This window comes from Ochotona princeps, chromosome 13 (genome assembly GCF_030435755.1).
Source record: "Ochotona princeps isolate mOchPri1 chromosome 13, mOchPri1.hap1, whole genome shotgun sequence".
NCBI classification, from domain to species: domain Eukaryota; kingdom Metazoa; phylum Chordata; class Mammalia; order Lagomorpha; family Ochotonidae; genus Ochotona; species Ochotona princeps.
Genome location: NC_080844.1, coordinates 69,105,493 through 69,237,483, shown reverse-complemented (window position 1 = coordinate 69,237,483; position 131,991 = coordinate 69,105,493). Strand labels below are relative to the sequence as shown.

At 55.6% G+C, this 131,991-nt stretch overlaps 14 protein-coding genes and 1 long non-coding RNA gene across 32 annotated transcripts; 9 read left to right on the top strand and 6 right to left on the bottom strand.

Annotated features, from left to right (window-relative positions):
* Positions 1-3,695: 3,695 nt before the first annotated feature.
* SYCE1 (synaptonemal complex central element protein 1) lies at positions 3,696-9,314 on the top strand. Of its 2 annotated transcripts, none has more exons than XM_004580158.4 (13): positions 3,696-3,809; positions 4,222-4,284; positions 5,420-5,479; positions 5,759-5,833; positions 6,349-6,396; positions 6,577-6,631; positions 7,119-7,208; positions 7,394-7,457; positions 8,076-8,142; positions 8,210-8,333; positions 8,400-8,510; positions 8,912-8,999; positions 9,204-9,314. In XM_004580158.4, exons 1-13 carry the CDS (start codon positions 3,740-3,742, stop codon positions 9,267-9,269), a joined length of 981 nt encoding a protein of 326 aa, XP_004580215.2. In that variant the 5' UTR covers positions 3,696-3,739; the 3' UTR covers positions 9,270-9,314. The 2 variants fall into 2 exon arrangements, with proteins under 2 accessions (XP_004580215.2, XP_058527398.1); XM_058671415.1 differs by having other exon boundaries at positions 8,912-8,996; positions 9,204-9,311.
* A 4,903-nt stretch (positions 9,315-14,217) lies between these two features.
* On the bottom strand, positions 14,218-24,228 carry LOC101532509 (cytochrome P450 2E1). Of its 2 annotated transcripts, XM_004580159.3 has the most exons (9): positions 24,041-24,228; positions 23,056-23,215; positions 21,412-21,561; positions 20,925-21,085; positions 20,457-20,633; positions 19,288-19,429; positions 16,156-16,343; positions 15,652-15,793; positions 14,218-14,640 (listed from the first exon to the last, which is right to left on the bottom strand). In XM_004580159.3, exons 1-9 carry the CDS (start codon positions 24,215-24,217, stop codon positions 14,450-14,452), a joined length of 1,488 nt encoding a protein of 495 aa, XP_004580216.2. In that variant the 5' UTR covers positions 24,218-24,228; the 3' UTR covers positions 14,218-14,449. The 2 variants fall into 2 exon arrangements, with proteins under 2 accessions (XP_004580216.2, XP_058527396.1); XM_058671413.1 differs by lacking the exon at positions 15,652-15,793.
* Positions 24,229-40,411: 16,183 nt separating this feature from the next.
* LOC131481620 (uncharacterized) lies at positions 40,412-41,063 on the bottom strand. The gene is made up of 2 exons (XR_009246449.1): positions 40,974-41,063; positions 40,412-40,639 (listed from the first exon to the last, which is right to left on the bottom strand). It is a non-coding gene; the product is annotated as an uncharacterized LOC131481620 (long non-coding RNA).
* Positions 41,064-46,753: 5,690 nt separating this feature from the next.
* Positions 46,754-47,710, top strand: LOC101532753 (olfactory receptor 226-like). Its single transcript, XM_004580160.2, has one exon. The coding sequence runs from the start codon at positions 46,754-46,756 to the stop codon at positions 47,708-47,710; it is 957 nt and encodes a 318-aa protein (XP_004580217.1).
* Positions 47,711-56,852: 9,142 nt separating this feature from the next.
* LOC101532998 (olfactory receptor 6B9-like) lies at positions 56,853-60,342 on the top strand (the record flags this gene model as incomplete). Its single annotated transcript, XM_012925503.2, has 2 exons — positions 56,853-57,760; positions 60,321-60,342. Coding segments are annotated over exons 1-2 (930 nt in total), but the record flags the coding sequence as incomplete, so codon positions are not given.
* Positions 60,343-71,658: 11,316 nt separating this feature from the next.
* SPRN (shadow of prion protein) lies at positions 71,659-73,368 on the top strand. Its single transcript, XM_058671486.1, has 2 exons — positions 71,659-71,885; positions 72,101-73,368. The coding sequence occupies exon 2, from the start codon at positions 72,117-72,119 to the stop codon at positions 72,549-72,551; it is 435 nt and encodes a 144-aa protein (XP_058527469.1). The 5' UTR covers positions 71,659-71,885; positions 72,101-72,116; the 3' UTR covers positions 72,552-73,368.
* A 758-nt stretch (positions 73,369-74,126) lies between these two features.
* MTG1 (mitochondrial ribosome associated GTPase 1) lies at positions 74,127-79,709 on the bottom strand. 6 transcript variants are annotated; one of them, XM_004580162.2, is made up of 11 exons: positions 79,509-79,703; positions 79,094-79,158; positions 78,294-78,398; positions 76,869-76,952; positions 76,361-76,417; positions 75,975-76,065; positions 75,615-75,676; positions 75,435-75,531; positions 75,054-75,135; positions 74,675-74,787; positions 74,127-74,461 (listed from the first exon to the last, which is right to left on the bottom strand). In XM_004580162.2, the coding sequence occupies exons 1-11, from the start codon at positions 79,675-79,677 to the stop codon at positions 74,322-74,324; spliced, it is 1,065 nt and encodes a 354-aa protein (XP_004580219.2). In that variant the 5' UTR covers positions 79,678-79,703; the 3' UTR covers positions 74,127-74,321. The 6 variants fall into 6 exon arrangements, 5 of the variants coding, with proteins under 5 accessions (XP_004580219.2, XP_058527465.1, XP_058527466.1 ...); XM_058671482.1 differs by having other exon boundaries at positions 78,294-78,365; positions 79,034-79,158; positions 79,509-79,702; XM_058671483.1 differs by having other exon boundaries at positions 78,294-78,365; positions 79,109-79,158; positions 79,509-79,702.
* A 318-nt stretch (positions 79,710-80,027) lies between these two features.
* PAOX (polyamine oxidase) lies at positions 80,028-85,611 on the bottom strand. Its single transcript, XM_004579728.2, has 7 exons — positions 85,318-85,611; positions 84,511-84,997; positions 83,933-84,132; positions 83,520-83,772; positions 80,987-81,099; positions 80,496-80,653; positions 80,028-80,201 (listed from the first exon to the last, which is right to left on the bottom strand). The coding sequence occupies exons 1-7, from the start codon at positions 85,496-85,498 to the stop codon at positions 80,058-80,060; spliced, it is 1,536 nt and encodes a 511-aa protein (XP_004579785.2). The 5' UTR covers positions 85,499-85,611; the 3' UTR covers positions 80,028-80,057.
* A 479-nt stretch (positions 85,612-86,090) lies between these two features.
* Positions 86,091-89,415, top strand: ECHS1 (enoyl-CoA hydratase, short chain 1). The gene is made up of 8 exons (XM_004579729.4): positions 86,091-86,199; positions 86,633-86,830; positions 86,968-87,095; positions 87,254-87,353; positions 87,766-87,870; positions 88,248-88,367; positions 88,648-88,715; positions 89,105-89,415. Exons 1-8 carry the CDS (start codon positions 86,112-86,114, stop codon positions 89,168-89,170), a joined length of 873 nt encoding a protein of 290 aa, XP_004579786.2. The 5' UTR covers positions 86,091-86,111; the 3' UTR covers positions 89,171-89,415.
* A 2,322-nt stretch (positions 89,416-91,737) lies between these two features.
* FUOM (fucose mutarotase) lies at positions 91,738-93,899 on the top strand. Its single transcript, XM_004579730.2, has 6 exons — positions 91,738-91,869; positions 92,337-92,405; positions 92,537-92,607; positions 92,724-92,822; positions 93,385-93,458; positions 93,649-93,899. Exons 1-6 carry the CDS (start codon positions 91,785-91,787, stop codon positions 93,713-93,715), a joined length of 465 nt encoding a protein of 154 aa, XP_004579787.2. The 5' UTR covers positions 91,738-91,784; the 3' UTR covers positions 93,716-93,899.
* Positions 93,390-104,729, top strand: CALY (calcyon neuron specific vesicular protein). Of its 4 annotated transcripts, none has more exons than XM_058671215.1 (5): positions 93,390-93,458; positions 103,121-103,275; positions 103,592-103,657; positions 103,931-104,044; positions 104,378-104,729. In XM_058671215.1, exons 1-5 carry the CDS (start codon positions 93,419-93,421, stop codon positions 104,663-104,665), a joined length of 663 nt encoding a protein of 220 aa, XP_058527198.1. In that variant the 5' UTR covers positions 93,390-93,418; the 3' UTR covers positions 104,666-104,729. The 4 variants fall into 4 exon arrangements, with proteins under 4 accessions (XP_058527198.1, XP_058527197.1, XP_058527199.1 ...); XM_058671214.1 differs by having other exon boundaries at positions 103,547-103,657; XM_058671216.1 differs by lacking the exon at positions 93,390-93,458 and adding an exon at positions 93,825-93,915 and having other exon boundaries at positions 103,547-103,657.
* PRAP1 (proline rich acidic protein 1) lies at positions 96,072-98,158 on the bottom strand. 2 transcript variants are annotated; one of them, XM_058671217.1, is made up of 5 exons: positions 98,036-98,158; positions 97,125-97,191; positions 96,760-96,812; positions 96,496-96,611; positions 96,072-96,376 (listed from the first exon to the last, which is right to left on the bottom strand). In XM_058671217.1, the coding sequence occupies exons 1-5, from the start codon at positions 98,041-98,043 to the stop codon at positions 96,174-96,176; spliced, it is 447 nt and encodes a 148-aa protein (XP_058527200.1). In that variant the 5' UTR covers positions 98,044-98,158; the 3' UTR covers positions 96,072-96,173. The 2 variants fall into 2 exon arrangements, with proteins under 2 accessions (XP_058527200.1, XP_058527201.1); XM_058671218.1 differs by having other exon boundaries at positions 96,502-96,611.
* A 1,834-nt stretch (positions 104,730-106,563) lies between the features above and the next one.
* On the bottom strand, positions 106,564-109,509 carry ZNF511 (zinc finger protein 511). Of its 2 annotated transcripts, XM_058671212.1 has the most exons (6): positions 109,299-109,499; positions 108,989-109,062; positions 108,703-108,904; positions 108,460-108,584; positions 107,590-107,721; positions 106,853-107,137 (listed from the first exon to the last, which is right to left on the bottom strand). In XM_058671212.1, the coding sequence occupies exons 1-6, from the start codon at positions 109,485-109,487 to the stop codon at positions 107,074-107,076; spliced, it is 786 nt and encodes a 261-aa protein (XP_058527195.1). In that variant the 5' UTR covers positions 109,488-109,499; the 3' UTR covers positions 106,853-107,073. The 2 variants fall into 2 exon arrangements, with proteins under 2 accessions (XP_058527196.1, XP_058527195.1); XM_058671213.1 differs by lacking the exon at positions 107,590-107,721 and having other exon boundaries at positions 106,564-107,137; positions 109,299-109,509.
* A 1,836-nt stretch (positions 109,510-111,345) lies between these two features.
* Positions 111,346-123,044, top strand: TUBGCP2 (tubulin gamma complex component 2). 3 transcript variants are annotated; one of them, XM_004579732.2, is made up of 17 exons: positions 111,346-111,549; positions 111,925-112,053; positions 112,348-112,512; positions 113,705-113,864; positions 115,093-115,300; positions 115,390-115,589; positions 115,805-115,994; positions 117,016-117,161; positions 117,238-117,418; positions 117,504-117,684; positions 119,445-119,617; positions 119,694-119,822; positions 120,138-120,258; positions 120,470-120,613; positions 120,983-121,111; positions 122,180-122,343; positions 122,790-123,044. In XM_004579732.2, exons 1-17 carry the CDS (start codon positions 111,400-111,402, stop codon positions 122,923-122,925), a joined length of 2,706 nt encoding a protein of 901 aa, XP_004579789.1. In that variant the 5' UTR covers positions 111,346-111,399; the 3' UTR covers positions 122,926-123,044. The 3 variants fall into 3 exon arrangements, with proteins under 3 accessions (XP_004579789.1, XP_058527302.1, XP_058527303.1); XM_058671319.1 differs by lacking the exon at positions 112,348-112,512; XM_058671320.1 differs by lacking the exons at positions 122,180-122,343; positions 122,790-123,044 and having other exon boundaries at positions 120,942-121,063.
* Positions 123,045-123,970: 926 nt separating this feature from the next.
* On the top strand, positions 123,971-130,886 carry ADAM8 (ADAM metallopeptidase domain 8). Of its 4 annotated transcripts, XM_058671228.1 has the most exons (23): positions 123,971-124,242; positions 124,771-124,874; positions 125,299-125,375; positions 125,451-125,526; positions 125,599-125,675; positions 125,831-126,011; positions 126,130-126,192; positions 126,275-126,343; positions 126,456-126,625; positions 126,697-126,778; positions 126,869-127,017; positions 127,101-127,278; positions 127,365-127,454; positions 127,568-127,757; positions 127,841-127,922; positions 128,053-128,215; positions 128,333-128,410; positions 128,546-128,630; positions 128,789-128,903; positions 129,009-129,177; positions 129,540-129,584; positions 129,879-129,956; positions 130,346-130,886. In XM_058671228.1, the coding sequence occupies exons 1-23, from the start codon at positions 124,197-124,199 to the stop codon at positions 130,394-130,396; spliced, it is 2,418 nt and encodes an 805-aa protein (XP_058527211.1). In that variant the 5' UTR covers positions 123,971-124,196; the 3' UTR covers positions 130,397-130,886. The 4 variants fall into 4 exon arrangements, with proteins under 4 accessions (XP_058527211.1, XP_058527210.1, XP_058527208.1 ...); XM_058671227.1 differs by lacking the exon at positions 123,971-124,242 and having other exon boundaries at positions 124,561-124,874; positions 127,640-127,757; XM_058671225.1 differs by lacking the exon at positions 123,971-124,242 and having other exon boundaries at positions 124,561-124,874.
* The last annotated feature ends 1,105 nt before the right edge of the window (positions 130,887-131,991 follow it).

The following is a 131,991-nucleotide window of genomic DNA, read 5'->3' as shown; positions in this document are numbered from 1 at the left end:
TGTAAATGACATGAAATTAACCAGTGTGGAAAACTCGGAGGATAATAGCAGAATTAGTGCTGAAGCAAAGAACATTTGCATAGTAAAAATACTGTATCCAGCAACTGAGAAGCTACAGCAAATAGCAAAGGTAATACTGAAACATCAGACACATTTCCACTAAAGTTGGAAGCGGAACCAGCTGCCTTGTTACAGCTACCTTGTTACTTTGTTATCAGCATCAACTTGGAGCTCTTCACCAGCATAAGAAATAAATAGACAAAGATGATTACCTACAAATAAAACTCTTGTGGAATTGATTCAGCAGAGTAGAAGGAATCTTCTAGAATTGAAATTGTTGGATGAGAAAATAGATGATTTTGGAAAGTGTTTGTAGGTAATTTGTTCTCTAATGGGAAAAAAGAATAACAGAACTATACATAGAAGTAAAATCTATGAGGACTGACTGAAGTACTAAAACTATAATAGTGACCTTACAAATCCAAAAAGGCTTCACAATTCTGCTTGTATGTATGCTGAGAAAATATGTACCAAATTATTTACTGTGGCTTGATTTATCATCGCCAAAAATTAGAAATAACTTAAATGCCTTTTGGGGACAGAGCAGGAAATTCTTGGAAGGTAATACTGTGTACATATATATTTGTAAAATGCAATGCAATATTAACATACATAAACATGAGCATTTCAAAAGTTATTCAGGGAAGAAAGTTGTAGTGGGTTACATATAATACAATGCCTTTGTAAATTTGGATTAAAACTATCCTGATACAACAGTAATCTACATTGTTAATGCATATATATACATATATATATATATATATACACAAACACACATAAGGGGTGTAATTGTTTTTGAAGTAAATTGGAAGGATACAGACCTCACAGTAGTCACCTATGAAGAGTGGAAAGGGGGAAGGGAATGAGTATGGGAGGTGGGTGGTTAAAGGGGACTTTGACTTTTTTTTTAAAGATTTATTTTTATTACAAAGTCAGATATACAGAAAGGAGGAGAGACAGAGAGGAAGATCTTCTATCCGATGATTCACTCCCCAACTGAGCCGCAACGGGCTGGTGCACGCCAATCTGATGCCGGGAACCAGGAACCTCTTCCGGGTCTTCCATGTGGGTGCAGGGTCCCAAAGCTTTGGGCCGTCCTCGACTGCTTTCCCAGGCCACAAGCAGGGAGCTGGATGGGAAGTGGAGCTGCCGGGATTAGAACCGGCGTCCATGTGGGATCCCGGCACATTCAAGGCAAGGACTTGAGCCGCTAGGCCACGACGCCGGGCCCGACTTTGACTTTTTAAACAAGCATTTCTGTTAAAGATCTGCAAGAAGCGAAAATCCTGGCTAATTGTGGAGTGTGGTATATGGATAACTTGTCTTATTTTTTGTACCTTTCTGTATTTTTAAGATTTCTCAAAAAGAATGAGGGTGAAAATGGGAACACTGTACCTGTAGAAATCATGTTATGATGGGTTAATTCCCAAATACTAAACTTTTTATAGAATATATTTCTAAAGTTTTATCAACAATGTGTGAATTGACTTGCTCTCTATGTAATATAAAATTGTCTATTTTATTAAAATGAAAAATGACAGCATGAGAAAAAAGAATATGCTTCTTCCAAACCTGCCCTACAAATGATACTCAAAGATGTTCTCTTGACAGAGAAAAGGAATAGTGCCCACCAAAACCAAAGGCAAAAGTGAAGAACATCCCAGTAAAATAACAACGGAAGACTAAATCAATGAGCAATTCATTGCTAAAATGACAGAAACAAATTACCACCCATTCATATTAACCCTGAATGTAAACAGCTTAAATTCATCAATTAAATGTCATAGATTAATAGACTGGATTAAAATAAAACCCATCTATTTGTTGCCTACAGGAGACATATCTCACCAACAAAGATCAGTGGAAACTACATCTCATGGATTTTGATTTTTTCATTAGTTTCATCTCTTCAAAACACTTTCTTCTGATTAAATTCTTCAATGACTCATAGATCATATAGAAGCATCATTTTCTTCAAGAAGGTTCTTGATTTTCTTTTTCATTTCTTTAGCAACACATTAGTCATTCAGTAGCATGTTATTTAACTTCATGGTGTTGTTAATTTATTTTTTTTCTTCCTGTTGTTGATTATGTTTTGTGGCTTTTTATTTAAGGAGATTAATAGTAACTGTGTAATGGAGACTAGCATATCTAGTAGCATGTTATTTAACTTCATGGCACTGTAAATTTCTATTTTTCTTCCTGTTGTTGATTTTGTATTGTGGCTTTTCATTTAAGGGGATATATAGTAACTGTATAATGGAGACTAGCATATCTAGATGTGAAGATACAATGTAGTATGCATCTCTACTTCCAAAGATGGACTCCCAAACAAACTTTTTACTATATCTTGACAATAGGGTGCTGGACTCCGTCACTGTCCATGCCCACAATGATCAACTATGATTGTGTATGAAGAACTATACTATAGTAATGATACAGGGGAACTCAGTGAGGGGGTAGGGAATTGGGGAGGTGATAAGGGAAATCCCACAATCTAAGGAACTGTATCATAAAATGATAATAATAAAAAGAAGTAATTTTTTAAAAAAAATCAATCGAGACTGCCCAAGGCTGCCAAAATCTTGGCCACACCTTCAAGTGGGTGGCCTGGGAATGGCACAGCCATTTCCAAATTGGTTGAGAGACCACCAATGGGAAATGCCTTCCCCACAGTTAGGGAACACTTAAAAACCCATGACCCTTCCAAAAGCCTGTGGTGTCTCCCTCTGTCCCTTCAAGAGACACCCCATCTCCCAGATTCCTTCCAGGAGGTGCTTTCCACTTCCTTTTCCTGTTCACCTGTTCACTTTGCAAATAAAGTTTCTCTGCCACTGATGGCCAGGTTTTTATTTCTTTCCCTTTTTTTAAGGAGTTATTTATTTTTATTGGAAAGGCAGATTTACAGAGAGAAGGAAGGACAGAGAAATATCTTCCATCCGTTGGGTTACTCCCTACGTGGGTGCAATGGCCAGAGCTGAGCTGATTTGAAGCCAGGAGTCAGGAACCTCTTCCAGGTCTCCCACACGGGTGCAGGGTCCCAAGGTTTTGGGCCGTCCTCGACTGCTTTCCCAGGCCACAAGCAGGGAGTTGGATAGGAAGTGAAGCTGCCGGGATTAGAACCCGTGTGGGATCCCGGCACGTTCAAGGTGAGGACTTAGCCAGGAAGGTTTATTTTAGGCTGCGGATTTTAAGGTTCCCAGGCTGGGAGGGTGCAGCCCCATTCGCCTGAGCCTTTCGAGGACAGGGCCGGCTATGGAAGCGTGAGGAAGATCACCCGCCTCACCACACCTTGGGAGCACCTCCCACGAGGCCCACCTGCCAATCGCCACCCTCAGTAACATCCGTGTGGAATCCAGCATTTAAACATCGGCACAAGCCGCGGGCCAAGCCTGGACATGTGAAGTCCAGAGCATCGCCAGAGCCAGGAACCCAGCTGCGCCCCCCACAGCAGAGCCCCTCAGGGAGGCCTTTCCGCGGGCACACGTCACTGACACCTCAACTGGCCAATGGCAAACCTGGAAGGCTGCGCACAGCCCGGTTTCAAGCATGCACAGTGGCTGCCAGGCGGGACCGTTGCTCTAGCGGCCTTCGTGGGAGCAAGTGCGCAGGCGCCCGGCGGGCGTTTGGTCCAATCAGCGGTCGAGGCGCCGAAGGCGCAGGCGGCAGACTGAGCGGCATGGCGGGGCGGCCGGGGCCCTCGAGTGTGGAGGCGGCGGGGGTGGCGGCCCGGGCCGAGTCGGCCGCAGGTAGTGCCGGGGCTGCGGCGAGCGGAGCGCGGAGCTCCAGGGCTGCCTGGGGCGGTGGCCCAGCGGCGTCCGGAGGGGAAGGGCTCGGCCGGACGGAGCCCTGACTGACCTAACCCTAAATCTAACCCTGACTGACCTAACCTTAACCTTGACTGACCTAACCCTAAATCTAACCCTGACCGCAACTGACCTTTGGAGCCCTGATTGACCTACGCAGCCCTGACTGACCTAACGCTAGCACTAACCCTGACTGACTTCGCGGTTAGCAGCCGCCTCGCCGGAGAAGAGCTCCGAGGTCTTCGGGGATTTCCCTCCGAGGCGCCTGCTGCCAGTCTGGTGCCGGGAAGGGGTGCGCCGGGTCTGGTCCAGGGCTGTGGGATCCCACGAGCCGTCCTGTGCCGTGTCCCCACAGGGCAGGACAAAGCCTCCCAGAAGGTCGAAGACTTGATGGAAATGGCGAAGAAGCTGCAGAAAGGTGCGGTGTGGCTTCTGTGAGGTTTGGGGCCAGGCGACGCGGGCTTCGTTCCAGGCCCTGCCATTTAGCGCATTGTGAAACTTTAAAAAGGATTCTTTTTTTTTTTTTTTTTTTTTTTTTTTTTTTTTTAAGGTACAGCTACAGAGAGACAGGGAGGATCGGTGAATCTTGGATCTCTGGCTCCCTCCCTAAATGGCTGGGCCAGACAGAAGCAGGAGCGTCCTCCTGATCTCCCACGTGGGTGCAGGCCCAAGGGCTGGGCTCTTTGGCTACTTTCCCGGGCTCATTAGCAGGAGTGGGATCCTAAGTGGAGCAGCAGAGACTTGAACCAGCACCCGTAAGGGATACTGGCATCATGGGCAGCGGTTTAGCCACTGTGCCACAACACTGGCCCTCTCTTATTTTATTATAAAAGACAGATAGAGAAGGATTTCCTGTTTTCTGGTTCACTCCCCAAATGCCTGGCTGAAGTCAGCAGCTGGGGATGTGTACCTGAGAACTTGTTGCCTCCCATGGTGTATGTGCGTGGGAAGCTGTAAATGGGAGAGAAACTGGGATAGAACCTAGCCCCTCTGATGTGAGGTGTGGGCATCTCAAACAGTGTCAAATAATGCACCTCATTTCGTTTAAAATTTAATTCCTTGAACTGAAAATAGGGCTCTACAACTCAGAATGAAAGAATTAGATGGGGTGAAGGCAATATTTTTTCTGTACCCTGTTGCAGTACCTTCAATCCAGAGGTTTTCATTCACCCCTTCTTCCTTTGCACCTCATTCTGCACTGCTTGCTGTGTGGCTCCCCGGGCTCTTCCCAGCCTTGTTCCACTTCAGAATGGACTCTGTATTGACCCCTCCCACACAGCCCAGGGCACTGGAGATTCCTTCCTGTATCCGAGAAGCACTGCCAACACCTTCACTGTTAAGCCCCTTGTCTTATTTAATTTCTCTTGACCTAGGTCAGGCTCTCTAGGTGTCAGTTTCTTGTCTCCCAAGCAGCATGTGACCCTCTGAACGGTCCACAGAGCAAGTGTCCAACGTGTGTATTTGGTAGCTCTCTGTAATGGAGGAAGCAGAGGTTGGCTGGGACCGTTACCTTCCGCTCTGTCACTGACTGCATCTTTGTTTCCTCCCTGTAGTGGGAAGCCTAGAGCCCAGAGTTGAGATCCTGATTAACCGCATTAATGAGGTTCAACAAGGTAGGCTTGGAGACATTTACCTGCAGCAAGGAGCTACACGATGTGTAAGAATCCTTGTTTAAAAATTGCAGACAATTACAACAGCAGAGCATTAAATAAAGTACCAGATCTTTCCACGTGGAACTCCCATAGTCACATAAGGAAGCGTTACCTCCTCTGCAAAATTTAGGCTTCTCTATCTTTGCTCGAAAACAAATGCGAAGTGGTACTGTTTGCAAGAGAGTGGTGTGTCTAGAGACTGTACTTACAAAGTGTCTGCCCTTCTGTTCTTTGTTGAAGCAAAAAAGAAAGCCAGTGAGGAGCTGGGAGAGGCCCGGTGTGTCTGGGAGGCCCTGCAGAAGGAACTGGACTCACGTATGTGAACTGGCTTGTTGCCCAGAGGCGGCTGCAGTGCCTCCAGCTTCCCTGGCCTGGATACTCCAGTCACTCAGCCCTGCCCCCCCTTCCCTTTCCCCTCTGCTAACACAGTGCCCTCCCATCCCACACCATGCACAGAGGGCCTTGTCGGGATTCTCCATAATTCCACAGGAGTACAGATCCTTTTGCCTCACATTGTCACTCAAGATCTTCAGTCTTGTCACACATGCCCCTTCCTGTTTGATGCATTTGTTCATAGCCCTCATCCCATTTCATGTGGGCTATTTATTTTCTTCTCTACTTTTCATTTTATTCCATAGAGTCCTCACAACCACCCTTAATAAATGTCAGAATTCTTCGATGTTTACAGGGAAAGTGGGCACAGAGGGGAGGGGCTTATGTTTGGGCTGGAGCCAGGGCAGTTACTTAACCTTCAGTGTGACATTGACCAGCCAGTTCTTGAGAGTTTGATGAGTCATTCCAGATGCCTGAAATTTTGCTATGTCTTCTAGTGCATGGAGAGAAAGTACGTGTGAAGGAGATCTTGAGCAAAAAGCAAGGTATTTACAGATTTTCAGTCTCTAGGCTTTTACATTTGACACCTGGAAGTGACTCTGTCTGTAGCAGCTGAAGGCATTTGATACCTGCCTCAGCCTCTCATGTCACTCACTGTCCATGGACCTGGCCTGCTCTGGTCCTGTTCTCTCTGACAAGCTCACAGACTGTTGCTTTCTCTACAGAGACCCTAAGAATCCTCCGGCTGCACTGCCAGGAAAAGCGAAGTGAGGCACAGAGGTAAGAGCTTCGTTTTGGTGGAGAGAGAGAACAAAGGGGAGAAGTCTCAGACCCTGTGCACAGTGGGAGATCACAGGGTGCTTCCCCTCGGCTGTGACGGCTGAGGGCAGTGGAAGGGCCATCCATCGTTACCAACCACGATTCTTGGCTTGTCCTCATTCCATAACTTTACAGTGACTCCTTGGCTGTTTGCTCACTCCTAATCAGGCCGCCCCCTGTCCATGTTATATGTCCTATGTCACAGACCGTGGCACACTGAAGTTGAAGTGTTTGGGGGAAATTATGGTGTTCGTGTGCATGTGCATGAGCATTTATTTGGCCATGCCGTTTGTTCTCCTTGAACCTCACAACACTTTGAGGGAGCAAGTGCTCCTGTTACACTCCAACCATCACTGTTTTCCAGAGCAGGACCTCAGCAGACAGGGACAAAGCCCTCAGAGCAGGGAGCCCGTCAAAGGAATTCTGAGGCTGCCTTTTCCCTTCCCAGGAAACACACCATGTTGCAAGAGTACAAGGAGCGAATTTTTGTCCTGAACTCCCAGATTGAGGAAGAGAAGAACAAACAGAGGCAGCTGAGGTAAATCTAATGCCTACAGCCAGGGTCAGACTGATGGACTATAGATGAAGATAGTATCAGGATTACAAATTGACTGAGTGGAACCTTGGAGTGCCAAGCCCCGAAGTCTGCCTGAGTTCACCTGGCCTTGGCCAGGTTTTGGGAGTCTGTGTCCATGGCCTCCTGTGCCTGTGTTTGACCCCCAGGTTGAATTTTGAGGAACAGTTGGAAGATCTGATGGACCAGCACAAGGGCCTGTGGGAATCCCATGTGAGTCACTCAAAGCCATCCATCCCACCTTCTGTGTGTCCTGTAGAAGCACCAGGCCTTCTTCCTGAGCAAGCCCTGAGGACCTTAATGTCAGTATTACCCTGAACTCACTAGTGACCTCATCGCCAATCTTGCCCATCCATCCTGCTGCAGTCCTGGTTCTGTTTAATGCAGTTTGACAAGGATGGGGTTCATGGACACATAGGGCCTTCATGGGTACAGACAGTTAATGGGAACCAAGAAGAAATCAGGGAATGAAAAACAGGAAGGCTTGCATGAGAAAGACATACTGCAGTGCTGTGCTTGGCTGGTCAGAGAGCAGTTCCCATGGCAGTGGTCTCAGGGCTCTGATCCCAGGGTCAGTGTCAATGCTTGAACAGTCACTGAACATCACCAGTTGTATGAGTCCCTCTACCACAGAATTGTGTGTGGTAGCTGGCGTGGAGGACATCCTGGGGGAGGGAATAGCCAGTGCACAGACCCTAAGGCTGGACTACAGCAGTGTGCATGGTGGAGCAGAGTTGGAGGCTGAGTAAGGAAGTGTCTGAATTAGGGTAGCCTTCTCTGAAGTGCATAGATGGGGGGTGGGTGTAGACAGGCCTGCTTTCTGACCCTCAGAGGCCAGAACGACTGGCAAGAGAGATCTGTGCCCTGGACAGCAGCAAGGAGCAACTTCTCAAAGAAGGTGAGACCCATGGAGGAGGGTGGCCCTCAGCAGCCCTCCCGTGCTCATCCACATCTTCCTGCTGCAGAGAAGCTGGTGGAGGTGAAACTACAGGACGTGAAACACCGGCTGTGCTTGCTGTGTGGTGCTGAGGGACCCTCCACCATCGCTGAGGGTCTCTTTCTTCGTAGCCAGGAGGCCGTAGCAGCAGTGTAAGCTGTGGGGGTGCGGGCCGGGAAGGGGCGATGGCTGTGCTGACCCTGCTCCCTGGCCTACAGGCAGCTGTTCCAGGAGGAGAACAGGAAGGCTGAGGAGCTACTGGAGGGCAGTGCTCAGCATCACCAGCAAATGCAGCAGAAGTGCCAGCAGCTGCAGCAGAGGCGACAGAGGTAAACATGTGGCACCATGCACTAACCTTTGCAGGAGAATGAGAAGGGCACTCATCTTCTGGGTCTTCTCATCCTCCCACCTCTCCTCCTCCCGTCTCTCATCCTCCCATCTCTCCTCCTCCCACCTCTCATCCTCCCATCTCTCCTCCTCCCATCTCTCATTCTCCCACCTCTGCTCCTCCCATCTCTCCTCCTCCCATCTCTCATTCTCCCACCTCTGCTCCTCCCATCTCTCATCCTCCCATCTCTCCTCCTCTCACCTCTCCTCCTCCCACCTCTCATCCTCCCACCTCTCCTCCTCCCATCTCTCATCCTCCCACCTCTCCTCCTCCCATCTCTCATCCTCCCATCTCTCATCCTCCCATCTCTCCTCCTCCCTCGTTCCACCTGTTCCTGTCCAGACTGAAGGAGGAATTGGAAAAACATGGAGTGCAAGTCCCTGCGCAAACCCAGAGCCTGCAAGAGCAGGGGGTTGCTCTGGAAGAGGTGGTGAGCACCAGAATGAGTGACAGGGAGGCAAGGAGGCTTGCAGAGGGGGGATGGGAAAGAGGGGATGGGGAGGATCCCGAGAATGGCGGATGTGTCAGAGGAGCAGTGGTCTTGTGGAGGACACAGATGTGGAGGCCTGGCAGTGAGGGGTGCCCTGGGGGAACAATGTGGAGACGCTCCAATCCTGATCCTGATACCCTGCAGGCCATTCAGAAACCTGTGGAAGCTCATGAGGAGAATGGCATGGAGCAGAGCCTGGGGCCCTCGTAGACCAGAAGGACACACCTCACCTGAATGGCAGAAAATAAAGGACATAGTTTGCTACAGATTGCCTCAGCTGAGTCATGGGGGGAGAGGGGATGTCAAGTTCAAGCCCCTCACCCACACACACCGGGTCTCTGACACAGATGAAGCTTTAGCCTGACTCTGCCTCTTAGTCTGGGCCAGGGTCCCACTGTGGTTCCTATTAAATGCTCTGATCTCTGGACTACTCCTCTGGCACAGATACAGGCCTGAGACCCTCTTACATTGGTACCACCTTGTGCCAGTTACATGGGTACTTTTCTGTGGGCCTGCATTGCTCAGATTCTCAGAAATAAATGAGGACTAGGAAGCTGGGACCCAGCGCCAGTCAGTTCCACAGTTCCACAGCTGACAAGTGTAGATTGGACTCTGAGGAACACAACATATAACCAAACTGAGTGTTAGCAAGAACATAGCCTAGATGTCTGAAATCCTCTCTGCAGCAAATCAGTGAAGTGGTACTGAAATTCTGTGCTTCTGAGGCAAGTTTGAAATAAATTCAAATGCATTAACCCAATTAAAACCTGTGATACTCCTGTGTCAGAACACTGAATTCAGTGCAGAGATTTCTCTTTATAGGCTCAAGGAACGGGTAAGACGGGAGACGTCCACCTAACTCTACACTAACGCTTTCCATGCGAGAATGGAAGAACATGGCATGGTGGAGAAATTCTCCTGGCCAGGCAGCAAGCAACTAGGCCTGTGAGGTAAATTATACCCAGGTTGCAAATGAGGTGGCACTGTAGAATGCCACTTGGAACATTCATTCCCACAGCTTCTTTTCCCGGTTCCAGGTTTCTCCTAATGCACATCTGGGAGGGGACGGGTGAGGTGAGTTGATGGGTCAGCTTTGTCCTAGCTTGGCACCAGCAGCTAAGAAAGGACACAAACCTAGCATAGATTCATCCCCAGCCACAAGCCAACAAGGAGCAAGGAATGGCCAGACTGTAACTGCAAATGACCACCTACTGCCCATTAGGGACTCCCCTACCTTGGGCCCAGGATAACCGATGAATGACCTTCCTGGAGAGGCAATAGTGAGTGACACCGCCAGCTTAGTGCGCTGTGTGCAGATAGCACCAAAGTGCCACATGGCAAGGGGATGAGACAGAGCCTGGGAGTAGCCATACCTCCCCACTCCAATAAAAATCCCGGTTCAGCTCCCATCAGCAAAACCTCTTCCAGCTGTGTACTGCAACATCAGCCCCCAGTAAACACCAAGTTGCATGTAGGCTCTGGGCTCTTTCCATTGTAAGGAAATTCAAGATTCTCAGACATTCCAGGCATTTGAGGAAATGAACAAGTTTATTGAAGCTTTGTCTTTCTGCTTCACAAGTAAATAACATTTTTATATAATTGATAATACCCTGCCAAAATAAATCATATCTAGAAACTACACAATGTATTGAAGGGAGACAAAAGTGTCACATTTAAAAGCTACAGTTCAGGCCCAGCGCAATAGCCTACAGGCTAAAGTCCTTGCCTTACAAGTGTTGGGATTCCATATGGGCACCAATTCATGTCCCAGCTGCTCCACTTTCCATCCCAGTCTCTACTTGTGGCCTGGGAAAGCAGTAAATCCTTGAAACCCTGCACCCATGTTGGAGACTGGGAAGAAGCTCCTGGCTCCTGGCTTCTGATCGGCGGAGCACCAGCCGTTGTGGTCACTTGGGGAGTGAATCATCAGACGGAAGATCTTCTTCTCTGTCTCTCCTCTCTGTATATCTGACTTTGTAATAAAAATAAATAAATCTAAAAAAAAAAGCATATGATGTGGCCAACATTGTGGAATGGTGGGTTAGGTCACCACCTGAGACACCAGCAGGCTAGTCTAGTCTGTCCCACATCCCATTAGCTCTCATACATGTCAATGGGCTTTGAAGCCTAGTTCAACCCAACAGCTCCACGATCCAGCCCGCACACATGCTGTTCGTTGCCTTTCTGTCTAGCCACCCCTGCCCCTGTCCTGGTTTTCGTGCTCTCCAGTGGGGTTTTGTTGAGTGTGTGCAGCTCCAAGAAGGGAGGAGCACACTATTTCCCTTCTAGTCTACTCCCAAATTATGCACTTTCCAGGTGGTTCTGGAATTTAACCTGACAGATTTAGCCTCCAGTGCCAGCAGTGGCTGGCTTTTCTAACCAGCTGGACTCATTAGCTGTGGGATGACCTGGATGCTTGAGGGCAGTCTCCCACATGGGTGACGGGCTCAAGTACCCATGCCATCTTATGCTGCTTTCTCAGACCATTAACAGAGAATTGTATCCAAAGTGAAGCTGCAGGGATAGGAAGTGGCACCTACAGGGGACACTGGCATCACAGAGCCAGGTCCCAATTCTCAGAAGCTGTACGCATGCTTTTCACAAAACCCAACACTTTCTCACCGATTTTTGTGAGATAATTGGCAGTGTCTTTTTTCACAACACACACAAACAAAAAGTGCCATGGATAGTAAATTAAGATACACTCACAAAGAAATGACACTCAGCAACAAAAAGAATGGCAGTGCTGGCCCACGTGGGCCACAGCAACAAGGTCTTGGAAATTCTGTCGTGACTGTGCTGGTATCTTCATGACAGTACTGTCGCTGTCCCGCAGCGATGGACTTGGTGCACGGAGCCGATAATAACACACGTGGACCCTGACTGATGGTCAAAAGCCGTAGTTTATTAGTAGCATCAGACTTTATACACTGAGGGTCATACAGGATTAGGGTAGAGATACTTAGTTCATCAACAAAACCATCAACTGTTTCTATGCCTTTGTTTGGAAGTCCTTTTCTCTTGTATATTACTTTCCACTCAACTGTTCTTATACAAATGATATCTCATCAGGTATACAGAAGGTAGCCATTTGGTTATTCTCCTCCAAATATCCAAACAACTGTAATCCTGTGCTCACTGACCTTCTACGGTCACAGTGTCCTCCTACAAGTACACAGGTGAAACATCACATCATGTAACTCAAACTGATGAGTTTTACTGCATAGGAATGACGTTTCAGTGACACCATCAGAAAATAAAAACCTGGTGAAAGGGACTTCTCAGGGTAGGGGTCACTGAATATTGCCCACAATTCTAGACTTCATTTTTGCTGTCATTAGGCTATTTTGAGATATATCTGGAATTGTAATTCTGGAAATCAGGTTTTGTTGTGTGTGTGCAGCAGTAGTTTATGGGGAAGCAGAAGTGAGGCTGCTTGCCTTTGCAGCTCCCATGGCAGATACAGGGCATCATCACCACCTTGTCAGGGTCCTCTGGGCTCCAGGTATGCTCCTCCTTTGAAAGGAGGAAACTGAAGTCCCTACCTGGCTGGGGTGACACTCCACTTCTTCCCACTGCATTGCACTGCCGCCAAGATACACCTATTGTGAGCATGACATGGCCATTCAGGGGGGCCAAAGGCCAGTGACAGATGAAGGGGCATTGCACAGCGGACTGTGGCTGGGGTTTGCAACACCACCAGCTGTGAGCAGTAATAGGAGCAGGTCCTTCTGAGTCACTGAGGGGTTCTGGGTCCAGTGCAATGGCAAGGGGCACATTCCCAGTCTCCACACATGTGGGGTTAGGGTCACAGGTGGAGACACCCATGTCACGTGGCCTTGCAGCCTGGGGTTGAGGAAGGCCACGGCCAGGAGGTGGGAGGGAGCTAAGCTGCACATCCCTTCCCAGCTGTCCTTCTCCTTTCTTTCTCCACCCCCTTGTAGACTCCTTCTCCTCTTGTTTTGAAAAATGTGCCTTAGACCAGGATTTATTCAGGTGATATTTCCATTGCCCACCCTTGAGGAGCAACACCTGCACTGTTCTGGATCTGGGCAACCGCGAATGAGTACAGACTGGGACTTCGGTGATCAGAAGTGAGGACTGGGCTCGGCAGCGTGGCCTAGTGGCTAAGGTCCTTGCCTGGATCCCATATGGCCGCTGGTTCTAATCCCGGCAGCTCCACTTCCTCTCTATCTCTCCTCCTCTCAGTATAGCTGACTTTGTAATAAAAATAAAATAAATCTTAAAAAAAAAAAAGAAGTGAGGCCTTCATCTCAACAATTACCCTCAAAGACCCCACACTCCCTCTCAGCATTCCCCATCACTGTGTGGTACACTAGAACTTTCCCAGAGAATTCAGAAGGCATCTATATACATTTTCTGCTGGAGAAGGTCTTGTCACCTTGCAGAAGTAGAGAATAAAAACAATAGCACCTGTCCATATGCCAGCTGGTCTTCCATCGCATTAATGTGCCCATCTACTGACTTGATTCTAGCCATGCCCTACAGTGGGTGAGCTAGGAGAACAATGCCCCCAGATACCTCCACCCTAAATCCAAGGACTGATACAGTGTAAGCAATTTGAATGGGAGATTGAATTCAAGGTCTTGAGAAGGGGAGGACACCTTGGTTTGTCCCTTCTAAGAGGGAGGCAGGAGGGCCAAAGAGAGATAGAAAGATGCTGCACTATTGGCATGTGCTGTCACTCACTTTATTAAAGAGAACTTTACAGAGAATGTGTGGTGTGCCAGGAAGGGTTTGTCAACCTGACCCCCTTGGCCTCGTGCAGACAGAGTGGAGGAAGCAGCAGTGTCTCTGTGATCTGAGGGGAGCTGACAGGGGAGCTGGGGGGCTGAGACATTGGGGTGGGGGGCAGCACTCAGGGAACCCATAAGTGCATTTTAGCCAAATCAGAGCAGGAGACACATTATGAGCCCCTATCTACAACTCTGATGTTTAGTTCACTGGGAAGATTCTGTGCTCTCCTCATTCTTGTTTCATTGGAGTCCCTCTTCTTCCAGATACAAAGTTGAGTTCTAGTATTAAGAGATCAGTGCAGGTGTTGACATTCAGACACTGCAGTGTCTATGACCATGGTCACTGTGCAGCGAGGGAACCCACCCCAAGGCTAAGCTGTATTATTCTGTTCGACCAGCGAAGCACTGCCCCTGCTCCTTGCAGTTGGTGCTGTGTCTGATGGCTGCATCAATGCATGTTTTCAGAAGTTATTTCAATTTCAGAATGAATTCTTCACTGTTTCTAGGAGATTTAAACTGATCCAGAGTTTCATGCAATTTATTTGTGAAAACCTTAGGCTGTGTTTTCCCATGCCTGACCCTCAGAGACTACACTACGTGGTAGAAAAGGAAGCTGGGGAAGTGGGGAGGGTGCTACCCCTGAGAGCGGGGGATGACACAGAGCTTGTAGTGAGGAGGGACGCGGCCGAAGCCGATCGCAGTGTTACTGAGGTCCAGGTCCTTGGGGTCCACCACAGACTTCAGGCTGAAGTGCTGCAGGATGGCAGAGAGGAGCAGAAACAACTCCATGCGGGCCAAGCCTTCCCCAACACACACTCGTTTCCCTGCAAGAAAGCACAGCACCAGTGATATGCTGCTTGGAGCACTGCCATGAGGCAGTGTATAAAAGGCCAGGGAAGGAAGCTGTGGAGGACAGTGCACTTTGCCCCCAGAGGAGCATGTTGAGGAGACGAGAAATGCTGGCTTGTCCAGCAACCAGCCCTCACACAGCACCCACCGTTCAGAACTTGTCTGCAAAAGCACATGTATGGCTGGGAAATGGCCTCTGCCCAGCAAAGAATTCCAGCCCAGTGCCCACCCCATAACCTGCAGGGATGAAAGGGGCAGGGTCACCACTGTAGCATCATCAGCTGCTGGCAGTCTCCCCTCATCCGTACCCAAAGCAAGGCCCTAGGAAGGGCCAACAAGCACACCTGGGATGGCTCGAGGCTCCCTATTGCCAAGTCCAGGGAAGGCCAGAGCTGTTTAATGACCCCTGTTTAAAATGGTAGCGAATTAGGCCACGTGGTTTTGAAAGACCTTCAATAAGTCCCGTTAAGGAGTCTGACAATGACAGATGGGCTGGCATTGTGGTGCCACAGAGCGGTACCAGCGTCCCACAACAGAGCACCAGTCCGAGTCCCAGCTGCCCACTTCCCACCTACTTCCTGCTCATACACCTGAGACAGCAACAGAGGAGGACCCCTGCCACTGTGTGCATGAAGCTCTGGGATCCTAGCGTCAGCCTGGCCCCGCCCTGGCCATTGTGGATTGTGGCCATTTGGGGAGTGAATCAGCTGATGAACAATTTCTCTCTCTCTTCCTCCCTCCCTCCCCCTCCCTCTATCACTCTGCCTTTCAAATAAATCAATCTTGTAAACAAATGACTGTAGCAAAATGTCCAGCCTGTGGGAAAAGAGTTCATGCCCTACCCCCCCTTCCCTGGGCTTCTGGGCAGACACCAGTTAACGCCTTTACACAGGAAGAGCTCCCCTGGGACTCTGCGTGTGCATGTGGTGGAGTGGAGGGCTAGGAGCTGACTCCCAGGGCCGGATGTTGCCTCCACACTGTCTTACCTGCAGAAAACGGCTTGAAATAGTCACTGTACTTGAACTTTCCCTCCTCATTCAGAAAGTGCTCTGGTTTGAACTTGTCTGGATCGGGGAATTCCTCTTTGTCATACAAAAGGGAGTCCAGAGTTGGAATTAGAACTGTGCCCTGGAAGAAGCAGAGCCGTCGGCAGGTTAGGGCAGTGTGGGCCTTTCCCTGGGGCCCAGGAAGGAGGCTATTGGACCTGTACCTTTCACAACTGAAGGTACAGCTAACAAACAGGATCAGGCCCAAAGGCAGCCAGAAGCCCTGATGGCTTCACAGGACCCACTGCAGGGTGGGTGTGACTGCTGTTCGTCCTACAGACTCGGGCCATAGGCAGCTTCCCCCCCTTCCCCTGTTCCCCGCCTCTCAGCCACAGCCATACAAAGCATGCCCTGGGATACCCCCACTGCCTTCCTCACTCCTGCTTCCTTATCCAGTGATAAGCCAACAGGTGGCATTACCAAAACCCTGGCACGCAGCCTGACCTTGGGGATAACGTAGCCTCTGAAGGTGGTGTCCTGGTTGGCCTGGTGTGGCAGGTTGGAGGGCACAAGGTCGATGAATCGCTGGATCTCATGCACAACAGCGTCCGTGTAGGGCATCTGCAGCCGGTCCTTGATGGAAGGCAACCGGTTCGACCCAACCACCCTGTCGATTTCTTCATGAAGCTTTTCTGCAAGGTGTGAGAGACTCCTAGAGGACAAGCTCCAAGGAACCCCACCTAATTTCCAGCGCCCTTTTACCCGCCCACCTCCCCATCTGTCCAACATCCTTTCACTCCAACAGGTCTCCACAGAAGCTCATGAAGCACCCTAAGAAGGTTGGCCACCAAGCCCAGTGAGAGCTGAGCCTGGGTGCTGTTTCCATCTACAGGAAGCTGTGGTGTGTACTGTCTCAACTCATGATGCTCCCCTGGCTCTTCTCCACTTGATAGGGATAGAGAATAACAAAGACCCTTAGGAAGAAAGCTTGGCACTAACTATGCCCTTGGTGTGTTTGCTCTGAGTATCTATGAAGTGGCAGAGGACAGGATGGCATCAGACGTGCAGTTGGCTGGAAAGACACAGCAGCTTCCAACTCCAGAGAACATTCTGGGAGTATGCTGGAGCAGCCGTGTCTGGTGTGGCACCCAGATGAAACATGAGGACCCACATAACCTGGCATGATCATGTGCACAGACCACATATGCAGTGGGCACAGCATTCCCTGGGGAAGAGGGTGGGACACGTGGGGACATGTGGGGACATGTGGGGATGTGTGGGGTATGGGAGGCTATGGGCCTGCCACTCTGTGACAAGTTCTCTGTGAAGCCCACAGGAGTCAGCACCACACAAGGGGGTCCCATAAGAATATGCTCCAAATTTCTCCTATGATACTACTCCCACAGGCAGACTGTAAAAATAAATAAATAAATAAATAAATAAGTGCAACTTGATAAAGAACAGCAGGACAGACTGTGTCTGGAATCTGGGCAATGGCCCACGAGTGGGCGAAAGTCCCAGGGCAAGGTGGAGGCCTGCGGGCGAGGGTCTGCAGCTGGGCCAAGGCCACAGGGCTGTGTGCTTTTTCAAATCCTTGAGACAGTCATATCCTGACTTCCGTACTTGGGTCTTGCTGTTGCTTCCTGATCAGCAAGCATTAGCTGGTTAACATCAATATGGAACAGAGCTATCAGCACTGGTGCCACATCAACTTCCTATTTTGACTCCCCAAGCAGTTTGATAAAAGATGGAGACAGTGAGCCTTCTCGGTCGGCCTCCTTTCTCAGAGAAGGGGGCTTCCCTCTGGCAACCTGCTTTCAAAATCTTTATCTTACGTCTGTCTCATTTATAATTTTCTCAGTTGCACACCATCCTGTCTCCAACCCTGGCCAGTCACATGGATCACAGTAGCTACTAATCTGTAAAACATTCCCTCTAATGTCAATGAAGTAGTTACAGGATGTGGTTAAGAACTCGCATTTTTTGGGCCCGGTGGCGTGGCCTAGCAGCTAAAGTCCTTGCCTTGAACGCCCCGTGATCCCATATGGGCGCCAGTTCTAATCCCGGCAGCTCCACTTCCCATCCAGTTCCCTACTTGTGGCCTGGGAAACCAATCGAGGACAGCCCAAAGCCTTGGGACTCTGCACCCGCGTGGGAGACCTGGAAGAAGGTCCTGGATCCTGGCTTTGTATCGGCATAGCATCAGCCGTTGCAAGTGAATCATCAGACGGAAGATCTTTCTCACTGTCTCTCCTCCTCTCTGTATATCTGACTTTCCAATAAAAATAAAATAAATCTTTGAAAAAAAAAAGAACTTGCATTTTTTAACATACTGGTCACTCAATGCCATGTCAGTTAACGTCATGCTGTTGTAAATTGTTATTGAAATTGTGTAGGGGCTTTTCATTGGAGGGGATGATATTCTGCCAGCCCTACTTTCAGACCAGGGATGGTTTCCCAATGAAACTGTGGAATTTATCTGGACAATAAGATGTTGGACTCTCTGCATGATCCATGCCCGCAATGAAGGAATCATGACTGGTTATGATCTGGTACTACTGTAACAATGTGGGGGGAGGGTTTGGGGGAATCCCAGAGCCTATGAAACTGTGTCATAAAATGAAGTAAATGTAGTTTAAAAAAAAAATTTTTAATTAAAAATCCCCTCGGGCCAGGCGGCGTGGCCTAGCGGCTAAAGTCCTCGCCTTGAAAGCCCCGGGATCCCATATGGACGCCGGTAAAATCCCGGCAGCTCCACTTCCCATCCAGCTCCCTGCTTGTGGCCTGGGAAACCAATCGAGGACGGCCCAAAGCTTTGGGACCCTGCACCCTCGTGGGAGACCCAGAAGAGCTTCCAGGTTCCCGGCATTGGATCGGCGTGCACCAGCCCGTTGCAGCTCACTTGGGGAGTGAATCATCGGATGGAAGATCTTCCTCTCTGTCTCTCCTCCTCTCTGTATATCTGACTTTGTAATAAACATAAATAAATCTTTAAAAAAAATCCCCTCTAAGGGTTTTTGTCCCTTTTCCTCTCTCCTTTTCTGTCTTCCAAAGAGCAGAGAGAGAACTGGCCTTTACAACCAGGTCCACCTGTTCAATCCTACAGCATCAGTTCCCAGGAGCAGGCAACATGGCGAACACTGAGCACTGAGAAGACGTCGGGTGGCGCACTTAACTGGAGCCATATAGTGGCTAGCAGCAGTTGCACACAGCAGCAGTAGGCCACAGAGCAGTAAGAAACCACACAGCTTCCCAGAAAACAGGGTACCCCAATGTGGTGGTCACCCTTCACTTCCTCTCAGCTAGAGGTCATCTCCTCAGCCTGGGAACACGTGGGTGCCCTTACAAGATCTCTACTGAGCCAGGATGCGTACTTTCTGGAGTTTGGAAAAACACGTGTGGGCCCATATCTCCTCACCTGTTCTGACACCACGTCTTTTACCGCCTACAAACCTCACCAATCTATCAGATCATCCCTGGACTGCTCACTCAAATACCCTACAGCCCCTCATGCTGTAGGCCAGCCATGGACTGGTGTCCCAGGTCCCCTCCTCTCTTGGTGCTTTCCCAGAATCCCCACCACCCCAAGGGCTGACAATATACAGCATTTAGCTGACAAGCTGTCGCCTAGCGAACCTTCAACCTCTGGGTGCTTCAGCAAGATCAGGAGCCCATAGCGCAGGGTGGTGTTGGTGGTCTCCGTGCCCGCAAAGAATAGGTCAGCCGCAGTCACAGAAATATTCTCTGTTGTGTACAAGGGCTCTGTGCTGTGCTTATCCTGAGAAAGTAGAAACAGACAGGGACCCAATGAGAGGGCATCTCAGTTGGTCAGAAACCCTCAGCTTTGCAGGGGGAGAGGCAGTTGTGCCTGGGAGTACCCCAAACAGATGACTGGGAGCACTACCTCCGTGCGGGGACACCAAGGATCCTAGGAGACAAGTCGGGGCAGCACCAGGCCCTGGCCCAGGCCCTGGGATCCATTCCCAGAGCAGAGTGACACATGCCTGGCCATGGGACAGCTCCTGAGGACAGCTGGATGGCAGAGGTTTGTGTCTCCTCCTTCCTGCCCAGACCAGTATCCTGGTCGCAGGGAGACTGGGTGCAGGTGTCCTCATCCCCAGAGGGACCCCAGGTGGAGGTGTCGTCCTAGAAGGACCCCAGGTGGAGGTGTCCTCATCCTCAGAGGGACCCCAGGTGGAGGTGTCGTCCTAGAGGGACCCCAGGTGGAGGTGTTCTCATCCCCAGAGGGACCCCAGGTGGAGGTGTCCTCATCCCCAGAGGGACCCCAGGTGGAGGTGTCCTCATCCCCAGAGGGACCCTGGATAGAGGTATCATCCTAAAGGGACCCCAGGTGGAGGTGTCCTCATCCCCAGAGGGACCCCAGGTGGAGGTGTCCTCATCCCAGGGGGACCTGGGTGGGGGGGAACTCCAGATGGCCCTGGAAGCTGTCTAGGAGTGGTCAGCATGACTGATGGCCACAGTTGCCATAAAGGACAAGGTAGGGATGCAAGGGGCCGTAACAATCTGAGCCAGAGGCGTCGTGCTGGGGTTGCAGATGCAGGAATGGGAGTGAGGGCCACTAAGGGGTGCTGGGGCTTCTCCTCAGATGAGGATCCTACACATTAAGCAGACAAGACCCCAGGTACCCCCCACCTTTGCTCCTGTGAGGAGCACAGGGAAGCTGAAGCATTTGTGTGGACTCAGGAGCAGAAAGCATCGCCCCTGAGATAGTGTGGATGTCCCCAAGTGGGCCACAGCCTGCACCTGGGACCCAGCCATGCGAGGGCGGGGGTGGGGGTGGGCACCTTCTCCATCTCCATGAGTAGACAGTCGAGGAAGTCCCGGGGGCAGCTGGGGTCCAGCGACTTCTGGTGCTCCTTCACTCTGGCCAACGTGTACTGTCTTATCTCAGACACATTTCTCAGCAGCTTCCTGTGGCTTCCAGGCAGGTAGTGCACATACTTTGAAAAGTTATTGTAAACCTTCATGGGGAGAGAGACTGTCACCAACAGTTCCTTCTGAGCATGACGTAACATTCTGTGCTGGGCGAGTCAGTCCTCCACACTTGAACTGGCCCAGTGTCGAGTGTGTCGTGTGCCCACCGCAGCAAGTCCTGTGCTTGGGAAGGGGGCATGGGCACCACAGTACCCCTCAGATAGATGAGTCAAAGCTCGGGCAAGGGTGGGCCCCTCTGCCCTGCATGGCCTAAATTCTGTTCCTCCCTGTTTCTGAAAGAAACTACAAAAAGAATCAGTGGGAAGGAGGGGCCTCACCTGGATCCAGGGCGTGCTGAGCAGGTAGAAGTTCTCGTTGAACAAGCTCATCAGCCGCAGCGCCTGCTTGTCCTGGTAGTCAAAGCGATGATTGAAAAGGATGTCCGAGATGACGTTGAAGGGCGCACAGCCCACAATGTAGGTGGGGTCGAAGGGCTGACCTGGAAGACAGGGGTCACAGGGTATGATGGGGACAGACTGGTGGGCTAAGAGCCCCCGTGGGTGTTGGGGGGGAACATGGGTGGCTGGCAGCACCCTGTGTGTGGTCACGAGGAGACAGGTGGCTCTCATCTCTGTGGGCATTGGGGAAAGTTTCTCTGATGACTTCTCCACTCCCAGCCCAGGCTGCTTGGTGGTCCCATGATTCACTGACAATTGACAAAGGGGGTGTCTGAGCCCCTGGAAGGTTCCTGCCCCCCTAACAGATGGCACGGGTTGTAAGATGCCTCCCTTACCCCGCCACCTGGGTCCTCTAGAGGTTACGCACCCTGTGTCTTCCTCAGCTCCTGCACCAGGAAGCCGGCTTCCTTCTGGATCCGGTCCTCATTACGCTGTTTCCCCATTCCGTAGTCCCGGAGGGTGGTCAGGGAGAACCGCCGAGTGTCCTTCCATGTGGGTCCATTGTTGAAGATAATCCCTAAGGAGGGGCCAGCTCTCAGGAGAAGCCAGACATAAGGGGAGAGGCCAGCACTCAGGAGAGGGGGCAGACATAAGGGGAAGGGGCAAAGAAAGGGGGTGCTCAAGAGGAAGAATGAGCCCTAAGGAAGAAGGCCCAGCCGTAGGGATGGGGGTCAGAGAGAAGGGGGTGAAGGCAATCAGGAGGGAGGCCAGCTCCCAGGGAAGTGTGACCAGAGTGGAAGGGGTTCTACAAGGTCATGGAGTACGAACAGGATGTGCAGGTGTGGGGAGAAGGCGGGGGTGGATCTGACTGGAAGCCTGAGGTCCTGCCTCCCATCTCTTCAACCTCACTTCCCTGCTGCTCAGAACCGCAGATGAAAATATTCCCCTCTCTCCAACATCCACTGATGATGTTGGTGACCAGCCTCTTCTCATGGGTTCTCAACTTCACATGCACCTGCCCCCGTCCAGAGGCCCCCGACCCGTGGGAAAAACAGCTGCTTTTCGAGCTTTGCATCCTCACAGATGCTCCCCCAATCATTCACTCACTTACTTAGCTCAGGGAGATGCAGCTCACCCAGCTGCTCAGCCTCCACAGCCACAGTTGCTTCAGACCCGGGACCACCCACCCTCCCCCCTGCCACCACCACCTCCGGCTCTACCATCATCTCTTCACCAAATGCATTCTGGAGCCAACTATCATATTTGGAGCCTGTGATGAACTTGGGACTTGCAGATTATGGGTCCTGGCATCCATGTCCCTCCCAGGCTATGTGGCAAGTGCAGTCACAGCCCTGAAGGACTATGAGGCCCTGCCAGGGCATGTGTGCTTGAATGCTGTGAGGAATATTCTGGAAGAAAGCTAGCTGGTGAGAGACTGCCAGGTTAAAAGTGGATTCCCTTGGACCCTGGTCAGGAAAGCTGCCAGCATGAATACCTGGGCTATGTGAGTGGAGGGCAGCTACCCAGGGCAGAACCCAGGTTGGGGCAGTTTCTGAGTTTTGTGAGGACTTCCTTAGATGTGTGCAGCTGCCTTGGAAGCCTCACACCTGTGCTCTATGTGCTGACCCGTCTCCTCACACACACACACACACACACGCACATACCCCTGGAACTGTGGGGCACTGACCAGTCTATACACACACCCCCGGGACTGTGGGACACTGACCAGTCTGCTCGCTCTCTCTCTCTCTCTCTCTCTCTCTCTCTCTCTCTCACACACACACACACACACACACACACACACACACACCCCTGGAACTGTGGGCACTGATCACGGTCTCCTCACACACGTTCTGAGGCTTACATCTTGCCCATTCCATAGACAGGTCAGTCAGGGTCGCATGTGTCAGAGGAGCTCGCCTTTGGAGACCCCAAGCACAGAGGCCATGAAGTGCTCTTCAGCTATCCTGGGTGCAGACAAGCACCGTACTGCTGCTCCACTGGGACCAAGGACTCGACCAGGGACATATGCACTCTGTCAGGTTGCCCAGTGCCTGGGATGCACACTCACCCATGTCCTTGTGCTCTGTGAAGGCTGGGATATCACCGCGCCCCGAGAACTCATTCTTGTGGTTCAGCAGCACCTCCTTCACCGCCTTGTAGCCATGCAGGACCACCACCCGCCGCGAGCCCAGGTACACAGTGAATACCGGCCCATAGCGCTCAGCCAGCTGTGAGGGCCAGCGTGAATGGGGTGAGCAGGTGCAAATCAAGGAGCCCGCCCTGCCCTGTCCACCTTGGGAGCACCCACCCCCTCCCATGGAGGACCCTGAGGAGAAGCCATCTCCTCCCAGCCCAGCATGGGACCTCTGCTGGCATCCACGACCCAGCTGCCCACCTGGACACATCAGCCCAGTCCCAGAGGTCACATAGCCACTGCTGATACCGTCATCCAATGATCTGGGCCCTTAGCTGAAGTCTCAGACTCCAGGGCTGCAAATGACCTGAAGCCAGGGTCCCACCACTGTGTGCCATGTGGCTGCCACTGGATGCCATGGCCAGTCCTGAGCAGGGGGTTCTCTGCCTTCCCTTACCAGCCCACTGAGGGCTGAGGTCTGCTCGCTCCCTCACTGTGCACAGCAGTCACAAGTCAGTTGAGTTAGGGGTTACTCTGGCACAAACAGGCTGACCTAACTCTTGGCTTTTAAAGCTGTCCTCTGGCCCCACACAAGCTGACATACCGTTGAGCACACTGGTCACGGACGTACTGTGCTGCTTGAATTACGTTGCCCATAGCAATGTATGAGCCACACCAGCCTGCCTGAGGGTGCTCCAATGACTAGGCCTGGGCAGAGACTCCAGGGCCTGCCCAGGCCAATGCCCATCCTGTATGCTTGGCACCCAAGCTGCACTGTCAGCTAATCTGTCTTAGCCCTGGAGCATGTGTCAGTCCAGTAGTTCAAAACCAACTGGTACTAAGTTACAGCAGCTTACTGGACTGTGAAGATCCATCAGACCTTTGCTTCACGATCCCCAAAGTGAACCACGTTGCTTACCCTGCCGAGGGACTTGGGAATGTCCTTCAGATCCAACTGCAGGAGATTCCCAATGATGGGGAGTGGGAAAGGCCCTGGGGGCAGGTTCCAGCTGCTGTAGATCTGCTTCCAGACAGAGACAAGCAGAAGGACAACCACCCACCCCAACAGGACGATGGTGACGCCGAGAACAGCCATGGTGCCTTGGGGCCTGCTGCCGGCTGGGCAGGCAACCTGTGCCAGGCGGAGTCTTTATAAATCCCAGTTGAGAAGGAGGGTGCCCTACCAACCAATGGCACCGTCCCTCCCCTTGGCCCAAGGCCCTGGCTTATTAGCAGCTCGCCACTGTTTCAAAGGTCAAGTCCTGCCATGGTGGCTCCTTGGAGGGTGCACGTCCAGTTACCCAAAGGGGATGAAGTGGAACTCTTTCAACACCCCAGTGCCTGGGAGCGCTGCACTATCCCATAGGCCAGCACACAGGGTGGGGAATGTCCTCCCCCAACTCCAGCTGGACAAGTATGTATTTCTGGGAGATTGATGCTGGCACGCGGGTGGCGGACATCCTCACCTCTGATCCCAGCTAGACAAGCATGTATTTCTGGGAGATTTATGCCGGCACATGGGTGGAGTACGTCCTCACCTCTGACCGGGCAGGACAAGTGTGTGTTGCTGGGAGATTTATGCCAGCCAAACAGGGTAGACAAGTGGGTATTTCTGGGAGATTTATGCCATGCACAGGGTGGGGAATGACTTCCCTTCTGACCCTGGCTGGACAAGTGTGTATTTGTGGTAGATTTAGTAAGGCAACACCAGCAGGGTTCCAGGACTGGTCTCTCAGTCTCAGGAAACCCCAGCCATTCAGCCGGACAAACAAGCAGGCAGAGTCTCCAGGTTCTGTTCCACTTGTTCAAATCCATGCAGGGGAAAAGCAAATAAGAGTCAGTGGTTTTGAGATAGTCAATCTGATATTAAAAGTCTGAGTTTTTCATTGTAAACCGTGAGGAGATACTTTGTAATAATTGTGTCATCTGAAAAGAGTTACATTAGAGTTTTTAATGGATTTGTTCTACTTGGAGAATTACATTTGAAGGAATCTGTTTTTTTATTTTTTTAATCTTTTAAGTTTATCATACAACTCTGCATAGTCTGGGATTCCCCTCCCCCCATTTTCCGCTCCCCAACTGATTTTTCCCATAATCTCACAAAATTTTTTTTCTTTTTTTTAATTCTTTATTTTATGACACAGTTTAATAGGCATTGGGATTTCCCCTCCCCTACTGCTGTACGCTTCCCAGGGCTGCAGAAGCACTCCGGCCACAGTTATCCAGTCTTTCAATAGATGCCTTTCCAAAGGCAGAATCGCAGACACAGATCTTCCATTGTTTTCACTCCCCAGCTGGGACTGGAGCCAGGCGGAAGCCAGGAGCCTCAAACTCCACCCGAGCCTCCGATGTGAGCAGTAAGGACACCAGTGTTCAGAACATCGTCCACTGCTTTCCCAGATGCATTAGCAGGGGGCCAGACTAGAGGTGGGAGAGGCGGGAGTCGAACCTGCCCTGTGATATGCCAGTGCTGTAGGCAACAGCATACCCCGCAACATCAACACCCCTGTGAGGGGACTTAGTGGCTTACTGTGTGCTGTCTCTCCTGACCCGGCAAGCACAGAGCCCACCCTCTGCTGGTAGCTCCCACCTGCAGTCACTGCTTCTTGGAACGATGCTCTCTCATACCCATTCTCACGTATGGGTTGTACCCAGATAATCATGCAACTGTTTTTATTACTGGATTGAAGAGATTGGTTTTTTCTATTGTATTCTAACTGGCAATTTGGGGAAGAGCTTAATTTTCCTTTTGTTATACAGTTGAAAGTGTGATGAAAAATGAAGGCAATTAAAATCACTTACACCCCAACCAGATCATTTGCGGGTTAGGGTCACGCCCTGCTATTCTTTATGTAAGCAGAGGCGCCACCCTGCACCCTACACTCTCACCCTGTTTACACTGAGCGACATTGGTAACAAGGACAAGTCACTATTCTGCACTCAAAGTGTGGCCATGCCCCTGCTGGCATAGCTGCCTCGCCCACCCCGCTCAGACTGTTGGGGACCCACATGCAGGGCAGCCATCTGGGTCCTGCACCTGTTTTTTTCTCAGCTAACACAGGCCGACCGGGCAAACACCCATCAAGGCCCACATGTTTCCCTGCTGGCTCCGCTCTTCCCAGCACCAAGTGGGGCAGAGTCAGTCCCATCAACTGGATTCAGATACTGATTGGCTTTGGTGCTGTGGAAGGAGCAGGTCCTGGCTCCTGTGCTGCACCTGTGCTGCTGCCCTGAGCAGAGGGTGCATGTCCAGCCAGGAGAGTATGCACTTCCCAGAGCTGCAGAAACAGGCCAGTTGTCCAATTCAGGGTTATTTGGATAACACTGATGAATCCAACCAGCATGAACTCCTCAGTACACAGATGTGTTTCTGCACCAGGACAGTACAGGAAGTTGTGTCTTTTGAAAATAGTGAAGTTTCTGTAAGCTTTTTTTCAGAACAGGGCTTCTTTTTTGCCCTGAACTTGCAGTTGACTTTTGAACAAAGTTTGACAAAAGGTTGACCGGTGGAATGTAGTGTGTCTGCATGGTGCGTGCCTACAAGAACTTCCAGGGGAACCACAGTGGGACATATTAATCTCCGGTTAGTAGTAGTTTGCAGAGGTGGAGTGCTGCTTTTATTGAGATGATTCTTTGATTTTCTCTGGTCTACTAGGAAGATGTAAAACCAGAATATCTCATATGGACAAGCTTCTTGCCCATGGGGTGATGTCCTGGAGCTGAGAGCCTCCACTAACAGAACGTTAGCCACTTCACAACTGCAAGTAAAATTGGGCCATACTTTTTGGTGTGAGAGTTGTGCACAGAGCTTTACAACAAGGGTCTCTGTCTGTGGATGCACTAACATGGGCTTGGTCAGCCAACAGACCTTGGAAAGATGTTCTCAACCTGAAGCAAGGAGAGTTTTGCAGATTTGGCAGTGGGAAAGACCTTTGCCTTCCTCTGCTGCAGGGGAACCTCTAGATTAGAAACTCAACTGGAGTTGGTTGTTCACAAACATCTGAGCAGAGTCACTGATAGAAGAGCCAACATCTCTGGAAAACACCTAAAAGGGCATCTTGGACCCTCTCTGTGGGCTCATGCTGCAGCCATGAGCATTCAGAGCTGTGACACACAAAGAAGTGGTACAGGCACACTGGGACCTGGCTAACAGCGCACCTGCTCAGAAGGCTCCTGGACATTGTCTGTTGTTTGATTTGGTAAAACAGTTGAGAATTATGAAACAAGGGACTTTTCAGACAGCATGTAGTGTCTGTCGAGCACTACCAAGTTACAAATGATGGCCTTGGAAAACGCCAGGAATGCTTTCCATTCTAAACAGAAGCAGAGGTTACACCACACGGGCGTCCCAAGGACAAGGTCATCTGGCATGGGATCAAAGCTTTGAACATCCTCTGGCCTCCAGCTATCAATGCCGTCTATGTGAGCCAGAACGCTGTGTCCCCACCAACAGTTTCAGTCCCCTGGGTCCCACGTGAGCCATGCTGATGGCCTCCAGAAGAGCTGAGGATGGCCCCCTGGGGAGGGCGGGGGTCCCCCAGGGACAGGGGCACCCACCAGAGGATGCCAGAGCAGGCAAGAAAGGAAAAAAATGCAGCAACTGCTTCTCTTTGACACGCAGAAGAGATTGTGTGAATGTTTTCCTGATGTGAATGGTGAGAGGGATGCGCCAATGAGCCCAAACAGCCCCTGGAGCAGCCTCATCTCTCCCCGTCACGCCTGCACACAGCTCGAGATGTGCTCTGCTTTGCACTTTTTATGGTGTTTACCTCTCTGAGTTATGGAATTTTAAAGTGATTTCATAACACCAACACACACTGTTATGAGTACAAGATGTACCCACATTGTGTGATAAACAAAGCTCCCCGACTTCATGGTCTCGCAGGCAGACAGACATCAGCCTCACTTGTCCACTGCTCCGAGTGTTGTTGGGGACATTTTGCACTTGGCCCTGGCCTGTTTGTGAGTCACTGGTGCTGTGTTCTCTGCCGAGTGTCGGAATGCATTCACCACTCACCAGCAGTGACTGTTGACAGCCTCTCCAACCTCATTGGTCTCTCAACTCCTGCCCATCTCATGGGGTTAGGTGTTCAATTGTGGTCTCACTTTACATTTCCTGTTGATGGACTGAGGATCCCCCTCTCCTCTCGATCACGCTCATGTGCACTGTGTTTCTCTCACCTGCTCAGGTTTTCTGCTCCTCCCCCAGTCACTGTCACCAGCAGAGCTCACAGGCGTGTGCTCTCCGAATCACCACGCAGTTTCACAACCCGAGGATCAGGGTCGCCTGTCCGTGCTATTTTAGGGTTTTAAAAATAACCAGACACTCAATCTTCCATTTGAGTTCAGCATTTGTAGGAGTTTGAGAAGGCCCAGCTGTGCCGCCAGCAAGGGTAGCAGATGCTCAGGACGGCTGCCTACTCAAAATGTTCACATTTTGAATTCGTGTCTGGTGCCTGTGCACGGGAAGGCACAGAAGTTTTCCTCTGGGTGTGGGATTTCTGGGGGTCACATGCCAGTTCCCAGCACCTCCTACTCAGGTCTGGGTCCCATACTGGCTGCCCCCAGAGCCCAGGGTTTCACGCTGTTACCTCATGCCTGTCAGGCAGAGCAGGGCGCGGCCAGCCAGCGACTTCGCCAGGCTTGTGGCTCTTTGTTCTTCCCAGTACTAAGACACAGATCAATTTCTTCAAAACTTCTCTTGGAATTTGTTTGGGATTAAAGTTCCTGTAAGTTAAGTTTGTGTAAGTATTGCCTCATCCTGCCCAGGCACGAGCGCTTCTCTGTTGAAGTCATTTAAGACATTTTCAATGAAGTTTACAATATTCAGCATAAGAACTTTACGCATTTGTGTTGGATTCATTCTTAGGTATTTTGAAGGTTTTATAATATTTATTTATTAATTTATTTCAAAGTCACTTACAGAGAAAGGGAAGGAAGGATTGAGAAAAAGAGAGAATCTCCACTTCCATTTCTCTCCCCAGATGGCTGCCACAGCCAGCGCTGGGCCAGGCAAGGCCAGCAGCCGGGAGCTCCACCAGGTCTCCCATGTGGATGCAGGGGCCCAAGGCCTTGCACCATCTTCTGCTGCTTTCCTAGGCCATCACCAGGAACTGGATGGGAAATGGAGCAGCCAGGACAACGCAGAGCCTTGTACGGGTTGGCATGACAGGTGCCAGCATCACCCACTGAGCCACAACAGAATCCCTTCCCAAACGACATTTTCTGACAGTTCCCGTCACTGAGAAGAAACACAAACGTTTTCTGTTGATCCAGAGACTATCTGAACTCTCATTTCTGTTCATTTCTTTTCTGTGTATTTGAGGTTTCTCTGTAGGCAATTTGTTATTTGTGAATTATAAAAGTTTTGCCTTATCTTTTCTCATTCTTAGTCATATATATATATATATATATGTATATATATATATATATATATATATATATATATCATATTTATTTGAAAGGCAGAGTTACACACAGAGAATCTTCCATCTGCTGGCTCACTCCCCAAGAGCTGCAATTGTTGAGGACTGGGCTAGACTGGAGCCAGGAGCTTGTGCCAGGTCAGCCCTGTGGGGGTCCAAGCACCTGAGCTGCCCTCCACTATTAGGGAGTGTTGTAGCCTAACCTCACATATCCCAGAGCCTGCCCCTTCAGTGATTCTTCCACATTGTGTGAAATGGTGAGTGGGTGCTCCAGTGAGCCCAGTGTGGAACAATCACACACACTGCTCTTACTCGTGTTTGGGGGTGGGTACCAGCATTTCTCCTTCACAAACAATACCCTCAGCAGGGTTGTGCTCCAGACGGCCCTCTCACAGATCCACCTTTAACCTGTGATGTGGGGAGTGCCTGCCACAGGGTACTCTAACACATTACCCTGTGGCAGCACTGGTAGACTTGTTCCTGGGAAGGGGCAGCCGGCCTCAGGGGCGGCTTTCTCTTGAGGGCTCTGGCTCCTGAATTCCCGTCCTTGATGTCACTGGCTCCGTGTCCTCCGACTGTCTTTCTCTGCTCCCAATGCCAGGAGTGCCCATACTCCACAGAAGGGTTTGATGGCCATTCATTTCTAGCCTTTAGGGGACTGTGCAAGGTTGGATGATGAACCTTCTCAAAAGTCGGAGAGGATTCCCTTTGAAACTGTATTTGCCTGTGCGAGCAGGATGTCAGCCAGCACTGCAGCACAGCAGGAAGGTCCCACGTGGCATCCAGCTTCCTTTTTTCCCTCTCTGCTCTGGGCTATGTGTGGACAGAAGTGGGTGTGCAAGGGTTTCCCACATGTGCTGTTCTCCCTGACCCTGGCTCCTCATGTCCACACACTATGCAGGACCCACATCTTCCTCTCAGCCCCACACATGTGCGCCTTGGTATGGTGCCTAGACAAACGTGATCTTCCTGGGAACTCATTCTCTCTGAGTTTTCAGAAACATGTTGACTCCAACAATCATAAGCAACAAGAAACACAAGCCACCCAACTCCACAGTCGCTGGGTGGGGAAGCACGGATTAGGTGCACCACTTATGTAACTGTCCAGTTAATGCTTGTGAAAGCAAGGCTGTTCAAATATTTTTCCTGCTTTTAAAAAATGTTGTTCACCTGAGTTACTGATGGGCAGAGGACTGTAAAATCACACATCCTTCTCCAAGAGGTTTATTAGCTTTTCTTTTATGTGTTTGCATACTTTTTCATTGGGTGATTGAAGTCAGCACGCCTGGTGACACCCTCTTTTGCCTGAAGTTCCGACAGTTCCTCTGGCTTCCTGGATCCAAAGTTCAGACGGTAACGTATGACCCAGAAAGGTCACAGGCCCCAGGGGATGCTGGGTGAGAGAGAACTGATCTGGAACAAGAGTGCTCACCACACGGGATGCTGCTGCCCAACCAGCAGTGGCAGCTGTCTCTCAGTCTTCCCCCAGTTCTGCCGTGACCCACGTCAACTCTCAAAGGTGGGGCAAGAAACACCTGGCCTGTGTCCTCAGCCTCTGCAGACACCAGCACTCCCCACGGTGCCTAGATCGCCAGCCCAGGCCAGGAAGGACTCTCTTCTCATACATTAGCTAAAAAGCATGGAAATGTATAGCAAGGGTTGGGAGAAACACAGACCTGAAAGGACTTTTAATGAGTGTCAACAGCAAGGAGTTGAGGACAATGGCTATGAGCAAGAGCTCTAACTGAAGAACAAACCTCTTCAGAGAGATCACTCTGTATGAAATCAATCATTTCAGTAATGTTAGAGTGTGAAGGGCACAAAAATTCCACCTATTAAGTGACACGGTAAACGGGCTAGAGTGAGTGTAAGAGGCAATGCTGCCATCATTCAGTCACGGGGCGAGGGGCGGAGGGTTAATGAGCAACTCTTCCTGTGAGAGGACACCTGCAGAACAGAGCAAGCCCACAGTCACTTCCTGTGTGAGGGATGGTGCCTGAGGACAGGCCCAAGGTCACACTTCCCACATCAGTGATGGTACCTGAGGACAGGCCCACGGTCATATTTCCCATGTCAGTGATGGTGCCTGAGTACAGGCCCATGGTCACACTTCCTGTGTGAGGGATGGTGCCTGAGGACAGGCCCATGGTCATGCTTTCCATGGAGCACACCTAGACATTCAGTATTGTCCTCAAAGATTTTCTTCCCAGATCCCCAAGCCCTGTGCAAAATCACCTCTACTGCCTCTACCCAGCTGACCACAGCCCACTTAACCCTAACCCTAAGACTAGCCTTAACCCTACCCCAACATTGCCTGCAGCATCACTGACCTGTTAAGGGCTGTGGATGGTGCAGACCTAGCCAGGATCTGGACACGAGTCCAACTACCTCAACCACTTCAACCTCAGCCTCCCTCAGTAAGAATTTACAGCTTCTACCCAGAGCCAAATGGCCACTGCCCAGCTCCCCACCCTGCCCTGCTCTCCCACCCTGCCTGGCTTGCTTCGCCTCCATGCCTGGCTCCCCCACCCTGCCTGCCTCCCCCCCTTGCCCAGAACCCCACCCTGCCCAGCTCCCCAACTCCGCCCATCTTCCCACGCTGCCCAGATCCCTACCTTGACTCTCGACTCTGCCCAGCTCCCTGACTCTGTCCGGCTCCCCAACTCTATTCTCTGTGGCATGCAGCTGCTCTCTCCTGCCTCCCAGACCTTAGTGATTGGCCTCCCAGCTCAGGCGACCCATCACTGGTTCTGAGGGTTTCTTCAGCACAGCCAGGCCCCACATCCAAGTCCTGGATTCTGCACTAGAGGTGCTGAGTCTAGCTGCATCCAGTAAGGAGGGCTCTAGGGGCTGGATCCACGCTCTCAGGAGGAGACCTAAATTGGTCTAGACCAGCTCTGACTGCTGTAATCTTCTGTATACTGAGCCAGGAGTGTTTTTGAGATGCGCAAATAATTTGCACACTACACAAATCACTCTTAGCATGTAGAAGGAAGTCATTGCTTTACATTTCCACCAGGTCTGGGACATCTGAACTCAAGGCAGTCAAGGGCCTACGTGTTCTAATCCAGGAGAGTCAAAAGGGTCTCAGCCCAGAGGCAGAACTGGCCATGTCCACAGCCCCGGCCACACCCAGGCACCACCAAGGAAACATAAAAGCACTGGTGCCTGGCCCCTGCCAAGGTTCTCTGAGTGACGCCATGGGCGTACAGGCCCTGAAGCATCCCCCTGCTGACACAGCAGCCACAACCAGCTGTCACAGGTGCCCACCAGGCCATACTAGGGGGGCAACAGCCAAAGAAGGACAGCGGCCAAGCCCACCAGCATTGGAGTACATTCCTTAGCAGGAGCCATCTAACTTTCTGACTCTTTGGAAAGTTGCTTTCGTGTGAGCAGGCAGAAGGTACCAGGTCTGTCGGCCCTACCCTTGGTCTCGGGGTGAAGGTGGTATCCCCCAGGACCTCTTACTTTAACACCAAACCCAAAACTATTTTAACCCTAACTCTAAACTTAACTCATAACCCTAAACAAACCCCAGCCCTTACCCAGCCCTTAGCCGTAATCCTACCCCTGATCTCAGAGTGAAGGCGCATTCCCCCTGGGTTAGGGTTATTGTTATGGTTGGGGTTAGGGTTTGGATTAAGGGTTAGGGTCAAGTTTAGGGTTAGGTTTACATTAGGGTTGGTGTTTGGCATTAGGGTTGGTGTTTACATGGGTTAGACTTACATTAGGATAAGGTTTCTATTGGTTGTGATCTCTCTGCAAACTTGCACTGAAGTGGCATTGTCTGCTTCTCCTTCCTGGTTGTGAGCTTCTGCATTTCAGGCATCTTAACGGTATTACCTTTATTTCCAGGCACCTAGTGCCCCTGAGTCCCCACTGCTGTCATCTATGAAGAACTGTACGCTCAGATTTGATTCCCACTCTCAGCTGGGTTACATGTTTTCTCCTGGCTGAGTTTTCAGAGTTTTCTGCATTTTGAGCACTATTTCCTTATCGGATTTGTTGTTCTTGTAACTGGAGTGCAGGATTTAGGAAAGAGAGCACTTGAATGGGGGCAGGCTAAGCAGTCTGAATGCAAACTCTCTTGAGCTTGTCTTCAGAGAATGTTCTAGGCAAGGGCATCTTGCAACATTCCACAGAACCACTTGCAGCTGCAAAAAACCAGTTTGAGCTCATTCTTCCCTAAAAAGGCTAAGTTCTCGTGGTGATACTTCAATCTGTCCAGGAGAAGAAACAGCTGCCACACACACGTTTTTACTCTGGTAAAACATGTACGTTCATGCTCTGATAAAACACACATGTTCTTACTCTGATGAGACACACCTGCTAATGCTCTGATAAAATATATTCATACTCCAATGAAACACTCAATGCTCATGCTTTGATGAAGCACACATGTTCATGATCTGCTTAAAACATGTACATACATGATTGGGTAAGTCTGTGAAATCCGGTCACAAAATGGAGTCACTTTGGTTCAAGTCTGCATAAATTGCTAACCTACTTTTTAAGTGTCTGTACAAAATGCTTCGCCAGTTTCCTGCTTTTTGGGCCAAATCACAAGGAGTAACATGCCCGGCCAGCAACCCTCAGCTGTAGGAATCAATATGATTTATTCACCCATTGCTCCCATGGCGGCCTCCTGTGGCTGCCCAACTCACCTGGTTCCCGTAGCTGTGTAACTCACTCTTTCTATAAAAACCCATCTAACTCTCACCTCGGAGTCACTCTCTGAAGGAAAGCAGAGCTGACCCCAGCCAGCTGGTCTGTTTACCTTCCTCCTCAGTAAACTTTGCTGCTTTGCAGAGTTGTCTGGGCTGCACTTCTTGGGGAGAGGCTCAGTTTGGATGCAACAAGTCAAGGGTTTTGGCTCCTGGTGTGTATTCCCTGTGTCTCTGAGAAAGCAGTGGTGGTTCCTTTTTCTCTGGTCAGAATTTGAGTTCCTTTAGCTGAATGATTTTTATCTTTGAAAACAATTTGATTCATGACACAGATGTTTAAAAGCTGCTTCCCCCAGAAATTATTAAAAGGCAGACAATGTTCCCTCCCTCTCCTGCTCCCACTTAGCTTACAAAGAGGAAAGAAAGAGCTGGCGTCATGCATAGCAAGTTAAACTTCCACCTGCAGCAACAGCATTGCACATGGGTGCCAGCTCCGGCCCCACAGCTCAACCTCCAATGCAGATCTCTGTCAATTCACCTGAAAGAAGAGAGGATAACAGCCATATGTTTGGTCCTTGCACTCACGTGAGAGACCCAGAAGAATTGCCTGGTTTCAGCCTAGCCTTGCTAGGTACATTATAATCATTTGGGCAGTAAACAAGAGAATAAAAGAGTTTCTGCCATTCAAATAAAATAAAACAAATTCTGGGGAAAAACAAAGGAAAACTAGACCTCTGGGTATACAACTGTTGTCAAAGTGTAGACAGTGAATGGGCACTTGAGGTCACATTGTACACAGTGATTGTGCACCTGGGTTCACAGTGTAGACAGTGAGTGTGTACCTGGGATTGCAGTGTAGACAGTGAATGTGTACCTGGGATCGCAGTGTAGACAGTGAATGTGTAGCTGGGGTCATAGTGTAGACAGTGAGTGTGCACCTGGGTTCACAGTGTAGACAGTGAGTGTGTACCTGGGGTCATAGTGTAGACAGTGAGTGTGCACCTGGGTTCACAGTGTAGACAGTGAGTGTGTACCTGGGTTCACAGTGTAGACAATGAGTGTGTACCGGGATCGCAGTGTAGACAGTGAATGTGTAGCTGGGGTCATAGTGTAGACAGTGAATGTGTACCCGGGCTCACAGTGTAGACAGTGAGTGTGCACCTGGGGTTGCAGCGTAGACAGTGAATGCGAGATCATAGAGGAGTTAGAGACCGCAGGTCACAGACCAGCGCTAAGTAAGAAACCACAGCTGAGTGAGATCAGCGGTGAATGAGAAAGCACAGGTTAGTAACAGACTACAGATGACTAAGGGACCACAGGTGAGTGAGGAACCACAGGTGAGTGACGTACCTCTGGTGAACAAGAACCATGGGTAATGGAGTTTAATTCATGTTCCCACTGAGTCAGCCTGCCGAGTTCTCACACAAGTGTTGCCCCAAAACGAATCCTGACTGTGGTGATACCTCAGCCTTGTCCTTTCCCTGCCTGGCATCCTGGAAGCATTTGCAGGCCCCAAGCCTTAATCTAGGAGCAGGCTGAGGCTGTGGTGGGCTGGCTGGTGGACCTCTGCCTGGGCAGTGACCTGCAGGAGCAGGTCTGAAGCCTCTGGGCTTCTCTGCTAGTCACCCAGCTCCCACTCTGCCCTCTCCTTAGTTGTAGCTGTGTCCTGGGCATGTGGCCAATCCTCCCCTCGCCCATCATGCCTGGCCTGACCCTGTGAGAGGCTGATAGCTGCACAAAGTGAGATCCTTAGCAGTGAACTCCCCATGGTCTCCCCTACATGGGCCTCGCCTGACTCCCATGGGTCTCACTTGGCACTAGGAAGCGGGTGTGTATACTGGCACTGGGCCAGCCCTGGCTCCCTGCCCTGTGTAATTGCAACACAACAAGAACCTGTGCACTGTGCACCTGCCTTTAGACAGGCTGCACCACCCCACTCCAGGGAGACATCTAAGTTGTCCCCAGTGACACTGACCTCACGACCTCACAGTGTGTTGAGCCATCTCAACAAAAGGCTGTGCCCCCTGGAGTTGCACCCCATGGCCAGGCCCCTTCTTAACCCTGGGCCACCTCTGGGTACCAGGCAGCATGCACATGGCCATAGAGCAGTCTGCCTGGTGCAGTGAGGAGCTGGGGAGGATGGGAGCGCTCTCGAGTGCCTGTCACACACTGCGCATTATGGACCCTCTACCCCCTGAGGGTTCTCCAAGTCTCCTTGTCAGCGTGAATCCCTTAGTCCTTGGAACAGTAGACAGTCCAGCACTGATCACAGCATGAACAAAACCCAACTAGCAGGTGTCAGAAGAGATTCAGGACCCTGGAGCAGAGGACAGAAGCTGAGTCACACCCCTGAAGTCTGGCATCCCTGCCCCAGCCACAGCTCCTTCTCCAGCTCCAACTTCTGCCCCAACCCAGTCCTGGCAGAGCCCAGCACCAGCTCCTGTACCAGCCCCTGCCCTAGCCATGCCCCAACCCCTGCCCCAGCTCTGCCCCAACCTAACCCTGCCTCATCCCAAACCCTTGCCCCAGCCCCATCACAGCCCTGCCACAGTCCAGCCCCAACCCCTGCCCCAACCCCTGCCCCAACCTAACCCTGCCCCAGCCCCAGCCAGGCTTCAACCCAGCCCCAGCCCTGCCCAGCCACCCAACCCCTCCTAGTTCCCTGTTACTGAACCCAGTGTGACCCCCACTCCCTGCTGAGGTGCACCACATGAAGTGAAGGGGCACAGTGGAAACAGCAAACCCTACCCTGCCCCAGCCAGGACATGCCAGGCACCCAGGCAGTGACAGGCACCCGTTTGCATCCAGGAAGGCATCTAGGCATCATTGGAGGGGAGCTTGGGGCTCCACACTGGGAGGGGCTTCAAGGTTACCTCAGACTGGCCAGTCCACCTGCAGTGCTTTGACTTCAGATCTGTTAGGCAGGGCAGCCCTGGAGTCCCAGGGCCAAGCCCTGACCAGGGGCACCTGCAGCCTTTTATGAGACCAAGCAGATGACATATCTGGGTCCAGGAGAGGCAGGGCAGATGCCAGCCTGCCTCCATGGGCTCAGCAGGAGCAAATGACCAAGCAAAGAGAGTCCTGGGAGATGCCAGTACCTGTATGTATGCAGTCAGCATTTATGTGTGTATGTGGTCAACATGGGTGTATGTGTGGTCAGTGTGTATATGTGTAAATGTGGTCAGCCTCTGTGTGTGGTCAACCTGTGTGTGCATATGTAGTCAGCATGTGTGTGTGCATGAATGATCACCATGTGTTGTGTGTGTGTTTGGTCAGTGTGTGTGTGTGTGTGGTCAGCATGTGTGTATGTTTGTGACCAGTGTATGTGTGTATATGTGGTCAGCGTGTGTGTGTAGTCAGCGTGTGTCTGTGTGGTCAGCCTCTGTGTGTGTGATCAGCATGTGTGTCTGTGTGGTCTGTGCATGTGTGCGTGTGAATGTGGTCACCATGTGTTATGTGTATGGTCAGTGTGTGTGTGTAAATGTGGTCTGTGTGTGTGGTCAGTGTGTGTGATTAGCCTCTGTGTGTGTTATTTAGTGTGTGTATGTGTGTGTTTATGTGTGTGTGGTCAGCTTGTTTGTGTGTGTATCTGGTCACCACGTTTTGTGTGTGTGGTCAGCACGTACGTTTGTGGTCAGAGTGTGTATATGTGGTCAGCCTGTTTGTGTGTGTTTTTGCGTGAATGTTGTCACCATGTGTTATATGTGTATATGGTTAGCCTGTTTCTGTGTGTGCGCTCAGCATGTGTTATGTGTGTGTTTGTGGTCAGCATGTGTATTTGTGGTCAGTGTGTGTGTATATGGTCAGCCTGTTTCTGTGTGTGCGCTCAGCATGTGTTATGTGTGTGTTTGTGGTCAGCATGTGTATTTGTGGTCAGTGTGTGTGTATATGGTCAGCCTGTTTCTGTGTGTGTGCATTCACACGGTCAGCGTGCTTCTGTCTTCTCTTGCAGCAAAGTTTAAGAGCACAACACGGCACTCTTGACTGCAGGCACTGCAGTGTTCCCAGAGCATGCACCCTGGGCCCTTCCGTCAGCACCTCCATTCTCCCACCCAGCTCTCCCTGTCTCTGCAAGTCACCATCTCCAAACACCACATGAAACTGAGCAGGCTTTGTCTCCCCAGCTAGCTTTATTTCATTTGAGTCCTCCAGTTTCCTGCCTTCGATCCACTCCCTGCCTTGTCTGCGATGGATGGGTTGCAATCTGAGGTGTCTCCTAGCCTTGGCAGTAGGCAGTGTGGTGTCAGGGCCCAGCCTTGGCAGTAGGCAGTGTGGTGTCAGGGCCCAGCCTTGGCAGTAGGCAGTGTGGTGTCAGGGCCCAGCCTTGGCAGTAGGCAGTGTGGTGTCAGGGCTCAGCAGGACACCACCAGGTTGCTGGAGAGACAAGAAGGTCATCCTGACCACAGTGGGCACCTTGGTAACTTCTCTGCAGTCTCCTGGCTTCCCAGCATCCATGGTGCTTTCACACCATGCCCAGCAGGAAGCTGTCCGAGTGCTGACACAGCAGGATGATCCTTACTCAGCCGGTGAGGCCCAGCAGGAAGGTCCCTTGGTTCTGAACAACCAGGCCTGGGCACTCCCGATAGCAGAGACAAAGCCAAGGTACTAAAGTGCTCATTGTCCACTTAGCTAGAGCAGAGGGAGCAGCACTCTGAAACCACACAACAGTGACAAGGGCTCCAGCAGGATACCCCAAGGGAAGAGGGCCATGCTGGGAGCAGAAGTGGGGTCACTGGAGGCTTGGCCCCAGTGCCAGGAAGTGAACATGGGGCTTGGGTTGAGCTCTGTACCACTGCTAGCCCAAGAACTCTGAGCATTGCATGCTTCCCCGAGCACTACTGTGCATGGTGTCCTCAAGACCGACAACCCAGTGACCTCTGGATACAGCCAGGAGCCACAGTGAGGCCCTCCTCAGGTCTCACAAGGCAACAGAGCCAGAAGGGCATCTCCGGGCCCCAGCACCCTGAGCACGTCCTCAGTAAGGGGACCCACCAATCACACGATGTGCAGATATAATTAAGTGCACACGTTGACATGCCGGCCCGGAGTAACGGAGGCAGACGAACACCTGCTGCCATAGACCTGGGAGAGGCAGCTGGAGGCCCAGCCAGTGTGGGGCCTGAGGGACTCTGCGACAGGCAAGGGCTGGCTTAGCGGTCACTGATGGGAGGCCCAGCATGATCTGAGAGTTGAAGGGATCTTCCCTGGATGCCCAGCCCAGGGTGATGCTCCTCCCTGTGCCGTGAGCTCTGGGCTATTGGGGCCACTCCCCTCCATGCCCGCTGTGTCTGGGAGCCTCATCTGGCTGTCCTCCCTGCCCCTCATCCTGTGCCTGGGGTCCAGCTCCCCCACAGGGCTCACCCTCACTGCCTAGGCAGGGTTCATGGGATGTCCAGGGCAGTCCTCAGCAGGTGGTCATGCTGAGGTAACTACAAAGGGTGGGTTAGAAGGTGCTGTCCCTGGACAAGCCTGAGGTGACAGACCCCAGGTGAGGCACCCCTCAGGAAGCCCTGGACAGGCCTGAGGTGACAGACCCCAGGTGAGGGACCCCCCAGCAAAGCAGCCCTGGACAAGTCTGAGGTGACAGACCCCAGGTGAGGCACCTCCCACCCCCAGCAAGGCAGCCCTTGACAAGCCTGATAGCTGGGATAGAAGAACAGAGTCAGAAAAGATGCAGAAGACCCAGGGATGGGCAGGTCAGAGGTGAGCTTTTCCTAAAGGGAACCAGGGGTGGGCAGGGTGCTGGGTGCAACACAGCTGAGGTCCAGGGCTTGATCCCTCAGGGCCACCTGCCAGCACACGACGCACTGTGGCAGTAACACCAACAGAGGGTGCACGGGAGATGGGGCCTGGGGTACCCCAGCATGGGCATGGGTAGTGGAAGAGGGGAGAGGGTCTGATGAGGTCAGGTGAGCTCCTGGGTTTTAGCCCAACCCCAGTGAGGCTACAATGCCCAGTCTCTAGGTCTACCCATCCTGGGGCAGCCCCAGTCAGTTACGGATCACCCTGAGTACCCCACCATGTCTGAAGAGAAACACCAGGTTCTGGCTTCTGGTTGCTGAGTGCAGTGTGCAAACACATGACATACACAGGATGGGCCTGACGAGCCAACAGTGCTGCTGCAGCTCTCTCAGCCACCCCAGGGAACAGCCCAGGACCCAGGGCCCCTGCCGGATGGGAGTGACGCTGTGACACAGGGGAAGGGGTCCTCTGGTCTTTAAATGTAGGCGCTGGTCAAGGCACAGCCATGAGCGTAGGAGCAGTAGAGCAGGAACAGGGCCACGGAGCCCAGGGCACACAGGAGCAGGCCCAGGTCCAGGACCACGGGGCTTAGCCCAGCCCCCCACCCCAGCTCTTCCTCCTCCAGGCCCCCAACTCTGACGTCCTCAAGGACTCCCTCCAAGGTCTGCAGCTCCGACATGCCAGCACCTGCAGAATGCACATGAGAACCTTCTAGAACAGCCAGACTGCTGGCCCCGGCAGCCCCCACCCACAGCTTCCCAGGGTATGCAGGGGCAGGGCTCAGCTCCTATAGGAACAGTGGAGCCCTTGGCACACATAGCACAAGGGACAGGTCACCCAGAGCCCGGCCTCCAGCCAGGCAGGCCTGGGTGTACAGACGAGCCTCAGGCTACCTAATCCAGCAGAGCAGGGCAGGACTCGGGCCAGGGTAGCCAGCACCAACAGGAGGACAGTGACCAGAGGACCCACACAGCCAGGAGTGGCCACAGAGGCCTCTCTAGCCCCAGCGATGCCCACCTACCCCTGCAGGCTGCTCTGTGGACAAGAGGAGGACAATAGGAGGCAGCTGAGAGCTGGGCAGGCAGCCTCTGGCAGATCCCAGACAGGGGAGGGGCTGGGAGACACAGTGGGGGGCGGGGTCCCTGTGGCCCTGGGGTGTCAGGCATTGTGAGTAGCGGACAAGGTTGGGCAGAGGGGGGAGCAGATGGGCTCCAATGGTGATGTGACCCTGAGATGGGCTAATAGGGTTAGAGTCACCTCTTTTATAACAAATTTACAAAATGCTTGCTTCTGCCCAAAAGGTTCTTTCAGCAAGACTAAAGTGCCTTCCCACCCTTCTGAGTTTTCAGTTCACCATGAGAATGGAAAGAAGTTACCAGTCACACCCTCACAGTGGAGTTTTGTTTGCTCTGAGCAAGCTGGACAGGATTACAACTGTCACCTTCTGATAGGCTTCGTCCCTGCCCTCTTGCTGATTGTCAGCCAGTGCTTGGCTCACCGGGATTTCCTGGGTCTTTCCTCCATTGGAGCCCTGTTCCTGATGCTGCATAGGAAGTTTCCATCTTCAAGATTCTTGATAAATCTTGCTTTGCACACTGAAATTGTCCACACGAACATGTTTCATGTGAGAGACCAACCGAGGCTGCATTCTTCTTCTCACATGAAATTCCCCACAGCAGTGGCTTGGAGTAGGAGAGGGGTTGAAGGGTGGGTGGGAAGACACAGGCCCAGGCAGCACAGGGAGAGCCGAGGTAGAGGCGCCATTGCACAGGATTCAGGCAAGGCTTTCATCATGCCGAGTGCCCCCAGCCCCCAGTTCTTTCTTACCCAGAGCCACAGTGTCCGGGGGCCACAGAACCAAAGCGGTGCCCCTCCCTCCACTCAGGTGGACACAAGGAGGCAACAGTACTGTCCGTGGTCCTGAACTCCTGCCTTGGCCTGGCTTCTAAGGAGGACACCGAGTAACAACAGCATCATCCCTCTCTTTCCCAGGGCTCTGTGTGACCTTGAACCAAGGTTGCCGACATGATCCCTGATCGTGGGTCTCTGCAGGGAAAGGAGTTCACAGAGCCCATTGTGGAGGGGCCTATTCTCCACCTGCAGGCGATGACTGCAGATTTTCGTCCAGCTCACAGTATGGCGGTGGCCACCATCACAAAGCCCCAAGGTCAGTGGCCCCACAAGACAACCCAAGTTGTCTGCCATGAGCCCCCCACATCAGGTGGCTCCCAGGAAACTAGAGAAATAGCAACTTTGTGCCCCACCCCCAACAATCCTACCCGAGGTAAGTCACTCTCAGCCATGCCTGCCCTTGGGGTGCCTCAGTCAGACACAGAGCAACACATATGCCCACTGCGTGAGAAGATTCTCCAAACATGAGACAGATGGACAGTAGATGAAGACAGACACTAGTTGATAGATAGATAGATAGATAGATAGATAGATCATAGATGATAGATTACATATAGATGATAGTTAATAGATGACAGGTAGATAATGGATGGATAATAGATGATAGATGGATAGATAGCTACAGGTGATCAACTACACATAGATTTAGGTAGGTGATAGATAACAGCACAGATGGTTATCATCTATAGTTATTACAGGTAACTAGAAGTCAGATAGACACAGATGATAGATTGACTATAGATAGATGTATAGATACATGACAGGTGAGATATCGCACACGGCAGATAGAGTCAGAATCCCTGACAGTGGGATGAACTTGGAGGACATAAGTGAAATCAGCCATACAGGGAAATAAGCACTGTGTGATGCGCCTTACAGACTCTTAACAATAAACAAACAACTAAAGTCACTTGAGGAGGAGTGGGTATGGCATTGGTCAGCACTTTGGAGGCCAGGCTGGGCATGGCAGTCCTTCACCCTCGCTATAGAACGGGTGAGCTGCCCTCTGTCCTTGGTGGGCTCCCTCCAACTGCTGAGAAAAAGGTCCCATGGCTGCCCTTCCCTCTGCCCAGCCCCAGCCACCCGCTCATGTTGGCACAGCTGATGGATGGAGCTTAGGGAGCTCGGGGCTTCAGGGCTGTGCTGAGGGCAGACCCTCACACGGGCCAGCACTGGCCAGTAGAACAGAGCTCAGGGTCTGGGGGCCCAGGTAATTGCCTTCGGGACTCCTGAAGCACCAGGGTGTCCGCCTGCACCTGTCCTGCCCCTGAGGACCTGGGCAAGTCTCCATTGCCCAGCTCTGGCCAGCCAAGCTGTCAGGCATCACAAGGGAGACAGTCCAGTCCCTTGGGCAGCTGCTATCGCCTAAATCAGCTTTGGTCTCTGCGAGTGCTTTTCAGAGGGAACCGAGCGACAACCAGCAGTCAGAGTGTGCAGCAATGCGTCCAGACAAGACCCTGGCCAGGCTAGGACTGGGGACCCCGCTGCCTGACCCCACATCCAGCTAAGCCAGCTTCTGTCCACAGGAGGTGAGAGGCATCTGCCACTGCCTCTGGCACCAAGGGTCCTGTCAGGAGGGGACCTCCAGGCTGGCTCCTCAGAGCAGCACCTCCAAGACTTGCCTGACAGTCATAGAGTCCTGCGCCACACCTTCCCCCACATCCTGGGCTGTGGGCAGCAGTCCCTGACCTGGGAGGTGTGGCTTCAGACAGCCCCGACCCCAGTGCAGTCCTCACTCTCCCCACGCCTTGCTGAGTGAACACCCTGACTGGGAGCTGCCTTCCAGCCTAACAAGGCCTAGAAGAAGCTGCTGGGTCCCCAGCCCCTTCCCAGGTTTGGAAACAAAGTCACAGCAGAGCTTAGAGCTGGGCTAGGACTCAAATCCAAACCCATGGCCTGAAACTTTGCAGGCGACACAGGTAACAGCTGAGGAGTGTCAGTCAGTGTGTCTGCATACACCTGTTTGTCTGTGCCCAACTATGTCTGTGTGCACCTCTGTCTGCATACACCTGTATGAACCTATGCCCACCCGTGTGTGTCTACATGTACCTGTGTGCCTACATGCACTTGTATGACTTTGTACCCACCTGTGTGTCTGCATGTGCCTCTGTGAACCTGTGTGCACCTGTGTGTGTCTGTATGAACCTGTGTGTGTGTGAACCTGTGCCCAGCTGTGTGTGTCTATGTGTACCTTTGTGAGCCTTTGTGTATACCTGTGTGAACCTGTGCCTACTTGTGTGTGTCTGTGTGTGTCTATGTGAACCTGTGTGTCTACATGCACCTGTGTATGTCTCTGTGTGTCTCCGTGTGTACCTGTGTGAACCTGTGTGTGTCTGTGAACCTGTGTCCACTTGTGTGTGCCTATGTGCATCTGTGTGTGCCTGTGCCCACCTGGGAGTGCCTTGTGTTTACCTGTTTGCACACATGTAAATCTGTTTTGTGCTCCTATGCATACCTGTGTGAATTGTGTGTCTCTGCCCAGCTGTGTGTGGAGCTGCTCATGTACCTGTGTGCCTGTCTACTTATCTGTAGATGGGTCTGGACTGCGTGTGCCTGCTCTCACCCTTGCCTGCAGCTGCCTACCTGGGTCTCTTGGGTTGGTGTCACAGGCAGAGTAGCCATGGGTGTCACACATGACCTGTTTCAGGCTATGCTTATCCAGCTTCTGAGGCAGTGTCCAGCCTGTGAGGCTGGGATCTTGGTGTGCGTTCTGGGTGGGGGCATGCGTGTGCAGGGGCTGGACTGCACAAGGAGTCCATCTACTTGGCAGTGTGCTGTGTCATGTGCAGGTGTGTCCAGGCATGAGGGTGGGGCTCTGTCTGTCAAAGAATCAGATGCCCTGAGGAACGAGGCAGTGACTCTGCACTGTGTTGGGCTGGAAAGCATGTGTGCTCCATGTTGTATGTTGCAGGTTAAGTGTTGCTTTTCTGAGTCCCAGCAACTGTGGCCCCTGTGACAGCACAGCACAGATGCCTGGCTGTCATCCCCATGGCCCCCATGTGTCTGTAGGATCAGGGCTCCTGGCTGCTGTAAACTCAGCCTTGGCCTTGCTGCCTACTCTGCCCCCAGAGAAAACGTTGGCCCAGCCCCATAGTTGCCTGGGGCAGAACTGACCAGGCCAGGGTTGCCACGGGGGCGGACGGGCTTAGCTCGAGGCAGAGTATGAGGACAGTGGCATCAGGAGTATGCAGGTCTGGGCAGCCAGAACCCAGGGTTAGCTATGGCTCCTCCCCCCTTCTCTCCACCAAGCACAGGATCAGGGCCAGCGGCTGTGTGTACCCCTATCCCTAGGGCTCGCCTGCTTGTCATATCTGCTCCTAGCAGGGGACCAGGCCTGGAGACAGCTGGAGGGTCCAGCCAAGGGGAGGTGGGACATGAACCCAGCCCTTGCCCTAGTTCCTGGATCCTTGGAACTCAGAGCTCTGCCCAGCAGATGCCAAGCATCTTGCTATGGGGCAGAGCCATAAAGGGCCTCAGACCACCCACAGCTGAGAGTGAGTGGGAACTGAAGCTGCAGCCCCTTCCCTAGGACCCCACCTAGGGGCCTTTGAGGTGGGGCAGAGAGCCACATGGGAGCCCAGTCTGTGCAGGCTCAGCTCTGGAACCTCGGGGCAGTCCAGATCCCTGGCATTGAGGGGAATGCCCAAGGGCCCACAGGCAGCTGCAGAGAGCTGGACACTGTCGAGAGCTGGGCACCTCGACAACCACCCCTGCTGAGAATACCAGAGGCAGGCGGGAAGCTGAGTCTGGAGTCAGCCAGGCCACCCTCCCTGCCCATGTCCCCACGGACGTGGGGGTATACATTGAGGTTCTCAGTTGCAGGGAAGCAGGCAGAACCCCAGTGACATTCCTTTCAGTGAGGCCAACTGCTTTTGTCCTGTGACCCCATGACCACTTGCAAACCCAGGTCTCCCTCCTTGCCAGCCAGCCAGCTCTCATTTCTCTGATGCCCTCACCCACCCACTCCTGGCCCGAGGTGACCTGAGCTATGGCCTCTGCCAGGGTTGGGTTGAGCTGGTCCCAGGCAGGTCAGACTGTGCCTGGGGTTCCACACTCTGGCCCTCAGCATCATTTGCAAGTCCCCAGGGCCAGGTCAAGCCCCTCATGACTATCAGAATTCATCTATTTCAGCAGCAGGCTAACCTGTGGGGCCCAGGACTGAGAGTGGGGTTAGGGTTGGAGTTAGGATGAGGGTTAGGGTTAGGATTAGGATTACTTTTAGGATTGGCATGGGGGTTAGGGTCAGGGTTGGTTAAGGTTAGCATTATTTTCCAGGTCTTATGCCTCTCCTGGGTTAGAGTTAGAATTTGTGTGGTGGTTAGGGGTTACATTGTTTAGTGCTAGGGTTAGGGTTAAGATTGGAATGGGCATTAGGGTTAAAGTTGGTTAGGGTTATGGTTAAGGTTAGGGTAGGGTTATTTCCCAGGTCTTATGCCTCTCCTGGGTTAAGGTTTGAGTTGGTGTGGCAGTTAGGGTTATGGTTATGTTTGGTTATGTTTAGGGTTAGAGTTGGAGTGGCAGTTAGGGTTAGGTTTGGTGATGGTAGGATTAATGTTGGCATGGGAGTTAGGTGTTTGGCTTAGGATTAGGGCTGAGGTTAGGGTTAGGGTTAGAGTTAGCATGACAGTTAGGTTTAGGGTTAGGGTTGGTTAGGGTAAGGATTAAGATTAGGATTACAGTAGCGTTGGTATGAATGGTAAGGGTGTTAGGGTTAGGGTTAGGGGTGGGTTTAAGATCATGTTCCTCTTCTTCAATCTTCTCTTTGGAGTTAGGGTTAGGGTTATGTTCCTCTTGTTTAGTCTTCTCTTGGGAGTAGAGTGAAGATCATGTGAAGTTCCTTCCTCCCACACCTAACTCCCCTCTCCTGCCCCCCTCAGGTGTGTGGGTGCCATGCTGCCCTGGGGCAACCGCTCAGAGGTGACTGAGTTCATCCTGGTTGGCTTCCCAGGCTCCCTGGGGCTCCGCACATGCCTGCTGGCACTGTTCCTGCTGGCCTACACGTTGACTGTCACAGAGAATCTGGTCATCATCGCAGTGGTGCGTGCCAGCCCGGCACTGCACAAGCCCATGTACGTGTTCCTCAGCCAGCTGTCCTTCCTGGAGGTGTGGTATGTCTCTGTCACCGTGCCCAAGATGCTGCTCAGTCTGGCCGCACCGCGCTTCCGCCGCATCTCCTTCACAGGTTGCATGGCACAGCTCTACTTCTTCCTGGCGCTGGCCTGCACCGAGTGCGCGCTGCTGGGCGTCATGGCCTACGACCGCTACGTGGCCATATGCAGCCCCCTGCGCTATGCCACCGTCATGAGCCCTGGCCTCTGCGGCGTCCTGGCCGCTGGCTCCTGGCTCTCAGGCTTCAGCATCTCCCTGGGAAAGGTGTTCTTCATCTCTCGCCTGGGCTTCTGCGGCCCCAACCGTGTCAACCACTTCTTCTGCGATGTCTCCCCGCTGCTCAACCTCGCCTGCTCCGACATGACTGCCGCGGAGCTCGTGGACTTTCTCCTGGCGCTGCTCATCCTGCTGGGTCCGCTGCTGCTGACCGCATCGTCCTATGCTGCCATCGTGGCCACCGTGCTGCGCATCCGGTCCACTGCCGGTCGGCACAAGGCCTTCTCCACCTGTGCTGCGCACCTGGCCGTGGTGGTTATCTTCTACTCGGCCTCCCTCTTCATCTACGCCCGGCCGCGAGCCATCTCCTCCTTAGATGGCAACAAGCTGGTGTCTGTAGTGTACACGGTGCTCACACCCCTGCTCAACCCCATCATCTACTGCCTGCGGAACCGGGAGGTCAAGCAGGCTCTGCGCAGGGCGGTGGGGAGGGTGACCCAGGTCCTGGGCACCTCCCCTTAGGTTTCCCCTACCATCCCACCCTATCCAGCAACTGAAGGGAGCCAGCAGTTGGCAGTGCCGCTTGTAGCCCCGTGCTGGCCCTTGAGTCCAGGCAAGTACCATCAGAAGTGCAGTCAGAAGTTGTGAGATGGGTGGAGAGTGTGAATCCAGGGCTGGGCTAGCTCACAGGACCCCTTGGAGCTGGCCGTTCCCACATGATGTGGCTAAAGGGGCCCCAAGCTCTAGCGGGTGCACAGATGCTCTGCCCCCACAGCTGGGCTGACTGAGCCCTGAGAAATGTCTCCTCCAGGCGCTCAGGCTCCCTGGTCACAGTAGACAGGCTCAGGCTGTGGAGCTGGTTCTGTGCTGGCAAACGGCCCACCCGGAGCACAAATGCCACAGTAGGGATCAGGAACAATAGACACGCCAGCTGCATGACGAGTGGGGATCTTGGGTGACCTGAGGGTCTATGGTGTCCCTGTCCACAGGAGAGATGTGAGCCGGAATGGAGCAGAGAGCGAGCACCAAATCCTCATGGTGTCCCACACAGGGCCAATTCCAGCAAGAATCGAGGGAGAGACAGAACTGAGGGGCTGCCCACTGGACAGGACTTGGCCACTGAGGATCCCACCCTCATAGCCACAGGCAGCCTCACCATGCAGATGGACTGTCTCTGAGATGAACCAATCACCATGGCCTCACTTATCTCCAGTCAAGCCTCGGCAGATGTCATCTGTCATCCAAGGCTACTAAGCTCCAGACCCTGGCAGGGACAGAGGAAGCCGGGAATTGCTTTGAACACAGATACTACAACCTGAGGGCAGTGCCAGTGCCCATGTCACACCACAAGGTCGGAAGGGGCGCCTGGTGCCCACCTAGCCGCTGCTGACACACACCCCAGAGAGGTACCAACGCAGGAGACTTGGCTCTGGGCTTCAGCCTGGTCCGACATCTGGAGAATGAGCCGGTGGATTCTCTTTCTCTCTCTCTCCCTCTGTGCCTTTTGAGTAAATGATAATAAATGAACACAGAAAAGATTTTTGTGGTTTCAGCAGGGACCCTGAGTATGTACTTCACGGTAAATCAAGAAGTGAGGCCATCTGAGCACTTAGCCCTGGTAGAAATGGACTGGTCACCTCGTCAGGCCTAGAGGTCTGGGCTTGCATGGAGTCTGGGATACATGGACTGACCCACCCCAGGCAAGATGCCTCTGCAGACAATGTGGATGTTTAGCCAAAGTGGGTCCCCAGCCAATCCACCCAACCTGAGTCATGGGCCAGACTAGAGTCCAGACCCCACCATGTGGGTGGGAGCCACAGGGCAGATCCAGGAACCTCCCCTATGCAGGTCACCCTTGCCTAGACCCCCTCCTGTTGCTGGGTGAGGTCCGCAGGTTCCATCCCTTGGGATGGCCCTGCTAGGGGGCCCTTTTCTGTCCCCACAGACTGCAGGAGCAATCCCAGATGGGCCAAGGGGTCTGGGTGGTGGTGGTCATCCAATCAGCGCCTTCCTTGCTTGATCCTTTAGAAGCTGATGGTGGGACCTGGTGCAGAGGCCTAGCAGCTAAAGTCCTCGCCTTGAACGCGCCGGGATCCCATATGGGCACCGGTTCTAATCGTGGCGGCTCCACTTCCCATCCAGCTCCCTGCTTGTGGCCTGGGAAAGCAGTCGAGGATGGCCCAAAGCCTTGGGACCCTGCACCCGTTGGGGAGACCTGAAGGAGGTTCCTGGCTCCTGGTTTCTGATCAGCGCAGCACTGGCCTTTGTGGTCACTTGGGGAGTGAATCATTGGAAGGAAGATCTTCCTCTCTGTCTCTCCTCCTCTCTGTAAAAATCTGATTTTGCAATAAAAATAAATAAATTGTTTTTAAAAAAAGAAGAAGAAGTTGATGGTGAACTCTGATGCTCCCTGGCCTGGAAGGAGGCAGCAGAAATCAGGCCACTTGATGTGCTCAGGAACTAGGAAGTGGGCCATCCTCCCTGAAGAGCAGAGCCAGGCAGGAGTTCCAAAATGTTCTGAGGAGGTGAGGGTTCTTTAGGGTCTTGGGGATGGGGAGACCACTCAGCAGGTGCTAACAGGAAGTGATGCCAGAAATGGAGACAAAAGGGGTGAGAGTTCCAGAACGTTCCAAGGAGGTGGGACAGGGAAAACTGAGAAGGGCAAGTGAATCCCAGGAGGGAGCCGCCAGCCCCACGCCAGGCCCTGCTCTAATGCTGAACCTGACCCGGATCTCGGCCCTAACCCTGCAGTCCATGTCCACTGGGCGAGGAGGAGCCAGGAGACATACTGCCTTGGTAGATCACAGAGAAGTGATAAACTTCTAGTAGGAGCAGAAGAAATGAAATAAAACGTAACCTGCTAGCACCGAGAGTGAGAGGGGCAGAGCCACTGCAGATCTTAAAATGATAGTCAGATCATGGGAGCAACCTCATGCCGATGCATTAACACCTGCTGGGAGATGCAGACCTCAAAAACTTAAAGACTTGACCCAAATAACCCGATGTCCACTTTTTAAAGATTTATTTTATGAAATTCCTTTTGTAAAGGTTCATTGACTTGAAATTAAAGGGAGTGACAGAGAGAAATTCCCCATCACCTGTTCACTCCCCAGATGATCACAATAGCCGGTGCTCAGCTCCTTCCAGTCCCACATGGGTGCAAGGACCCAAGCACTGGCACCTTGTATGGCTTTCACAGGCACATTAGCAGGGAGTTGGATAGGAACTGGGGCATCAGAGACTGCATTGCCCATATGGGACGCCGGCACTGCAGACAGCAGCTTTATGCACTATGCCACAACACCACCTTCCTACATCTATTACACCTACAAATACTTTCTCACAAAATAGTGCTTCAGAAGAAATTTCTTGGGCCAGCACAGTAGCCTAGTAGCTAAAGTCCTCACTTTGAATGTGCCAGGATCCCATATGGTCACCAGTTCGTATTCTGACTGCCCTACTTCCCTTCCAACTCCCTGCTTGTGCCCTGGGAAAGCAGTAGAGAATAGCCCAAAACCTTGGGACTCTGCATCCGCATGGGAGACCTGGAAGAATCTCCTGGCTCCTGACTTCAGATCGGCTCAGCTCTGGCCATTACAGCCATCGGGGAGTGAATCAACAGATGAAGGATCTTTCTCTCTGTCTCTCCTTCTCTCTGTAGATCTCACTTTCCAATAAAAATAAATAAATCTTAAAAGAAAAAAAAGAAAAGCTTTTCTGGCAAATTATGAAAATATTTGATTAAAAGTTAGTTTGTTACTCTTCAGCAAAATGAAGACTTGTCCTGCAAAGTCACCTTTACCTTGGTTAGAAGTTAAAAGCTCATGTACAGCTGAGATTTTTCATGAATATAGATGCAAATTTTCTAAGGTTTTAAACCTTTACACAAAGCGCCATACAGCACAACCCAAGTGTAGCTTGTACCAGGACATAAGCTTTGCTGCCCATTCAGAAGTCAGGGTTAGCTCGCCCATGAACACAGTGTCTCAGCTGAGAGCACGGTGCCTCTCTAAGGAAGCACCCAGCCGCAGAAAGCCCGTGCCATCCCCTGACCCCTGTCTTAGGCCAGCGTACCACTCCCGTCACCAACAGAATGGCACAAGTGACACAGGAGCCCCAGAGGAGCCTGGTGAGGACTATGCAAAGGCAGGCCCAGCTGCCTGGCCGCACAAACTCACAACAGCTACGTGAGGGAGCCAGGCCAGACCATCATGTGAGAAGTGGAAAATGGCCATCATTTATGCATCCAAACATGAAGGCTGTCCTGCAGTCCCCTGTGCAAAGCACCCAGCAGTTCCTCCAGGGACAGCCCAAATTCGGCTCCCCCCCGCCAGGGTCCAGTGCCTGGGGTGTGCCCTTTATAGCACTCTTACATGGCACAAGTGATTTAATATGCATGTTTTCATTTTTTACATTTAAAAGGACTGTTTTTGTAATCCCATAGTAAGCCAAGGCTGAAATGTAGGGCTGATCTCTCCAGGGCCTTGGAGGCCAGGAGGTCCCCTTCCCGCAGGCTGCTGGCTCCACCTGTTGGAGACACAGCGGAAATGACCGAGGTTCCCTCCGTCCCAGGGCCCACAGCCCTTGTGCCTGGACCTGGGACACAGGGCCACCACACAGCCTGCAGCTTCCCTTCTGCAGACCTTCAGAGAACAAGGGCAGCCTTGCAAGGGCCCTGGAGTCAGGTACTCAGGAACAATTCCCTAGGTACCTGCTGCCCACTTTGCTCTCACTGCCCGTGGGAGCTGCTGGCAGGGAGGCGTTGTACAAGCACAAGTACAGATGAGGTACCAAGGGGCCAGTGGCCTGAGGTTACCCCAGAGCCCTCCCGATGCTAATACATGGAAGGCATTCCCATAATTGCTCATCTAAAAGGGTTTTCAGTCTCACACTCTGACTGGCCTGCATAGTGTAACAAATCACACAACTTACCGGCATTTGTCTCATTGTCCCTGAGGGTTGGGTCTTGGTGGGGCGGTGGAGTCCCTGGGTCAGAGCCTCCAGGCTGTGAGCTCCTGTGAGGCTCACCTTGGGCAGGGGAGATCCACTTCTGATCCCCTCAGGCTCTGCCAAAATTCACCTGCAGATATGAGCCTTCCTCCCACCCTGTCTGGTGTGCCCATACTCAGCAGCCCAGTTGCAGAGGGCAGCCCCGCACTGCCCACTCCGGGAGCAGGTATCATGGGGCACGCATACCCAGGCAGTCATGCATGTGTAAGATGATCTGACCTGTGAGGGAACACATTGATTGGGGTCAGCAGAGAGCAGTGGCCCCAGGTGATGGCCAAGAAGACTTAGTCCACCATAGAGGTGGTTCCTCAAGAAACTGCTGCCCCGGGCCCGGCGGCGTGGCCTAGTGGTTAAAGTCCTTGACTTGAACGTGCCAGGACCACATATGGGTGCTGGTTCTAATCCCAGCAGCTCCACTTCCCTGCTTGTGGCCTGGGAAAGCAGTTGGGGACAGCCCAAAGCCTTGGGATCCTCCCACCAGCGTGGGAGATCTGGAGGAGGTTCCTGGCTCCTGGCTTCTGATCGGCGCAGCACTGGCCGTTGTGGTCACTTGGGGAGTGAATCATAGGATGGAAGATCTCTGTCTCTCCTCTCTGTCTATCTGACTTTGTAATAAAAATTTTAAATCTTTAAAAAAGAAAGAAAAAAATTGCTGTCCCATAGGCATAGGCAGCCTCACAGTAGACACTGCCTGGCCACTCCTGCTGCCTCAATACTACCCTCAAAGCGCCAGCATTGGCTCATCTCATCATTGCTCTCAAATGAAGCCAGAGGGATCAACAAAGATTGCTGCCAGTGACTCTGCCAATTCCTGCAAAGGAGACCTTCCAAGATGCCCTTGAAGGAATGCCTGAGGAGTCTCTGTGTGGAGGGGAGAGTGAGTGTGTGAGAGACAGGAGTCTCTGGTGTGGAGGTGAGAGTGAGTGTGTGAGAGACGGGTGTCTCTGGTGTGGAGGTGAGTGTGAGTGTGTGAGAGATGGGAGTCTCTGGTGTGGAGGTGAGTGTGAGTGTGTGAGAGACGGGTGTCTCTGGTGTGGAGGTGAGAGTGAGTGTGTGAGAGACGGGTGTCTCTGGTGTGGAGGTGAGAGTGAGTGTGTGAGAGACGGGTGTCTCTGGTGTGGAGGTGAGTGTGAGTGTGTGAGAGACGGGTGTCTCTGGTATGGAGGTGAGAGTGAGTGTGTGAGAGACGGGAGTCTCTGGTGTGGAGGTGAGAGTGAGTGTGTGAGAGACGGGTGTCTCTGGTGTGGAGGTGAGTGTGAGTGTGTGAGAGACGGGTGTCTCTGGTGTGGAGGTGAGTGTGAGTGTGTGAGAGACGGGTGTCTCTGGTATGGAGGTGAGAGTGAGTGTGTGAGAGACGGGAGTCTCTGGTGTGGAGGTGAGAGTGAGTGTGTGAGAGACGGGTGTCTCTGGTGTGGAGGTGAGAGTGAGTGTGTGAGAGACGGGAGTCTCTGGTGTGGAGGTGAGAGTGAGTGTGTGAGAGATGGGAGTCTCTGGTGTGGAGGTGAGTGTGAGTGTGTGAGTGTGTGAGAGACAGGAGTCTCTGGTGTGGAGGAGAGAGTGAGTGTGAGAGAGACGGGTGTCTCTGGTGTGGAGGTGAGAGTGAGTGTGTGAAAGTGTCTGTGGCTGCCAATATGCCGCCGCTTGGGAGGGTGAATTATTCCAGAGGTAATTGCTCTGCTGAAATTAATTGACTCCTCCAAGACCGCCCGGGGGTGGGGGCGGGTCTTTGAGGTCATTGTTAATTGGGACCCAGTGGAGCATCCCTGGTGGCCTGGGCTGATCCCTGCCTAACGAGCTTCCACAGGGTCCCCAGCAGACACTGTCTCTCCCCCAGCCTCCTGCCTTCTTGTTAGCAGTACCCCAGGGAAGGCCACCCTAGGGAAGGCTGCCCCAGGTCTCCTGGCTCCCCAAACTTCCCCCTCCAAAAGTTAACATAGTTGATTGGGCACCAGGAGGTTTGGACTCATCCCCAGAGTCTCAGAGACCACAAAAGCATTCCTCACTGAGCCCGGAGCCCCCTGGGAGCTGCATGCCAAGCACCAGGACAGGCAGGGCAGAGCAAGGGGCTGGGGTGTGCACCCCCAGGGCTGCTATGAGTGCATGGCAGGGCCCAGAAACAGCAAAGGAGAAAGGAAATAGGGATCCCACTCCTGAGCTCCTTGCAGGGCAGGCCGGAGAGGCCGTGGGCTGAACAGCAGGGAGGCACAGAAAGTGGGCCCAGAGATAGTGGCAGGAACCTGTGTCCAACAGGAAGCAGGTGCCTGCAGTGGGGGTTTCCGCAACAACTGCCCTGATGTGGATGACGTATCTTGATGTCCACTGCAAACTGCTGCCTCCCACAGAGATGACCATGCTCGGGGGACACATGTGTCAGTTTGCACACCAGGGACAGATAAACAAGTAACACCCCACACAGAGACACAGCCACCAACGGAGATGCCTGTTACGAGTGGGCCACAGGGAGGACATGACTTACCCATGAAAGACAAACTGGGCAGAGTCGCAGGCGTGGCCAGCATAGTGGGAGTGTGCTCCTTGTGGAAGAGATCTCCCCACTGCTTGTGCAAACCGAATATGCAAGTAGGATGATTCCTAGGCTGCACCCCTTCCCCAGCTAGGCGAGGTACACCCTGGGAACTGAACATGTCCACTCCACAATTAGACTACCAGGGGTTGCAGCTCCCCTGGACAGTGACTGCCAGGTCACACCATGTTCCTTCGGCAGGCAGTCCTACCCCAACTGCCTTGGCAGACAGGCAAGTGGAGGAATCAAGGGTACAAGGGAGCCATATCCAGGCTCAGACAAGCACCCCACCCCACCTGGATTATCCTGGGGACAATCCTCTGTGTCCCTGCTGTCACAGCTGTGAGATCGCAGGCAGGGTCTGCAGGAGGTCCACACAGGCCTCCTTCAGCCTCCCACCCCAGCTGGGCAATTTGAGGCCCTGCCTACACAGACCCCAGCCCCCTGATCCTACAGCACCGAGTTGAGGGGAGCCTCATGTAGAGTCCAAACAGGAAACCCTCCAGGCTGTCCAGAGTAAACCCAGGGAGAGACAGGCCCACACCTGCTGGACAGGAAGTGCAGCCACCTGGAGATGCTTTCCACACAGATGCAAAGGCTGGGAACTGGGCAGAGGCCCTGTTTCCCCAGGGTCCCTGGAAGCTGCTACAATCAGGGAAAAGGCCTGCACCCAGGGAGAGGCCCAGGACCTCATCACCTGGACAAGCACCTCCCTACTCAGGGGGTCCCCAGGAAAAACTACCCCATGTCAGCACTGCCCACTGCCCTCTGTCTCCTGGCTTGGATCCCAGCTCCACCTTGGACCCCACTTCCCCTCCCATGCCCACCCAGAAGCCTCAACAGTGCCCCCAGCACTTGGTTGGGGGGAATGCAGGCTCCAGGTTTAGCCTGGTACAGCCCCCACTGTGGCAGCCACCTGGAGAGTGACCCTGTGAGTGGCTGTCATACACACTATCGCGAGGCTTCCTGGACAGAAGGGAGCTTTTGGAAGCCACAAGGGACGGCGTAGCACACAAGAAGGAGACTCAGAGCAGAGAATCGCACCTCTGCAGACCCCGTAGGGGAAGGAGGCAGAGGAACCAGGGCCTCCCAGGAGCCCTGAGCCCCTTCCACAAGGACCATGAGTCTCTGCAGAGTGCTGGAGCTTGGGCACAAAGGGCCCTCGAGGTCCTACCGTTGGGGAGCAGACTTGGCTGGAAGCCAAGAGGAAAGAGCAGGTGCAGAGCTCCTGAGAGACCCTGAAGCTGCCCCAGAGCTTGGAGCCCATGGGTGCAAAGGGTACCGAGGGGGAGGCGGAGCCTGGGGCTGAGGAAGCAAAACCTCCTGGTGTGCTTGATAGGTCTTCAGATCGCCAGAGCCCAGCTCTACCCAGGGCCACAGGTGGGGACCACTCCCCCTCATCTACAACCCTGGGGGTTGTACCGCAGCAGAGGCCTTGACCTCCTCTCCCTTTCTCTCTGTCCTTCCTGGCCACAGAGAGCACCATGAAGGAACCCATGAGTCTTATGTCATTGCCCTAAGAAGATCACTAACAACACAGGTCTTTGCAGGCTCTGTGTGTGCTGGGTATGCACCTAGGGTATGCGTGTTGTCTGTGGGTGTGCACCTGGCTGTGCTTTATTGCACCAGAAGGATATGCACCTGGGTGTGTTGGTGTGAGCGTGCCTGGGTGTGCACCTGGGTGTGTGTTGCTGTGTGTCAAGATGTGCACCTACATGTGTGGGTGTGTGTCCATGTGTGCACCTGGCTGTGCTGTGTTGCACCAGGAGGATATCACCTAGATGTGTTGGTGTGAACGTGTCTGGATGTGCACCTGGGTGTGTGAGCAAGTAGCTACCATGTGTTGGAATGGGCTCATGCTGGACTCAGGAGAAGTCATGCTGGGGTTCACAGCCCTGAGGCCTCTCAGATGGTCACTCTAAGCACTCATTAGCTGGAGAGGTGTTTCCTTCATGGCCAGTGGACAGCTCAATCCTGGGCATTCTAGCAGTGCTATGAGTGAGTTTCCTGGCTGCTCTCAGGACTGCTGCTGGGACTGCAGACTTCTGGGCCATTGGATGGTCTGACTCAAGGCCCGGCCAACCACGGCATGCAGGAGTCTCTGCTGTGCGCTTCCTGGGCAGCGGGGCCATGAGCAACACCAGTGACACTACAGTGACTGAGTTTGTGCTGCTGGGATTCCCAGAGCTGTGCCATCTACAAGGGCTGCTACTCAGCTGCTTCCTCATCACGTATCTGGTGACTGTCCTAGAGAATCTGGTGGTTGTGGGCACTGTCCATGCCAGCCGGCAGCTGCACACACCCATGTACTTCTTCTTGGCCAACCTGTCAGTGCTGGAGACTCTCTACACCTCAGTCACCATCCCCAAGCTGCTGGCCATCCTGGCCGAGGCCAGGACCATCTCCTTCTCAGGCTGCCTCACGCAGCTCTTCCTCTTCCTCTCTCTTGGCTCTGTGGAGTGCTTCCTCCTGGCCACCATGGCCTGTGACCGCTACTTGGCCATCTGTCACCCACTGCGCTACCCAGCCATCATGGACCTGCAGCTCTGCCTGGCCCTGGCCCTCACTGCCTGGCTTGGTGGCTTTCTGGCCTCCTTCCCATCTACAATGCTCATTGCCCGCCTCAGGTTCTGTGGTCCCAATGTCCTCAACCACTTCTTCTGTGACATCTCGCCTCTGCTGCAGCTCGCCTGCTCCGACATCACCACCCTTGAAACACTGGACTTCGTGGCGGCCCTAGCAGTGCTCGCGAGCTCCCTGCTGGTAACCGCCTTCTCCTATGCCCGCATCCTGGCTGCAGTGCTGAGAGTGCCGGGAGGCACTGGCCGGCAGAAGGCCTTCTCCACTTGTGCCTCACACCTGGTGGTGGTGGCAATCTTCTACACCACCACCATCTTCATGTATGCCCGGCCTCGTGCTATCAGCTCCTTCGACTTCAATAAGCTGGTGTCTGTGGTTTATTCTGCTGTGACACCCCTGCTCAACCCCCTCATCTACTGCTTACGGAACCGTGACATCAGGGAGGCCCTGGCCAAACTGCTCAGGGCCCCCAGCTCCTCCTGAGCACACAGCTATGGGAGGAAGACCCCCGAGTCCTCCCGTCCATACACCTCCTCATGCTGTCATCCACAGAGGTGGTCAGCAAGTTCTTCTAGAGTCAGAACTGCAAGAGTGCAAGTACCATGAACAAGTGCCACGGAGACAGGGAAATCAGAGACCAAGAGACTGAAATGGGACTTTCAGCAGTTCCCAGGTCAGCACCAAGCAGGGCACAGCTCCTAGCTCCCAGACCTGCCCAGCTCAAGTCAGCACCAAGCAGGGGATAGCTGGTTCTAGCCCTGCCCAGCTCAGGTCAGCACCAAGCAAGTGACAACTCCTGGCTCCGGACCTGCCCAGCTCAGGTCAGCACCAAGCAGGGGACAGCTCCTGGCTCCAGACCTGCCCAGCTCAGGTCAGCACCAAGCAGGGGACAGCTCCTGGCTCCAGACCTGCCCAGCTAGGTCAGCACCAAGTAGGGCACAGCTCCTGGCTCCCAAACCTGCCCAGCTCAAGTCAGCACCGAGCAGCTGGTTCTAGCTCTACCCATTTCATGTGAGCACCGAGCAGGCGACAGCCCCTGGCTCCAGACCTGCCCAGCTAGGTCAGCACCAAGTAGGGTACAGCTCCTGGCTCCCAAACCTGCCCAGCTCAAGTCAGCACCGAGCAGCTGGTTCTAGCTCTACCCATTTCATGTGAGCACCGAGCAGAGGACAACTCCTGGCTCCAGACCTGCCCAGCTCAGGTGAGCACCGAGCAAGGGACAGCTCCTGGTTCCAGACTAGCCTCGCCCAGGCAGCCAGACTGGAGCTCAGAGGAAGGCTACCGTTCATAGTCACTCCCTCTACACAACACCAGTTAGAGGCCCTGCAGGCCCAGGCAGCATCTGATACGAGTGCCACTCCTTCCAGAACCTGAAATATCCAAGGAACAGATGACATTTCTGTGCCCCGTGCTGAGTTCAGGAATCCAAGCACTGCCCTTCTTGTTAACTCTTGTTGAGTTTGGCTCTTCCATGATTTCTGAATTTTTCCAAGCCCCCTAGTGTGACGGGTTTGGATATGTGTCCTCGACAGATGCAGTATGCGACAGTTCTAAAGTGATGTGAAAGGCAAATGTCTCCTTTTTTACTACCTCACTTTATTCATTTCGAGACTATGCTATTGAGGACATCCAAGCTTAGGATAATCTTATTGTCTTGGTAAATTTAACCTCATGATTAAAAAGTGTTTTCTTGGGCCCAGCGCAGTAGCCAAGCAGCTAAGTTCCTTGCCTTGCACACGCCAAGATCCCATATGGACGACGGTTTTAGTCCCAGCGGCCCCATATCCCATCCAGCTCCCTATTTGTGGCCTGGGAAAGCAGTTGAAGACAGCCAAAACCTTTCGGACCCTGCACCCATGTGGGAAACCTGGAAGAGGCTCCAGGCTCCTGGCTTCAGATCAGCGCAGCACTGGCCATTGTGGCTGCCTGTGGAGTGAATCACTGAATGGAAGATCTTCCTCTCTGTCTCTTCTCCTCTCTGTATATATGACTTTTCAATAAAAATAAATCTTTTTGAAGTGTTTTCTTGTCTCACATGGCATGTTCTTCCTTCACATCTGTGGTCCACCTTGTCTGAGGCCATGTCAGCTTCCTTCCAGCCTCTGTTCCCACTCTGCTCATGCCGTGCACCTTCTGACAGGAGGTCTGTACTGCTGCAGCAGCCCAGGACACTGCCCCTCTCTGTGCAGGGACCTGTCAACCTAGAGTCTCGCCTTTTGTGGATGACTTGGGAGCTTTGGGTCTTCACAGTCAAGCTTAGGAAGTCTTGGCTGCTCCCCTCAGCAGTGCCAGGACCCCTAGATACACACCTGCCTCTTCCTCCTCCCATCTCCCCTTTTTTGGCACACTTCACACTCACTGTCCCCTGCTTCCCAGCCCCCAGCCCTCAGCACCTTTTTCTGGCTTTTCTTTCTAATCATCTTGTTACTAACTCTCCACTGAGCCTCGGATGCCCCTCATGGCCAATGTGTGCCACATGTGGGGTTCTCAGGCCCTGGTGGTTCCAGCAATCTGCCAGAGTCACTCGCAGCCTCAGGGAGACTAGTCAGCTGGCTCTGGTCAGGGATGCAGATGGACCCAGGGGATGGCCCAGCACCACACCCTTCACAAGGTTCACAGGACCCTTGTTTTCCCTCGTTCTGTAGGCCATCAGTGACCAGTTCCATCTCCAGCCTCTGTCACCTGCTGGAGTGGGCTGAGCTAGAAGTCCCAACCCTGCAATGCTGCTGTGGTCCTTGCTGGCACCAGCCATTTGCGAAGCTGGCTACCAGTCCTCTCATTTGCAGAGATGCAAAGGCCTTCATGGGTGCCGTATCAGTGCCAACTACCTGTTTCCCAGGGTCACAGCACCCCTTTGTGGCTAAAGGAAGTCATTGACTCATTACCGATACTACCCAGCAAAGGGACAGGTGGTGAGCTGCGCCTGCAACTGCAGGCTCGCATCACCCCGTGCCTGCCTCCCATGTCAGATTCCCAGAGGCTCCACTTCCAGCTGGGCTCCCTAATGCACCTGGGAAGACAGCAAAGGATGGCTCAAGTGCTGGGGCCCCTGCACTCCTGTGAGAGACCCACATACAGTTCTGGGCTCCTGGCTCCAAACTGACCCAGCCATGGCTGTTACGGCCATTTAGGAAGTGAAACTAAGGATGGGAGATCTCTGCCTCCCCCTGACACACTGCCTTTCAAACAAATTAGTGGAAAAAAAGAAGATGGGAACTGGCACCACAGCATAGCTGGCTGCAGTGCTGGACCCCACATGGGTGCCGATTCACGTCCCAGCTACTCCACTTCTGCCCTCCCTGCCATTGCAAGGAAAAGTAGTGGAGGATGGCCCAAAGCCTTGGGATCCTGCATCCACCAGGAGCCTGGAGCAAGCTCCTGCCTTCTGGCTTTGGACCAAGCTAGTTCTGGCCATTGTGGTCATTTGGGGAGTAAACTATCAGATGAAAGATTTTTCCTTGTCCCTCTTCTCTGTAACTCTGCCTTTCAACTAAGAATAAATAAAACTTTAAAAAAGAAGGAGGGAGAGAAGACAAGACATAGGCCTAGAGTACACAGCATCTTTGAGCAGAAGCTGTTGGCACTGACTGCACTCTGGCTCCAGGGAGCCAAGGAGAGCACTGCTGGCACAGAAGTGCCTGGAGGGCAGGCGTCCTGGGGCTTGGCCACTGGGGTTTGGGTCCAGTTTTTCACATGAGTTCAAGAATGTGACTGGGATGTTTCTGCTCACAGTGCAGCTCTCTTCCACCCCAGCCCCTGGGCCACTCTAGACATCTCAGAAGTCCACCCCCTGCTCTTGTGGATGGACCAGCTGCTCCTGACTGCTGTCCACCATCGCCTCTAGCAGTGTCCGCACCAGTCACTTCTTTCTCAAGACTGTCCTTCCACACAGACTGAAATCTCTCTTGGCTCTGAATTACTTTGCTGTCACTATAACAAGGGTGATTGAAATGGTCCCACAGTGTGGTGGCTGTTTCCTCTGGGGCCCCTCTCCACCCCGTCTCTGTCCTGATGCCCTAAAAACACTAGGCAGAGAGGCTTGGGCCCACCCTAGTGAGCAGGCCCCTAATCCCAAGAAACCTTAATCACATCTGGGCCCTTCAACACATTCATCTTAGCCAACACACTGAATCCCGCATCAGGTGCCTTTAAAGATTGTGTTCAGTTCTTAAGTGGAATTCCACCATGTCTGTGGACTCCTGGGAAGAGGAGCCCACCCTGCCTCACCTCCTTATCTGTGCCCTGTGGTGACTCTGTGCTCTGCACTCAGGCCATGTGAGGCTGGAAGTCAGCTGGTAGCTGCCACAGGGCACACATGCTGTGTTGTTCTCTGCTACCTCCTGTTTGGGCAGAAATGACACAGCTGGACTGCAGGGGCAGGGTTTGGTAGGGCCTAGACATCCATCCTCCACCCCCAGGCTGCTAACAGTCCAAAACAGCCAGGTAGATGAGAAGGGAGATGCAGGCAGCGTGGTGGAAGGGAAGGAAGGCCACACCTTCCAACACCGGCAGCCCATGTGAGTACTGGTTCCATCCCTGGCTGCTCCACTTCTGATTTAGCTCCCTGCTAATGTGCCTGAGAAGGCAGCAGAGGATGGCCCAAGTGCTTAGTTCCTGCATCCATGTGGGCAACCCAGATGGAGCTCCAGGCTGGCCTGGCCCAGCCCAGCTGTTGCAGCCATTCAGAGAGTGAACCAGAAGATGGAAGTTCTCTCTCTCTCTCACTATATATCACTATTCATTGTTGGGAGCACTGCACGAGTGCCCTGCTCTAAAATAATGACTGGTTCAAGGCAAGGAGGCAGCAGAAAGACAGGAGGTCACAGGTGAGGCGGATCTGCCTCCTTTCCAGGGCCTGGCCAGTCAGGTAGCACCCAGTGGACCCACGGGAATGCAAGTGATGGGAGTGAGAGCTGAAATTGCTATGGCAATAAGTATAGTTATTGTTATTTTATAGGCTAGCCTGTTTTGCAATTTTTTGGAGCATAGAAAATGTAGCTGTTTCAGCCGCTTTTATAATTTTTAGCTAGAGGAATTAAGGATGCTTTTATTAAAGAAAAATGTTTTTGATTATTGTTTTATTTATGGGGTTGCAGGGTCTATAGTTGTAGAGGGATTTAATATTTGTAATTTTTGTTTTTAGAATTATATTTTTTCCCTTGTAAACTATTTTCCCATCGAATAATGGGCAAGTTGTAAAAATAGAAATGTGGTAGGAATGTACTACTGATTAGCAGGTAATCGCATGTGCCTTGGCCTTGGAGTCCTGGCTGCCGCTCCATGGCTACTGTTGAAGAATGAATAATGGCTTGCTTTGAAGAATATGAATACAGTGTTTTAAAGAATTATCTCTGGGGACACCTGCTTAGCCCTGAAGTGCAGACGGAATGACCGAATGTCTGTACATGCCCCCTTAGTCTTGAAGTAAAAAAATAGAACAATTAGTTGCTTGTGCAGAAGCTTGTGAGGTTTTGAGTAAATAAAAAGGACAGCTTTTTCTTGGGCTGTGGTGAGAACGCATCAAGTGTCAGTGTCTGTGTCTTTCTTTATCGCCGACTCCATGCACCCTTCCCGAGCTCCGAACTCTCGGCTGGAGCTGGACTCCGGCAAGTGGCGCCTAACGTGAGGGCTCGATGAAGGTAGGTCTTTTCTTTCTTTCTGTTTGCGGCGTGGATAGGACTTCACCCAGGGTGCTGCAGACCCCCTGACAGAAGGTCAGGTTAGGAGGGGTGAATAGTCAGAACATTTCTTGAGAAGTTTTGTACCCTCTGTTGCTAAAGAGTAAAAATGGGACAGAGTGCATCCAGCGACAGAAGCCTGTACGCTGATATTATTAAGCATACTTTACAAAAGAAAGGCATTAAGGTTAGTAAAAAAGAGCTTTCAGGATTTTTGCAGTTTATACGGACAATTAGTCCTTGGTTCCCGGAGGAAGGAACTTTAGATTTACAGACATGGGATCAGGTAGGGAATGACATAAAGAGGTGGTATCACAGCCACGGGGGGGCTGACATGCTTTCCTCAGCCTATGCTATTTGGACAATATTGAGACAGACACTGGATACGGGGACAGATGCTTATGCCCCGTCCCCTCGGGAACACACTCCCTTGATTAACCGTAAAAAGGAAGGCTCAGGCTCTACTTATGGCTCTATGGAAAGTGTCTGTCCTGAAGATAAGGTAAATTATTCTAAAAATGACCAGGAAGGCTTAACAGGTGAAGAAGAAGATCTTTCAAAACCAGAGACACTTAGATCAGAAGTTAAGGATTGTGAAGAAGGGCAAACAGTTGAGTTACGCGATAGATGGTCGCTTGCTGTTGATGAGAAGCCTCCAAGATATTCGGCTAAGCAGTGTGAGCCCTTGCCAGCTAGACCAGACCCAGCGAAGATTGGCTTTAGAGGAGCAATACAGCAGGCACATAAGGAGGGTGATTTTTTCTGTTTTCCTGTTGTCTATGAATGGGAAGAACCTGAATGGGAACCGTTGCCTTATAAGCTTCTTAAAGAATTAAAGCATGCTGTCTCTGACTACGGGCCAAACTCCCCGTACACTATGGCAATGGTGGAAGGACTAGCAGCAAAGTGGATGACTCCGTATGATTGGTTTCAGGTTGCTAAGGCTTGCCTCACTGGAGGAAACTTTCTTTTGTGGAAAATGGAATATGAGGAATCAGCTAAGGCAGAAGTAAAGTCTCATGGACCTGTGAGGCGTGGCAAGTTTCTTACGTTAGACATGCTTCTAGGACAGGGTACTCATCTTGGCATTTCAGAACAGCTTAATCTACCTAAGGAGACATTACAGCTTATCTCCTCCCTGGCATTGGGAGCATGGAAACGCCTGCCGTCTCCAGATCAGAAGTCCTCGGGTTTTGTAAATGTTAAGCAGAAGCCTGAGGAGCCTTTTGAAGATTTTGTAGCTCGACTCACCGAAGCAGTGAGCCGGACAGTAATTAACAATACAGCTACAGATCTCATAGTTAAACAGCTATCTTTTGAAAATGCTACTCCAATTTGTCAAACCTTAATTCAGCCAGTGAGAAGGACAGGAGTCTTGTCAGATTATGTTCGAGCTTGTGCTGAGGTAACTCCATCTTACATGCAAGGGTTAACTATTGCTGCAGCTCTTCAAGGTCAAACCGCTATTCAGACTTTAAAGAACATAAGAGGTAATCAAGGAAGTCAAAAAAGAAACAATTGTTATTGCTGTGGTGAAGTAGGGCATTTCAGCCACAGCTGTCCCACTAAAAATTTGTCTCAAAATTTCAGACAGGAAAAAATTTGTGTGGACACTTCTAAACCCAATTTAAATATTCCTCGCACCGTCTGTCCACGGTGTGAGAAGGGATTTCATTGGCAGAAGGCTTGTCAGTCTAAATTCCACAAGAATGGGACAGTTCTATTGCCTCGAAGTCAACGTAAATTGAGTAATCAGCCTGTACAGGGTCAGAAGCAGGGAAATGGGAGGCAGGCACAGTCCCATGACCCCAAAAATAAGAAGACATGTATGAATATTGGCTCTAAAGTGTACAAAACTAAATTGATGGCTGCTACTTTAAGCACTGAGTTAAAGCAAAATAGGCATAAATGTTATAATTGTGGCAAATTGGGACATATGTGGAAAGATTGTAGGAAAGAAAATACCCAAAAATCTGGTAAACAAGTTATGGGTTATCTAAAGGCCTGCCACAACATAAGGACTTTGAAACATCCTGCCCACCTGGCAGGGCTTGAAACCTTTGCTATGCAAAAGCGAATGAATGCTAAATGTTTTAATTCTGATAAACTCAAATACCTTCAAAAGCAATGCCAAGCATCTCTTTTAGCTAGAAAATATGGCAATAATACTGCTAAGGATCACTGCCCTAAAATGTGTCCTAAATGTCACAGAGCCATACATTGGGCAAAAGTATGTAAATGTAAATCTAAAATTGATTGTGATGGCCAGCGCCTGTGGTCAGGAAACTCCTGGCGGGGCCAGTCCCAGTTCCTGAACAATCAGAGGTGTGCAAAGCACCAATATCCAATCCAAGCTATGCCTATAGAAGAGTAACAGACTTAAAACCTGATACTGATAATTAAAAGTTGGTATCTTCCTTGGCAATGAATTATATTACCTATTGTTCATACTCCAACTGGATGCTTGTGACAACAAGGGCCTTTAGAGTGGCTACATCTTCTTCCATGAATAAAAAGGTTATTACTTCTTATTGTGCTTTGTTCTCCATTTTAATTATAAAAAGATTTCATAGCAATAAACAGCTTTTTTGGTAAGGATGTAAATAATAATTTTTCCTCATAGCTTTAAACAGCTTACTTATTTAATATCCAAGGATGAGATAAGACAAATAGCACTATTAGCCCTTGTGGGTATAGGAGATTAAATTAAACTGGGCCCATAGAAGAATACTTAACTTCTTGTACTTCATAAACAATATCTATGCAAAATTAACACCCTTTTTAACTCTGTTAAATTTTTATCTTGAATTTTCGAATTTTATGAATATAACTCTCAAGGTATTATTTGAGGCATTGCTTTAAAAGTGTAACATTTACCCCAATATGAACTGGTATAAAAGTAACATCTAATTCACTATTAAAATTTTTCCAGGTATGGGATGCACCATGTACTTTTATCTGCTATTATAAAGAATAAATTCAAGTATACAAATGTGTTCTTGATGAAAAAGTTTGTAGAGGAAAGTTCTTGGATGAAAAAAAAGGGCATGACTTGTGAAATATTCTGTCCTATAGGAGAATGGCTATGTTAGACTGCAGCACTGAAGAGGACAAAATATTGACAGGATAAAGTTTGTTGAAGAAGGGATAGGATAGCCATGAAGGTTGTGCAAGGAATACATCCTGTATGATTTATATTCAATATAATTAATCATATTCTCTACACACTGTTTGCAGCATTTTCTAAAATATTCATCCTTGATGCATGGAATCTGATCATCTGTTATAGCAACAAAGTTTTAAAATCACATGTTATTATAACATCTTCTCATAAATATTTTTATCTACCTAATGATTAAATTTTTCTAGTTAGCTCCAGCGAACTCCAGACCTGACTTTGCTGAAGTGTCTCAGAATATGATAGGATTCTATATCGAGGTATCAAGGTGATATTTGTATTTTCTGCCTTACAGTATGTTCATATTGCTTAAGATTGATAAAAGTTATGTATTTATTTTATAGGTACTTAAGTGATCACTTAATGCCAATAATTGAACCTAATCTATATTGTGTTATATAAAGAGATCTTATTTTAACTAGATATTATAAGCCCTGGCATCTAAATAATTCAGAAATTTCATTTCATAGATACAATAACTGAGTAGGCTTTTGGATTGTATTAAATATGTTGTCAGATGCCAAGTAGAGCAAAATTTTATCATATCAAAATACTATTACAGAAAAAATTTTTTTCACAGAAGTTTAATTCAAATTTCTGTATTTCCAAAAGTTCTAGGACAGGGAATGCTTCACAACAATGTAAAGCAGGCCAAAAAGCAAGAAAAGGGTAAATGTTTATAGTTTTGTAAATATGTCCAGGTTGTTAACTGCATATCTTTTAAGCTAATTTATAATGCTAGAATAATTGAATTAGGATCTTCAGTAATGACCAAATTTTTCTTGCAAGGTTTCTATTCAGACTGAATTATCATTGTAGAGTTTTTACTTACTAAATATTAATGAGTATTGCTATCACCAAGCTGGGTTTGGAAAGACTCTTTATAAATCTTAAATTTATCTGACATGATCTCTCATACACGTTATAACATTTTAGAGGCCTCAGTCAGAGGATAGTGGCCATCCTGTGTTTTAGAGCCTGGCTCGGTAGTCTGGGGTGGCCACCGTGATGATTAACACGGCCCCACTGCCAGTCCTGGCTTCCTGGCTCACAGGATCTACACTGACCTCTGCCAATAAACAGGTATCTCATCATCCAAATTTGCTTGTTTTGAGTACTCATCTGGGACTCAAGAGGGTTGGATATAACATGACTTCTTGAGTCAGGGTCCATACAAGACATCGTTATGGCCCGTTAGATTTTTAAAATTGAGTGAGTGTGGTGGCCACCTATGTCTGTCTTTCTGTACGTCTTTTGTCAAAATTGTTTGAAATTTTACTTATAGTCCTCTATAGTATGTAAAAAAATGTGTGTGTGTGTATGTGTGTGTGTGTTTGCTGTTTGGCTTCAATGTTCCTTGATATCACATGAAATATAGATATACAATAGATCTTAGTTTTATGCTGGTTTTTTTGCAGCTAGAGTTTTTATAAAAAAATTTTTTTTAGTTGTTATCATATTATTTGTGTTTACCGGTTAGGAAATGCTATACTTTTATTTGATTTTTGAAGTTTTTGTTACAGAAATATTATTTGAAAAAGCAGATGTACATGACTGAGATATTCCCTTGTCATCTTGGTAAGATCTTAATCATAATCCATTTTGTATTCTCCTCTATCTATACTTGTAAACCATCTGAACAACCATGGCAAACTCATGTTGCTACAAAAACAGTCATCTTCCGATGTTTGAGCTCCATGATTCGAGCCACTCGCAGAGAACTGCGCATCCTTCTACTCAATAATATAAAAAGGGGAGATGCTGGGGTCTGTGCAGTAGGTGTGGATGACACAAAGGTGTGAAGAAAACAGCTCCCCTGTGTGGCAAGGCCTGGTGAAAATCTCTCTCACCACCTTAGAAGAGGGCCTCCTTAATGTGCCACAGTGGGAACACTTGGGAGAAGACTTAAGGAGAGCCAATAACCAATGGCCTCTTCCCCTGGGGACAGGATAGCTCAATTGCTGATCTTACCCCGCTGCCATGGTTTATTTTCAGTTTAAAAGCCTTCAGAATGTCCCACTTGGTTTCTGATCATGGTAACAAAAGCACCATAGAGTTTTATCTTTTTGTTAATAATGCTGGTTAGGTAGGGATTCACTTAACTTGTGGAACAGATTGCTCTTTTTCAGAAAATTGGAATACAACCGAGCACCCGCTGGCTGTAGTGATGTGCGTGCCCACCTATTTCCCAGACCAACGGCGGTTAAAGAAGACCTGTCAGTCCTCCTGTGACCAAAGCACGACTTCAGGGTTACCGCTGCCACTGTGACAGCAATAGCTACAGCTGCCGCTACTGACGCCATGGCCATTGTGGCCCTAGTGACTGCTGTATTGGCGACTATGACTAAGCAGCCCTCTGTGGTTCTTCAGACACAGGAGCAGTTTAACCAACATGTTTGGACTGACTTGCTAATTATGAACTGATGAGTGAACTTGATCTAAGAACAGGTGGACGTGTTATCTGAGGACCTCTCAGTTTCCAATTTGCAGCTAATTTATGGAGAAGCTTTTTGGTTTATTTGTATGGGACTTGAAATGTTCTGTTTGATAATTTATACACTGACTGCTTGGGAAAGATTGTAACCATCTATGCCACCCGGGTGTACAATCTGTGGTCCGCTGGGGCAGACACTGACTTGGGTTTCTGTCCCTTGGAGGGTTATTGTGCCTCGTGATCTTCCTGCATGTCTGGTTCATGTGCCTGAGACATCGGCAAGATAATGCCATTATGTGACAGGACCTGATGGCCCTGGGAGCAGGGGCTTCCCCCCAGGTATGGTTAAGCATACTAGACTGGTAGTCAAAGACGGGTAAGTATCCGATAAGGCTTTACCAACCTAAGACAGGCGCCGCGTTCACAGCTACGCGATTAGCCCATGACGGGTAAGGAGAGCCCTAACTCGGAACACCTAAGACAGGCACGGTCTCTTGCTTATTAAAACAAAAAGGGGGAGATGTTGGGAGCACTGCACGAGTGCCCTGCTCTAAAATAATGACTGGTTCAAGGCAAGGAGGCAGCAGGAAGACAGGAGGTCACAGGTGAGGCGGATCTGCCTCCTTTCCAGGGCCTGGCCAGTCAGGTAGCACCCAGTGGACCCACGGGAATGCAAGTGATGGGAGTGAGAGCTGAAATTGCTATGGCAATAAGTATAGTTATTGTTATTTTATAGGCTAGCCTGTTTTGCAATTTTTTGGAGCATAGAAAATGTAGCTGTTTCAGCCGCTTTTATAATTTTTAGCTAGAGGAATTAAGGATGCTTTTATTAAAGAAAAATGTTTTTGATTATTGTTTTATTTATGGGGTTGCAGGGTCTATAGTTGTAGAGGGATTTAATATTTGTAATTTTTGTTTTTAGAATTATATTTTTTCCCTTGTAAACTATTTTCCCATCGAATAATGGGCAAGTTGTAAAAATAGAAATGTGGTAGGAATGTACTACTGATTAGCAGGTAATCGCATGTGCCTTGGCCTTGGAGTCCTGGCTGCCGCTCCATGGCTACTGTTGAAGAATGAATAATGGCTTGCTTTGAAGAATATGAATACAGTGTTTTAAAGAATTATCTCTGGGGACACCTGCTTAGCCCTGAAGTGCAGACGGAATGACCGAATGTCTGTACATGCCCCCTTAGTCTTGAAGTAAAAAAATAGAACAATTAGTTGCTTGTGCAGAAGCTTGTGAGGTTTTGAGTAAATAAAAAGGACAGCTTTTTCTTGGGCTGTGGTGAGAACGCATCAAGTGTCAGTGTCTGTGTCTTTCTTTATCGCCGACTCCATGCACCCTTCCCGAGCTCCGAACTCTCGGCTGGAGCTGGACTCCGGCAATTCATTTCAAGTAAATAAATATTTTTAAGGGGGGCCCACAGAGCACCTTGCTCTGTGGCTCCGGCAGATCTCTGCCGGCTCCTCCCAGCATCAGCTGGGCATGAGGCCGCTGGGACTGGGACATTGCTTTCCATCTTCATAGTTCACTCCTATGGCAGTTTCTTTGTATCTCCCCAGAAACAAGCAGTGGCTCCATCTTCCTCCTGGGAACATCATGTTCTCCCAGCCCACTGCAGGTCTGGGGGACCTCACAGGGATGACATGCCGAAGTGTGAGGGACACAGAGAGCTGTTGAAGTGCCATGGCCATGAGCACTCTTGTCCACACCCACACACAGGACAATCCCGACACCTTCCTCAGCCTCCTGGGATGTCCTACAGCTCGCTTGTCCTCTACACAGTCCTGTCCCTGGAGCCCAGGTGCCCAGGGAGCCACGGGACTTAGAAGGCAGGGCATGCCCTCTCTCCTTGACTTTATGGCTTCCCCCTTCTGTCCTTTTTCCGTTTATTTGCCAACAATCCCTCCATTAATTTCAAAGGCACCTTTTTAGTTTCTCTTCTTATTATTTTAATTTGTTTACTGTTTTAGAAAGGCAGACACAAACTAAGACCTCCAACCCACTGGCTCACTTCCCAGATGCTGCAACAATCAGGATTGGGCCGATCCAGAAACCAGGAGCCAGAACTCCACTGGGTCTCCCAGCAGCTGCAGGGACCTGAGCGCAGAGCTGTCCTGCACTGCCTCCCAAGGTATGAACAGAGCCAGGTGTGAGCAGAGCCAGCTGGGCAGTGGAGCCAGGTGTGAGCAGAGCTGGGTGGGCAGTAGAGCTGGGTGAGTGGACCTGGGTGAGCAGTGAGGCCGGGTATGAATGGAGCCAGGTGGGAAGTGGGGCCAGGTGGCTAGTGAAGCCGGGTGGGCAGTGGAGCCGGTGGGCAGCAGAGATGGGTGGGCAGTGGAGCCGGGTGTCAGTGGAGCCAGGTGGTCAGTGGAACCAGGTGGTGTCCCGTGCAAGGTGGTCCCCCTCCCCTTGCAGCCCCACTCCAGATTGAAGCTAGCAGTCCAAACCTTGTATGATGAAGGACCATGAAAACCCAGCCGAAAAGCCCCAAATAGCAGACCCGGAGAGGGGGTTGTCCCAAACCCATGGGAGAGAAATGCCAGCCTCACAGAGGTGGCCTAAGTGCTACCTGCAGATGGAGGTAGTACGGGATGCAGGTGACTCAGGGCACTGGTGTGGGGCAATGGGAAGGTGGGGAAGGGTCGCCAGGAGGAGGGAGGCCACTGCTGTGCCCGGGATTGGGGACAGGGTGGGGGCTGGGAGGATGGCGAGGAAGGGGCGGGAAACGAGGGGCTGCGCCTCCTGCGCGCTGGCCTCTCTCCTCCCTCTGCGTCTCCCGGGGCTGCGCGTTCATTCTGCCCGCCCCATCCTAGGGCGGAGGCCTAGCGCAAAGCCCTGGCCCCCCCGGCTCAGCCCTCCGCTTACCGCCAGAAAACGGCCCCTGGAGCTACCGCGGCGGGTAAGGCCTTGGTTGTGGGATCTGGGCGGGCGGCGGGGAGTGGGGGCACGCACAGTCCGCACGGAGAGACGCAGTGGCGGTGTGGATCGCCGCATCCTGAGCCCGACCCGACCTGGAGAGAGGAGTGTGGGGCGGGAGGAAGGGACCATTCCAGGGTCTGGCCTACACTGCAAGGTACCCACGGTGTTCCCAGCCGGGACCTCTGTGCACCGGCGCAGCCTGAACTCAGCTCTGGCCCCGCGCCCAGCGCGCGCCGTCCTGGCGTCTGCCCGCAGGCTCCGAACCAGAGAGCCGGGCACTCGGCCCCTTCTCCAGACAGAGCGCGTTTCCCGGACACCCGTGCCGACTATGACTGCCGCCTCTCGAACTCTCGTGTGTGAAGCCCAGGTGCTGGGCCCCAGCCCCGATCCAGTACCCCCTCTCCAGGCTTTAAGTCCCGGATCCTGGGGGGGGGGGGGGGGGTTAAAAATCCCCTCCCCCCAGGCCTCCCTCTGGCTGTCCTTACCCCACAAGAGTTCAGGTTCCATGTACCCTAATCTGAGCCCCCTCCCGGCTCCACTCCATTCCACTGGAGCTGAAGCCCCTGCCTGCTCTCCCCGCAGGTTTCACTGCCCCAGGATGAACTGGACGGCTGCGACCTGCTGGGCCCTGCTACTGGCCGCGGCGTTCCTGTGTGACAGCGGCGCGGCCAAGGGCGGCCGGGGCGGAGCACGGGGCAGCGCCCGGGGAGGGCTCCGCGGGAGCGCGCGCGGGGCCTCGAGGGTGCGCGTGCGGCCAGCGCCCCGCTACGGCTCCTCCCTGCGCGTGGCGGCGGCGGGGGCGGCGGCTGGGGCTGCAGCTGGAGCGGCCGCCGGTTTGGCCACGGGGCCCGGCTGGAGGCGCGTGGTGGGACCCGGGGACCACAGTCACGATGATGAGAACGCAGCGCCCGATGGCAATGGAACCGGCGTCTACAGCTACTGGACCTGGACTTCTGGCACTGGGCCCTCCCACGACTCGCACCTCTGCCTGCTGCTTGGGGGGACCCTTGCCCTGAGGCTGCAGGGGCCCTAGGTTCAGATCCACCCTATCCCACGCATCCCACAGGCCCTTCGGCCCACCACAGAGGCCCAGGGCGCTGAGCACCTAACCCCTCCATTCCCCACAGCCTTAAGAATCCAGAGGACTGGTTGCCCACCCTCTTGCCCAAGACCATCCCAAACCACCCCTTGCACCCACCCTGGGCCAATGGCCTCCCAGATCCAAGATGTTAGGGCCCAGCAAGTGACTGAGGCTCTGCCCTGAGCCCAGATTCCCAGAAGCCCCTGCCCCCTGGACCACCCTGAGCAGAGATGGTGGACTATGCACCAGCCACTGGGCAAAGGCTACCTCCCACCAGGGTGGTGGTTCCTGAGGCCTGGGGCCCAGCAGGAGCTCAGGAGGAAGTGAGACAGGGAGAGGGCTCCTGGGAGTGGACCCGTCAGAGGCTGCCCAAGTGGAACTCAGGACTGGTAAGAGGGAACCCACCCAGGTAAGCCAGTCTGCCCCCTGTTCTGGCCTCCCCAGCCAAGCCTGCCCTCTGTCAGGCATGGTTGGGCCCCAGGAGCACCTTCTCTAAGGTCACTTCCCCTGGGTAAACTCACCTATGCTTGGGCAGCCACTGCCAACCCAAAGAGCCTCCCTGGGCACAGTGCAGGCCTGAGGCTCCGAAGTTTCCAGTGCAGCCCCTTCCTGAGGGCCAAGGACCAGCCACTGGACAAATGGACCAGCCACAGTCACCTGCAGGCCCACGGCAGCACGTGTACCTGAGTGGCACAGGCTGAGCTCCCTCCACTGCCAGCAGACGCTGACCATTCAGAGATGCACTGAGCCAGGCCCAATGCCCCGCACAGCTTCCCAGACTGACAAGGAGGGCCTTCACGTTCAGCTCCTGTCCCTCGGCAGGTCAAGCCACACCCCCAACCTGTATCTCCCCTGGTGCTGAGGCTCCTCCTGGACCAAGGTCAAGGATCCTTTGAAGTCAAGTTGGATGGCAGCATCTCCCCTGCAGCAACTCGACCATGTCCTCGGGTACCAGGACACAGAGCTACAGGACACAGCTCCCTGAGGCCCTCTGCCTGCAAGACCAGCCCCGGGGGCAGAAGGAAGAAACAGCCAGGTGGGGAGGGGGCTGTTTCTAAGACCCACTTCTGCACTCAGACCTCCCCAGAAGATAGGCCCCAGCAAGTGCTATCAGAAGGTTCCAGGTGTATTGGCAACACTGCTCCTCAAAGCCGGGTCTGCACCAACCTGAATCTAACTCCTGGCATGAACGGGCCCCTCGCTTCCCCCCACTGCCAATGACCTCAGAACAGGCTGGAGGTGGCCGTAGGGGACAGCCAAGAAGCAGGCAGCTGCTGGACAGATGAGGCCGAAACCCCAGCATCACCTCTTTGGTCACCCTGAGCCCATCCTGCCCCCTACCTGGCATGCAGGTGAGTGGGCTCCCTGGACCCCGCACTGGCAGGCACACCCCTGTCCACTAGATCAGGGTCCCCATCCTACAATCCACAAGGTGCTTGCAGGCCTGCAGCCTCTTGCTGCCCATGCTCCTCCCCTCTGCAAACTGCAGAGGGCAGCGGCCCCTGGGTCCACGCATCAGAGGCTGTCTGCTGTGTACACTTTAATGAACCTCAAGTATGAAATAAATGCTATGCTGGCCACAGAACTGACTGCTGCAGGCCCCATCCCCACCATCACAGCTGTGCAGGGAGCAGCGACCCAGGCATTCACCATGCTCCCACCAGCCCACCCCTAAGGAGCAGCACAGGTGGCGACAGTCAACAGACGGGGCCTCCGGCAGTGTCACAGCTCTGCCTCAGTGGGGGCTTGGCCATGCAGGACGTCACGGTCCAGCATCACAGGACCCAGCAGGCCGCTGCGGAAGGTTTGGAGGAAGTGGCGGGCTGCCGCAGGATAGTCCGGCTGGATGACGTTCAAATTACCTGGCCACAGAGGAGGGGCAGTGAGCAGGAGCCTGAAGGACAGCCTCAGCCCCCACCCAGGAGGGACACAGGAAGGCCAGGTGAGCATGCGGCCTCAGCCCCCACCAAGGGCTGTTCCTCTCAAGCCACCCACACACCCCTATCCCTCCCTCCCCACCCACACACCCCTAACCCTCCCTCCCTCCCTCCCCACCCAGCACCGGGGGTCCACACCTGTGCCTGTGAGCATCTTCACCTTCCGTGTCTTCCCCAGCTTTACCGCCACATGCTTTAGCAGCTGCTCAATGTCACAGCAGGCACTGCCTAGGCCATAATGTTGCACATACCTGCCAGGCCAAGGACCCTCACCTGTCACGCCTGTCCCAGCACTCGAGAGGGATGGCCAGGCGAGGGGTGCTGTCTGAGGCAGATGCCCCACCCCAAAGCCCATGCTATCCACACCCAGACGTGCAGCTGCAGGAACCAGCCACAGGCCAACACTGTTTCCTAGTAACCTAATTGTCTTGAACGAAGCCCCCAAATGCCACAGCAATGAAGGGACGCAGGACCCAAACAAAGCTGGCCAGGCCTGGGGTCAGCACTGCTAGCTCACCCCAGGAGCTGGTGCGTGTTGAGGGTGTGAAGGAGAAAGTCAGCCATGGTCTCCTCCCCGACCAAGTGGTCCAGCAGGGTTCCTGGGGCATAGATGAACATGAGACACGGCCCCCCAAAGACTCTAACACTCCCAGGAGAGGCCATGCAGAGGTGGGACCCAGCACTGTCTTTCTGCCCTCTCAAGTCCCGTGCCTGTCTGACCATGCCGCCTCAACCCCTGCCCATCTGTCATCAGGACTCAAGCTGCTCTCACATCCAAGGCCACTGACTCTGAGCAGCATCCACACTGAGCAGGGCAGAAGGGGTCACTCTGCCTGGCTGGGTACCTGTGCCAGCATGGGCAGGTAGGGCTCGCATGTGGCCCCCAGACCCAGCTCACCACAAAGAGCCAGTTTCAAGCCCGTCTCCACGCTCGCAATCCGAGGAGCCAACACCCCAGGGGTATCCAGCAGAAACACCGGTGGCCGCTCACACACCTGTGCAGGGGAGGGAGGGAAGGGCTGGCCAGCGGCAGGGGTGGGCGGTCAGCAGCGGCAGGGGTGGGTGCCTGGGAGCCCACCTGAATTCTGGACGTCACAGCTCTGGTGATTCCCGGCTCACCACCCACCCTGGTGGCCTTCCCTGCAGGGCAGAAAGGGCTGTGGGCATGGCCAGATGCACCGACTCAGAAGCCCTAAGCGGGCATCAGTAAGCCAAGACCCGGGGCTTCGCCAGCAGCAACCTCCCCCCACACACACCAAACCACAACCTCCGAAGTGGACAGAGGCCCCAGAACCCCCCTGGGGCTGGAAACACCAGCACTGAAAGGCAGGCCCACAGACCCGCCTCCCCCCAGCCCCTCAAACCTCTGTGTGGGTCACGGCAGGCCTGGCCAGCAGCTGCCTGAAACAGACCCAGCTCAGTCCTACCAGGACACTACCTTTCCTGAGGTGCTGCCTCCGAAGAGAGTTGATGAGGGAGGATTTGCCCACATTGGGGATTCCGACCACCATGACACAGTAGTCCAGATTCTGCAAGGTCCACAAGGCCTCAGCCACTGCCTCCAGCCACGCCTACAGGGCCACAAGGCCTCTGCCTGTCCCCAGACACACCCACAGAGCCACAAGGCCTTGGCCTCCCCTTGGCCACACTCATAGGGCCACATCCAGGGGCCACAAAGCCTCAGTCGCTCCCCACCTGGCCGTGGGGCTCGGCCCTTCCCAGTGAAGGAGCCAAGGGCAGAGGCTCATGACTGCAATACACATGGGAAGGGCCGAGCCCCAGATCGCTCCTACACCCTCCCAGAGCCCCTGGCCCCACACCCACCTCTTCTCGGTGGTAGCGGCAGCTGTTCCTGATCAACTCCGAGACCATCGGGATGATCTGCAGGACAAACACACGGAGCCATCCCCATTGACCACTTCTTGTCCCTTTAACACAAAGGTCCCATTCTGTGTCCCCCTCACCTCATCAGGTAAGAGACACAGTCACCTTCACACACCACGTCTCTCATGTGAAATACCTGCATTCCTCAGGCGCACAGAGGTGTCCCAATCTGTAACAGGCCAGGACACACATGTGCTGCTCCTGTTGCCCATATGGGCCAGCAGGGCCGTGCCCAGGACAGTTTGGTCCCTTGGCCATCTTCCACCACAATGCAGCTGTGAGCACCCATGGAGTAGCTGTGAACGCTCCTACCTAGCAAGGACTCCACAGCCTGGCCCTCAGCCAGAGCAGAGTACCCCCAGAGATCCCACCATCCCCAGGGTCCCCGGACACAGCTTCTCATACAGCCCTGGTGGCGCTGTGCTCAGCAGCAGAGCCAAGGACTCACCTGCTGGACATTCTGGTCCTTCACACAATTGGTGAACACAACGTGCCTCAGGCCTTCTCCCTCCTCCAACAGCTGTGTAATTTTCTGAAACAGAGGGGAAGCTGCTGGGTCACTGTGGATGAGGCAACAAGGCCACAAACGAGGACCTAGGTTGGAAGGGACGCTCAGCAGCAAGGACTGGACCCACGAGAGGGCAGGAAGAATCGTAGGCCATCAGCACCCACGCGGGAAGCCAGGCTGCAGGCTCTCCCTCGTCTGACCACCTCTCAGCTAGCTCCACTCCAGCCACGGGATGACCCAGCACAACACAACACAGAAACCCAAACAGAAATGGACAGTGGAGTACTACATACCTGTGCCCTGTGCTATTACTGGCATGAATGACCACTACAACTCAATCAGGGCTATAGTAATGTCATCACTAGTACGTGGGAACTCTAACATGCAGATCATTGTTGTACTATGACCTCATTAACATGGACAGCAGTGTGGTAGCTATGACATCACTAACATGGACAGCAGTGTGGTAGCTATGACATCACTAACATGGACAGCAGTGTGGTAGCTATGACATCACTAACATGGACAACAGTGTGGTAGTTATGACATCACTTACATGTATGGACAGACACTCAAGTGTAAGACTATATGGTCAATTACTGACTGGGAAACAACAGATTCTATAATGCACAAAAGTTCATCGCTAAGCTTGTTTCTTTCCCCATGAGGACCCAGACTAACACACAGACCAGCTCTGGGTAGCAGAGCCTGGCCCGAGCCGCTGCTCCCTCCACAGCTCAGAAGTCTCAGCCATATTAGTCCCTACATGCAGCTATGGAGATCAGCATTTAGTGTGCACATGTCATCACTTCTAACCCAACTGGGCCGGTGACCCAGGTGCACCAAGCCTAACCCCAGCTGCTCCACTTCCCACCCAGCTCCAGGACCTGTGGCTGGCTGTGCTTGGGGCTCTGGGACCTCCACACAGCATGGACTTAGTAACAGACAAGGCTTCCATGCCAAGGATCTTGACACCTGCTCTGCCCCCCACAGCAGCTCCAGGGCGGCAGGCGATCCCAGGGCTAGGACCCTGCTCAGTGGCTGGAGTCCCAGGCCCAGCTTCCTGACACCAGCAGCAGGGCTGGGGCCACCCAGCAAGTGTGGACAATGGGACCACCGTGGCCACCCATCTCTCACGGTTACACTCACACAGATGAACCTGAGGGAGAACTTGAGTCAGTTCCTCAGCAGAGTGGCCCTGTCAGGGGCCACCAGAGGCCATACCGTGGACATAGTGCCCACTACACAGCCCCACCAAAGCCAGCACCACACTCTGGCTGGAAAGCCTGATCCCTGTCCATGGTATGAGTCCAAGTTGAAGACCCCACAGGGCAAAGGGCCAGCGCAAAGCCTGAAGAACTTTACCTGCTGCTCCGTCAGATCTGCCAAGTCCATCTTGTTGAGGACCAGCAGATGAGGCTTAAGCCCAAGCGTCTCCTGCAACACGGAGTTGTGGCTTGCAAACGGGATGTGTCCAAGTTAAGGCAAATGTCCTTCAAAGCATGAGCACCCTGTGCCTCTGTCCGCCAGTCAGAAGCCAAGGTCAGCGCCCAGGTAGGCTCCAGTGCCAGCCCATCCCCAGTGCCAGGGTGGTGGCCATCACAGTCTCCCAAGCAAGACAAGGGTACAGAGAATGGCTTTGGATCTGCCCAGACATAACCAGCCTCAGAGCCACCTCGTCCAGGACACCTGCAGCCCCCACCCCCTCACCAGGCAGGCAGGGGCTTGTCAGAAGACCACTCCCAGGGGTCCCTTGTGTCACATCCCAGCGGTGCAGCTGACCACAGGAGGGTCGCTGTGCGGTCCCAGCACACAGCACGCTGTATCAGGCACGCTGCCAGGAACACCTCTGCCCAGAAGGTCTGGCGAACCCCACCTTCCACCGCCCCCAGGGTGCAGGGACCCCCCAAGGGATGCCTGGGTGCCTAAGCTGCCCACTCCACTCCTGACCAACCTTCCTGCTGATACACCCCGGGGGGCAGCGGTCCTGGCCACCCACCCCAGGGACCTGGACTGGGCGCCTGGCTTCAGCCTGGCCCAGCAGACAGAATCACACACACACACACTAACAACGTGCAGCTGGACCCCACACCAGGACTCTGCACAGGGCCCCAACGTGCTTCACCGCCAACAACCCAGGCTGACCGCAGGCCCAGTGAGGATATCCGAGCATCGCGGACCTCAATGATGCAGTCCACCTGCTTCAGGGTGCTCTGCATCTTCTTCAGGCCTAGAAGACACAGGGTCGAGTGAGACAAGGGGGGAGCAGGTGAGGGGCCAGCCGTGTCCACGCCTCGGCAGGGGAGAGGCCAGGCCGTGTCCACTCCTAGCCCGGGGCGGGGTCAGGCCGTGTCCACTCCCCGGCGGGGGCGGGGTCAGGCTGTGTCCACTCCCCGGCGGGGGCGGGGCCAGGCCGTGTCCACTCCTGGCCGGGGGCGGGAACAGGCCGTGTGCACTCCCGGACCGGGAAGCTGCAACCGGCGGCTCACGAGTATGTCTGGCGGCCCCATGGACACAGCCGCACCCCGTCCTCCCGCAGGGTCGAAGGCTGGGGCGGAATCAGCGCAGCCGGAACCTCACCCTTGGCCATGTGGCCGGGGAACCAGCGCGCCACGTCCTGGCCGCGCGGGGCAGCGCTCTCCCGCCATGCGGCCCGGACGGCGGACAGCGCGCACGAAGTCCACCTCATGACGCTGGTCCGGACGCGCCCCGACCGGAAGCTACGGGTTCCGCGGCGGAGTGCGCGCATGCGCACGCCAGTCCCTCCAGCGTGGGCGGGGCCGCCACACTACGCAAGCGCAACCCGCCCACGTGCATTCTGGGAAATGGGGCCAAACCTTTGACTTTGGGGTTTTTTCAGACGTTTATAAAGATGGTGTAACGTCCCCTTTTACATCAGATATATTAAGGAAACAATACGGAGCTAATTGTCTTGCCCATCTTCCTGCAGTGCTTGGACCTTTTTACCCTAATTATGTCAAAATTGTCAAAATAAATTTTAAAAAAAGATGGTGTAGTGTCTGGCGCTCAGTGGACGCCCACAGCGCGCCCGGAGGGCCCGGGGGACGGCGGCAAGGACGACGCGGGACACGGCGGCCGTTTCAGCTGCTTTATGTGCGGGCGGCGGGGCTAGAGCCGGGGCCAAGGGCGCGGTGCCTGCGGCTCCCACAGCCCCGCCAGGCGCTCGGCCTCGCGCCAGCCGGACAGTAGGGCTCCGTGAGTGGTGGAGTAGAACGTGCGGTGCGTGGCCTCTCCCGCAAACAGGAGCTGCAGCTGTGGAGGAAGGCAGGGTCACACAGCCGCCCCTCGGGGAGGTCAGCAGACTGCCCACGGGGAGGCCCCCAAGGGGTCGGCCCTGCATCTGCAGCTCTGACACGCTCACAGGTTTCCAAGTTAAGGGCGAATGAACCAATGTTCACAAGCAGGGAGCTGGATGGGAAGTGGAGCTGCCGGGATTAGAACCGGCGTCCATATGGGATCCCGGGGCTTTCAAGGCGAGGACTTTAAATGAACCAATGTTCAAAAGGAGGCAGATCCCAGGCCCCGGGACCCCGGCCCATCTCCTACCTGGGGCTTGGGGTCCTCCACGGGCAGCGGCTGGGCCAGCAGGTCGATGTCCCGGCCGGTGCTGCCCACAGCCACGTAGCTGTAGGAGCCGCGGGTGTAGGGGGCACTGTGCCAGCGCGACCGCAGCATACTCCTGGGTGTGGGCAGCTGCGGGTTCCCTGAGGCGCAGAAAGGCCAGGTCAGCCTGCAGCCACCCACAGTGGGGTGGGACAGGAAAGGCTGGACCCTGCCTCGGGGCCCTGCGGTTCCCACACTGACTTCAGTGCGGGAGGGCGCTCCAGGAACAAGTTCCTGGCATCCTAACCTGCTGCCTGAAGCCCACCCTCCTCCCAGCACCCTCCCACCAACAGCAGGCCGCAGCTCCCACATTAGTAGCCAAGACTGAAGGTCAGGGGGCCTGGTGTGATGGACACTCCCTGTCCCATGCCTGACTAGGCCTGGACCCCACGGGCAGAGCCAATACCCACACTGGTACCCTGCCCTTCACACACCTGTCACCTTGCGGAGCACACTTGTTAGGGACGAGAGCACTTCATCATCCGACAGTGTCTCCATGAACTCCGACTCAAGCCCCGCGATGAACCCACACAGCACGTGGGCAGACCTGCATGGACAGAAGGCTGAGATCTGTGCATCAGCCAGGCAGCATTCACATCCTAAAGACCCCAGTGTTGGTCCAGTGCTCTCAGACCCAGCAGGGACCAGCACAGGCTCCAAACTGTCAGGATATACAGGTGCCACTGCCTGCCCCCGCATGTGCCACCCAGCCCAGGCAGCAAAAGAGCTGTCTGGTCCTCCCTGAGCCGAGTCCAGGTAGCAGTGAGGCAAGCCGCCTGCAGGGAGCAGCCTTTCACTCCATAATGCTTCCACAGAATCTTATGTTTCAAAGTTGCAAATGGCTCCCAAGGCTTGGATCACTGTCAAGTTTATGGGTGTTAAAGGACTCCCCCCACCAAAAAAAAAAAAAACCCAGACCACCAAATGCTCAAAGGACCCCAAATCTCATGTTCTCTGCAGACTGAGAATTACGCAGGAAGCAAACTTCCTGTTGACATTGCGGGCTGCGTGGAAGTCGGGACTGAAAACAGAACCAACCCAGCAATTGCAACCACCAGCTGATCGGGGCAATGGACTGTGCCGGGCCCTGTACTTGCTAGTACATACAAGAATCTGGTCTGAGAACACCTCAGACAAAGTTTCTTTGCAGATCTCCCCAATCGAAATGCTGGACTCAGAACCCTAACCAAGAAAAGACAGAAGACAGAACAGGTCAATCAACCATCTCAGCTATATGTTGGCAGCGAAATACGGGGCAAACGGAGACTCTATGATGGACTATGTCAATCAGTGGATTCTTCAAAGACCTCATCGTGCTTGGAGTGGCAAGATTGGCAGCAATTCATAACTGGTGAATCATCAAAACCACTTGAGCAAGAACCTCGGAGCATGCCCTACATCTGGGACCTGGGGTGGGTGGGAAACTGGGTGGGCCTTCTCCCTTAATATCCCCCTTTAAACATGAAGGAAACAATATGGAAATAATAGTCTTACCCACTTTCCGATAGTCCTTGAACCTTTTTACCCTAATTAACTATGTAAAGATTGTCAAAAATATAAAAAAATAATAAAGAAAGAAATAAATTTCGGGGCCAACACAGCAGCAGGCTAATCTTCTACCTTAAGGTGTTGGCATCCCACATGAGTGGTGGTTCATGTGTTGGCTATTCCACTTCCCATCCAGCTTCCTGCCTATCGCCTGGAAATGCAGCAGAGGAAGTACTTGGAACCCTGCACCCATGTGGATCTCCAGAAGAATTTCCTGACTCCCAGCTTTGAATCAACTCAGCTCTGGCCATTGTAGCCATTTGCAGTGAATCACTGGATGGAAGATCTTTCTTTAATTGTCTCTCCTCCTCTGTAAAATCTGCCTTTCAGACAAAATAAAGCTTTACAAATAAATAAATAGGGCCCCAGAAAAAAAAAAGAGATTGTGGGCTGCGTTGCTGGCTAAGCATGACTGGAGGGGTGTGAGGCGTCTTCACCATCTTCCTGTTTTTAGTGATTGTGGCCTGAACATATGAGTACAAAGTTATGCTAGATTCCTTTTCTAGTTGGATCTGTTTGTTCGACGTTACTGGTTCCTGTAACTCATGTTTACTTATCCTGTTGCCTGAGACCTGCTGATTGTTTTCCAAATCCCTTGTGATCTATTGTTAGAGTAGCTCGTGTGCTATTGTTAACTAGTAACTTTCATCTACCTGTTTGCCCTGCAAAAATCATGGTACAAGTTGCCCAGTATAACTCAATAAAGTGTGCACTGGCTCATCCCCTGTGTCTCAAATTCTTCTCAGTGGGGTCGCCCCGGTCCCCACTAGAGGGACCCCCGAGATGTGGGCATTTTAGAAAACACGACCCGGCCCCTGACCAGCATCAGCAGTGACCACCAGGAACACCAGTCCGTGGTCGCCATCTGTCTGAGACTGCACGGCAAGGAGCTGAGTGACCGTATCACAAGCAGGCAAATGGCTTAATGTAGCAGCACATGCACAGACCCATGTGGCCAAGGACCCCCCTTCCTTGGAGACATCCAGAGGGTCCTGGGACCACAGATACCAAGAGCCACTGCCCAAGCCATGGCCAGCACCCCACAGTGACACCCAGGGCTTCCCAAGTCCTAAGCAACACAGCACATCCTGCACTGCCAAATCTGGGACAGACGGCCAGCCCTGCTGCCCTTCCCCACCATAGGCCACCCCCTCTCTTTGCAGTCACATCACCTGCCTCCTGCCCACCTGAGCCTACAGGTGGCATGGCAGGTGAGAATCCCTCCTTTCCCTCTCAGAACTCTGTCCCTGCTCCTTCTTAGTGATGGACAGCCCAGGCAGGGCACCCCCACTGGGTCCCAGGAGAAGACCCCTGCCCACAAGGATTCCATCTGTGCCTGCAGCCAGCATCTCACCTGCTCCTGAGACCCCCACCCAGTCAAAACCATGCAGCCACCCCAGATGGCAGGACACAACGTACCCGCAGGGAGGCAGCACGATAAAACCAATGAGCTTCCTGACCCAGGTGTCGGGCTGAACGGGGCGGGCGTCTTGCAGGGGTGAGCTGTCCTCCCACACCAGCTGGATGTACTGACAGCCTGGCTCCCAGAATGGCTCCTCAAACTCCAGGAAGATCTTGTTGTTGGTCCCAAATCCCAGTTTCTGAATGGCCTCTACCTTCTCGGCGGGCAATGGTGGCTCGAAGAAGCTGTCCATCCGCTCCTTTAGGAAACCTGGAATTCCAGCCGGGATCTGCTCAGCTGCTACCATGCCAGCCGTTCCAGCAAGGTCAGGGATGTGGGCCAGCCACACCACGGGAAACCCAGAGGGAACAAGGTCACATGGGCCTGCCACAGCCTGGAAGATCCAGAGGTAACGGGCAGTGAGGCCTACCCAGGGGCACAGTGATGATGACATGGTGGGCAGGCAAGCGGTCCCCATCCTCACACTCCACCAGGACAGGGAAGGTCTCTCCAGGAAACGCCGCTGCCTCAAAGGCCCCGTTCCAGTGCACAGTCTTCACAGGCTTGTTGAAGACCAGCGTATCCTTGGGCAGGGAGGCCGCCAGGTGATCCGTGAGTCCTTGGTAGCCCCTAGGAAATGCCAGGCCCACCTTTCCCAGCCCCCGAAAGGTGAGACAGGGAGGCCCCAGGGCTGGGGTGCAGGGAGCAGTTTGGGGGGCTTAGAGGAAAACACAGCTTCCCAGGCGAGGGTCAGGGTTAAGATCAGGGCCAGAGGTCAGGGCCCACACTAGCACCAGGAGTCCTAAGGGTGGGGAGCCCTCAGCCAGTGCAGCAAGGAGGAAGTGGGCACAGTTCTGTTGCTTTTCCTGTCTCATTCGAATTGAAACAACTTTCCAAGTAGCCAAATGGGGGTGGTCTAGACCCTGTCTACCCCCTCCACTTCCAGCACCCATGGAGGGACCCAAAGACCACATTGAGGAGAAGCGAGTGCAGGGGCGGGGCACTTACCCCGAGAAGGTGCAGTCCAGGCCAGGCAGCACCGTGTACTCCCCAAAGGGCGCCAGGGCCACCAAGTCCATGCTGTGGGTGCCACTCACACAGCACTCCAGGTTGAAGAAGGTGTTCAGGATGGCCAGCTTCAGCTGCCGGCTGCCCTCATCCTCTGTCCAGCCGGCTGCCAACTGGCCAATCTCCTGCTTGAGGAACTCGCCGACGCTGGCCACGGGGGGCCTGGCCGAGTGCAGGAACTCCCGCGTCTGGTCCACAAGGCCATAAAAAAGGCTGGCCATCTCTGCCACCAGCTCCAAGCTCACGCTGGTGCCTGAGTCGGTGTAGCACACGGAGGGCAGCCCCACGTGGCCTCCTGTCTCCAGCAGCTGGTTCTCCTCCGACAGCTCCTTCTCCCCCAGCAGCCCATACTTGGCCGCCAGCTGGAAGACAGGGTTGCCCTGCGAAGGTCCATGGATCCAGTGTGCGCCCACTTCCACCACACCACCTGGGAGGGTACAAAAGATATCACCTGGAGAGCCCTCCTTCCCCAGGCTGCCAGAAGCAGTGCAGAGTACTGTTCTCTGGGTACCCCTGGTTTGTAAGGTGCCTGGAGACCCCAGGCTGAAGGGCTGAAGCCACTGAATAGGACTAGGCAGGTGTACCCCACTCTCTGTGGACAGCAGTTTCTGCGAATTACGAGGGCAAGACGGCGCATTCACTCCAGGAACAGGGAAGCCTGGCCGGTGAGGCCTGGGCACAGGCTAGGGGCTCGGGCCGGGCCGTTTGGGTTCGGAATGGGTTGGGGAGGCTCAGGAAGGCAGTTACCGAAGCTGTGCTCGGAGCGGATGCGGCCCCCGGCCCGGGCAGTGGCTTCCAGGACCCGAAGATATGGGGAGGCGGGGTGGCGGCAGAGCCTCTGGGCCGCGCCCAGCCCCGCGATGCCACCGCCCACCACCAGCACCCGCGGTCCGCGCATGGCCTCCGCGCTGCCACCCCTCGACTCCATGTCGCCGCCGCTGCTAGGCCCGGGGTCCACGGAGGAGGCCGCAGGCAGGCTGAGAGGTGGGGCCGGGGCGGGGAGAGACGGAGCCAGAGGCGGCCGCTGCGCGCGGTGGACGGGCGCCGGGCGCTGGTGGGCAGGGCCGGGGGAGGGCGCGCCACGAAGACAGACGCGGGCCGCGTAGCTGCACCTGCCGAGGGCTGGTCCCTGCGAGCGGCCCCCAGGGGGTCGTGAGAGCCGGGACCCAGAGTTGGCGCTGGTGGGCAGGCAGGCCTCCCTACCAGCAGTCCCCGCCTGAGCCCCACCTCCTGGGCTGTAGGAGGGGTCACTGCTGCAGAGACTGGGAAGAGACTGAGTTCGAGGCGGATCTTGCCCAGAATCCCGAGGGCCGGGCTCCTGACTGTAGCGGCATGCTCTGCACTGCGCCGCGGCCCATGGGACTGGGAAGCGCCTGGGCTAACGGTCTCCTCTGCATCCCCGCCCCGGGACACCGTGGTCCCGCACCCACACCACTTCCGGGGTGCTGGGGCGCCGCCCACTCTGTGCCCGAGCGCTCTCGCGGTGCCGCAGGGTCTCGCGAAGCTGGCCAGTGGGCGGGGCGAGTCTTCCGAAGAGTGCCATGGCTGCAGCTCGCGTGCTCTTGCTCCCCGTCGGCCGCCTGCTGCGTGTCCCGGCCCGCAGCCCAGCACTGCGCACCTATGCCTCGGGTGAGTGCAGCACAGGGGCGCGCGGGATCGGACACCCTAAGGCTCGGCCTGCTACTGTCACCTGACCATGGCCCACCCTCCCACCTCATGACCCCGGCCTGCGCCCCACCTGCTCCTGAGCCTGTCCCACACCCCAGGCTGATTGTGCCCCCCTAACCCACCCCCGGTACCCATAGGAGCCCCTCTCAGCTCTCTTGAGTTTTCTGGGCCGTGTGATAGTCCCTACCTGGTTCTTGGCTTGTATCTGTGCCAAGTGCCAAGGCCTCTGGCCAGCTGGAGGCTGCCTGGTTAGTTGGTTGTGCAACTCTGTGTGTCCACGTGGTTGTGGGGGAGTGCAGCTCCCGTGGCTTTGCCAGGGACACCAAGTGGAGCAGCAGGGAATGGAGCTGGGACCCACCCAGGACCACCCCATGACCCCTCTGCTTCCCCCCAGGTACTGGGTTTAAGTACATCCTTGTGGATAAGAGGGGTCGTGGTGGCAGCGTGGGGCTGATCCAGCTGAACCGCCCCAAGGCACTGAATGCCCTCTGCGATGACCTCATCAAGGAACTCAACCAGGCACTGAAGACCTTCCAGGAGGACCCAGCCGTTGGTGCCATTGTGCTCACGGGTGGGGACAAGGCATTCGCAGGTGATCAGGGTGGGGGTGGCCCCAGGGAGGGTGCACACCCCTGGAGCTCAGTGAGGTGCCCACACAGCAGGCCCTGGGTCTGCTGCGGACCGGGTCTGCTGGCCCAGGTGCCTTCTGAGCCCTTGTACCCACCCCAGCTGGGGCCGACATCAAGGAGATGCAGAACCACACCTTCCAGGACTGCTACTCCAGCAAGTTCCTGAACCACTGGGATGAGCTCACTCGGCTCAGGAAGCCAGTCATCGCGGCCGTCAACGGTTATGCTGTGAGTGGGAGCTGTGCTGGGCTCTCAGCTCAGAGGGGCCAAGAGTGGGAGGGCTGGTGGGGAGGGGACACACCTGGCTCCTCTTGTGCTCCGTTTGGGTTGCGTCTTCCTCTGTTAGAGCTCAGGTGCCAGGGCTGAAGCCAGGTGTCTGCTTGCAGCTGGGTGGGGGCTGTGAGCTGGCCATGATGTGTGATATCATCTACGCCGGCGAGAAGGCGCAGTTTGGACAACCGGAGATCCTGCTGGGCACCATTCCAGGTGAGTGCCAGGAGCCCCAACCAGTGGCCCCAGATCTGGTCACTGCCTGAGGCCAGGGCAGGCGCTAGGGAGTTGAACATGGCCTGGGGCCATGTGCTTGGTGGGGCACACAGAGCTCGGGCTCACCCCCAATAGCTCTCACACCCATGTGTTCGGTCCCAGTAGGGAACAAGGTAACTGCCAGTTCCACAGGCTCAGCCCCACATGACTCTGGTCCCAACCACTCCTACCTCTCTGGGAATCTACCAAGGAGTAGCACCTTCTGCCCATGAGGGCCACCAGGCGGGCTGGGGGAGAAATGGTGCCCTCTGTGGCATCTGGGCTGGGCCACTCATGTATTTGGCTTGGGAGAGCTGGCCCTGGCCTGGCTGGCCCCAGAGCCAGTGGTAGCCAGCAGCCTCTCTCCCCACAGGTGCAGGGGGCACCCAGAGGCTCACCCGTGCTGTGGGGAAGTCACTGGCCATGGAAATGGTCCTCACTGGTGACCGGATCTCAGCCCAGGAGGCCCAGCAGGCAGGTACGGCCGGGAGTCTCTGGCTACTGTGAGTCTGACAACTTTGAATCGTGGGGGAGCTGGCTTGGGGACACAGGGAACCATAGCACAAGAGCGCCAGGACCCCAACCCCTACTCCAGAATGGTCAGGAAGACCCTATAGCTGTAACCTCAACTCTAGCACAGGTAGAGGGAATCCCAGGAATATGACCCCAGAGCAGGCAGAGGACCCCAGGACCCTAACACCTACTCCAGCACAAGCAAGGAAACCCCAGGATCCTAACCACATGCATGCAGGGAGGGTGCCCATCAGTCACCAGGATGGCCCAGCCTGCCTGTCACAGTGTGGTGACTGACCGCGAGCTCAGTCGCCATGCTCGTGAGTGCATGTTGTGCTCCAGGTCTCGTGAGCAAGGTTTTCCCTGTTGACACACTGGTGGAGGAGGCCATCCGGTGTGCGGAGAAGATTGCCGGCAACTCCAAGATCATCACAGCCATAGCCAAAGAGTCGGTGAATGCAGGTAAGATGGCCACTCCTCCTCAGGAAGCTCACTGCAGGGCTGGTGGCCTGGGCTGGGGGAGACCCACCTCCAGGTTCTCCAGATCTCTCTGCTAGCAGAGTGGCTGTGTCCTTGGTGTTCAGCCTGGGGCAGTGGCTTGTCCATCCTGTTGGAGAGATGGTCCCAAGGGACAGCTACAGGGAGGCCTCCCAGCTCCAGGCACTTTGCCACTGAGCTGCCCGAGGAGGCCTGGACTGGGGCCCCACCCCGATGAGGCTACGACCCTGGCCCTCCCTTCCAGCCTTCGAGATGACACTGACGGAGGGGAACAAGCTGGAGAAGAAGCTGTTCTACTCCACATTTGCCACTGTGAGTGCCCACCCCCCCAACACACACACGGGTGTCTCCCCATTACCCACACAGGGGTGCTGGGTGTGGGTCAGGTATCATCCCGGTTCCTCCCCACCATGGGAGAGCCTGCTGCCCTTGGCTAGGTTACTCCACAGGCTGCTGGGGAGCCTTCCACTGGGGATACTGGGACTGGGGGTCCAGTTACAGGCACATCACATGCTGCAGTGTAAGCCCCTCGGGCAAGGCTGCCTCTCCCCACAGGTGGCTCCTCGCATTGCCCACCTCACTCTTCCGCCAGCCACAGCTCCGTGGCTCAGGAAAGAAGTGAAGGATGGTCAGGTTCCCAGAGAAGAAATGAGGTGTGTGTGTCACAAGCTCAGCTCAGCTGTGCTCTCTCTTCCCTGCAGGATGACCGTAAGGAAGGTATGGCTGCCTTTGTAGAGAAGAGAAAGGCCAGCTTCAGGGACAAGTGAGGCGTCCGGACCCTGCAGCACACACGTGGCCCTGGGCTGCCTGTCCAGCGCCCAGCTGTCCAGTGCGTTTCTAGCACCTACTTGGACCACAGCCCTGTGCCCACACCAGCAGGCTCTTGTAATGCTGCTGACTGCTCACGGAGATGCACTCATTTGCTGCATTATCCTGGGGAGGGAGCAGAAGCCGGACCACAGCCACTTTTGTCCACTGACCACCTGCACTGCTGATTAAACTGACTCTTACTAATGCTGTCCCCTCCGCCATCTGGAGTTGAGTCTCGGTCACTTGGCCACACAGCTGTGTGGTTAGTACCCATGTGCCGGCTCATGGCCCTGGAGACTTTGCATGCACATACACACACATGCTCACACTCACCCCACATAGTCGCCATGCAGACACATCCACACATGAACATGCAACTTGCAGGAATCCCCCATGCACACTATCCCATGGAGCCTCATGAGAGGGATGGGCAACCATTCAAAGGCCTGTGTGTGAGCAGGCATTTGTTCAACCCAAACCCCGGACTTGTGGCCTCCAGGGCCCAGGAAAGCTTGAAGCCACAAGTATGGCCCAGGTGTCCTGTGCCAGCCTTGGGCCCCTCACAGCCAGGTGTCCTGTGTCGGCCAGCCTCAGGCCCCTCACAGCCAGGCATCCCGTGCCAGTCTCAGGCTCCTCACAACCAGACATCCCGTTCCAGCACGCCTTGGGGCCCTCACAGCCAGGCGTCCCGTGCCAGTCTCAGGCTCCTCACTGCCAGGCAGTGTTCCTGGCACAAACCGAATTCATCCTGAGTTCTTGTTCCTGTGAAAGATTCTAGAAATCAGAGTGCTGCTGTGACTGCCTTGCCAGCTCCTGGCAGAATTGGGCCCACAGAGCTGCCCATGTGAGGATGTGGCGTGGATCTGTGGAGGGAGGCAGGAGTGCAACCCCAAGGTCAAGGCTAGTGCTGACAGGTGCCAGCCAAGGTTTGCCCTGGGTGCACAGAAGGGGCAGTGCCAATCCCACTAAGGGCCCTGGGGTTGCCCTCAAGACCTGAGCTGGCCTCAGCATTTGAGAAAGGTTGCAGTTACCTTTCTGGAGCAGCCCCCAGCACTCTACATCCAACAAGGGCAGCTTTTTGCTGCCTTGGTCATGAGTGCCCTAGCTCAGGTCGGATTAGGAGGGAGAAGGAAGTGCCGGGGCAGTGTATGGCAGCTTACAACTGCAAAGAATTCTGCCATGTTGCACCTTCATGCTGGAGGGACAGGCAGCAATCCTAGGTGAGTTTAGGCCCTCAGGCCTTGCAGAATGGACAACGGCACCAGTCACTGTGCAAAGGGGACTCAGTTGGAACAGGCCTTCCCCCCAGGCGCATGAACACAGGAAGGCTGGTATGTGAAAATGCTCAGAGCTTGTTGGACCTGGGGTAGGGCAAGTATGAGGTTGGCCACCGTTTGATGGATGCTCAACTATGTGGCCTGTTCCACAGTAGGGGCATGACAAGAGCCCACTGGGTAGGAGACAGCCCCCCACCAGCATGTCCACCTTCCCCCAGTGTCACTCTGGCTGTCCCAGGGGACAATAGTTCCTGTTCCCTGGAGTCCATTCCTAGAACTGTGTCTTCAGGTCAGAATCCGAGTTACCACTCCTGGTGCTGTTCAGTACAGTGAACCGGACAACCCAGCCAGGGCAACAGCTCCTCTGAAGGGGACAGTCCCTCCCAGTCTGAAGGTCAGGGATGGCCATTGGAGCAGAGGTCCATTCCCCCACAAGGTGACTGCTGAGTCACATCACCACCTGCAAAGCAGCACCCAGAATCTGGCCTGGTCCATCCCAGTGCACAGTCCCCAAGCAGCTGCCCGCCTATTTGCCAAAGTGACCACTGGGCCCCCAGCTGGCTGCCAAGAGCTGGCGTCCCTCGGGCTCCATCCACGCTGAGTTAGGGGCTCACATGGTCAACATTACCTCCTGTCAACCTCAGTTCAGGGGCAGAGAACTCACTTAAGGCCGCGTGCAGGGTCCAGAGACCAGGCACTTGGCTCGTGTCCCTCAGAGTGGCCTTCGGTCCTCCCTACCCCCGCCCCTCACCGCCTTCCAGGAGCACCAGGGGCTCACCGGGGAGCTGCCCTGCACCCCGGCGTCTCCCGCCCTTCCCGATGCAAAGGCCGGGCACTGGCCCCTGCACCTGGATCAGAGGTCAGGACGCTGCTCTCCGGGGAGGGGCGCCCAAGGGGAGTGGCTGGCAGAAGGGTCCAGAGCGCTCTGCCCGCGAACACCGGACTTGAGGCGGGCAGGCCGGAAGCCAGCTCGCCCCGCGGAGACCGGGGCCGAAGGTCGCCAGGCCCGCCCCTCCCGTCAGACCACGCCTCTCACTACCAAACCCCGCCCTTCCCCGTCAAGCAACGGCCCACCTCGTTGCACAGGTCCCGCCCATCCGGGAACCGCCTCCGCCCCTACCTGCCAAGCCACGCCTCTAGCATAACAGCAGGCCGCGCCCCTCCAGGCCGCGCTCCTGCTCTTCAGGCCCCTCCCTGTCATGCTCCGCTTCTCTCGTCACGCAGACCCCGCCCCTACCTACCAGGTCCCGCCCATCCCCGTCGCGCAGGCCCCGCCCCGCTCCCTGCTGCAGCCATGGTGGCCCTCAAGGGCGTCCCCGCGCTGCTGTCCCCGGAGCTGCTGTACGCCCTGGCGCGGATGGGACACGGGGACGAGATCGGTGAGCGTGGGGCGAAGTCCCGGGATCCCACGGGTTAGGAGAGGGCCGAGGCCACCGCAGCGCCGTCTGGCAGGGGCTGTGTCCAGGAACCCCGGCCCCTCCCCAGCCTGGGGTTGAGGGAGTCAAGTCTGAGCTTACCCTCCTCCATCAGTCTGCATCTGTATTTTCCCGGGCCCCTGGCGCCCCAAGCCAGCCCCCACCACACCCTCCTGTCCTCCTTGCCATGGACCTGCAATCCCCCACCTCCCAGGGCCCTGGGGTGTGGTTGACCAACACACCTGACCCCTGAGTAGCCCAGGTCTGCACGTACTGACTGCTAGGAAGGTCCAGGAGGAGCACCATCTCAGAGGGGGTAGTGTTGACCCCAGGGTGACCAGGGGTAGGTTCCCCTTTGCAAGGTGTGCTTTGCTGAGCCCAGGATGACCAGAAGGGCAGGGTGGGGAGCACTGACACTGTCCACTGTTCAGTCCTGGCAGACGCAAACTTCCCCACCTCGTCCATCTGCCAGCATGGGCCTGTGGAGATCCGCGCAGACGGTGAGAGATCTGGAGGGTGGGGAGAGCTGGCCCGCCTCAGGTGGCCTAGGGGTTGGGGTGGGCAGCAGTCCTCCACCTGGCCTGGACCCCGTCCACCGGAGGCGGGGCCCTAGCACAGGCTCCGTCCCTAGGCCTGTGCGCTCCGCAGCTCCTGGAGGCTGTGCTGAAGCTGCTGCCACTGGACAGCTACGTCTCCAGCCCGGTAAGGCTCCTTGCCCACGCTTCTCCTCTGCCAGAGCACTCCTGGGGCCCTGTGTCCTCAGAGGATCCCACAGAGAGCCAGAGGCCCAGACCTGACCCCTACCCCCACCCTCCCAGGCTGCCGTCATGGAGCTGGTGCCCAGCGACAGAGAGAGAGGCCTGCAGACCCCGGTATGGGCCGAGTACGAGGCCATCCTGTCCAGAGCCGGCTGCACGGTGAGAGAGGGCTGGGGTGCCCCTGTGTCTGCTGGCACCTCAGCTCACAGGGAGTGAAGAACCCTGGGGGGGGACCCCAGGCCATTCCACCCAGCCCTCGAGAGACATGCACCAGGGACCACCGCCTGCCCCACCCACGGCCATGTGCATTCTCAGGAGATGCACTGGACAGGATCCTGGCCCATCTGCTGGAGACCACCCTAGGACAGCCAAGAGCAGAGGGCTGCCTGCCTAACCCTGCCCAGGTCCCCTCCCACTCTGACTGAGTTGCATGTCACGGCCCGCACCCCTACCCAGCCAGGGCACCTGCCCATTCCCCTGGGATGACAGGAAGGCTTGCCAAGCAGCAGACTATCAAACATAACAGGTGCCCCATCCACTACAGACCCCATGCCGGGATGGCAAGAGGCCCTGTCCGTACCACCCACCCAAGCCTTATGTCAGCAGTTGTGTCCTCAGGGCCCAGTCCTGGTGGGAAAGCAATGAGAAGCCCAAGGGGCCGAGCTTCCCACTGGCTCTGCCCCTGTCGAGCCATGGGGGTTTCTGTGCTATTGCCTTCTAGAAATCCCTGGCGAAAATGGAGAGATTTGAATTTTATGAGCGCGCTAAAAAGGCTTTTGCCGTGGTGGCTACAGGGTGAGTTCCAGCTGGGTCTAGCTGATTCAGCCACGCTCAGCCTGGGCCCCTTCCACAGCTGAGCAAAAAGGAAGGAGGGCCTTGGGTGGTCAGGGGTCACAGGCGATTGGTCCCCAGGTCTGTGGCCTGGTGGGGTTGGGAATAGACGGGCCAGGCCGCTGTGTCTTCAGCCTTCCCACCCCCCTTGCAGGGAGACAGCCCTCTACGGAAACCTCATCCTCACAAAGGGAGTGCTGGCCCTGGACTCCCCATACTAGGCCTCCCAGGACACCTGTACCTCGGCGACACCGGCCCCCACCCCCCGGCAGCAGCCAAGGACCTGGCCAGGACGGAGGGGGCGGGGCCTCTGGGGAACCTTGCTGACCAGGATGGTCCTCCCCATGTGTGACAACAGTGGAAACACTTGAGCCGTGGGGCCCTCCCCTCTGGGCTTGAGCAGCAGTTTCTTCTCGTGCAGGTTCCTTGGGGTGGGGTGGCCCCCCCAGAACGAGGTTGCCACCAGCTTGAGTGACTCCCAGTGGGCAGCTGTTCAGGAAACAGGCCCCACAGGGGCAGGCAGGAGGGAGGAGCAGGTGGAGCTCCTTGTCCAAGCTGCACCCTCAGCCACAGCAGGGCCTGGCCCACACACTGGAGAGGGCCGGGGAGGTCCGTACCCCCTAAGGAGGGCCAAGCTGCCATTTGAGCACCTTGATGAAGTCAAATGGGCCCAGTTGGCCTCAGGTGCCCTCAGCAGATGGCTGTGAGTTCAGGGAGACATCTCCCAGGATCGCTTCTCTGTGTCCCCAGGTGTCCTGGCAGCTCATGGGTGCAAGGAGTGGGGTGACAGGCCACAGCTGAAATGACCAGTGCTCCCTCAGTGCCTGGTCCACTGGCCCCGACGCCTTGGTATGGGTCACGAACACTCTCAGTTTTGGGCCATAAGGTGCTGCACAAAATTCCTGTGGAATGAAGAACCTGTGGAGGGGGAACCCCAGCCTACCCCACCCAGCCCCCAGAAGACATGCACTGGGCAGGATCCTGGTCCGACTGCTGGAGATTGTGCCAAGACAGCCGAGAGCAGGGTCCGGCCTTCCTAACTCTGCCCAGATCCCTGCCCACTCCTTAGCTGGGAGCTGCATGTCACAGCCCACACCCCTGCCCATTCCCCTAGGTGAAGATACAAACTGCTTGTGGAGCTTACAGCATCTGCACCCAGAGTCAGGCCACCCTGGTTCCACCCCAGCTCTGGTTCCAGCCTCCTCACTGGGAGGCAGCAGTGACAGCTCAGGTGACTATGGGGACCTGGGGGCCTGTCGTCTGTCAGCTGGGACGCTGTGTACCCACACCCGGGCTCTCACTCAGCCAGCACCATGCACCTGTTGCTTCCCTGGTGTGGCCTCCAACGCATGGGGTGTGAGGGACTCAGTAGCATTCTGCCTTGAGAGCCCACTCACTGCTGTGGTTGGAGGCTTTGAGCCAAGGCAGTAAAGCTGCCATGCACGGCTCATCCAAGCCCACAGTTGGGGCTGTCAGATGGGGACCCAAGTGGCATGAGCCTGGCCACCAGGGTCATGTTGCCAGCTTTCAGGGGTCATGGAAGTTACCTGCCCAACACCTGCAGTGCCAATGTTTCCTGGGAAAGTTGGGAATTTGACTATAGGCCCCTCAGCAAAGTGTGTCCCCTCTCAGAGTGGACCACACTCCTGTCTCTTGGTCCCCCCATACATGATGCAGATGTATTGGCACTGTTCACGCTGGCCTCACCACACTCCCTCTGCACCGTCTTCTGGATACCAGTTTCTCACATAGGTGAAAGTGGAGCCAGGCTTCTGGGCTTGGCCTCTGCTTATATCCTCCAGCATTAGCGTGGCAGGTTGCTGGTCCCAGCACTGAGCCAGCATCCCAGGTGGTCCTCCAGCATTAGTCTGGCGGGGCGCTGGCCACAGCACTGAGCCAGCATTCCAGGCGGTCAGTGGCAGCAAGCAGCTTACCATGGGCCCATGGGTCTGCCCCTTAGCTTCCTTTTTTCTTTTTAAAAGTTTATTTATTTATTCAAATGGCATACACATCCCCAGCTGTCTGGGCCAGGGACTCCATCTTGGTCACCTAGGTGAAAGGGCCCAAGTACCTAGGTCATCTTCCGCTGTCTTCTCAGGTGCACTGGAAGGGAGCTAGATCATAAGCAGAGAAACTGAAACTTAAAACGCACTCCAACCGGGATGCTGCACCCTCACACCGGCCCCACCTTGGTTCTTCTCTGTGTGTGTGGCTGTGCCCGTTCCTGCAGGCACCGGGGCCCTGGAAGCTCCCATGCCAGCCCAAGACTCTTTGGGCCAACTCAATGTCTAGGTTCCCCCACCCCCACCAGCCTCCCAATCCAGCCGTTCTCAGGGGATGGCAGGGCAGGGCCTGAGGTCACCACTGGACCTTAGCCAGCTCACTTTTCTGCCAGTGGGAAAAGTGGCACAGAAAGTCCCACTTGTCCAGGCTCCTGTCACTCGCTGCAGCCGCGGCCCTGAGCCCAATGCACATCCTGGTGGGGGAAGGGCAGTGGGCCATTCTGACGGGGGCCAGCTAACCCCTATATGGCCCTGAATACAGCCAGCACTCCCTCGCACAGAACAGGAGACTCGATGCCGTCACAGGGCTTTGGCCTCTGCCGGTGTTTATTTTACAACTGAGGCAGGGGGAGGTCAGCGGCCTCCTGGGGGAACTGGGGGAGGGTGGCTCCAGAGTCTACACTCCATGGTAGATGTGGTCCCGGTCCTCCTCTGGCCCCTGCAGCACCTGGCGACGTGGCAAGATCCGGGGCTGGGGTCCTGCTCTACCCTGGCCCTCAGGCTGGGGGTGGTACAGCTCGTCCAGATCAGGCTCCGGTCCCCACCTGGGGTTCCGGAAACGGCTCAGGATGTCCTTGGCATCCGCCTGGGTGCTAGCACCTAGGGACAGGATGGGGAGGTGTGCCTCAGTTTCCCTCCTGAGACTCTTCCTTCTGAGAGGCCTGTCTGTCCAACTCGACCCTGCATGGCCAGGCCCCCGCCAGAGGGACAGGGCACACCCTGACCTGGCAGTTCTTCCTTGGCAGCAGCAACAGGCTTCAGCCCTAGGATGGGCAGCAGCAGCAGCAGCTGGCCATCCTTCTCTGGAGGGTCCACAACTCGGGCTCCCCAGGCCCTGCCAACAGAGCCAGGTCAGCTCCATGTAAGGGTAGAGCTGGATGGTGGGCCCCAAAGGACTTCCTGTGGGACTGAGGGTGGCACTGTGACCATGCACTCAGGCAGAAAGTACTCGAGCAATGGGCACAGTTGTGGGGGGCACTTACTTCTCTGTGTCCTGCTCAGGGGCCCCTTTTTTGCCCTTTGTCTTGACGAGGACCTGGAAGAGTGAGTGCCAGGTGTGGGCTGGCCTTGGTCCACAGGCAGTAAAGCAGGGCCCAGGCCAGCGTACCCTGCCTGCCTGCTCCCAGGTGTACAGGCTGGCCCAGCCTACCACTGTCAGCATAGCTTAGCTTCCACAGTACCCAGGCCCCCTGAGCTCAGGACTCGCCCACCAGTCCCAGGTGCCCCACACCCATGTGCCCCCACCTCTCTCCTGGGCCAGGCTGGGAGTCCACAGGGAAGGAGGCCTAAAATCCCCTATGGGGGTCACAGCCAGGGCATGGCTGGGACAGAAGGGGCCCACACATACCTGGGGTGCTGGGGCTGCACCTGCCTCACAGAGCAGCAGGAACACTAGGCAGGTAGCCGCAAGGAGCCTGAAGATAAGCAGGGGGTAAGGCCAGGGATAGACCACTGCTGCCCCTCTGTTGGTGGCATTGAGGACCCCAAGAGCCCACAGGCTGGGATAAAGGTGAGATGGCCCAGGCCTACAACCCCACCTGTGGCCACTGCTCCCTGTCAGAGCAGACCCCTTCAGCACAGCAAGGTGTGTGTAATATGTGTAGTGTGTGTACTAGGTATGCTGTTATGTGTATGTTGTGTGGTTAGTGTGTAGCATGTAGGCTGTGTGGTGTGTAGGCTGCGTAGTGTATGCAGTCTGTGGTGTGTAGTAAGGTTGGTGAGTATGTAGCGTATGTGACCTGTAGTGCGCTGTGGATGTGTTGTGTGTAGCATGTACTGTGGGGTGAGGGTGTGGCCCTCACAGACCTTTGCTCTTTTCCTGGCTGACTCAGGCACTGATAGGCCAGCTTGGCCCTGACCTGTGGAGTTAGGCCACCCGCCTCTCCCCAGGACCCCAGAGAGAATCGATTCTGCAAATGGGAGACTCCGTGAAGTGCCTGGACCCCATCCCCCAGTGTACAGATTTGGGGTCTGGCAGGAGCCCCAGCATCTCCCTGAACCCCCAACAAGAGCTCCTGGCTGGTGTTCCCAGGGCAGCCACTGCTGCCCGCAGCCTGGCAATGGCAGGCAGTGGCTGCCAGCTGATCCTGATGAGAGCCGGGAATAAGTGTGCCTGCCACTGCTTCTTTCCCCCCTCCAGACCCAAGTCCCAGAACAAGTTCCCCCTCCCCACCCCAAGTCCTGAGCTGAGGCTCCAGGACCTGCTCCCCAGGGGCTGCATGCTCCCAGGGCTGGGAGGGGAGAGGGGAAGGGTGTCACCTCTTCATGGCAGGATCTCTTCTCGAGGGTGCTCTAGGAACTGCAGCCTCCTCTGGGACTTGGGGTGTCTGGCCCTGCTTCTCCACAAGCCACACAGGGTTTTATTGTCCCCATATGGGCGTGCCTAGGCAGGGGGCAGGGGGCAGGGACCCTGTCCTGCACTGCCCAGTTGCCTGCGTCAGCTGCCCAGCCCTTCTGCAGCCGGTGCTGAGCCAGTCAGTGCAGCTGCCCCGAGGGGCCTGGCCCACTGTTCCCTACCTGGCAGCCATGACGTGCCAGGCCACCAGCTCCTCACTGCCACCTGCTCCACCCACTCCCACACCTGCTGCACTTCTCTCCCTCTTAAATAATGTGTAACTTTTTTACAAGAAGGCTAAGCTGTCTCCATGTGCAGATGACATAGTCTTACATGAGAAATTTCAAGGACTCCAAATGGAAATTACTGGAAGTAATAAGTGGGTTTAGAAGAGAACTAGGTTAATATACAAAAACTAGTGTGTTTCTGTGGTGTTAGCAGTGAGCAGTTTAAGGTGAAATTAGGGGGCTCAGCGTGGTAGCCTGGTAGTTAAAGTCCTCACTTTGCACGCAGCAGGATCCCATGTGGGCACCAGTTCTAGTCCCAGCAGCCCCACTTTCCGTCAAGCTCCCTGCTTGCTCCAGGCCCATTGGCACTGCTTTTTAAAAAACTTCTCCACTGAGCCTGGCAGGGTAGCCCAGTGGCTAAAGTCCTCACCTTGCATGTGCCAGGATCCCAAATGGGCACCGGTTCTAATCCTGGCAGCCCAGCTGCTCATCCAGCTCCCTGCTTATGGCCTGGGAAAACAGAGAAGGACAGTCCAAAGCCTTGGGACCCTGCACCTGCGTGGGAGACCTGGAAGACGCTCCTGGCTCCTATCTTTGGATCAGTTGAGCTCCAGCCATTGAGGCCGCTTGAGGAGTGAATCAGGGGACAGAAGAACTTCCTCTTTGTCTCTCTTCCTCTGTACATCTAATTTTCCAACAAAAATTTAAAAAAAAATTTTTTAAGTCACTTCTCCACTTATTTTCATTTTATTTGAAAATCAGAAAGAGGCCTTCTGTCGGCCAGACCACTCCCTGATCAAGCACCACTTTGGCCACTGGGCACTCCATCCAGGTGACCCTCGTGGGGTAGGAACCCCAGGCCATGAACTGGCACTGCCAGGAAGTACCTGTGGTTCCTGACTGGACTTAACGCCTGCACTTGCAAAGCAGGAGGCTGGCACAGTGGGCATGGTTTAGGGGGCCAATGCTTCACCGCACCACCGATGGAGTATGGGTCTGGGGAAGCAGTGAGGCTACTGCCTGGAAACCCGAATCTCCCGGCTCTGCACCCTCTAGTCCCTGCTAATACTGACCCCGTAGGCAGCAAGAGATGGCTCTAGACTGAGCCCAGGTACCAGCATCAGCCTCGTCCAGCCCTGCGGTGCAGGCCTGCTCTGAGACATCATACTGCAGCTGATAACACCCCTACCCATGTCCACCCCTGGCCACACAGTGGAAACAAGGGCCACGTCCTTGCTGGCGCTGTGGTGCAGCAGGGAAAGGCACTGCCTGTGACACTGGCATCCCACATGGCCACTGCTGGTGTCCCAGCTACTCCACTTCTGACCTGAGAAAGCAGTGGAGGGGCCGGGGGGAACCCTACACTGGCGCAGCCCTGATTACTGCAGCCCTTCTGGGAGTGAACCAGAGGATGGAAGATCTCTCACATAAAAAAAAATCTTTATTTTCCAAAGACTTGAATAGTACAGTGGACAAAAACAGCACAAACCACCAGCAAACATGGAGGCTCTGCACTCTCCTGTGAATGGAGAGTGAGGCAGGGGGGCCACAGCAAGAAGGGTTTCTACTGTAGATCCAGGGGGCAGTGACGCACAGCCTAGTCTGGCTCTGGAGTGTCTGGCTCACAGGCTGAACCCTGGGGACATAGCTCTGGGAGCACCCAAAGCAGGTGGGACAGTTAGGGAGCCACTCTTGGGGAAGGGGCTGATCAGGGTCCTGACCTGGACTGTCCAAAGGGTAGAGGACAAAGGGACCGGCAGAAGGGTTGAGAACATTCCCCCTTGTGCCTAAGACCTCGGGCCTGGGCTGGGGTGCTCAGTGCCAGGGGTTCGAGTGTGCAGGTTGGGAGAGGGCCAAGGGAGGGGGTCGCCAGTGTGCAGGTCAGGGGAGGGCCATGGGTGGAGAGTGCAGGTCGGAGGAGGGCTGGAGTTTTGGTACCCAGATCTGATCCCCTGCAGAAAGTGGGGAAGGACTTAAGGCTCGCAGAAGCTGCCAAGGCCCCTCCTCCAGTCTGCGTCACCATGGCAACCGCAGCCTCGGTCTCGGCTTTAACCCTCTCCCCCTACCCGTCGCGAAGCGTCTGGAACCGCATCCTGAACACCCACAGCCACATCTTCGTCCTGTCCTCCGGCCAGCGCGCCCTCCAGCAGCTGCCGCCTGTGAGCCATTTCCATGTTTCTGCTTGTGGGGAAGAGGTCTGAGGGTGTGCGGGACCGTGAGGAGTATGTGTGCAAGGGGGTGTGGTGTGGTGTGCGTGCAGGGTGGAAGACAGCGTGTGCCAGGTGTGTTGCCGGCGGGGGAGGGGTGCATGTGTAGGAGTGTATGCAAGGAGCCTGTGCTCAGTGCGTGTGCCAGGTTCAGGGGGTGCGGGAGCGGTGCGAGTGCGGGCGTGACATATGGAGACACGCAGCCGCCCGCAGCTGTTCTGGGGCCAGGTCGCCTCCCCCTCTGGCTTTCTGCCGCCGCCGAGGTGGGGTGTCCTCCTGCCCCCCGGGACGTCCGAGACCCTGGGAGGCCTGTGGCCGCCTAGATGTCCAGAAGGTGCAGCCCGCGCAAAGCCGGAGGCCGAGTCCCGCCTGGTGCCCCAGGCCCCTCCTTGCGCGCGGACTCCGCCCCTGCAGATCTGAGCGAGCCAGTGGGCGCGCTTCCGCGGCAGCTGGTAGGGGGCCGCGCCAGCCCGGGAAGGGCGCGGCCAGCGCAGGACAGGTGGCAGTGTCCTGGGGCGAGACTGAGCGTGAGAATCTGAGCGTTTGCCCAGATTCCCTGCCCGGGCTCCTCCGCGGTCACTGCAGCGGCTGCGCTCCGCGACCCCTGTACCCGGACCTCGGGCCGACGCCCCATCCCAGCGTCCCTTGGCGGGGCGGTGACCACCACCCGCCTGCACTGCGAGGCCGGAAGGTCCCTCCTGGGGCGCGGTGACGCACGTTCCCGCGTGACGTAAGCTCCGGTCCCGCTGTCGGTCAACAGTCTGAGCCGGGGGATGCCCCTCAACCCTGCTCCCAGCGCAGGACTGGTCAGGGTGAGGGCAGACCGGTGGAAGGCAGAGGCTGCCTGCACTCCCCGGAACTCTCCTCCAGCCCCTCATCCTCTCCAGCCTTGCCCTGCAGGTGGAGCCGCGGGCCTGAGAGTTGGGGTCCTGCGGAGGGTGCGGAGCCCCCTCCGTCTCCTCCCCAACTCCCGTCTTTCTGCCCCGTCCCTAGTTTTGTGTCACCCTTGGGGCCGCTCACTTGCTGGTGCCCAGCTGCCTGCAGAAGTTGAAGCAGCGGAAGTTCCTCTCCAACTGGACTCCAGGGTCCAGACCTGAGGAGGAGGTTATCTCCTGCTGTTGTTTGGGCCAGAACAGCACTGGGATCTCCAAACCAGCAAGACCCAGTGCCAGCATGCCCTGTGCGGACGCTAGCACCGCCCCGGGCCCTCCGGGTGCCAGGGCCCTGCCCGGACTGCCATCCCCTCTCCAAGGCTATTTCTATGACTGAAAGGTGAGGGTGGGAGAGGAAACCTGGCCACTGGTTTGCTGCCCAGCAGTCACAACAACCAGGCTGGGACAGGCCATATAGGGACCAGCCTCAGGCCCATCCATGTGGACAGTGGCTGGTACCAGGGGCATAATGGGGGGCACCCAGTCAGGTGGGCTCAGGAACTCTCAGGGTCCCCCACAGGTCACAGCAGCAGTCTCACGTGGATAGCAACAGGGTCACCTCCAGGGGTCACTTCCTCTCCCTGCCCAACGGCAGAGAGAAGCCTCACCACCTCCATCTCTGCACTAGGTTATGGAAGTGGGGGCCAAGGGGGCAGTGAGGACAAGGGGAGGACAGTGAGGTTGAAGGGACAGTGAGGGCCAAGGGGGCGGTGAGGCTGAGGAGACACCAAGAGTTGAGGGAGCCGAGTTGTTGCCTGTAATAGCAATATTCCATGTGGACTCCACATTGAGTCCTGGTGGCTGCCTTTCCAATCCAGCTCCCTGGTAATGCTTCTTAGGAGTCACAGGTGATGGTCAGAACACACGGGGTCCGTGTCCACATGAGAAACCCAGAGGCTCCAGGATACTGGCTACCTTTCCATCCTGGCAGTTACAGCTATCTGGGAAGTGCTCTGTGTGTGTATATACATATGTTTAAACTCTGCCTTTAAAAAATAAACATTTTTTTAAATAGCCTGCAAATATTGAATCTTACAAAGTCCTTTCTTAGCTCCTATTGGAATTGGTCAAAGACCTATGGGGGACAGCTCCTTGTCCCTCTGGACCTGCAGCTGCTTCTGCCCTAACACTGGTGGGTGACATCAAGGGGTCTCAGGGTTCTGAGCTGGCCTGTTTGCAGGACATGTGTGGTGGGTGGGATCCTGTGTGTCCTGGCCAGGACCTCCCAGGCCTCCCTTCATCCAGCCCAGCTTGAGTCTGCAGGGGTGTGCACTGCAGTTAGTGGGAGCTTCCGCACCCCTAGTCAGGGGTCAGGTAGAGCCCAGCTCCATTATGAATGACTTCCAGGCAGTTGACCTATGACCCCCATAATCCCTGGAGGGCCTGATCTGCACCCCTACCCCAACCCACACCACCACCAGATGGGCAGGTGCAGTAGTCACCCTTTGCAGGCTCAGGGGCTTCACCTCTCTGCACTGCTGCAGCTCCAAGGGACAGGACTGGGCTAGACAAGCCCAGCATGCCCTGAAGGCTTGTCCCTGCAGGAGGCACAGGAAGCCACCACCAGCCTGTGTCCGGTTGTGCAGCCAGTTGGCCTGGTGTCCCCTGGTGCCTGCAGGGAGTGACCCTCTGTCTCTGGGCAGGACAAGAAGCACCACCCACCATGGTGAAACTTGGCTGCAGCTTCTCTGGGAAGCCTGGCAAGGACCCTGTGACCCAGGATGGGGCTGCCTCAGACAGCGCCCCTCTCATCAGCCCTTTGGATGTAAGCCAGCTGCAGCTGCCTTTCTCGGACCAGGTGAGGGCACAGGCCACTGTGGCCAGCTCCAGCTCCCCTGGGTAGGAGCCATCCAGCCCCTGGGCCCTGGAGTCACTCACTGGAGGGGAAGCTGCTACAGGGAGACCCCACATCCCGTGATGAGAACAGAAGCTCCAGCAGGGCAGCACCCCCCACCCCAACCCCAGGTGTGGCTGCTGGGGTCTTACTGGCCACAAAGCCATCCTGGCACAACAGCATCCACATTACTGTCCTAACCAACTGACCAGGCCATAAGCATCTCTTCTCAAAGGTGGTTATCAAGACGCACACTGAATACCAGCTGTCCCCGGACCAGGCCAAGACATTTCCAGATCTGGAGGGCCAGAAGCTGGCCTGCAGCCATCCGGATGACGGACGCAAGGTAATCATAGTGGCCAGTGAGTGTCCAGCCTTCAGGGGGTGCCAGGCAGTGGGCCACCCTCCCAACACTGGTTGACTGTGAGTGGCGCCCCTGCAGGCTGGAAGGCAGGGACTGTGGCCTCACTGGTGTCCCTACGGGGGAGGGGCGGTGCCACACCTAGGGGCACTCCCAGGGATCACTGCTGAGCTATGGGCCCTCAAGTCTCCCTAGCCTGCCCACGGGGAGGGCCCTGGGCTGATGCCCCGCCCTGACGCTGAGTCCGGTTCTGCTCAGCTGCCCACCGCGAGGATGATCGCCTTCGCCATGGCGCTGCTGGGTTGCGTGCTCATCATGTACAAGGCCATCTGGTATGACCAGTTCACCTGTCCCGACGGCTTCCTGCTCCGGGTACGTGGGCAGTTGCGGGGGTCTGCAGGGGTCCCATTGCCCCTAAGGTTGCATTTCTAGGGGCTGAACAAGGGCTACCTTGGCGAGGGTGAGGTCCACTGCACAATTGGGGATGCTACCTTCTGGGCATGGGGCTCACTCACCCCTGCCTTCTTTTAACCTCTGTGGCTCCCTAAGAACTCCAGAGCCTGTAGCTGCCTAGTCCACGGGCCCTGGGCAGGGGTCTGTCCTCTCTGCTGACCCCAAGGCCCGGACTTCCCACATAGACAAAGGCAGGTCCACGGTGACGGTGTGTGTCTCTGTGTCATGTCCCACACGGAGTCTTTCCTGCAGCACAAGATCTGCACGCCACTGACTCTGGAGATGTACTATGCAGAGATGGACCCTGCACGCCACCGCAGCGTCCTGGCGGCCATTGGCGCATACCCACTGAGCCGCAGGCATGGCACAGAGGTGCCGCTGCCCTGGGCTGAGAACCCACGGGTTCCCAAGGAGCAGCGCAAGGCACCCACCACGGTGGTGGCAGTGGTAGCCACAGATCCCCCCAGGAAGATCTCGGCCAAGGGCGAAGAGGAGCTGTCGATAAAGGAGCCCTCTGGCAGTGTGCTGCCCCCGCAGTGATGCCTCAGTGATTGGCACTGCCTGGCAGGTACTTGTGGTGCACGCCCCCAATGCCACAGTCCAGTCCCTTCTGGCAGAGATCCCCAGCCCCACTCTGGGTCCTCCACATGGGCCACAGTTGGCACCCCAGGAACGTGGTGGGTGGGTGCAGAGGCCACAGTGGGAAGGGGCAGAGTGCAGGTGAGGGGCGGAGAGCACAGGTGTAGAGGGCAGGAAGCAATGGGCCCGCAGCTTCACAGCCCCTCCCTCTCTTCACAGTACCCTGCTCCTGTGTTCCAAGCATCACTCCACACCCGTGTTTGTGCCCCCCAGGCTCCCTTGCTGCCTCCACAGTTCCCCTGCTGAAGCCTGGCCTCTGTGGGCCTCTGGCTCCATGGCTTTTCTGTGAATAAAGACTGTGTTCACCTGGCTGTTCCTCTCTGCTGAGCATCCTCCCTGAGGCAGCTCCCGGTGGTGGGGGGGCCTGGGCTACCTGGAAGCAGGGGATGGGGCCCCCCAGCCCAGCTGCCATCATTTGGTGCTGGGCCTGGGACCTCCTCCTGCGGTAGGGCAGCTCCTATCCCATTTCTGCTATCCATGGTAGGACTGATGGGCAGAGTGAGCTCTTGGGCCCAGACTATCCACCTGGGAGGATAGTGTCCCACTGGGCTTTGCCAGGGGAGGGGCTGGTGTCTCCTGCCCTACATGGCAGTGAAGACAGGGCTCAGTGTTAAGGGATGGGAGTCCCCTCCCAGGAGGGGAGCCATCCAGAGCATGGGCCTACTGCCCTTTGCTCACTGTGGGTCAATCCCTGGGGTCCTGGAAGGGACTCTAAGGGTGTGAGGCTGGCCTGTTGAGGAAACAGGCGAATGGGAAGGCTGGGAAGGCTGAGGCTAACCATGCAAGGACTGGGGATGAGGGTGCATGGCCACACACAGCACACTAGTTTCAAGAAAAATGGTACCCCCTCCTCACCATGTTGTTGTAGATGCCAGAGGTTGCAGGGTCACACGAGTCGGTTCATCCATCTCCCATCTCGTCCAGGACCTAGCACTTCGCCCATCATCCACCTATGGCCTGTTAGGTCTAAGGGGTCTCCCCCTGTGCAGGCTGACCACTCCCCAGGGTGCTGTGGGTCTCCCAGTGAGAGGAGGTAGACTCCCGGGCAAGGGGTGGAAAGGAGGGTAGGAGGCCCAGCGGTGCCTACACTGAGGGTGGCCACCAGCAGGAGGGGCAGGTTCGGGACCCTGAGGATCAGCACACGCCTGCACTCAGCAGGAGTTGCCGGACAATGGCAAGTGCAGAGCTGGGCTAGGTGCTCCTGGGGCAGCTCAGGTCACCAGGGTTGTCCTGCTGGCACCAGCTTGGGTCCTAGCCAGCCCTGGGTGTGGGGGAGGAGGTCCTTTTGCAGCAAGTGCCAGACAAAGCCGCAGCTCCCAGGAAGCGTGGCAATGCCTTGGGCCTTCCCCTCCCCTCATCCAACCTGGCCACCTCGACAACACAGAGATGCCCCTCCCTCACAGAGGCCCATTTCCTGTCACATCAAGGAGTCCAGTCCAACTGCTGGCTCACGTGGCTGGTGGCCCATGGCCCCTCAGTCAGTGTTTGGCTTTGAAGGGGCACAGCCCTCCTGGCTCCACTTACCTCCTTGGTGAGACCAAGGAACAAGGCCCTCAAGTCCAAAAGGTTCCTCAGCCTCCTCCAGGCCTCACCACATTCCAGCTGACGCAGGTACACCTGGGACCCGGACGGTTAGCATGTGGTGGCCCCTCTGCCTGTGTACACAGGTGCAGTGAGGGCACTGGGGGACTCAGGTGGAGCCTCCCCACCCACACTGGACTCCAGATCTCAGAACTGGGAGCCCAGGCTAGCTTGCACTCATGGTTAGGGGTGTTCACAAAGCTGACCCCAGCCCTGCCTCACACCTGGTAAAAGTGCTCATTGATTCTCATGTATCTGAAAGGCAGAGGAGAGGTCTTCTGTCCACTGGCTTACTCCCTAAACGCCCACAAAGTCGGGGCTGAGCCAGGCGTCCAGCGCAGCATCCCTGGGTATGCAGGGCCTGCCACCTCCCAGGGGCACTGGAAGGAAGCCAACTGGCACCATCTGAGCCCAGGGACGGGCACCCCACACAGCAGCTGAACCCACTGTCCACACGCCTAGACTTCCCTGGCTCTGACGCGTGCAGAGCCCTCCCTGCCTCTGGATCACTTCATGACCGGGGCCAGGGCCAGGCTAAGGCCAGGAGCTCCGTCCAGGTCTCACATGGGTGCACAGGGTCCCAGGCACCAGGGCTGTTACTGCTGTTTCCAGGTGTGCAAAATTTACTTCACGAGTTTGGAACGGACATCTGGCTGCTGCTGCGGCTCGGCCTGACCAGGGCCCGGGAACAGCCCCCCACACCGTGTGTCCCTTCCATGGAGCTGCTCTCATCTCTTGGTGCGGCTGAACCCTCGAGATGCACCTTGTCCGAAGCAGATGGTAGGGGGCACCCTGTGAGTGAAGAGCTCCTGTCAGATCCTCCTGGGCCCTCCCTACCTGGGACAAACAGTACATGGCCACTTAGGGGAGGCTCCCTGCAGCTCCACCTCCTGGAACTCCTCCCTGCTGCTGGCACCCCACGTTCCTCATCCTGGGTGGGTTTTGCCCCAGACAGCAGAAAGAACCCTTCAACACAAGCCCAGTGAGTGCCCACAGATGTCCAGGCTGTGCCCACAGGGGACTATGATAAGCGGCCATGTTCCTTTGGTGGGAAGAAGACCTCCAGGTCCCTGAAGGACCCAGACTCTCCTGGTGGTCACTGGCAGTGCCCCCTCCACAGGTGATCCAGAAAGACACAGCCCTAGGCTCAGAGTTGCACCACCCACGCCCACCCACACAGGGGTCACATACACACTTGGGGTCATAACCCCTCAGAACTCACCCTGCAGGCACAGGACACTGACCTGTGGCTGAAGACCCTTCTGTCACTGGAGGTGGTTGTGGGTGCTGTTGCAGTTGAGCCAACTTCCATGGGGTCCCCTTCAGACTGCCTGTCACCTCCCAGGGCTCCTGCACTGGCCCCTGGCGTGGCTGGGCTACAGAGAGCAAAGAGTGACCAGCAGTCCCACCACTGGGAATAAGCATTCTATGAGAGCCTGCCTCCCCCCACAGGCACTTTGTGGTCACTCTTCAGCAAGGTGCTTGCCCATGGCTGCGTCCTGCACCTGGACTTTGTCTGCTGGAACGCCTATGTCTGCCGTGCCACATGGGCAACGCCTACTCACAGCACAAGTCCCATTTTAGGGAGGCTGGCATCCCACATGGGCACCAGTTCAAGTCCTGGCTGCCCACTTCCTATTCAGCTCCCTGCTTGTGTCCAGGGAAAGCAGTGGAGGACAGCCCAAAGCCGTGGGACCCTGCAGTAGAGTGGAAGACCTGGAAGAAGCTCCTGGCTCCTGTCTTTGGAGAGGTCCAGCCCCAACCATTATGGCCATCTAGAGAGTGAACTCTTTCAAACAAATAAACACGTTTTAACCTAAAAAGCAAAAAAAGCCGAGGCATGGACTGGTTCCAGAATAACCCCGGGTGCCCCCTCCTCAAGGCAGCAGATGCCACCTTTTCCTTCCCACACCTGCCCCAAGGGTAGGAGCCGAAGACCCTAGAGACACAGGAAGGTGACAGCTCAGCGGCTCCCTGCTGCCCCCATGCAGAGCCAGGCAAGGGGTCCCCAGCCACACCCGGACAGTCTCAGGTTTGCTAGGCTGCCTCCACCCTTCCAGCCCAACCCACGCTGATGGACCCAGGTGCTGCTACCAGCCCAGCCCCTCACCTACCCTCGGCTTTTCTTTGCTTTGTCAAACCGGAAGTCTGCAGGGTACAGATGACGTCTCACCAAGTGATCCTTCCGGTCCCTGCTGGTCCTGAACTTCTCGGTACAGCCCTCCACCAGGCACTGGAACTGCAAGGGAGGCCATCATTGCAGCCTGATCAAGGCGACATGGCATCCTACCAGATCCCCTCACCGCCCCTGGCATCCATCACTGTCCGCCTTGTCCTGTCCTACCGCGGTCACCCACCATGTCCTGCCTCTCTGACAGGACCTGGAAGAGCGAATCATGCCACTCCTGCACGTGGGCGTCCAACAGGTGTCCAGAGGGGAAGGCTCGCTGGCAGAGGGCACACACGTGCCGGTGCCGCGTGTGGTAGTGGTGTTCGTAGTACTCCAGTGTGTCAAACACCTGGCGGCAGCCCGCCACCTGACAAGTGAATTCGGGCACCCTGGTGGACAGGACAGTGGCCAGATGACACATCGAGTCAGACCAGAGGCTGCTCGCCACACGGGGGTCGGGCTGGGCCTCTCACCTGGGCCTGTCCGGCACCTCTGCCACCTGCGTGAGCACGTCCTGGAGGTACAGGTGCCTCTGTACGTCCCCATCCTGTGGGCGGGGCGGCGAGGCATGGGCGAAGCTCCAGCGCGGGACCCGCTCGAAGAACCAGTGTTCCCGTGCGCCCCTCCCAGCCGATGCTCCGCCCCCGGCGCCCCGCTCCGTGCCACCAGGAGCCCCGCACACCTGGCGCCCTGCTCCACACCGCCAGGAGCCCCCTGCACACCCGGCGCCCCGCTCCGTGCCACCAGGAGCCCCGCACACCCGGAGCCCCGCTCCGCGCGCACCTCGAAGAACTCGTGCTCCCGCGGGAGGCGCACCTGGCGCGCCGCAAAACCGAAGGGCTCGGCCGCCGCCGCGGGGTCCCGTTCCACAGGCAGCGGCTCGGCCGCCCCGGGCCCGCCGGCTAAGCGGCCCTGCAGCGCGGACGGCAGGCGCATCGCCGCAGGCGCCCGCCGGCCACCGTCCGCCCCCATACGTCAGCGGACGTGACGTTGCGCGCTTCCGGCGGCGGGGAGTGCAGTTTGGCGCCTGGCAGTGGGGCCCGGCGGTGAGTGCGTGGAATGCGACGGGCTAGCCTTGGGGTCCGGCGGGGCGCTGGCCGCGGGGTCCGGCGAGGTCTGGAGGGGCGCTGGCCTCGGGATCCGGGGTCTGGAGGGACTCTGGCTTCGGGGTCCGCCCGGGGCTCTGGCTCCCGCCGGAGCGGCCCTGGGGTGAGGATGCTGGGCAGCAACTGTCCGTGCGAGGCTAGTGGCCCCACGCCGTCCCAGCGCGCTGAGGTTGGGGTGGGAGTGTGGCTCGAAGCGTTGGATGCAAGGTTTGTGTGTCCGGCTCCGACGCGTCCCTTGAGCAGCTGAGCCGTGCCCTGTTCCCCTCAGGCGTTGGCAGATGCCCGCGGGGTGTACAGGGGCTCAGGGCTCCTGCAGGAGAAACCACTGGACACTGGTTTCCGGCGGGGCTCCATTCTGCAGGGATGACCTCACGCTCCGCTGGAGCTGCCCAGCACTGGCCTGTCCCAAGGGTGGTCCAGTCAGGGTCAGCTCCAGTGTTGGGTGGCCATCAGAGGTCTGTCCACAATGCACAGGCTCATTGGACGGGTCTGCGCTGAAGCAGGTAGCCCGATGAGACTGCAACATGATCCTGCTGCTGCTTTTGTATTTGAAAGTGAGAGGGGCACAATTCCTGTGTCCGTCCCACACATCTGCCGCGGCCCTGCTGGCCCCGTGCATGCGGGTGCGGGGACCCGGGGGGGTATGGCAATGCTGCTCGCTGAGTGCTTTGGGGAAGCTGGGCCTGCTGCTCTGATGTTGTGAGCAGCAGCTGGACCTGCTTCCCGTGACACTGGCCCCTCATGGAGTGGGTGTGGGGGGGGGCAAGTCAGAGCCTAGGAGAACTTGGTGGAAGATGATCACTTGGAAAATTCAGACATAAGTGGTTTTGCCTGCAATTTCCAGTTGGATTGTGAGTCAAAGTCCCAAATCAGGGCCCTTCCACCTGTGTTGAATGGTGTTGTGGGGCCTGGCAGCTGTGCCCCCAGTGGCCATGCTGGGTTGTCATAGCAACGGAGCAGGGTCAGCTGCTGCCTGGTTGTGTATTTCAGAGAAAAAGACAGGAGAAATCTTTGCCTGGCTGGCTCCACATATTCCTGCGGCAGTGGCTAGGCCTGGGCCAGACAGGGCCAGGAGCTGCTCCTGGGCCTCCCACAAGTGCAGTGGCCTGGGACTTGAACCATCCTCTGCTGCTTCCATGCTGTAAGCAGGGAGCTGGAAGGAAAGTGGAGCAGTTGGAACTTGAACCAGCGCCCGTATGGGATGACCTGCAGCACCATGATGCTGGTCCTGATCTGATTGTGCCTTGACCCCTGAGACAGCTAATGAATCGGGAGGCGAAGCTGAAATGGACACCCGTCTCCCCCACTGACAGATAGATGTAGGGGTGATGGAAACCAGCACACTCCTGAGCCTCCTCCCACTTAGCTGGCCTGGGACACAGCCCGTGAAGGGGCAACCTCAACGAGAGCCACACTCACAGGACAGGCGCAGAACCTCTGGGGACAAGCTGGGTGTCTGGGCAGCTGGCCATAATGCTCTCCACCAGCTGGGGGCAGCAGCCAAGCAGCTCCCTGCTGGCCCTGGTCCAGGTGTAGGAGTGGGGCTGCTGCTGTGGCATGGTGGGTTGAGCCCCAGGTGTCCGTGCCAAGCACAGGTTCGAGTCGCAGCAGCCCGCATTGTAGTCCCCTGCTGACACCCCTGAGAAGGAAAAGGTCCAGCAGTGCCAGCCACGTGAGCCCTGATATCACGTGTGGACATGGCTGTGGAGGCTTGTCTCACTCTGCCCTGTTGGTGCTTCTAGACACCCCGCAGTGACGTGGGCGTGAGCACGAGAGCCATGAGTGAGTTTCGGATTCACCATGACGTCAACGAACTGCTCAGCTTGCTCCGTGTGCGTGGGGGCGACGGGGCAGAGGTCTACATGGACCTGCTACAGAAGAACAGGACGCCCTACGTGTCCACAACAGTGTCCGCTCACAGTGCCAAGGTGAGCACGGGGTCGGGCAGGGCTGGGCAAGGTACACAAGGAAACACTTGGAGTGATGGATGGGGTGGGCAGGGCATGTGAGGGGACGTTTAGATGGTGATGGACAGCCGGGGCAGGCAGGGCACACAGGTGGACATTGATACAGTGGTAGGTGGGGCCCCATGGGAGCTCTGGGGTTGGAGCTGAGGGTCACTGGCCAGGGAGTGAAGCCCCATGGGTCTCCGACCTTCCAAAGGTGCTGCTGTGTGGGTCTGTCTGTTTTCTTTCTGAGACAGAGTGATTTGCCTTAATTGTGTGTTTTGTTTCTGAGTCTGATTTTCTTGGAGCTTTTAGATTAACTGCTACCATTAAGTTTTTTACATTTGTGCTTTTCAGGTTAAAATCGCGGAGTTTTCTCGTACTCCAGAAGACTTTTTAAAGAAATATGATGAACTCAAATCCAAAAATGCAAGGAACCTGGATCCTTTGGTGTACTTGCTGTCAAAGTTGACAGAAGACAGAGAGGTGGGCGCTCCTCTGACTCTGAGGGGAGAGACCCGTTGGGAAACACTGATTGGGAGCCAAGGCTGAGCGGTTCCGTGCCCTGCATCAGGAGCTTGGGAGGTCATTGACCTACAGTCACCTCTGCCGGGGCGGGTGAGGGGGCAGTCTGGGGTGAAGACCAAGCAGGCAGCCAGGATGGTGAAGTCCTGGTCCATAGCCATGACTGGACACATTGACTGCCAGGGGCTGTGGCCAGCTCCATTTGGCAGAGCCCAGGGCTGACCACCCCCGGGGACACGGTCTCTGTGTTCTCAGACCCTGCAGTATCTACAGCAGAACGCGAAGGACAGGGGTGAGCTGGCTGCCAGCAGCACCACCAGCTTCAGCGTCCCAGCCTCGGCCTCCAAGATGTCCTTGCAGGAGCTGGAGGAGCTCAGGAAGCAGCTGGGCAGTGTAGCCACAGGCTCCACCTTGCAGCAGGTACCACCTGGGTGGGCACTTGTCTGGTGGTCAGCAGCTGAGGCAGGGTGGCACTTTGACATAGCAGCTTAACTGCCGCCTGTGGTCCTGGCATCCCATGTGGGCCCCGCTTGGGGCTCCATTGCTTCGCTTCTGCAAGTGCACCTGGGAAGGCAGTGGACAATGACCCAAGTGCCTGGCCCCGCCCTGGCCATTGCAGTTATTTGGAAGTGAAAAAGTGGATGGCACATGGATTGATTTCTCTTCATCTCTCTCCCTGCCCCTTCATAATTCTTCTGCCTTTCAAATAAATCTTAAAAAGTAAATTAATTAAAACCTAGATTTAGGTCTGCAGAGGTGCAGCGCTGAGCCTTGGTGGCTCCAGGTGACTGCCAACCTTCTGGGTAGGGACTGGCCAACAGGGCCCTGCTGGACACCCTGTCATATTCTTGGAAGTATGTGGGTCCACTTCCCAGGCCAGCTCATGGCGATCAGCGGTCCATGGACGGGCTAATGATCGGTACCTGCCAGCCACTTAGGAGACCCGGATGGAGGTCCTGGCCCAGTTCCACCTGTCAAAGGTGTTTGATAACGGACAAGCTTATGACAGTGGCTTCTGGGTCTGCTTCTCGGGAGCTTGGCAGACACAGGAGGTGGATCTGCTTTCCCGCTTCCTGGGGCCTGGGGGTCACCTGAGCCAGCCGGGTGCTGTTCCCACCGTGTGGCCCTGGTTTTCTAGGTCTTCCTCCTCACCTGCAGGCCCTCCTGGGTCTGAGTTTGTTTCCACCCTGGTCTGATGTCTTCTCACGTTCTTGCCTGTTGACTCCGAAGGCCTCAGCCTGACAGGACACAGCCTGAGCTTCAGGGCTCACCACTTGGTACTGGAGGACATGGGAGGAGACTCAGGCCCAGCACTCAACACGTGGTTAACCTCCTTCCTCGCCAGACTCACAGTACCCTCTCCACAGGATGCGGGAGCTGGCAGATCACCTTCAGAAACAGGGCTTATGCTATTCCTGGGGCGGCTCCTGTTGCTGACACCATGGCTTCTGTGCAGGGCCAAGGCCCCCAGACAGAGGGTCTGGGACGGCAGACCTGTGCTGCAGGCGGCCCCATGCTAGAGCCTCCTGTGTGTGTCAGATGAGCAGTGTTGGCCTGGTGCCTCTGCCCTGAAGTGGCCTTTCTGTTTGTGTGTTTGGAAATGTCTTGCTAGTCCTTCGAGCTTACCAGAAAGATGCTTCGTGACAAGCAGAACAAGAGGAATCTGGGCCAGCCTCTCCCTGTCTTCCCGGCCTGGGTGTATGAGAGGCCAGCGCTGACAGGGGACTTTCTCATTGGCTCTGGGCTGAGTACGGATGTGGCCTTGCCCATAGGTAAGTCCGTGTTTGTGTCTGGCTCCTGGGGTCCTCACAACACATGCATGTATGTGGTGACCACGTAGTGGCCTGCCTGTGTGTGCCCTGTGTGGCCCTGCTGGTCACCTGCTGGTCAAGTGGTGTCCTTCAGGGCTTGCGGCAGTTGAGCACTGGGGGTGCTTTCAGAGTCCTGGGCATCTGTCCCAGGCTGCTCCACCAGCTTCTCATCCCTGTGTGTTTCCTGGAGTGGACCTATGGGCTCCATGTTGATGCCCTGCAGTGCCGGCTCACGGCAGTTCTGCCCTACCTGTCACCATCAGTGCTGAAATGCAGCTGGGCTCACAGAACCTAGCCCTACAGCCTCTGGCACTGTTCTGAATACAGATACGCATCCTCCCTGCCGCTATATCACTTTCTAACCTCCACAGCGCTGTGCTGGGACCCCCCGAGCCCTGACAGCCCAGCGCTGTGAGCTGCAGAGACCTTGCCCTTGGCACTCTGTCCCTGTGCATCCTCAGCTCAGCGCAAGGTTCCCCCCTCTGTCATCTAGGATGGCAGTGGTGCTGTCCTGTGTGCAGGACTGCACGGCTGAGGGGGCCGATGGAGACAACGAGCAGTGCCTAGGCTGAGGCTGCCTCAAGAACACCACACTGCAGGCACGATCTCCAGGGTCCTGAGGAGTCGCCAAGAGGTCTTCCCAACCAGCAGCCACTCCCTGTGAGCCAGCCAGCACCATGGCTGGTCCCAGCTGCCCTCATAGGGCCGTTCCTTCCCCTAGGGAAGTCCTGCAGTGCCTCCCAAGCTCCCAGGCTGATGCTTTCTCTGAATGTGTTTAAGGATTTTATTTATGTGAAAGGCAGGGCAAGAGAGAGAAGTTATCCATCCATGGGGCCATCTGCACCATGGCTAGGGCTAGGCCGGTCCGAAGACAGTGTCTCCCACGTGGGTGCCCATCCCAAGGACTTTAAAAAAATTCATTTCTCAAAAGTTTGGGCTGGTGTCACCTTGCAGAGAGGGCCTGTGAACACAGCTGACATTGGGACTCTGCTGCCCGCCTCTTGCCCTCCACCACCATAGCTGTGCACTTGGGGTGTGAGGAGTACATGGCAGAATGTGAGACATCTGCTTGCCTGAGGAGAAGCCCGAGTGTGGGTGAGGCCCTGGCCCTGTGTCGACGCCCTGTGGAATCCACAGGCTCAGCTGCAGCCAGTGGGAGCCCTGAGCCCCATGGTGTCTGTGTCCTCAGGTGCACTGCCCCTGGCTGCCCAGGAGGCAGCTGTGGTGGAGGACTTGCTGTATGTGCTGGTGGGCGTGGATGGCCGGTATATCACTGCCCAGCCCCTGGCTGGGAGGCAGACTCGCACTTTCCTTGTGGACCCCAACCTTGACCTGTCCATCCGCGAGTTGGTGAACAGGATCCTCCCCGTGGCTGCCAGCTACTCCACTGTGACCAGGTAGGGTGCTGTCTTGGCCAGCCCCTCTGCTGTGTGCCAGGGACCCTATGCCTGCTGCCCTGGGCAGGACACTGGGCGCTTCCCCATAGGTTCATCGAGGAGAAGTCTTCCTTCGAGTATGGCCAGGTGAACCATGCGCTGGCGGCCGCCATGCGCACCCTGGTCAAGGAGTACCTGATCCTGGTCACACAGCTGGAACAGTTGCACAGACAGGGCCTGCTGTCGCTGCAGAAGCTCTGGTTCTACATCCAGCCGGCCATGCGCACTGTGGACATCCTGGCCTCCCTCGGTACACTACCCTAGGCCAGCATGCGTGAGGGAGGCCCGGGCCAGTGCTGGGCTCACTCTCCAGAGCCCGAGACCCTGCATGTTCCCTGTTTTACGGATATGGGGGAAAAGCCCCGCAGCTCTGGAAGGGCTCTGTCGGGAGGAGCACCTGTCAGCGGAATGGGCAGGGCCACTGCTGGATGGAGAGTGGCTCACTGAGCTTCCTTCCTCCTGCAGCCACCTCAGTGGACAAAGGTGAGTGCCTCGGGGGCGCAACGCTAAGCTTGCTCCACGACAGGACGGTCAACTACACAGGAGACAGCCAGGCCCAGGAGCTGTGCCTGTACCTCACCAAGGCGGCCAGCGTGCCCTACTTTGAGGTTCTGGAAAAGTGGATCTATCGGGGCATCATCAATGACCCATACAGGTGGGGCCCGTCCCGTGGAAGGTCACTGCTTGGTGGGCTCATTTCCCTGGACAGCTCCCCACGCGCACTGTGCCTTGTGTTTAGCCCAGGAATGCAATGTAGTTGGCTGCCAGTGGGTGGTGGAGGATCAGAGTCCTAGGCTTCCTCCTGTGACCTGTGTCCCCTGGCCCACAGGCTTCCGTGTGCCTCAGGCACCACAGCACCCTCTTTAGGGTGACTGCTGGTGAGCGGGACATGTTTATGTTGGGCTCATTGTCCCAGTGGGAGTGCTCTTGGTGCCTCTGTTCACTGTGGGAGTGAAGATGGACCAGTTTCTGTGGGGCTCGGTGCACCCCTACATCCCTAGTCAGATATCCCATCTCAGAGGTTGTGTGGGCCCATCGCAATGGTTCAATTAGCTAATCCTTTACCTGCAAGTGCCAGCATCCCATATGGGTGCCAGTTCGTGTCCTGGCTGCTCCACTTCCCATCTAGCTCCCCACTGTGGCCTGGGGAAGCAGCAGAGGTCGGCCCAGAGCCTTGGGACTCTGCACCCCTGGGAAACCAGATGAGGCTCTTGGTGTTAGGTTGGCTCAGTTTTGACCTTTGTGACCATTTGGGAAGTGAACCAGTAAATGGAAGATCTTTCTCTGGTTCTCCTCTCTCTCCGTAAAATCTGCCTTTCCAATAAAAACAGATAAATCTTTGAAGTGAGGTGGGTAGGTTCTTTTTTTTTAAAGGACTTGTTTGTGAAATAACGATGGAGTTGAGAGAGGGTTTTTGTGTCCACTGGTTCACTTGCTAGATAAACAGGCTGGCTGGGGCTGGTCCAGCATTCCATCCAGATCTCCCAGGCAGCTGGCAGGCCCCGTTCTGCCGTTATCCACTGCCATCCCAGGCATGTTAACTGGGAGCTGGGCTGGGAGAGGAGGCTGAGACAGTATTCCCACATCAGCACCAGCCACTTGGGGCTCCCTCCACTTGGGGTGGTGAAATGGTACTGCCACCAGCTGTCACGCTCACACTGCCATGTGCCTCGTAGTGAGTTCATGGTGGAGGAGCACGAGCTGCGCAAGGAGAAGATCCAGGAGGACTACAACGACCGCTACTGGGACCAGCGCTACACTGTTGTGCCCCAACAGATCCCGTCCTTCCTGCAGAAAATGGCTGGCAAGATCCTCAGCACAGGTGCCACGCCCTCCCTGGGGGCTCCACCTGCCCACCCAGGTCTGCTGTGGTGGCCTCACCATCCCCTTCTGCTCAGGGAAGTACCTGAATGTGGTCCGAGAGTGTGGCCGTGATGTCACATGCCCTGTGGCCCAGGAGATCCTCTACACACTGAAGGAGCGGGCATATGTGGAGCAGATCGAGAAGGCCTTCAGCTATGCCAGCAGGGTACTCCTGGACTTTCTGATGCAGGAGCAGGAGCTGCTGGCCCACTTGAGGTACAGGAGCCTGGCCCACTTCCTGGCCCAAGTCTTGGGGGCCCTACCTCAGCCCCCAGCAAGTTGTGTGCTATCCTGGTGGCAGGTCCATCAAGCGCTACTTCCTGATGGACCAGGGGGACTTTTTCGTGCACTTCATGGACCTCACCGAGGAAGAGCTAAGGAAACCTGTGGAAGACATCACGCCCACACGGCTGGAGGCCCTGCTGGAGCTGGCCCTGCGCATGAGCACTGCCAACACCGACCCCTTCAAGGATGACCTCAAGGTGGGCATAGACTGTCGCCATGCTGCAGAGTTCCACCTGCTGCTGCTCAGGGGCAGGTTGGGTGGCTGGACACTTGGTGTCCCTTGGGGCGTGCACTCTGCTGTGTGCGAGCCTCAGGTCCTGTCAGGTACCACCTGACAGGTGTGTGGTCCTGGCCTGCTCCCTGCTGTGATGCATCCCAGCTGCCCATCTCTCTCTGTCTGTGCCTGGGTCAGCCTCATGAACTCCCTTATGGGTTCCCGGTCCTGTCTGTTTCCAGGGCTTCTTTCCCTGGCATGTGTTCATGTCTACATCATCCATGTCACTCACTGCTTTCCCATTCACCCTTGCCTGTCCTGATGTCCTGACAGTGCCTCCTGTCTGCATGTCCCTGTCCTGGTGTCATATCTGCAGGCTTCCTTACCCTGCTCACTACACCATGTATCTGCAGGTGGCGTGTCTGTTGGTTGTGGGCATTCCATAACCTCCCTGTGAGCCGTTGGTGGCTGGGGTTGTTTAGGTTCCACGTTGTATAGGTTTTATGATTTTCCATCAGTTACTATTTCTCTGACTTTGGCCTGTAGTGGTTGGAGAGTTATGTAGAATTCATTTTATAGAATTGATTGATTCATTTAAAAGGCACAGTAAGAGAGGGAGAGACATCTTCCACCTACTGCTTCACTTCCCAGATGTGAACAAGAGCCTGAACTGCATACACCAAAGCCCTGGAGGAGTGGGAGGGCCCGAGAGTGCAGCATCGTCCACTGGGGAGGGAGCAGCTGCTGCACTCAACCTACCAACAGGTGTGGCCAGTACAGACAGCTCACATGTCCCCTGTGTCACAGACTGAGGTCACACCTCCTGTGTCATGTATAGACTGAGATCACACCTACTGTGTCATACATGGACTGAGGTCACACCTCCTGTGTCACACACTGAGGTCACACCTCCTGTGTCACACACTGAGGTCACACCTCCTGTGTCACACACACTGAGGTCACACCTCCTGTGTCATACATAGACTGAGGTCACACCTCCTGTGTCACACACTGAGGTCACACCTCCTGTGTCACACATAGACTGAGGTCATACCTGTGTCACACACACTGAGGTCACACCTCCTGTGTCACACACACTGAGGTCACACCTCCTGTGTCATACACAGACTGAGGTCACACCTGTGTCACACATAGACTGAGGTCACGCCTCCTGTGTCACACATAGACTGAGGTCACACCTGTGTCATACATAGACTGAGGTCACACCTCCTGTGTCACACAGACTGAGGTCACACAATCACTGTGCCAGAGTCTTGGACACTCTCCACTGTTGTGCATTCTTTAAGATTGGCCAGCACTGCTGCCTGCTCCAGCTGCCTGCGTTTCTGGCTCGACTCCATCTTGCTGGTCTTCTGGGGTGCTTTCATTTTCCGTATTATCGCTCTTTGTAGCCATCTGCAGAATGTCTCCTGTGTCTCTGGTGGTCTCCCCATGTGTGGTCATTACCGCGTGCAGGATGCCATCGTCGTCCTGCCCCGTGTCCTCCTGCACCTGTGCTCACTGGCGCACAGGTGTCCGGCTGTGGGGGTTGAGTTTTTCTTCACTGCTTTGTGTTCACTCAGTGTCTGAGCTCTGCTTGGATTGCAAGCATGCCAGCACACATGGGTCAGAAGGACATGCAGGTCAGAAGTGTGCATGGGTCTGAGCCAGGTCCAGCTCTCGTGCTGCGACTACTCCAGGTCTGGCCTCTGAAGGGGCAGTGCCACCTTTTGTTTCCCCCAGATCGACCTAATGCCTCATGACCTGGTCACCCAGCTGCTCCGGGTGCTGGCCATCGAGACCAGGCAAGAGAAGGCCATGGCTCACGTGGACCCCACTGAGCTCACCCTTAGTGGGCTCGAGGCTTTCTCCTTTGACTACATCGTCAAGTGGCCGCTGTCGCTCATCATCAGCAGGTGAGGGCCAGCCACGGGGCCTGGAGTTGCTTGTGTGGTGGCCAGGCTGCAGTACAGACCCTGCCTGTCTCCCCAGGAAGGCACTGACCCGCTACCAGATGCTGTTCCGGCACATGTTCTACTGCAAGCACGTGGAGCGTCAGCTCTGCAACGTGTGGATCAGCAACAAGGCCGCCAAGCAGCACGCGTTGACCTCAGCCCGCTGGTGAGCCCCCTGGCCACCCCATGTGGGGGCAGTTCCCACGAGGAGCACACTGACCTGGTGTGGCAGCCTGCAACTGCCCTGTTCCCTGCCTCTGCGTACGCCCATGTGGCCGTGTGCCACGGCACCAGGGAGATCTGGGGGGCATGCACCCTGTGGAGTCTGTCCAGGGTGTGGCCTACGAGTGTCCATGGCCAGCGTGGCATGCTGGCCATGGTCCTGCAGGCGTCAGGCCTACTGCTGTCAGGTGCGTCCAGGCTGGAAGCACATCTGGGCATCCGTAGGCAGGAGCAGCTGCTGACCCCAGTGCGTGCCCAGGTTCGCCAGTGCCTTCACGCTGCGCCAGCGCATGCTCAACTTCGTGCAGAACATCCAGTACTACATGATGTTCGAGGTCATGGAGCCCACCTGGCACGTTCTGGAGAAGAACCTCAAGTCTGTGAGTTGGCAGTGGGCTTCGTGTGGCCAGGGCTGGGGCGTCCGTTGTCTCCCAGCCTTGTCCTGTGATCTCCCATGTACCAGGGAGAGGGAGAGGCACAGAGGTAGAGGGGGCATGGGAACAAGGCAGAGAGGACATGGGGTAGGAGGAGGGAGGCACTGAGAGAGGGGTGGCTAGAGCCCGGAGAACAGGCCCAGCCCTCCGTCCACAGGCCTGCAACATTGATGACGTCCTGGGCCACCACACGAGCTTCCTGGACACGTGCCTGAAGGACTGCATGCTGACCAACCCTGAGCTGCTGAAGGTCTTCTCCAAGCTCATGTCGGTGTGCGTCATGTTCACTAACTGTATGCAGGTGTGCCGTCTGTCCCCGTGCTGCCCTTCCCCTGTCCAGGGGTCATTCTGGGCCTCCCTGGGTATCCCCATGCTGCCCTTCCCCTGCCCAGGGGGGCTTCCTGGGCCTACCTGGCCATCCCCAGTGTTGTCCTGGACCTGGTCAGAGCACAGTGATGACTCTCAGCATTTTGGGGCCCTTGTCACAGCAGTTACCCAAAGACAGGGTCAAGTGGCAGGGGCAACTTGGGCTGTTGTGGGGGTGGGGTGCGGGTGCAAGAACCCCCCCCCAGGCCCAGAGCCTGGCAAGACTCCAGAAGCCATTAGTTTTGGGAAGTTGCTTCCTACAGAGTCCATGGCTGTGCTGATAAGCACCATCCCCAAACCCCAGAAGTTCACACAGAGCCTGAAGCTGGACAGCGAGCTGGGCCGGCTGACGCTGGAGCATGGCACCATGCTGGGGCCACCCACAGAAGCCGAGCGGGCCGAGGAACGCAGCCGGAAGGAGTCTGCCAGGAGGGTGTGTACCCTCAACTATCCTCAACCCTGTCCCGGTGGCCATGCTGGGGTCAGTGTCATGGCTTTTATCTCCTCCTCCCTCTGACAGCAGGAAGGATCAGGGACAGGGTCACAGTATGGGTAAAGGTGTGGCCATGCCAATTAGCAGGGATCAGCAGGTATAGATGGGCATGGTGGGCCCAGAGTCAGGCAGGAAAGACTTGCCCTGCAGTGCTACACAGCTCAGGTGGTGTTCCCGCAGTGGCTTTTCCCAGTTCCCTGGTCTCGGAGTTTGTGTCTCATGAGGTCAACTGGACAAGCCGTTCAGAAGAAGGGCAGTGGGGCACAGGGTGCTGGCCATTCTGTCATCATGTGGAAGTCATGTGTGCAACCCAGCTGTGCTGCCGGGCTGCAGGGTGGCTGCAGTGGTTGGGTCCCTGCTGTTGCGTCAGACGAGAACAGCGTTTGCCCTTCCTGACTCCGTTCTGGCCCAGTCTCAGCTGTTGGGACCATCTAGGGAGTAAACCAGCAGTGGCAGAAGCCTGTGTGTTTCAAATAAGGGGAAATACCATGAAAAGAAGAAGGGAACAAAGCCCAGGCCTGGGCCAGGCGCTGTGACCTAGCAGGTGAGGCTTCCACCTGTGGTGTTGGCATCCTATAGGCGCCAGTTCAGGTCCCGGCTGCTCCACTTCCCCTTCAACTCTCTGGCTGTGGGCTGGGAATACAGCAGAGCATGGTCCAAGTGCTTAGCCCCTGTAGCCCGGAGGGAGACCTGCAAGGGGCCTGCTCCTTGTGGGGAGTTGTGGGGACAGTGCTCACTGCGCCCACATTGAACCCCCAGTGAAGCGGCTAGGGGTACTCACCACCAGTGGGCTGAGGTCAGCACGTGCTGCCTGGCAGCCTTGTTGCAGAGCTGGCATGGGCCTGTTCCAGCCCTGACCATGACGGTCAACCAGTGGGTGAAAGCTCTTTCTCCCTCTCATTCTGCCTTCCAAATACATAAGTCTTTAAAAGCAACAACAAAAACAGATTCCTCAGGGAGCTGTGGTGGCACAGGGTGTGTGTTTACCTGCTCTTCTGTGTGTCCCAGCACCTGACCGAGCACATGGACACGCCTCAGCTGGCCTCTGGCTTCGAGGCTGCTATCAGCAGCTTTGACAAGAACTTCTCTGCTCACCTGCTGGACCTGCTGGCCCGACTGAGCATCTATAGCACTAGCGACTGCGAGCACGGCATGGCCAGTGTCATCTCCAGGTAGGTGGGGTAGAGACCAGACTGGGCGGGCTGCTGTTCCTGGAGGGCAATTGGAGCCCCCCGTAACTGGGCTGGGAGCATGGATGCTGCTGAGCAGCTGGGAAGGGCCAGCTCTGTTGAGTTTCCAAGAGTACAGGTTCTAGTCCTGGCTGCTCCACTTCCACTCCTGCTCCCTGCCAGTGCACCTGGCAAGACAGCCAGTGACAGCCCACGTGCCAGAGCCCCTGCACCCTCACGGGAGACCCACATGGTCTCTTGGCCTGGCCTAGCCACTGGTCATCCAGAATGTCAACCAGAGGATGGATAGATTGCACTTTGTGTGTCTGCCTTTGGAACTAAGAGTGAGGGTCACGTGGCTGTGCAAATGGCCGACGGCACACCTGGTCAGGATGGTGACCAGTATGGCCTTCTTAAGCAGTCCAAGGGTGGCCCTCTCCCTTCCACAGGCTGGACTTCAACGGCTTCTACGCGGAGCGCCTGGAGCGCCTGTCTGCAGAGAGGAGCCAGAGGGCAGCACCACCTGTGCCCGGCCCCCGAGGGCCCTCAGCAGCAGTGCCCAGGGTGGCGGTCACTGCACAGTGAGCCTCAGCCCAGGCAGGAAGTCCACGGGGCAGCAGGTGCCATTGGCCTGCCCCTGTGGATGTGTTGCAGCAGCCATCAGCACTGAGCTCTGTTTCTCCAGCTGCCCTTCTCTGAATAAAGACTCAATACCTGGCTCTGCAGGACTCTGATGCAGCCAGCTTCCCACGTACACCCAGACCTTCAAATGGGGTTCCTTGGCTGCTCAGTCACTCCAATACTCCTCTACCTCCCAGTTCCCTAATCCTGTGGTAGCCACACAACCAGCCATGGCCACACCCCTTCCTGTACCACTTGCAACACCCAGCCCAACCCCCACCTGATGGCCTCTTGGGTGGGGCTGGGCTGTCTGTGTAGTCCTGGGTCTGTAGACCTGGAGTAAACAGGTTTCTACATGGTGTTGTGGAGGGGGATGTGAGCAGAGGGGGCCCTCAGCCAGGAGGTGCTGGAACGAGTGACCCCCCCGCCGAGGAACCAGCAGAGCTGCTCCTCCAGCCACAGGCGTCCCCTTGGCAGCAGGTCGTCTCCAGCTGAAGTCTTCAGAGTCCCTGCTGTGTGCCATCAGACCACAGGGCTATCCTAGCCCCCTTTGACATCACCCTTTGAAGTGCTTTCCAACCTGATCCCAGGAAGTTCTCCCTGTTTGCCCATCTCCCCAGTGAGGTGTGACCTCAGGAGGCATGGGGAGCCTATCTGGCCATTCTGTGTCCACTTCTGCAGGTGTCACTGAACTGCCCTGGACCTGAAAAGTCCCATATGGCCATGGGGTGTGGGTTATGGGTCAGTGTGGACAGGTGGGGCGGGGGACTGTGGGTAAAGGGGTGTGGGTCTGCACCTGTAAGCAGTATTACTGTGGGTGCTATGAGTCCTGGTCTCTCAACAAGGGGGAAAAAAGCAGGGTGGAGGGCTCAGCTGGCCCTGTAGAACTCCCAAAGCAGGGCTGGGGACAGCCCCAAGGAGCAGCCTAGGCAGCCTCCTGCTGGCCCAGACCTCACTGTGGGAAGAGCAGGACACAGGATATAGCTAAAAGCTTCCTTGGGTGCTGGATGTGAGTGGACCTAGGAGACCAGACTGCTGGGAGCCACTGGGGAGGTAGTTGAGGCAGTCAGGCTGGGCAAGTCAGGTGTGCACCACCCTGGCCCAGTTCCTGTGCCCTGCCATGAGAGGGGCCTATTGGCTGGGGAAGGCATGGGCGGGGCCAGGGAGCCCAGGGGCTGGGCCTGAACCAAGGAGCCAGAGTGCCCAGGAGGAGCCTTCAGACCTCATACTGGACCATGTGTGGCTGGGGACCCTGGTTGCTCCCCTGGCTGTGCCTGCAGGGTGAGTGGGCATCGGGGGGAGGCGGGTTACCTGGCTTCCCACTGTCCTGCAACAGTGACAAAGCATGCAGTGTCCAGCTGGGAATGGCTGACTACACAGGGTACAGCCAGCTGTTCTCCCTGGAGGGCTGCGCACCCTGCTGGGCCCGGGTGGGGATTGGGGGAAGACAAGGGAGCATGAGAGTGTCTGCCGCGTAGGGACTTGTTCCAGAGCCCCTGGCCCACCTTCCTTGCCTTCTGAGAAGGGTGGAGATGAATAGCAGTTCTCAAACTTGATGCACACACCCCCCCCCCCCAATGCTGGGGTTGGGTAAGGGAGGGTCTCCTGACCGTCTGGAGCCAGGCCGCAGCTGCAGGTCTGTTGTTGGATACGGGGTTTGCAGTCCTTGGTGCGGTGAGAACATGGGTGGGGGCAGGAGTGGCTCTGCCCAGTTCCTGCTTGAATGCAATCCTGCGGTCACACAGAGGAGAAGTACTGGGTGGGGGCATCAGTGCAGGGGCCACGTGCCTCTGACCACCTCTCCTTCAGCCATGGCCCTGGCTGCACCCCAGCCCCCCACGCAGCCCTACCAGGTGGTGTGGCCCCAGCGCCTGCCAGGACCTCATGCCCGCCGAGCCCTTCCTTCCAACTCGGTAAGTTTCCATTGGTCCCCTGTGACTGCCCACCACCATGTCCCCACTGTGATATGGCATCTTGGCTCCTTCTTGGTAACTGTGGGCGTCAGGGGCTCAGCAGGTATTGGAGGCTGTGAGTGGGGGGGCATTCCCACTCTGGGGTTCTTCAAGAGGGTGCCGACCCTGTACCTGCCAGCTCCCTCAGGGTGGGTGTCTGGAGAGGGACAGCCAGACACAGAGGCTGCTTTGGGCATCACCCCACCTGGAGGTTTAGCAGGCCTCAGCTAGGACCCAAGCATCAGGCCAGCTCAGGGGGCCTCTGGGGCAGGCCTGGAGGAGCTCTGGCCAAGGGCCAAGGGCTGGTGACTTCCCCCAGACTGAGCTGTGACCCAGGCTGGGTGGCCTGGTTGAGTCTGCTCACCACGACCTGTTTCCGGCCCAGGGTCAGTACCCAGAGGATGTGAGCTACGTGCTGCAGGCCAGGGGCCTCAGCTTCACACTGCACCTTCGCAAAAATAGGTGAGCAGGGCTCCGGCCCACCTGCCCGACCCTATCCACTCTGGCCCAGGTGCTCAGTGGTGCTTGCTCCTCCAGGGACTTACTGAGCCCAGGTTACACAGAGACCTACATAGGCGCTGATGGTGTGGAGGTGACAGAGCAGCTCCAGCAGGTACAGCCGGGCAGCCCCTTTGCCATGGCGGCAGAGCACAGGGTGGGTTTGAGACTCCTGCCCTCCCTCCAGGACCACTGCCTCTACCAGGGCCATGTGGAGGGTCAGCCAGTCTCAGCTGCCAGCCTCAGTACCTGCAACGGCCTCAGGTGGGCCCTGTGGGGCCTGGGAGTTGGGGGGATTGAGTGGGGAGAAGGGTTGGAGGCTGGGCCTGGGGGAGCGTCTTCCTTACTGGGACAGTCGGGTACTCAGGCTGCCGGCCCTGACCCAAGCAGCCAGAAGCACTCTCCTGGCCTCTCCACAGGGGTTTTTTCCGGGTTGGCTCTGCTGTGCACCTGATTGAGCCCTTGGATGGGGCTGAGGACGGGCAGCATGCCCTGTACCTAGCCGAGCACCTGCTGCCCACAACTGGGACTTGTGGGGTCAGCAACAGCAGCCTGGAGAGCCTACAGGGGCCCCGGGTCTCAGCAGCCTTTAGGCCCAGGGTGAGCAGCTCCCTGGGGGCCTCTCTGGACAGCCCTGCCTGAGGGGAAGGGGGTTGGGGGCAGGCTGCCAGCAAAGTGCTGGCCAAGGGCTCACTGGCTTCTCCTTGCTGTGGCCCAGAACTGGCCGCTGACCCGGGAGACCCGCTACGTGGAGCTCTATGTGGTCACAGACACTGCAGAGGTATGAGGCTCCGGACCAGGAAGGCCGGAACCCCCTGGGATCTTGTTCTCCAGCACACCAGCCATGGGTCTTTTGTCCCCAGTTCCGAAAGTGGGGGAGCAGAAAGGCCGTGCAGAAGCGGGTGCTGGAAGCAGTGAACCATGTGGACCAGGTGGGGCAGCTATGAGCAGGGCTGATTTAGGGGCAGAGTGTGGGGACCCCTGTGCCATGTCTGGCTATTCCCAGACATGCCTCACGGCCCTGCCACCCTCCGGGACCCCCAGCTATACCAGGCGCTGAACATGCGAGTGGTGCTGGTTGGCCTGGAGATGTGGGAGCACCTGGACGCCTTCCGGGTCAGCCCTGAGGCCGAACGCACGCTAGACGCCCTCCTGGGCTGGCGAGCGCACCACCTGCTGGGGAAGCAGCCTCACGACAATGTGCAGCTCATCACGTGAGTGGACAGGGCCAGGAGGGGATGGGGCCGGGAGCGTGGACAGGGCACCCTGTGACTGTCCATTCCAGGGGCGTGGACTTCAGCGGGACCACCGTGGGGCTGGCCAAGGTGTCAGCCATGTGTTCCCAGAGCTCGGGGGCTGTGAATCAGGTGAGGGGAGGCCCCAGGTGATCCGGGGCGGTAGGCATGCCCCAGAACCCAGGTCCTTGTGCCAGGTACTCACAGCCCCTCCTCCTGCAGGATCACAGCCCAAACCCGCTGGGTGTGGCATCTACCATGGCTCACGAGCTGGGCCACAACCTGGGCATGGACCATGATGAGAATGTCCAGGGCTGTCACTGCCCAGCACCCAGTGGGACTGGTGGCTGTATCATGGCCTCCAGCATCAGGTGCGTCCCTGAGCCTGTGGGCAGGGTGGACAAGGAGGGAGCTCAGACGCCAGCCCCTGAAGGGACTGTGCCCCTCCCTGCAGCTCCAGGTTTCCCCGGATGTTCAGCGGCTGCAGCCGCACCCATCTGGAGACCTTCCTGGACGGGCCCCAGACGGGCTGTCTGGCCAATGTTCCTGACCCCCGCCGGCTGGTGGGTGGCCCCACATGTGGGAACCACTTTGTGGAACCAGGGGAGCAATGTGACTGTGGCCCCCCACAGGTACGCCCCAACCCCAGCGAGTGGGAGAGGCAAAGGACTGGGCCTCTTCTCTCAGGCCTGGGGGCAGCTGCTCAAGTTTCCCCCAGGCCTGCAGGAACCCCTGCTGCAATGCTACCACCTGCCGACTGGCTGAGGGAGCCGCCTGTGCCCATGGTGCCTGCTGCCATGCCTGCCAGGTCAGTGAAGGACCCTGTGCTGGTCCCCACCGGCCAGAGGGTGGGTGGGTGGGTAGGTGGGACTAAGACTATGGGTGGGGCCAGGACGCTGGGTTCCCCCCACCCCCGGGCAGGTGCGACCAGCTGGTGAGCGTTGCCGCCCAGCCAAAGATGCCTGTGACCTGGAGGAGCTTTGTGATGGCCAGGAGCCCGAGTGTCCTGAGGATTCATTCCGGGAGAATGGCACGCCCTGTCCAGAGGGCTTCTGCTACAAGGGGACTTGCCCCTCGCTAACCCAGCGCTGTCAGGAGCTATGGGGGCCAGGTAAGGAGGGCCCACCTGCTGCCTGTAGGACCCAGAGCCAACATCTTGATGTGGCCAGGGCTGACTTGCTCCTGGCCCTGCAGGTGCACGGGTGGCCATGAACACCTGCTTCACCTACAGCATCTCCCCCAGCTGCCAGGGTAGCTTCCCAATCGGCTTGGGCAGGTAAGTGCAGCAGGATCCGAGGACCTGCCCATGGGGCTCCCAGCCCCTGCAGCCAGCTCTGGGGGCGGGAGAGTGGTCGGCAGGGTACCGTCCTAGCTCTAGGACCCACAGGTGCTGCCCTCATCCGCAGGGCTGACAGGTGTGGCATCCTGTTCTGCGAGGGGGGTCTGGAGCCCCCACTGCGCAGGTACTGCACCGTCACATCTAGTGTGGCCACCTGCCAGGCCCTGTTCACGGACAGCAACATGGCCTTCGAGGCTGTGCCCTCTGGCGCCAAGTGTGGCCCCAGCCAGGTGATCAGTGTCTGGCCACTTGGGTGGCCATGGCAGAGCTGGGGTGGGGTGCAGGGTTGGGTTGGGAGTGGGACCTGGGCCTCCAGCTGTGCTGACCACCCTCTGCCCCACTGGCAGGTCTGCTGGGATGGACGCTGCCAGGGCCTCGATGTCTATAGATCCAGGAACTGTTCTGCCAAGTGCCATGGCCATGGGGTACGCTGGCCTGCCCCGGCTATCCTGCCCACAGGGTCTCCACAGAGCCTCTCTCCAAGGCCAGCCCGGGGATTCCAGGGGAGGCAGGAGGGACAGGCCCCTGGGTGCCCTGAGCCTGAGTCTGAGCGCTCCCAGGTCTGCAACCACAAGAGGGAATGCCACTGCCTGGCAGGCTGGGCCCCACCCTACTGTGCGGAGCGGCTGGCTGCTGGGCCTGTAGGTAGGCACCCTTGGGCCTGGGGTGAGGATGAGGCCCCTCAAGGCCGGCCTAGCCCTGGCTGCCCCCACCTGCTGTTTCCTCCACCCCACCCCCAAGGGCCTGGGACCTCCACAGTCAGCCAGGTGTCTAGCCTGGCTAGCCAAACCTGTGTCTTACAGCCCCCAGTAGGCTCCCGTTCAGCGCCCTGGTGGCTGTGGTGGTCCTGGCAGTTGTGCTGGTCGCCGTGGCAGCTGCTATCATCTACCGCAAGGCCCAGAGTCGTGGCCATGGGAGGTGGGGCCTGCCCTGCACATGCCCTACCTCCCTACACAGGCAACCCTGGGCCCTGCGGGCATCAGGGTGTGGTTGGGGGACACTGATGGACCTGTCCCTCCCCAGGAGCCCAGCATCCAAGGCCTCCATGGGGATGCCCAACCCGCTCTTCCGTCTGGGGGGTGAGGCCTTGGCCCCTACCCCAGGCCCTCCAGCCTCTCCCAACCTCCCCAGCCGACTGCCTAAGCCCTCATCTTCCACTGGAACCCCAGCAAAGACAACTGTCTCCTATGAGGTGAGTGGGGCTCACTGAGGACCATCTACAGCCCCCCACCTTTGAGGCCACATTCACCAGGATGGGGATTTGGATGTCCCAAGACACGGATATCACAGTTCAGGGTGTCTCAGGACAGGATGTCATGGGATGGGGTGTCACAGGACGGGGTGTCATGGGATGGGTTGTCACAGGACATGGGTATCACACAATGGGACCAGGGGATCCCTAGTGTGGGTGCGCTCCGGGAATCCTTCCTGCTGGGAGGTACAGAAGTGGAGTGGAGCTGGAGGCCACGAAGGCCTGGGGTTGGGGAGCCTGTCCCTGTCTGCCTCCAGCCCCTGGGGTCATGGCTGCTCAGCTGACTCCTCTCCCACCCTCAGCTCAGACCTGCTCCACCCGCCAAGCCCCTTGTGAAGCCCAGGCAGGTGAGCACATGGAAGTGGCGGGGTGGGGGGCAAGCAGTGCTGATCTCACGCTACTTCCTGTGGGCTGTGGCCATCCCTGACCTGCTAATACCTCAGACCAGCACTCCCAGGGGAGCTATGCACACTGTCCATATGTCAGGCAGTAGGAGACTGGAGGACCGCACTCAAGGGTCCTCAGGAGCAGCAGCAGGACTCGGCCCGGCTGCATGCTGGCCTTCGGGGGGGTCCCCTAGGGCATGTGGCTTGGCTTGTCCCACACGCAGGTCAGGGACCTCATGGTGTTGACCCACACAGGTCATCAAGCCAAGCTCTGCACCCCCAGTGCCCCCGGCCAAGCCCAGGCCTGGAGCTGCTGACCCAGCCGTGACCCAGGTGAGCTGGGGCGGGGCTGTGTCCCTGTGTCCTCCTGTGTCCTGCCTGGGGCTGCCCTCTGCATAAGGCGTCAGATTATCCATCACAAAGCAACACAGAGCCACCCTGAGGCATCCAGGCGCACCCTCTGTCACTTGGCGAGCACAGGCCCAGCTGGACAGTCATCCACACATGGCCCACCTGGGTACAGAGTTAACCTGCACACACAGTCCACCTGGGTTAAGGCACACAGCCTAGTCAGGCACAGAGTCAGCCGCACAAGGCCCACCTGGAAGCTTGAGGCTGACCCGAGATCACCCTCCCCTGAACCTCAGGGCATGCTGGCTGCCTTGATCAACTGTTCACCTTCAGTTACCATAGCCCTTACACATTTTCTGTCTTACTCCAAGAGGACTGCTGGCCCGCCAGTTGCTCCAAAGCCCCCTGGGCAGAGGTGGTGAGAAAGAGCCCACAAGAGTCACACGCCACGTATCTCAACCCTCAGCTCAGCTGCCTCTTGCCCCACGGGACATCAGGGCTGAGGACCCAGCTCCCACCCAGCTGAGCCCCAGGCATCCCTCTGAAGGGTGGTATGCCGCAGCTTGGTGAGGATGTCCATGGCTTGGGTCCAGTTCCGTCCAGTTCTCCTGAACCTCGGGTGAGGGCCTAGCAGGGCTGGGCACCTGCATGCCTTGGCTTGAATAGCCCTGCTGGGCCGGTTTCCTGCTGATGGCCCAGAAGACAGCCTGACACCCAAGGGCCTGGACCCCTGCATACACATGGAAAACCTGGACGGAGCTTTGGCCTGGTCCAGCCCTGGCAATTGCGGCCATCTGAGGAGTGAACCAGCAGATGGAAGACTCTCGTCTCTGCTTTTACAGAAATAACTAAAGATGAGAACATGTTACATCACAGGGCAGATCTAATTAAAATGCTCATTTTATCAACAAATTATTGCCTGGTGATGGGGTGTTGTGGTGCTGGGAGGGTTCTGGTCCCATTCCCCTTGTGGGAACACCAGCCCAGACCTGAGCCCAAGGACAGGCACCCTTGGGACCCAACACCAGCTGGTATACATCTGGGAAGTGGATGTGGAGGGGTGCTTTCTGCCCAGCCTAGCACCCACCCTGTCAACCTCTGCCCCTGCCTCCTTCCTGCCCAGCTTCACGCATCTGATAGCACCTCTGCCTGCCCATCCTCCCCACCTCCGCAAGAAGCCAGCTGGGCCCCCAGGGCTCCCCTCAATAGCTCAGCTCTGTTCAGTTGCATGGTGGCCTGGTGCTGGCTGTGACGTCCCCGTGGGCACCTGACCCTGAGCTGTTTGCTTCAGAAACAAGAAGTGCGGGCACTGTGGCTACAGAGGAGCGGCCGTGAGGGGAGAGAGCTGTGGCCCTGAGGTCCCCACAGCCGCCTGTGACCCAGGGGCAAGCCCAGGCATGGCCTGGCTCTGCCCTTGAGGCACTGCTTGGGACCCCATGTATGGGATCCTGGCCCCCTAGAAGACTCAAAAACTTGGGTCCCTGCCACCCTGTTGGATGAGCTGGGCAGAGTCTTGGGCCCCAGCAGCTGGGCTACTCTTGGGCACCAGCAGGGAGGAGGGAGCAGCTCGTCAGACTCCGCCCCTCCTCCCCTGGCCCTAGACCTTGGCTGAGTCTGTATCCAGTATAGCCAGGTCTGGGCTGGGGTCCTCGTGTGGCGGGGGTTGGGCTGGGCTGGGCTGTGTCCTCAGGTGTTGGCGTCTGGTCAGCTGTTCCTGCTCTTAAGCTCTAGTTCCAGCAGGGGGCACTGCCCAGGCTGCCTAGGTGCTCCCAGTGTGAGCCAGGCACTAGACTCCAGGCCGTGGGGCCAGGCTCTGCCTTGTGCAACTCCTTCCAGCTGGTTGGGGAGCAGGTGTGCTTTTGACCCAGGAGCATGTGGGTGGGGGGGAACTGCTGACCAGGGTTGTAAAGCCAGCTGTAGCGTGGGCACCCATGGCCTGTCTCCACCCCCAGACTGCACATCGGCATCTGGTGGGGAGCAGCAGGCAGGGGAGGGGGTCTGTAGGCCAGGTTGTACT

What these genes read in the sequence shown, in the direction of transcription:
- SYCE1 (XM_004580158.4), top strand. Translation starts at nt 3,740, where the DNA reads ATGGCGGGGCGGCCGGGGCCCTCGAGTGTGGAGGCGGCGGGGGTGGCG. An exon ending in GGAGCAACTTCTCAAAGAAG is followed by an intron (nt 8,143 to 8,209) that starts GTGAGACCCATG and finishes TTCCTGCTGCAG; the next exon opens with AGAAGCTGGTGGAGGTGAAA. An exon ending in CAGGAGGCCGTAGCAGCAGT is followed by an intron (nt 8,334 to 8,399) that starts GTAAGCTGTGGG and finishes CCTGGCCTACAG; the next exon opens with GCAGCTGTTCCAGGAGGAGA.
- LOC101532509 (XM_004580159.3), bottom strand. Translation starts at nt 24,217, where the DNA reads ATGGCTGTTCTCGGCGTCACCATCGTCCTGTTGGGGTGGGTGGTTGTC. An exon ending in TCAGCACGCCCTGGATCCAG is followed by an intron (nt 20,634 to 20,924) that starts GTGAGGCCCCTC and finishes CTCCCCATGAAG; the next exon opens with GTTTACAATAACTTTTCAAA. An exon ending in GAAGCACCCAGAGGTTGAAG is followed by an intron (nt 16,344 to 19,287) that starts GTTCGCTAGGCG and finishes CACACCTTGCAG; the next exon opens with AAAAGCTTCATGAAGAAATC.
- LOC101532753 (XM_004580160.2), top strand. Translation starts at nt 46,754, where the DNA reads ATGCTGCCCTGGGGCAACCGCTCAGAGGTGACTGAGTTCATCCTGGTT.
- SPRN (XM_058671486.1), top strand. Translation starts at nt 72,117, where the DNA reads ATGAACTGGACGGCTGCGACCTGCTGGGCCCTGCTACTGGCCGCGGCG.
- MTG1 (XM_058671482.1), bottom strand. Translation starts at nt 79,677, where the DNA reads ATGCGCGCACTCCGCCGCGGAACCCGTAGCTTCCGGTCGGGGCGCGTC. An exon ending in AGGACCAGAATGTCCAGCAG is followed by an intron (nt 76,418 to 76,868) that starts GTGAGTCCTTGG and finishes TTTGTCCTGCAG; the next exon opens with ATCATCCCGATGGTCTCGGA. An exon ending in GAAGATGCTCACAGGCACAG is followed by an intron (nt 74,462 to 74,674) that starts GTGTGGACCCCC and finishes CTCTGTGGCCAG; the next exon opens with GTAATTTGAACGTCATCCAG.
- PAOX (XM_004579728.2), bottom strand. Translation starts at nt 85,498, where the DNA reads ATGGAGTCGAGGGGTGGCAGCGCGGAGGCCATGCGCGGACCGCGGGTG. An exon ending in CCGCTCCGAGCACAGCTTCG is followed by an intron (nt 84,998 to 85,317) that starts GTAACTGCCTTC and finishes GTACCCTCCCAG; the next exon opens with GTGGTGTGGTGGAAGTGGGC. An exon ending in TGGAGGACCCCAAGCCCCAG is followed by an intron (nt 80,202 to 80,495) that starts GTAGGAGATGGG and finishes CTTCCTCCACAG; the next exon opens with CTGCAGCTCCTGTTTGCGGG.
- ECHS1 (XM_004579729.4), top strand. Translation starts at nt 86,112, where the DNA reads ATGGCTGCAGCTCGCGTGCTCTTGCTCCCCGTCGGCCGCCTGCTGCGT. An exon ending in ACTGCGCACCTATGCCTCGG is followed by an intron (nt 86,200 to 86,632) that starts GTGAGTGCAGCA and finishes GCTTCCCCCCAG; the next exon opens with GTACTGGGTTTAAGTACATC. An exon ending in CAAAGAGTCGGTGAATGCAG is followed by an intron (nt 88,368 to 88,647) that starts GTAAGATGGCCA and finishes CCTCCCTTCCAG; the next exon opens with CCTTCGAGATGACACTGACG.
- FUOM (XM_004579730.2), top strand. Translation starts at nt 91,785, where the DNA reads ATGGTGGCCCTCAAGGGCGTCCCCGCGCTGCTGTCCCCGGAGCTGCTG. An exon ending in TGTGGAGATCCGCGCAGACG is followed by an intron (nt 92,406 to 92,536) that starts GTGAGAGATCTG and finishes CTCCGTCCCTAG; the next exon opens with GCCTGTGCGCTCCGCAGCTC. An exon ending in ACAGCTACGTCTCCAGCCCG is followed by an intron (nt 92,608 to 92,723) that starts GTAAGGCTCCTT and finishes CCACCCTCCCAG; the next exon opens with GCTGCCGTCATGGAGCTGGT.
- CALY (XM_058671214.1), top strand. Translation starts at nt 93,419, where the DNA reads ATGAGCGCGCTAAAAAGGCTTTTGCCGTGGTGGCTACAGG. An exon ending in TTTGCCGTGGTGGCTACAGG is followed by an intron (nt 93,459 to 103,120) that starts GTGAGTTCCAGC and finishes GTCTCTGGGCAG; the next exon opens with GACAAGAAGCACCACCCACC. An exon ending in CCGACGGCTTCCTGCTCCGG is followed by an intron (nt 104,045 to 104,377) that starts GTACGTGGGCAG and finishes TCTTTCCTGCAG; the next exon opens with CACAAGATCTGCACGCCACT.
- PRAP1 (XM_058671217.1), bottom strand. An exon ending in GTGCAGCCCCAGCACCCCAG is followed by an intron (nt 96,813 to 97,124) that starts GTATGTGTGGGC and finishes TCACTCTTCCAG; the next exon opens with GTCCTCGTCAAGACAAAGGG. An exon ending in CCTGAGCAGGACACAGAGAA is followed by an intron (nt 96,612 to 96,759) that starts GTAAGTGCCCCC and finishes CTCTGTTGGCAG; the next exon opens with GGCCTGGGGAGCCCGAGTTG.
- ZNF511 (XM_058671212.1), bottom strand. Translation starts at nt 109,487, where the DNA reads ATGGGGGCGGACGGTGGCCGGCGGGCGCCTGCGGCGATGCGCCTGCCG. An exon ending in GAGGTGCCGGACAGGCCCAG is followed by an intron (nt 108,905 to 108,988) that starts GTGAGAGGCCCA and finishes CCTGTCCACCAG; the next exon opens with GGTGCCCGAATTCACTTGTC. An exon ending in AGAAGGGTCTTCAGCCACAG is followed by an intron (nt 107,138 to 107,589) that starts GTCAGTGTCCTG and finishes CTTCACTCACAG; the next exon opens with GGTGCCCCCTACCATCTGCT.
- TUBGCP2 (XM_004579732.2), top strand. Translation starts at nt 111,400, where the DNA reads ATGAGTGAGTTTCGGATTCACCATGACGTCAACGAACTGCTCAGCTTG. An exon ending in ATCATCAATGACCCATACAG is followed by an intron (nt 115,995 to 117,015) that starts GTGGGGCCCGTC and finishes TGTGCCTCGTAG; the next exon opens with TGAGTTCATGGTGGAGGAGC. An exon ending in GAGCTGCTGGCCCACTTGAG is followed by an intron (nt 117,419 to 117,503) that starts GTACAGGAGCCT and finishes TCCTGGTGGCAG; the next exon opens with GTCCATCAAGCGCTACTTCC.
- ADAM8 (XM_058671225.1), top strand. Translation starts at nt 124,644, where the DNA reads ATGGGTGGGGGCAGGAGTGGCTCTGCCCAGTTCCTGCTTGAATGCAAT. An exon ending in CCAAGTGTGGCCCCAGCCAG is followed by an intron (nt 128,216 to 128,332) that starts GTGATCAGTGTC and finishes CCCCACTGGCAG; the next exon opens with GTCTGCTGGGATGGACGCTG. An exon ending in CCCTTGTGAAGCCCAGGCAG is followed by an intron (nt 129,585 to 129,878) that starts GTGAGCACATGG and finishes TGACCCACACAG; the next exon opens with GTCATCAAGCCAAGCTCTGC.